General features: G+C 43.6%; 3 protein-coding genes across 4 annotated transcripts; 1 reads left to right on the forward strand and 2 right to left on the reverse strand.

Moving 5' to 3' along the window:
• Positions 1–9,057: 9,057 nt before the first annotated feature.
• On the reverse strand, positions 9,058–43,771 carry NET1 (neuroepithelial cell transforming 1). 2 transcript variants are annotated; one of them, XM_068986712.1, is made up of 12 exons: positions 43,644–43,771; positions 32,655–32,721; positions 30,047–30,106; positions 15,613–15,720; positions 15,038–15,205; positions 14,600–14,662; positions 14,184–14,280; positions 13,765–13,841; positions 13,014–13,271; positions 12,423–12,593; positions 11,234–11,420; positions 9,058–10,890 (listed from the first exon to the last, which is right to left on the reverse strand). In XM_068986712.1, the coding sequence occupies exons 1-12, from the start codon at positions 43,769–43,771 to the stop codon at positions 10,502–10,504; spliced, it is 1,773 nt and encodes a 590-aa protein (XP_068842813.1). In that variant the 3' UTR covers positions 9,058–10,501. The 2 variants fall into 2 exon arrangements, with proteins under 2 accessions (XP_068842813.1, XP_068842814.1); XM_068986713.1 differs by lacking the exons at positions 30,047–30,106; positions 32,655–32,721; positions 43,644–43,771 and adding an exon at positions 20,575–20,667.
• A 7,112-nt stretch (positions 43,772–50,883) lies between these two features.
• Positions 50,884–54,326, forward strand: TUBAL3 (tubulin alpha like 3). The gene is made up of 3 exons (XM_068986765.1): positions 50,884–50,921; positions 51,616–51,764; positions 53,382–54,326. Exons 1-3 carry the CDS (start codon positions 50,897–50,899, stop codon positions 54,324–54,326), a joined length of 1,119 nt encoding a protein of 372 aa, XP_068842866.1. The 5' UTR covers positions 50,884–50,896.
• Positions 54,327–61,495: 7,169 nt separating this feature from the next.
• UCN3 (urocortin 3) lies at positions 61,496–61,996 on the reverse strand. Its single transcript, XM_068986652.1, has one exon. The coding sequence runs from the start codon at positions 61,994–61,996 to the stop codon at positions 61,496–61,498; it is 501 nt and encodes a 166-aa protein (XP_068842753.1).
• Positions 61,997–119,802: the final 57,806 nt, after the last annotated feature.

Raw genomic sequence — 119,802 nt, forward strand, 5'->3', positions numbered from 1 at the left:
ACATACTTTTAGACCAGAGGATTGTACTTACATGTTTGTTATGAGTTTTATGCGGGAAAGAGAGGGGAGAAAGAAACAGAAAAATAATTAAACCAGTAAATCTGTTTTTGTTTTTTAATTTTTTGGCTGCTCCACGTTCAGGATCTTAGTTCCCCAACCAGGGGTTGAACCGGTGCCCCCTGCAGTAGAAGCAAGGAGTCTTAACCCCTGAACCTCCGGGGGAGTCCTAAGCCGGTAGCTCTGAAAGGGAGTCCATTGCTGACCAAAGTTTGGGCCTGATGGTGCCCGAGGTGGTGTGAGGACTTAACCTGACAGAGATAGCCGAGGAGAGAGCCGGCCTCCCCCTCCGAGGGGGAGTGTCCTGGGCAGGACTTAACTCCTGGTGGTTTGTTTTCAGGACGCTGATTGTTACTGTTTCCTTCTATTTATAGTGAGGAAAGCTGGTTTTCCACTTAGAGTCATGGCCTTTAAAATACATTTACTGAGTGCAGAATGTGTGGAGTAAAGAACAGCAGGTAGTGAATGGTACAAAAAACAAAAACAAAACAGAGAATTGTGACGGTGGTTCTAAATGACCCGGCCTCTGGAGATATCCATGTGCCCAAGCCTTTCATTGTACTGAAGACTGCCGGAGGCCACAGGAGAGGTGGGCTTGACCAGAGTCCCAGGAGGGAAAGATGGGGCATTAGTGCCCTGGAGAATGAGAGAGACCGGGGATAGAAACAGTGATGAAGTAGGAGGAAAGGTCAAAAACTCCCCCAGCGGGACGGCTGAGGCGAGGCTGGGAACGGCTGTGGGCAGAGGACCCTGGACCTCGCCCCTCCGCAGGGGCAGGCTCTCTCGCCCTGGGGAGGGCCCCAGCATGGTCACGGCCTGCCCCGGGGGAGCTCGGGACTCAAGCCAGAGGCCAATATCTGGCCACGGCCACAGGGACACCCTTTAAAAACACAGCTTCCAAAACTTCTGATTCTTTTCAAAGTTTTTCAGAAACTTGTGGAGGTCTCAAAACTTCTGTTTTGGCTCATCTGCACTAGCACCATGAACCACTTTCTGCCTTGTGACATGTAGGTTTCCACCCAACTCCAAGGACAAGTCTATCCTCCGCTGTAAAGTCAAGAGATTGAGTAAGAGTGGGCTGTTCAAGGTCAGCTTGTGGGCCTGGGCCAGTGGGACGCAGGATTCAGGGGCAGAGGGCGGTAGGCCTCAGGCCACAGTCCATGTTTGTGACCTACTCCCCTGTTTGCTGCCCTGGGAGAGTGGCCTTGGTTTCTCTCCCTGAGGTTTACTTTTTGCTCCCTTTGCTTTGGTCCAAGCCCCAGGACATGAAAAGGGAGAACCCTGCCTGAACTCTACCTCCCCAAACGTGAAGGGCTGGGGTATTCACAGGGTAAGGACGCAGCGTGGTCTGAGGCATGGGGAGAAGGGAAAGGTGATGGGAAATAAAAGGTGAGTTTCACTGTTGTTCTGAGCAGGCCTTGACTAAGCTGTGGGTTTTCCATAGGACGCTTGTTCAGTAGATGGAGCAGTTAGCAGGTTCTGAAGGTGGCCTTTTGGGCCCCCGATGTCTCAAAGGTCACCAGGTGGACACTCGTGCATGCTCAGTGGGAGGCTTGATGGTCCCAACCAGCCTTAACTGGCTGGAGCCTGAACCAGACACAACTGACTCCAAATTCTTAGAAAACAACTTGGGCAAACATCTTATTGTTTGTGCTCGGTGACGTGTGGAGGACACACAAGCCTTTTGTGACGGCAGTGAAAGCAAGCTTGCTAAATGAGGACAGGCATAGGTGTAATGGATTTAACAATTTCCTTTGGTTTCAAAACCTTAGTAAACATGAGCGCATGCATGCTAATTCTCTTCAGTTGTGTCTGCCTGCGACTCCATGGACTGTAGCCCACCAGGCTCCACTGTCCATGGGATTCTGCAGGCAAGAATACTGGAGTGGGTTGCCATGCCCTCTCCCAGGGGATCTTCCCAACTCAGGGAGTGAACCCGCACCTCTTACATCTCCAGCACTGGCAGGCAGGTTCTTTACCACCAGCGCCACCTGTGAAGCCCTAATTTCAGTTTCTCCAGGAGCAAAGCAGCTAGTAGCTAGTTCTGGCCCAGTGTCTTTGATGAGGTTGCCAGTGGCTGAGACGTCCCTGGTGGTCCAGTGGCTAAGACTCCACGCTCCCAATGCAAGAGGGCCTGGGTTCAATCAATCCCCAGTCAGGGAACTAGATCCCACACGCTGAAACTAAGACCCAGTGCAGCAAAATAAATAACAATTTAAAAAGAAGGTGGTGGCTGAGGTTACAGCATCTGAAGGCTTGGCGTGGGACTCAAGGTTTCCTCCCCTGCTCAGTGGCCCCCTCACGCTCTGGGCAAGCTGGTGTTCGTTGTGGGCACGAGGACGCAGTTCCTCTGCCTGGGGGCCTGTCCACACACCAGCGTGAGTGCCCTTACAGCCTGGTGTCTGGCTCCCTCCAGGACCGAGCAAGGCAGAAGCGGCTTCAGAGTCACGAGCTGTCAGCTCCTTCTTATTCTGTTGGTCATGCAGGCCAGCGCTGAGGCACTCCAGGAGGGGGTGGGGGAAGGTCTGAACTCCAGGACGGCGGCTCATGGCAGGCCTGGCTACTGTAGGGCCCTCATAGCACTGAGGGTCTGCATGGACCAGCTTCTGTCTGGTACCTTGACTCTTGCTAAGGCTGGGCTGAGCTATCGTGGCCTTTCTGGTTGATTCAGCAGATATGTCTGAACACTTTTTCTGTGTCAGGAGAACTGGTGGTTAGGACACAAAGGACAGTAACCTTACAGACCAGTAGAGAAGGTGATGCTGACGGTGGGAAGTGCTCAGTGTTGCAGGGGCAGCAATAGATCCCTGGGGGGACTAGCGGGGGGATGGGTCAATGGGGCCTCAGAGGCGCAGCCTGGAACAGGTGAGGCCTGGCTGGGTCTGAGGCATTGAAACCAAGGATTAGTTAAACCCATCACACCTGCCTTTACTCATCAAGGTGCTTTTAATTGTTGCTGCAGATGTTTGGCTCGTCCTCCAGGCTGCAAGGCGCCTAAGCAATAAGACGCTTGCTCTGGTTGTTTTCCAGAAAGCTGGAGTCAGCTGTGTCTAGTTCAGCTGAGCAAGAGTCAGCGGTGTCCAGTTTGAGCTGAGCTGGTTGAGACTGGCTGGGACCACTGACCTTTCAACTGAGTGTGTGAACGTGCATAGGCCTGTTGCTGAGCTATGCCTGCACAAAGCGACGACAGGGACACCCTTTTCCATCACCTTTCCCCATTGTCCCTGTGTCTAAGATGACCTGCTTCTTCAGTCTTCATCCCATAAACACACAAGCCCCTTGCCTGAGGGGAACCGGATTTGGGGTTTGTTTTCCCATCTCCTTGCTTGGCGGCCCTGCTGATGGACCCTCTCTTTGCTGCAGACCTTGGTGTCTCAGTGTTTTGGGTTGCTGTGCACCCAGGTAAAGAGGAGCCTGGTTGAGGACGGGTAGGAGGGAGAGGGAGGGGGAAAGAGGGGGAGGGGGAATGTGTGGAAGTGGAGGGAGAAGGAAGGACGAGGGGGAATGGAGAGGGAGGGGGAGGAAGGGGGAGGGGAGGGGGGAGGGGAGGGGGAGGCAGGAGCAGGAGGGGAGGGGGGAGGGGGAAGTGTGGAAGTAGAGGGAGGACAAAGAGGGAAGAGGGAGATGGAGGGGAGGAGGGGGAGGGGGAAAGAGGGAGGGAGGGAGGAGCACTCTCCCAGGTTGGGGAGCCTGCCTGGCTGCTCAGGGTGAGGGGCATTGCACGCCAGGGTGTCACTTTCCATGGCTCTGACTGAAGAACCTCATTCCGCACCCTTTGGACCCGTGCTGATCAGCAGGCAGATGCCAACAGCTGCCCTTGCTAGTCTGTTCCTACAACAAAGAAAGTGACTGAAGTTCTCGGGAGCTCCCGCCCTGGAGGACCTGGCTGTGTTAGCGCTGGAGCACGGCTGCTGAAATAGTTTCCACTTGTGGAAAAGATCGCCTCACGTCCCTGCCCTGCAGGCACGCAGCACCTCACGTTTCAGGGACTCTGCCCAGTCGCTTAGACGCGGTCCCGGAGTGTGTACTGACACGCCTGTGGGTCTCTTTCCCTTGTTTTGGAAAAGCACGCTGCCTGGTGGGATGAGCCACACGGTCTGAGAGGACTTGCCTGACCCAGGCCTGCTGTGCCCCCAAAGCTGTGCTACTCCCCGTGAGATGCGGGCACCTCTGATGCTATGAAAAAGTCACCGCTGGCTATTCATTGACCCCTGTGGTTTTTAAGGTTTGTCCCATGTGGGCTTCATGCCCTCTTGTCTTAGGCCACATGTTCCTCTGGGCAGAGATTCTGGGCAGCCCCCTCCTGTCCTGAGGCTCAGCAGGGCCCTGAAAACACGGTGGTGGAGTGGGAAGAAAGTGGGGGTGAGGGTGCCCCCAAATCTGCAGAGTCGACCTTGGGGTGCCTCTTGCCCATCTGCTCCCTGACTCTCCCCGTCATCACAACTTCCACGTCTTTCTCTGGCAGGTGGGTGAGAAGCTGAGGGCTGAGCATCACACCTAGATGGAGCCTGGCAGGGAGAAGACGAGCTCATGTTGGCAAAGCCCCATGCTGGCAGATAACAGCCTCTTTTCCAGCCCTGGGGCAGCTTCCAGCTTCTCCAGTCACGTTCAACCAACAGCTGTAGCCTGAGAAAGCCAGAGGGGAGAGAGCTACTCCAACCAGGGGGGGAGGCCTGCTGTTTCCTGATCCCATCACAGAGCCCCGCTGGGGAGGGGCCAGAGTGGGAGTCCCCCATGGTCCTTCATCCTCGAGTGCAGAGAAGATGGGAAAGAGGCAGGGGTCTCTGCCCAGGGCTAGTCCACCCCAGCTCAGCTGAAACACAGGCGTTTCCAGCTGACTCCACGAGGGTGGAAAGAAGGCAGTTCGGGGTCCCTCCCACCCAGACTGTGGGGCAGGCCCAGGACGCATGCCTGTCTTAGATGCTGACTCTTCAGGAGTGGCTGCCCTGGGTGGGTTGGGGCTGGGATGAAAGCCTGAGGCCTGGTGTCTGGGTCACTGTGTTGGGCACCTGCTGGCCATGTTTGTAGAGCATGCACACTGTTACTCGTGTTCTGATCTCTGCAGACCGTCCTTGAAAGATGTGTGCTTCTAACAGCACACTGGGTCTGGGTAATTTTTTTTTCTTTCTCTTAAAAGATAGACTTCTAAGAGCAGCTTTAGGTTGACAGCTAAACTAGGTGGAAAGTGTGACGTTTCAATATTCCTCCTCCCTCACACCCATGGCCTCCCTGTCAGCATCTCCACTGGTTGGCACTTGTGTTACAACTGATGACCCCACATGGACATGTCATTATCACTCAGAGTCCACAGTTGACATCAGGGGTTACTGTAGGTGTTGTATGTACTGTGGGTTTGGCCAAACATATAATGACATGTATATTATACATCAATACAGTATCATACAGAGAAGTTTCACTGCCCTAAAAACCCTCTGTTCTCCACCTGTTCATCCCTCCCTCTCCACAGTCCCTCAAAATCAGACCTTACCATCGTTGGCATAGTCTTGCCTTTTCCGTGACATCAAACTAGTTGCTATCATATAGCATGTAGCCTTTGTTTCCTCCATGTCTTCATGACTTGACAGCTCGCTTATTTTAGCATGTAATAATATTCCCATCTGGATGCCCTGTAGTTCATTTATCCATCACCTACTGAAGGACACCTTGGTTGTTTTCAAGTTTTGGCAATTATGAATAAAGTCACTGTGAAAAAGCACCCATGTGCAAGTTTTTGTATGGACATGAGCCTCTTAAGAGGCACGGAGGTGGTTTACTGCCTGGTCCTTGCTGGAGGCTTCTCCTGTAGCTCAGTTGGTAAAGAATCTGCCTGCCAGTGCAGGAGACCAATGTTTGATCCCTGGGTTGGGAAGATTCCCTGGAGAAGGAAATGGCAGCCTACTCCAGTATTCTTGCCTGGATAATCTCATGGACAGAGAAGCCTGGCAGGCTACATCCCATGGGGTCACAACAGTCAGACACAGCTTAGTGACTAAACCGCCTTGCTGGAAGGTCTCGGGGTTGGGCTACATGGAGAAGCTTCCCTGGGGGACCTGGAAACACCTGGTTTCTCACTGGCTTAGCTCCAGGGGGAACCCATGTCCGTGTGTCTGGGAAAGAGGGCAGGCGAAGGAAGCCACTGATGAAGAGGGAAAGGAAAAACAAACAGGGGAAGAGAGAGAAAGAGAGGAAAAGGCTGTGTGGATTAAAGCAGAATCCAGATTTTTCTGATCCCGTTGTCAAACTGTAACAGAGGACATGGATGTCGAGGTGTTGAGGCAGGTTTGTGTGTCTGTGAGAAGGCAGAGAGTAGATCATCTGTATTTGATGAACATTCTGCCTTTATTATGAAAAGTGAAGCCTGGGGATTCAGAGGGGGTTAAGAGATTAAGGACTTGGACACAATCCTGGAATTTCATTCTTTTTAACTTTTGCATTTTTAATGAAAAATTTCAAACATCTCTTCAAAGAGATATGCAGAGTATAAATTCTCATGATGCCTCATCTTACTTCAGCAATTCTCAACTTACGTGGTTTCCTTTTTATCCCTAGCTATGCTCTTGCCCTATAATTTTGAAGGAAATCTCAGACCTCATGTGATTTTTATCCATAAAGATTTCAGTGTGTCTCCCTAGGGAGACTGCAATCATAGTACTTCTGTTAAACATAAAAATATAACCATATCTTGTGCACTTTACCCAGTCAATTCTGGATATTTTGGATTGTTTTATTTAAAAAATGATTTGTTCGATTTAGGATCCAAATAAGTCCATACATACACTGCAATGGTTTGATATATCTTTTAAGTGTAGGATTCCTCCATCTTTCTCTTTGAATTTTTACTTTGCTGAAGAAACTCATTTGTCTTAACTTCTTGCAGACTGAACTCAGGCTGACTTTCTTGGCAAGGTTACTTAGGTGGTGGGTGGGCGCCCTGTCAGGAAGTATGGTGGTCTTTATTAATCGTTGACATCTAGATCCATCAGGTCATGAGGGCTTACAAAATGGTGATATTCTATCATGTCTTCTTCACTGATTAGCTGGGCCACTGCTCTAAAGAAAATATTCCCTTCCTCAGCTATTTATTTACCCTGAGATATGGTTTGTGGAGGAAAGGGCAGAAGAAATGATTATCAGTTTTCAAAGGAGTTGGGTTTCCTGAGATACTCCAAAGGGCGTTTAAAAAGTGGTGTTTTCTTACGGAATCACTTGGCAGCTCTGGGTTTAAACACTCATTATCTTAGTGAATGTGTCCATTGTCTCAAAGCCTCATGATAAATAGGACTATGGACACTGGATCTGAGGAAACAACTGTACCTGGTAAGTCAGAAGACTTGCAGTTTGTTCTGGAATTCCTCACTTAGGCAGGCAAAACCCCAAGTCCCTCTGATCTGGGAAGGTCTCTGATCTAGGACTGAGGGAGATTTTCTTTGCTAGGATACTCCTCTCACGGGAACTGGCTTCACTGGACAAAGGGATGCAATTCTCTCTAGAGTGTTCTTTAACGCTGATTAAGAAAAGCCCAAGTCTGCAGGATGTTATCAGCTACTTTCACCTCCAGGACGTGTAACCCTAACAGACAATACCACTCATCCACCAGTGAGCGTCTCCACGAGGGACTGGCAGTTCTGATGAGGAAGAGAACCAGAGAGGTGCCCACGCGGGTCTGCATCTCAGTCACCAAGACTGAATAACGGTGGCCCAGGCCAGGCGTCTGTTGATGGTTGTAAAATGAACTCAGTCACATTAGCGTTAGGCATATGTACAGAAAACCAAGCACTGTGCCAGGTATGCACGTTCGCTCAAGCACTAAATGTACAGGAGAGCTAAGTCAGCACAAGAGTGACCTGGATCAGCCAAGGAGACGCCAGTCTTAATTGATTCCAAGGCGACTTGGTTGACACTGGTGCCCTACTGGCTGACGGTTCATCCAGGCGCCCGTGCCTCTCCTCCCACCTGTGTGCACACAACCAGACTGAGCCCTGGGTTCAGAAAGACCACTCTTTGCTCAAAACAGACAAACACAGTGTTTTGAGTATTCTGCTTGTATATATTCAACTCAGACTCTGTGAAGAGTTTAAAGGCAAACTGAGAAGCAGGTAGATATACGTCAGTACTTCCTACGTATCATTTGCATAATGGCTACCTGCTGGATCAGTGATGACTAAGAGCTGACTCCTAGGATTCTCTGTATCAGAATTACCGGGGGGAGTGTTGACAAATATAAATTATGACCCCTGTACCCCACCCCCTCCCACTGATTCAGTGAAGCAGGTGTGGAAACTGGGGGAGGGGAGCTGGGGGTGAGGCTCGGTTATTTTTTTTTTCAAAGTACCCCTCATGACTCATGCCCAAACAGGCTCGAGAACTAGTGGAATAATCAGAGATTTTCAAATACAGATGCAATTTCTGAAGGGTGTTCATTCTACACAATTACTCAGTTTCTGGATCTTATTTCTTCCCTAGAGTGATCCCAGGAAAGCTATATAGTTTCCAATAAAACATCTTTTGATTAAGAACATCTGAACTATCACTGTTTCTACAACTTAGGAAGCTTATCAAGGTAACTCTGGAAGAAACTGTATCTTACAACATCTCTAGGAATGATTAGAAATCTTGCGGATTTCCGATCATAACCACTGGTGTAATCTACACTATTGGGTTTGAATTTGCAGAGGTAGAAACCTGAGTTACCTAAATTAAAATCTGAAATTAGATTAATGAAGGTCCTTTGTTAATAGCTTGACTACTGTATCCAGAAAGTGGCCAGGTGTTCAGCTGTCTTCAATTCAACTGCTGTTTCTGATTAGAGTGTCTTCTAATTGGTTTAATAAGATTCAAAAAACTTGACCTAATCTCTTTTTGATGCATTTCGAAGGCATATTTGTGACCTTTTAAAACCTCTGTGAGGCTTGTCATCACTTCCTTGGCTGTAGCAGCATGTTCTGGCAGAGGTCCAGCAAACATCCACCAGTCAGGAAACCTTTAGGGTGATTATGGGTGTGACTTTTTTTTTTAATTGTATAATTCATTTATACAGAGAAATCATTTGGAATTAATTATTTACAGTCTTTTTCAGTTTTCATTTCCACTGGCCGGATACAGTTCACATAACAGTCCACGTTTACTGGAACAGTCACCATGACAAATCTTCCACGACATGGGTTTTCAGTCCTCTCCCGTCCAAGACAATGATTGCATTTGAACAGAAACATTTCAGAGTAAAACACCAGTCTCCTTTCCCCTCTTACGAATAAATCTGCCAGAATGGATCTAAAATGGTCAAATTTTCAACACATTTCCTTTTCTTTTCAACCCCTTATTTGCAAGTACTGTAAATCAAGGCAAACACTGTTCACATCCCCCAAGCCTTCTACGACTTACTACATACTCTCAACTTCAGCTTTTACTATCTCTTCTCAGAAATGTCTGACACAATCAGACATTTTTACTTTAAGACAAAACTACACTCTTTTTCCCTCTGTTTTAAAAAAATACTTATTACCAGTCAATTGCCTTCTCTCTTGCTTTTCAGAGAATATTAACTTTCCATGAAATCCTTAAGATGGTTTTCTTTCAGTAGTTCAGAACACACTGAGTCATTTCATGTGTGTCCACCACCCTGAAACACTACACTTTAAAAAATCACAATTTTCTTAATTGGCTCAAAAACAGTATGGCTTGATTTCACTTGGTAAAGTTAATATGATTTAAAAACATACACACACACACACACACACATTTTTAATCAAGGGAGAAAAATACTTTAAAGACGTGCCAATTTGAAAAGGGATCAAAGTAAAAAAATAAAAGGAAATACTAAAAACTACTTTACAATAAAAAAAAAATTAAATAATCGGCAGGTTAAATCAATGAAAAATGAGGAATGTAGAATGAAAAACAAACTAATAAAAAGCATTCCAGTTGGCAGAATGGAAAACCTATTAAGTTTTGTTTTCCAAGGAAGTTATGTTTCAATGTAAATTTTGAAATATTGTAAGTATTCCAAGTAGATCTTAGATGCCAATGTTACAATTTCAAATTTTGCATGCAAAGTTCATCAAAGAAACACTGGTAAAATCCTGGCATTTGTAAAATTTTAGGTTTTGGAAAATACTGTAAATATCACAATTGGTATTAAAAAGTCATGATGAATGCAGAATGAGAATATCTGTTAAGTATTTCATTTGATTAAAAATACCAGGTTTGCATGTTCTAAATGATCTGAGAAGAAGAAGAAAAAAAAAACACCTGTAGTTTAACAGTAATCTGTATAATGTATCTTTAGCTGCCATTAAAAAAAATAAAAGAACCACCACCAAGACCAACCAAACACACAGAAGACATGAGACGGGTACTGAGCAATGCTGCCGTGCTCACAGGACAGAAAGAAAAACTGTACAAGGTCATAAATAAAGTCTCTCCCAGCTGCTGCTCAGAGCTTCCTTTATACTAGGGTCTCCTTCCGCTTGCCACCAACCTGGGCTCTGTCCCTGGCTTTGCGGAGGCTGGTCTGGGCTCGGGGTGCTTTCACGCCCATCGTGTGGTCTGCTGTGTGCACCGGGGCCCAACACTCGGCAGTGTCTCCATCAGCTTCGCCCTGAGTCATGCTAGAAGCCGTGGATGCCCGTCTCTGGGCCCTGGCGTTGCTGGTGGTGGTGGGGTTCTCCCTGCACTCCTCGTGGAGCTCAGAGGGGCTGGTGGCCTGGCGGAAAGGGGCGATGGCGGTGCGGATGCAGCTGAACCACTGCTGCTTGTGGAACACGTCGTTGGCTTGGAGAGTGTGGGACTGGCCCGGAGAGGGGTCTTGGAAGCGAACTCGGAAAATGTTTTTAGCTAGAAAAATAAACATTGATAAAAGGAATAGACTTAGAAAGCTTATCCTACATGTGGTCAGACTACATGAGTCTGGGTGCTGGTCTCCCCACAGCAGGCACACCGAGGAGGCAGTGCCCTATGCATTAAGCATGTATGAGGCAGTGCCCATGTATATCAGGTACACATGCTGGAGTCAGAGCACCACAGCACTTGACAACTCAGCGAGTGGACCAGGTAGGGATGACAGGACCCATTTCATGTTTAGTGTGTTGTCTGGGGACAGATTCTTAATTATTAAAGCTGAGATCATTTAGGTTCTGAGTTTATGATCATTGAAACCGTTTTAAAGTGTGACTGGTACCTTTATCTGAGTTGCCAAAAGCCCCTCGGAAGGACCCTCCCATCCTCACGTCTCCATCCTGCAGGTCTTCCAAGACCAGCTCCTGGACAGGGATGGGCTGCCGGTAAACCTGGTAGGAGTGACGCTCGTTTCGAGTAACAGGCCGAGTCAACACCAAGATGTCTTGAAACAGGAAAATGTACAGTTTCTGGAGAAGTGAGAAACAAATACTTCTTAAATGGAGAACTTTGTGATTTTAAGTGAGAGAAATCCATTGTTTAAAAAATGTGACTGGATCTTAATTTTATCAAATTGATTTACTAAGATCTCTTCACAAATGACTTCATAAAGATGGTGCTTTAAAAGCGATGCACATTCTCCTTGGAGAGCTTTTCTCACTGTAGACTATATACAACTTTTCTGTCCATGTGTAACATTAGATCAGCAGCAGCTGAGCAAACGCCACGCACCTCAAAGACCTGTCGGTGGCGACGTGACTGGAAATGCCAGGACTGTACACTACAGTCTTCTAACAGAGCAAGAACTTAAAAATGTAAGCTGGTAAAAATGTTAATGGTTCTGTTTTGCCTAAACAAAGACAAACCTAAGCTTTTATAGAACAATGAAGCCTTATAAGAGAAATCAGAGATGGAAGACTAACTCTTTCCAAACAGAACCTCAACTTATGAATTGGGCTTCTGAAAAGCACATGATGAAATAAAAAAACCATTCCACTTGTATACTTAGTTCGAGGAGATACCTTTGTAACCAAGATTGAAAAAAGAAGTCTGCTCTCATTCTATCTGCTGTAAAAGTTTGTTTCATAGTGCTAAAAACTTCTACTACTATAAACTCTTCAAAAATTATTCTGAAGGATATGCTTTTTTATTAAACACCATAAAACTTATTTTTACATAATTACTTATTATTATATAATTTATTTAGAATGGAACCTCTGGCCAAACAAGTTGACTTATGCTTCAAAACTAAAAAATAAATTATTACTGATTCTCCACCAAGACATTTAAGTCACTCTGTAATGACAGAAACCAACTGTTTGCTTTATCAAAGCTGATAACATAAAATCCAGTTACTTTCAGTATGTGATGAGTTTATTTTATAAACCTGCTTCATAATTCATATGGAAAAAACTAAATAATGGGAAGAGGGCAGGAAGTGCTCACTTCACATTAGTGTTAAATGTACTTACATGTCCATTTTTATTTTTCAGTTCCCCATGGCAGAGCAACATTTTGCTTGCCTCAATTCTAGGGTCCTTCTGCTTTTCATCCAGATACTCCAGCTTGTCAATGTAATACTGGCATTCTGATTCACCTTTCTTCACGTTGATATCAGAGAGAACTCCTTGTATTATTAGTATCTAAAAAATTATATACAAAAAATCCATGGTGCATTTTCAGCATATTAATGTATCCCCATTTTCCTACAGGACTAAAATGTTGCATTAAAATGATAAGATTTTACAACTTGAAGGGACCCCAGGAATCAGATAATTCAGTCAGTCCCTTCATTTTACAGTGTCAGCCACACTGGTGATCTGCCTTAAGTTACACAGCTAGCTAATGAAAGAAGTCAGATTAGAACCCAGTCTTCTGACTAAAACATAAATAAAACATCTGTTACACCTCTTTACTGGTGCATAGCGTGCTAACACACGAGAACTGAAAGTTCATGTACTCATTCAGTATGCAGAAGCTGTGAGGGGATCACTGTATATCTTTCTCAGGCAAGCTAACATGCAAACTGGCAAAGCACAGGAACCACTTCTTGGGCTACTTACAGCCTCCTCCAGCAGCTGAACATCCGGGTGGTCTTTGGGAGTATGTCTAAGAATCTCTTTCAACAGTAAAGGGTATTTGACAAGGCGGCTTCGAGGAATATCGAGGAAGCTCCAGAGATCCAGTTTTCGGCTGAAAGGAGACTCCAGACAACGCTGGAGGAAGTCCTGGACTCTTGGGTCCTGTTTCTTCTGATCCAGAAGAGCCTTGGCTGCCAGCTGGTTACTGCAGTAGCCTTTGTAGGCATTCAAGCCTGGCAACTAAAGAGCAGTAAAAGAAATCAAAGAACAGTCCATTAGTGAGACTGCAACATGTCTAAGTTTCTAAGACGTGAAACAGAGCTATTCGTGAAAGTTTTTAACAAGCTGTGAAGATTCTCCTGCAGGTGATAATGGGTGACTGTTCTCTCACTTGACTGTACATGCAAAGGCTGTCTTTCATCACCAAACCCCAGCCATCCCTCCTAGAACAGGGCTTGGCATCGGCAGGCACTCAGATGTTAACTGAGAGAGTAAGACAGGTAATTAACAGATGTAATGTGGAAATTCTATCTAAGGAGGAACATATTCTTAAAACAAACAAAAGTGTCATTCATGATATGTGTTTCTTAAACAGTGACAATAACTTCTATGTACATTTGTTCAGTTTTAGTGCCCCATTTATCTGATTTTAGAATCCACTAACTGGATCAAATCAGTGTGATCCTGATCACAAGTGACAAGCCTGCCCTGTCTGCATAAACCTGCTACATACCCAGTTCACGAGAATGTGGCCAATGTGCTCCACTGTCCCGCCAGGCTTGGTGGCTTTTCCTATTCTCTTCAACAAATCTGAAATGTAAGAAAGCAGCAATTCCAAGAACAAGTTTATTTAAAAATAATTAAGGGAGGAGCAAGACAGTGGTAGGGGGTTAAGAGGTGCAAACTACTATGTATGATATAAATAAGCTACAAAGACACACCACACAGCACAGGAAATGTAGCCATAACTTTAAATGGAGTATAATATTTAAAAATATTAATCACTATGTTGTACACCTGAAACTAATTTTGTAAATCAAATCTATGTCAATAAAAATTACGAAAATATCCTGAACTAAATTAGAAGTTTAGATTTAAAATTACTTGTTGTTGCTGTTCAGAATCTTATGAAAATTAGGGAGCACATCTTACCTTCATGCAGAGGTATGTAAGCATCCAAATCACCAAATATATGTGTGAGCTCCTCTTCTGACATAATAGACAGCTTTAACATGGGGTCGTGGTAGGCCTGTTGGAGGGGAGAAGTACGTCACACACAGATCAAGCAAATAAAACACGAAGAGAGGTCAGCATGTGAATCAAGCCTGACTATGTAAAAACCAGCATGGATATTATTTTATACATAACAGAAATTAAAGTACATGTTAGTCTTGAAAAACTCTTCCTCATATTCATATTTGAAGAAATGCCTCTAATAAACCTCATCTAAAATTAGTATACACCAGTAGATATTCTCTACTTTTCAACTTCTAAAGGTAACACCCTTTAGAATTTGTGGAATATAATTCTTAAAACCTATGGCACAGGAAAGAAAGTTCTTTACTGACCTTTCTTGCAAGTTTGAGGTCCTCAATTAAGTCCTGTTCCCCTCGGGACATTTCATAGATTGCCTAAAAAAATCCAGCAAACATCACAGGTCACTCCTTCCTTTCAAAAAGGAAAATTACATACAATGGATAGCTACCATTATTTAACTGATGTTTGAACAGCGCTTTTCGAAGTGATTCAGTCTGAACACTATAATTCAGAATGGAAACTCTAATAAGAGGATGCCTTATGTTTCATATTCTACCCCATCAGGGTGTTAAACCAAATGACCACCACCCTCTGCAAGCACTGAAAACGGCGACTCAAATGTAAAAATGCAAGTCTATCTTGCCGGAGGTGTTAGTTTGCTATTCTTCCGACTAAACACATGTTTAACAATCAGAGTCTACGTTTCATTTTATGCTAGTGCACACAAAGTCTTGCTGTGGGGCACACACCTCTTGACGTCTGATCTCCCTGGAGGTCAGAGACTGCCTCATGCTGCCGTCTAACGTCTCCGACCACAGGGTGCTGCTTCTCCTCTTGGCAGGCACTGGGACTGTCGACCTGCTGGAAAACTTTTGGGCTGAAGCTGGGGATCTGCTGTCACCACGAAGGGTAAATGACTTAAAAGAAAAGAAAGAAAAGTGAATAAGAAAAAGCTTTGGAGGATACAGAAACTATTTTTTCCTCGAAAAAAAAAAAAAAAAAGGACAAATTAAAAGGTTCTGGCAGTTTCTTTATGCATAAAAGTCATTTATGCCAGCTTCAATCTGACTGTATTATAAAATATTTGTCAGTCAAAATTACTTTCTGGGAATAAAAACTATCCAAGTCCTTGCTTTGCTCTAAGATGTAAACTAATATAATGAGGTTATGTAAATACTGTTTTGATAACAATATTCCTTAACAGCATATTCCAAAAGAGGAAAATTATATTTAAGTATAACAGTATAAACCTGTCTGTACAGCTCACAGAAAATGCAAATTTTAGGCTCCTATAAACGTTGCCTCACCGCATACATGCTCCTACCTGTATTGTTTGACCAAAGCGCCTGACGGCTCCATTTCTTACAGGAGAGATTAGATTTGCCAAGGATGTGACCCGAGCTAGAGATCGCACTCTTTTATTGCTTGGCTCCTGTGAAAACAAGAACAAGTTATACTAAACATGTGTTTAGATATAACTATTTCAAGCAAGTTTGTACAAAACGTTAACATCTCTCAAAAGTCAGATATTTGTACAGTAAGTATATACAAGAAACATAGAACTCTGAAAGTGAATGTTGTTTCTCATTGTTAAAATAAGAACACTAATGAGTAATGGAAAATTAAAAAATAAATGGTACAAGAAAGGTCAAATATCTGAACATCACTGAGAACATAACATACTATCATTAAACAAAAAAAAAAAATCCAAAATTAAAACAAAAGAATTAGATTCTAAAGTCCTACAGAAACTTGAGTAACTTAAAAAAAACACCTTATTATGATGAAAAATCAAGCATACACAAAAGGGGAGAATTGCATAATGGATCTTGGTCTAACAACAGGTTTCATCTGTGCCCATACTGAAATATTTTACAGCAAATGCCAAACCTTCTATCATTTCACTCTTAAATACTTCACTTAAAAAAACAGCCTTTAAATGAAGGCATCTGACATTGGGATGAGTCAGCTCCAAGGTAGCCAGGTCCTTGCGGTGGGAGGTGTTCAAGCACAGGTAGAACAGTGGTTAAGAGGCTGAGTCTCTGGACTCAGACCGACTGGCCCAAATCCTGGTTCGGACACTTGACAGGAAACATCCTGGGTCCCAATGTTCTCATCTGTAACATGGGGTTAACACAAGAACTTCTCTTATAAAGGTGATATGAAGATTAAATAAGATGTTTAAAGGGTTTAGAATAGTTCTCGGAACATACTGAGTTTTAGCTATTACTGACATCCTTTCCCAGGAATATTTCCACTTTATAAATATTGGTATTTATAAAAAATTAGATCCTCTCATACATTTAATTATCAAGGAAAAATATATACAGATTGGGAAGATTTAATTATTTTACATATATTGTTTTTAAAACAATAATAGTATAGCAAACACATCATTTCCCAAAGATTCCAAAACCTTACAAACTGCATTTCTTTAACTTTACAGCTAGGAGAGTGGAGGCACTCCACCAGGTGACTCACACAGCTGCGTAGGTAATGAAGGTTAGATCATAAAACAGTCCTACCCTTTATAATGTCTACGGCACATAATTATTTGTTTGTAATTTTTGGTGCCTTTGGCAATTTGTGGCATATTTGACAAAATTTTAATGAGGCTACAGAAGGGTACATGATGAAAAATTATACAAAACTCACTACTTAAAAATGACAGATGAAATTTTTTTTCTAAAAAATCTTTGATATGACCCAAGTCATGAAAAAGAGGAAAGTGAGTAAAAATAATCCCAAGAATAATTTGAGAGTAAAGTGGCAGAAAGGGTTAAAATCCTCCAGAAAGAACTTAAATGATGGAATATCCAAACAAGCAATGAGACTTATCTAGGCTCCGAAGGTGTGGACACAGCCGACCGTGGCCAGGAAGCTCTGCAGACACAGCACACAGTCCAGGCCCCTGGGTCAGTCCTGCAGAGGCAGCGTGGCAGGCCAGCCCCACCCCCACCCCAAATAACTGACTCCGAAGTGAAACTGCAACTATAAAGCCACAAGTGTGTGAATGCTAAATGAACTGAAAAAGAAACCTCCCGAGATATCTACTAAAATGATGCACTGTGTGGCTGAGGACATGTGTGAATGCCTTTACCAGACCCATCTGTGCAAGACTGAAGGGACACATGCGCGGGCAGAAGGCATTCCTTTCTATTTAGTAAAGGCAGGACAAAGACGCTTCTGTGTGAACGGAGATAGAATTACCTCACAAAGTAAGATATGCCAGTGCCAAGGAGAAACAGAGCAGTTGTCAGAAAGATCTGCCCACCGATTGGAAGGAGAGGTTAATTCCTCATCCTTGTTTACAGCATAACCAATTTGACTTCCTGGTAAATCATAAAATATTTAATTTCAATTGAAAAATCTTTGGAAAGGTGCTCTTCCCAGTGAATTTGAAAGGAAAAGTTAAGTTTAGCTGGAAGGAAAGGAATTTCTGCTATCTATTTTAATACATAAAATAAAAAATTCTTATCTTTGGATCAGTCAGTACAACTACTAATTTCCTGGTAATGTAAAACTGTGATATTTAAAATGAAAACTACTGAATTTAATTTAGATAATTAAATGTAAAGATATCTAAAGCATCTTTCTGAAACTAAAACTGAAATGTGGATACTCTCTCTGAGGGTGATGGGGTATTATGCCAGGCAGTATATGAATGGTATTAAATATGTTCCCAGCCCTTGAGAAGCCCACTCATAATCTCACTGCTTCACAAAGGAGATGCTAGTCTCAGGAGTGTATCTAATCTAAACCGTCTGGGAGGAGTGTCTGGCTAGCTCTGTCACAGAGCAAGAGACTCTTAAGTCTGTACCATAGTAGTGCTGAATCAGGAGTACACGGAGGAGGGCCTGAAGTGAGAGGACATCTTCGTACTTTCCGCACTGGCTTTTGGGATTTGAAAGTAATTTTCATGCCTTACTAAATGTTCACATGTGAAGAATGCTTGTAAGATGCAACACAAAATTTTAGCATATATATTTATTATAAAACTACAGAGAATTTTAATGAATAACTAATTCAAAAAGTGTGATTGAAAGGCAAAGATATAATACTGAATATGGCTCACTAATCTCAGGATAAATATATTTGAAAAAAATCAGAGACAACTGTTGTGGAAAAGTGTTATAGACCAGGTCACCTATAAGGTAGGGACAACAGATTGTCTGTTATGGGTTAGAATTTGGTCTGTGTGAACTACAACCAAGAGCAGTGTTTCTTTAGAGGTTGAGATGCGCCATCTAACCTACTTTGGTTTTTTGTGGGGAGTGCTGTGGAATCCACCCATGTCTGTCCCTCTGCAGGTGAAGGAACAGAGGGTAGGAGTTTACCTGTCTTACCAGTCCCAAAATAAGGCTTTCTTCCTGGTTTTATTGTCGTGTTATTTTTGAAGTGTTGTTAGCAACATTATGGTAAATATAAGAAGCTTAAAGAATGCATACAGATAGTGAGACTGTACACCCTCCTTCAAAGATGATCTGAAACTCCAGGGGAACAATAAAGAACACGAACAAGTTTCACATGTTCAAGGAACTTTCTACTGTCGGCAACCTTTCACTAGGGCTAAAGTTCACTTAGAGGGAAAAAACCCAACACCCTCTAATATAAATTTATGTTGTTTATTTAGGTTAGCTTTTAACCAGACTATCTAGGTTCGCCAGGCAATCAACATGTATTGTTATAGGGAATCTGACTTGAGACCTAGTATTTAATCAACCTATTTATTTCACTAACCCAGTTGTACTGAGATTTTATGCCTTAAAATATTTTCTGGATAGCTACAAACAGAAAATTCTTAAAAACAATTTAAAGTCTTTTACTGGGATGTACCTCGCGCATAAAAGCAACAACATGGAAAAGTTCTAAGGTGAACCCTGCTTTTCGTAAAAAGTTTTTTTTTCTTCTCAGGATGTCACATAGAGGATATATTTTTTTTTGGGGGGGTCGTCTTTTCTAGAGTCAACCAAATCAAGACACAAAAAACCAAGTATGTGTCTGGGTTTACTCATTTGAGTTACTGGATAAATAATTTTCTCTTCTATCTGGCAAAAGCTTTAACAAGAATGAAAAGAAAAAGTTATTTATAAAAAGATAAAAATGAGTTATGATCACATAGGATTTCCTCCCTTTTCTCTTAGTACTAAATAGTCAAATACAGTTATTTATTTAAGGCTATGCTGTTAAAAGCCTGATGACAGTCTTGGTGTTTTTAATCTTTGGAATAAAGGTATGCTGTAAACAGGGTCAGTGTCTGATACCAAACAAGACTAGTTCCACTTTAGTATTTACATGATGACCACTTTTGCGAAAACTGAAACACAAAAGCCAAAACCAAACAGAAAAATGAAAACCAAAGCCAAATCATGTCTTTTGAAGATGGCAGCTATTTTAACCACCGAAGGTGTGTGTGTAAGACAAACAGCTTTGCTGAGACATACAATACACTGCGTATCCTTAAAATGTATAATTACATAAGTTTTGATATACGTACATGGCCACAAAACCATCACCTCAAAGCAGCGGCATATAGTTAACTGAATACAGGAATGATATTTCTATCCCATCAGCAATGATAAAGTACATACCATAGAGTGTATCTATTGCCGTGTGCTATATATATATAGAATGAGCACATAGCATTAACTATTAAAATTAAATAAGCGGCATAAAAGTCACTTATTTTGATAAATGTTCACAAAGACCTTAAAAATGTACAATAACTTTAGGTAATTAAAGCAAGGACGGCACAAGTACCTAAATAATGGTTCACTGGCTTAAATAACATATTTTTCTTTCTGAAGGACAAAGCCACACACAAGGAACTTATTAGATGTGGAAAGAAAATTAAAAATGAACGCTGGCATTTTGTTCATTAGCATTAACTTCTAAGTAAGGTATTCCTACTTTCTGCTTACTCCACAACCCAATTCCTAAGACTGACAAGGTAACAGAAATAAATGCAAGACAAAAAACCCCCAAAAAACAAAACCTAACCAAACAAAAAACTGTATTAAACATCAGAAATGTGACCGATTCAACCAAACCAATTCAACATTTAAAATCTTTTTCTTTTGTATAAAAGTTTGTGTACACTTAAGTAACGCTACACATAAACACATTTCAAACCTGCATGTGAATCAAGGCCACTTTAATGCTCAGTAAGAGCAAACGTTCAGTTTAACGTCATACTGTTAATACGCTGTTCAAGAGGGTAAGTGCTGTTCAAGAGGGTAAGTTTCGTGGCGTTAACCTTCTCTGGGCTGTTCTCCTCCAGTCTTACCTCTTGTTCTCGGAAGGACTGGTTGTTCACGTCGAGGACTCGTATGGTCCTTTTAATGGGCAGGAGACCTCCGACCTCATCGTGCGCCACCATGCTTCCCAAGTGCCCCCACGTCCCCAGCCCGAATTCCCCGGCTCCTCCCGGCGGGGTGCTCAACCGGCCCGCGCAGCCATCAGCCAGTCTCGGCGCGGCCGCAGCTTCTGCGGGCGCCCGCCTGGCTCGCAGCCTCCAGGCTCTGGGGGCGGGGCCCCGGGGACACGTGACCGCCTTAACTGACAGCCGGGCGCACCTAGGCCTCTTCGCTTTCCCTGCCAGAGAAAGCTATCAGGGGTTTTGGAATTTCTACAGTGAGGCCAGAGGGGAAAAGGAAACTGGGTTAATGTAAGGCTCTTCCTCATTTAAAAAGCATTCCCAGAGACCAGCGAACTGCTTATCCAGGTTACCTTTTTAGTACTTAGCTGCAGACATGGATACTTTTTCTATAAAACCCTGTTACCTAAAAAATAAATTATGGACTATTTGACAATGTTCAGTTCAGTCCCTCAGTCGTGTCCGACTCTTTGCGACCCCATGAACTGCAACATGCCTGGTCTCCCTGTCCGTCACCAACTCCCAGACAACTTTAAGAAAATCGTAATTCAGAGTTAAATAATGTAGATACTGAAAGTGAAGTGAAAGTGAAGTCGCTCAGTCGAGTCCGACTCTTTGTGACCCCATGGACTGTAGCCCACCAGGCTCCTCAGTCCATGAAATTTTCCAGGCAAGAGTACTGGAGTGGGTTGCCATTTCCTTCTCCAGGGGATCTTCCCAACCCAGGGACAGAACCCAGATCTCCCGCACTGCAGGCAGACACTTTACTGTCTGAGGCACCAGGGAAGCCTGGTGGATACTGAAGACAACTGTCATTGTCCAGGGGCCTTGCTTTTATTTTACATAAGTGCAATTTCTAGTTCAAAACCTTACCTCTATGAAGCAACACTACTTCTGTTGGTTTGGCAGGCCTATAACCGAGTAGGTTTTCTTCTTAGACAGTAAGTACTGTATTCCATTTTGAAAAGTAGAATTTTCTCTTAATTATATGGTACTATGAGCCTGCCAGGAGAAGGCAATGGCACCCCACTCCAGTACTCTTGCCTGGAAAATCCCATGGATGGAGGAGCCTGGTGGGCTGCAGTCCATGGGGTCACTAAGAGTCGGACATGACTGAGTGACTTCACTTTTACTTTCACTTTCATGCATTGGAGAAGGAAATGGCAACCTACTCGTGTTTTTGCCTGGAGAATCCCAGGGACATGGGAGCCTGGTGGGCTGCTGTCTGTGGGGTTGCAGAGTCAAACACGACTGAAGCAACTTAGCAGCAGCAGCAGCAGGAGCCTGCCAATGCAGGAGACTCAAAAGATAGGGGTTTGATCCCTGGGTTGGGAAGATCCCCTGAAGAAGGGCATGGCAACCCATCCCAGTATTCTTGCCTGGAGAATCCCATGGACCGAAGAGCCTAGAGCACTATGGTCCATGGGGTCGCAAGAGTTGGACATGACTGAGTGACTAAGCACATATGAGCTATGAATGACAGGATGCTGGTAATTTATGAAAACAATTCTTAGGATTTATTCAGTTCAGTTCAGTTGCTCAGTAGTGTCCAACTCTTTGTGACGCCAGGGACTATAGCACACCAGGCTTCCCTGTCCATCACCAACTCCTCCTGGAGCTTGCTCAAACTCATGTCCATTGAGTCGGCAATGCCATCCAACCATCTCATCCTCTGTCATCCCCTGCTCCTCCTGCCTTCAGTTTATTAGGATCAGAGAAATCTGAGGCATCTCTGTAAAGGCACTATTCTAGATGATGCAGGTGATAGAAAACAATAGGTTCCACATCCACTCCTGAAGTGCTACCAGATCATTGTGTAAAGCAAGGCCACACAAAGAGGTAAGTGATGCAAGACAGCTTCTTACAAGTCCCAGATAAGCTGTAGGGCTAATGAGGCGTTCAGGAAAAGAGACCACTTCCAGAGTCTTCCCAGCTGAGAGGAAGGTGGGAAAGACATTGGGGGCAGGGCTGTAAGACATTGTTTCAGGGCCTGGAAGGTCATGTTGTGTAGGTCTGAGCAAGGGAAAAGTGCAAGGCCTTCCCAAAGGATCACAGGGAACAAACTCACAGCACGAGGTCACAGGCACAGATGAGCACAGGATTTTACTGAGCAGGTGACAGAGATAATAAGAGGTGTGTTGTAAGGTGGGGTTTATGATGGTTTAAAAGATGGCAAAAATCATAGCCAGGTATCAAGAACTTTGCCTAAAGTAGGCCAGTGGGAAAAGCAAAGGACAGATGTGAGACAACATGTGCAAGAAGTTAGAGATTCCAACGACTGTTAAGTTAGGAGGTAACTGTTAATGCAAATAAAGAAGAATGAGCTTTGAAAGGACATTCTGAGTTTCAATTTAGATATACTGAGTCTGAGGTGGTGGAGAAACATGCAAATAAAACTACTGAGTTAGTAGCTGGAAATGTTGGACAAAGACTCATGAAGAGGTCAAAGAGTGGATTTAGACTGGGCAGTCAGAGACACAGGGATCAGAGTTGAAGCTCCGGGAGCGAATGAGACGCCTGGGGGAGAAAAGCTGGACAAAAAGAAAAGAGGCCCAAGGATCTAACTTTGGAGAAATGCCAAGGGAAAAAGAATTTTGCAAAAGGAACAGTCAAAAGGAAGGAAACAAAACAGGATGCCAAAGGAAAAAAGGTGTTAACTATGGCAAAAAAGTTACGAAGGAAGAAAAGATTCATGGATTTACTGATTATAGGTATAATGAAGACCTCAAGTGTGCTAGTTCAGCAGAATAAAGACAGAAGAGAACCACAAAAGTTGAAGAGTGAATCAAGCAGAACAGTGGGCAAAGACTAATGACAAATAACCTATAAAAAAACAATTTACTAAGATTTGCAGCACAGTGTTCCTTCTTGCAGGGAGGAAGAATGCTGTTCTTCCATAAACACCAATGTGTTTTGCATTTAGGATGGTGTTAATAATCTGTCTGCTTTGAGACCTGGAAAGAGTAATGGCACCTGGCTATACTTCATCAACTAATCTTTATTACCAAGTCACACCTGGGCAACATATGTGATGCACGGGGCCTTAAGAGAGGCTGCTTGTAGTAGACAGTTCTCTGCTACACAGCATTAAAGTGGAAGCACCTTAGAGATCCTGGAATCTTGTCCCCTTATTTTACAGGTGAGAACACTGATCTGCTTAAGCCCTCGGAACTCACAGGGTCCAGTAATCTGGTTCAATTAGTTTCATCCGTTAAAAAATAGTTGCAAGGAAGGCCAATACCTTGTGGCTACTTAGTTTCATAGGGAATAAAGGACTTATGCAGAGAGGGAGTGAGGAAAAAAGCTGCTAGGGTGTTTTCATGGTCTCTTACTTGACGTCTTTCTCAAGGCTCTGTTTTTCTATTTAGTTCTGATAGAGGTAAGGCCAAGGTAATTGGGGGGAAACGATTCTCTCTCACTTCTCTCCTTCAGTAAGGATGTAAGGGATAAAGGTAGAAACAGCCATGAAAGCCAAGGAGGTATAGTGATAGTCCCAGTGGAAAAAAATCTCAGCTCATCAAACCTAAAATCTAGCTTCACTTGGGATGTCCAGGTTTGTGGTCTAAATCTAATTTAGACAACTGTAGAGAGCATCTACAAAAGCAACACTGACCCTGGGATTCAGTTCAGTGAGCACTCTGAGTGATGAGTCTGAGGGACTCTTGACTCTAACAATGCTCTATTAAAATCCAATGGCTGAAAACGGTCCCTTGTGACTGCTAACTCATCCTCCTAAGAAAACTTAAGAGGAAAATGGACAATGGGGAAAAGAAAAGGGAAATGAGAGTCCTTATTCTGTGCTGGGAGCTTTATCATATTATCTTATTCACCCGATTTTATGAAGTATGTATTACCTTCATCTTACAGATGAAGGAAATCAGGCCTCAGAAGGTTTGAGAAACCTGTCCCGAGTTTCAGGGGTCATCAGTGGCTAGACAGGTTCGAATCTGGTCTGCTCAACTTCTGCTGCAGTGTCCCTTCCCCACGAGACAGTCTGTGTAGCACCTTCAGCTCAGTGCTCAGGCATGGCTAGTTGTCATTCTGTGAGTTAGGAGCAGAGCTGAAGTTTAAAACCCAATCTCTTAGTCCCAGGCTAGTTTTGCTAAATAACTACCAACAGTTTACAGGAAAGCAAACCATATAAACCATAGTAGAAAGATTATTTGTATTATAGGCAGGTAAATAAGATAATAATGAAATTATTATTAAGCAGTTGTTATTATTAAGCAGTTCCAGCTGCTTAAGTTTTAGAAAAAAAATCCTATTTTAATCAAGTTTAGTTTAATGATGTTATTAACAGCAATCTGACTTTCAACAACTGGCATAACTGGAACACAAATTGGTTAAGTGTCTTGTCTGTGTATAAAATCTAGAATTTATAAACACAAAAACAAAACTGCATTATCTAAAAATAGTAATGCAGCTTCGTTTAAAAAAAAAAATCAAGTTTTTGGTAAAATTACTGTTTTCCAAACACCAAGTGTATGACAGCCTATGTTCATCTGTTTGCATGGTGCCTTCAATGCTTACTTTCCTAAAATTTGAATACTGTGAAGAGAAAGATGTTTTCCTTCTCTATAGAAAAGGACTATTAGCCAATTTACCTTTTTTCTCCTTTTAATGTGAAATAAGAATTCTGGAATTTAGAAATAAATTAGAGTTGAAGATAATCATTACTTTTTTTGGGTCTAGATACTATTTGTTCTTATTTACTTTTGTCTGGAACAGTAACAAGCAATTGGAAATTAGACTAGGAAACCCTTCTTAAAGGTGAAGAAAACAAAATCTAAGCTCTCTGCTGCCCTCTACAAGGGATAGTGTGAAATGCAACTGCCAACCTGCTTTTCTTCAACTTTTAAGGATCTTATATTGAGGACAGTAAAATTTTTATCTTTAGCCCTTGTATAGCGCTCATGTTTTATATTGCTAAACATATTTTAAAACTGTACAAGTATATAAAGAGATTGCAAAGTTTACAAAATATATTTTAAGAACTTTTTATAAATATAAAAATGTATGTTCAACTTTAAAGAGTTCAAGATTACAAAAACTACTGTACTTCACCAAAAAAACTTGAGTTAAAAATAGAATTTCAAATCTTACTAAAAAAGGAAATGCTGATTGAAATATTAACAAAGTGGTACTTCTGAGGAATGAGTGTTCCACAATATCTAGTAATGAGTTAAAAACACCACCAAAAAAGGCATTCACATTTGGGCAAGATGCGTATGAAAGAAGTCAGCAATGAAACTATATGTTGATCTGAAATTGTAAAACATTTGGATTAAAATTTGAGTAGTATGTCCAAGCTTTACTAAGAATTTATTTTGGGAAAAGATCAACTCAGATCAGTTAATACTATGAGAAAGACTATAACCAGAATAGCTGACAGGCTAAGAAACTTGGTATTATCAAAAACACAGTTCTCTTTGCAATGATAACCCAAGCATCAAACAGAATCAGATACTGCTGCTGTTAGTGATGACTTTTTATCTCAAGTGTACAGGATAACATTTCTTGCATCATGTAAGATGGCCTGTGCTTATGTATTAATATCATAATGTTGAGTGGGATTTCCCAAATTTTTCCTCTGAAAATCAGCTAAGGCCCAAACCCAAAGACCAACTGCACTGTTCTGAGCCAGTCCTGTGTTCTCAGCCCACATCTCACTCCAGGTGCTGCTGCAGCAATGGCTCAGCCTCAGACAGCCCCTGTCCCCAGCTGGGTCTCGTTCTCACCCTGGGCTTCTCAGAGGCGGAGAGAGGCATTTACATGTGGTTGCCTGGAAGTGTGAGGGATTAACATCCCTTAGAACACCCACTGACTAATGGAGCACAGAAGCTGGTGGGTAAAAGCTCCCCCATGAGTCCCCTGAGAAGACAACTGTGTGGTGTATTTTATGTGGCTCTTTAGAAGGTCCCATAATTAGACACTTGCAGTAGCCACCTCCGTGTTCCTTGGCGCCACACCTGGAACCCGACTACCTGTCCACTACCTCATGCCTCAGGCTTGGATTCCTGGAGGGACCAAGGGCTGAGACACCAACACGGAGACTGGCCCTAGAGACCAGACACTTGGGACGGGAGTCTGAAACTGGTCACTCATGGATGAAGTGGTGACAAGGACCACAGGTATGGACTGGTACAGATGGAGCGGTGAAGCACTAGTGTATGTAGCAGGGGTGACATGGGGGCAACAAACTGTAAGGACTACAGAGTTGCCTGGCTTCTGTTAATTACTTTAAGAGACTGAAAAAGATGATGATAACCTTCATGTTCTCAGTCATTACAGAGGGAAGGGTAAAGTGGGAGCCCCTGAAATTTAACCCCCTTCCCCTGAGCCAAGGTAAGAGACTGAAGCAATACTGCACACCGAGAGAAAATGCAGAGACAGCCATCAAATTTGGAGCAAGCAAGAGCGGTGATCTCTACTGTTCCTCTGTTAAGCCTCCTGCAAGAAGGTGGTGGTTCTTTCTCTGAAGGTTCAGATTTGGGGATCTCATTTTTTTAAAAGTTAATAGTGCCTTGAAGGTTACATTTTGAGTACTGGTATACTCAAACTGTATACCAATTTGTAGAGTATAATGATATACTCTACAATTTTAGATTACACCTAATACTAAATTATGTATTTTATTCTTTAATGACTATGACAGGCAATTGGTACTTTAATACTACGAAATACTATAAAAAAGCATGAGGTAGCCCTATTTATATTGGTAACATATACATTTATAAAAAAGCAAGCTATAGCATATGTACAGTATACTCATATATGTCACCATTATATACACTGTGTGAAAGTAGGTAAATAAAAAGGGCCTAGAACACATAAAATAATAACAAATTACTGCAGAGGATGGAGGTGAAAACTGGAGACTTGCGAAAGTTTTAATTTTATACAAGCACAATACATTTGTGTGTTACTTTCACAATGAAAAAACAGACAAAAGTATTTTAGATCACACGGCAGTTTAGACTAGACTGTCCCAGACCACTACTAATCTAGACTTGCTACATAAACAGAAGGGTTATATTTCAGAAAATCATTTCAAGAATCCAGAATGTTGCTTCTGTTGTTTTTCATGGGAGATCAATAAATTCTTCAGCCTATCATTTATAGCCTTCAACTAAGTGGTCAATTAGCCCTCTGTGCTTCATCTCTTAGCTCTTCTTCATATATTATTGGACTCTTTTCAAATCATTTGTTCATCATTATGTTAACATAACTGATCTTAACTATTGGTACTTGCAGATGCCCCTTCTCTATCTGGGCTGGTTTTCCCAAGTTCACGTTTGCTTTCCCAAACACCCAACTCCAAATCAAGACCTCCACAGTATCTTCTGTTACTGCCATAACTCCTCTTAATACCAATTGGTACTTCTACAGTCTCCTGTAATCCATGCAGGTATGATGCTGTCAGAGGTTCTTGTTTCCTGTTTGTATACAGTCTTTTCTCTAAAGTCCAGTGTAGTATTTGAAGTATTGCGGGTACTCTAAATGTCTGTGGCTTTTTTTTTTTTTTAAGAAAAGAATAAAAGAAAGAATTTAGATCAGACCTCAGTGAAGTCTGGGTATACAAAGATGTGTTCAATAAATAATTATTTCAAATTCATTCTTTCGTTACTATAGCTGTACATGAATCCTTGGCTTTGGAACAAATGGAGTCTGCATATCACTGCATTATTCTCTTTGCAGCTGGGCATGTATTTAATGCAACCAAAATTTTATAAGGATTTCCTTCTTGAATACAATTCCTCAGTTTAAAGGAAGTTAACAACATTATGTACAAATATACAACTCCTGCCCTAAAATGTACTATTAATAAATTCTGAAGGGCAACAGAAGCCTGTCTTTGGCTAGTTGGTGAATATTAGTTCATAATATGATATCTACCCTCAAAATTATAGTAATTCAAATAATTCCCATAAATTCAATGTCAATAAAAACTGCTAAAATGACATCCGGTTTAGAAGAAAGCTGAATTTCCCTTTCACCAGACTGGGGACAAAGTAACATGAGGCAAAGACCATATGACCGGCAAAGGCTTGGAATACCTTGTCGTCCAGGAAGAAAAGGAGGCCATTTAGCTTCTGGCTGTGAGGTGAGGGTTATCAAAAGGACATGGGGAATCAACCTGCTGTACACATTAAATTTACACAATGTTGTACGTCAATTATATCTTACTAGAACTGGGGGAAAAGGACATAGGAGCCATCCTGAGGCAGCATCCGGAAGCCAAAGATGGGACAATGTGAGCCCAGTAAGAGTAACAGCTAAAATGGATCAAAACACAACAAACGTGTTCACATCCATGAGTTCATAGTACTACTAAAAATAAAAAATCACTAGTTACTTTTAGAGGATTTTAATGACTAAAACTCATTATTTTTGAAAACTGATACAGGAAAGGAATTAAGCACTTGTCCAGCCTTTATTATAAAACAGTACTCTGAGTAACCAAGGTTGATGAGAGGAATTTTCTCTTTACAGAAGTGTTCCAGTTAATAAAGAGCTGATAAAGGCACAACAGAACTATTCTGCAACATCAATGAATAAATGAATCTAGGCAATGACAATTTATCTTTGATAATCAAGCAAATTAACCAGATTTGCTAGAATGTTGAGGGGCAGACCTGTAAAAATCTAATTTTTAGAAAATACCTGTCTTAAAAAAGTAGCAGCTCCCATCATTAAACATGATGGCAAACATATTTTAAAAAACCTCACTTAAAAAATGTATAATTTTTTCATAACAATCTTTTAAAACAAGGTTCCTTAAAACCAAGGTGGTTCTGTAAAACTACCAAGTGACAAGAGAGAAATAAGTAATTCCAAAACAGTAGTTTTGGACTTCTAAGTACAATTTTACAGAATAGGAGACATAATTGTTTCTAAGTGTGCACTGAGCTCTGGTTGATCATACATCACACACTGGAAACCCCTGGGCCACATCTGGCTTGCAGATAAGTTATTTGGCTTACACAGTGGTTAGAAAAAATCTGATCCAGCATTTAAAATTTAGGATTTCATACAAAACCCCAGATTTGGGACTAGGGCACAGGAGAAGCTGCCTCTCAGAGGAGGGACACGTGCTCTCCCATCCATCAGCTACCCCCATTCCTCTGCACAGACGACAGCCCTGGTCTCCTCAGGTACAGGAGCTTGCGGTCACTACTGTTTTGAGTGACATTTTCTGCTCATTCTTCACAGAGAAGTAGAACAGAAAAAGGAGGATACCTGTAAGAGCCAATGCTACTCAGTTCTGCACTTAGAAAATGCAAAATGCAAAAAACTCAGCATTCGCTATTTTTATAGCACAGAAATAAAGTGCTATCTGCATATGCTTAAAAGCTTTTCTTTGCCAGAGCATAAGGCTTACCTTCAGATCAAGGCTGCTAAGGCTTACGACATCATCATCTTTCTCTCTTCGTTTTCTTTTCTATAAAAAAAGGCAAAGATTTCATTCTTATATAGAAGGAAAATCACTTTTAAAAAGTGAAGCCTTAGGTTGTATTCATAAGAAAGTTATTTTTATGAGGGATACTCATAATTTATCACTGCTGCTAAGTCGCTTCAGTTGTGTCTGACTCTGTGCAACCCTATAGACGGCAGCCCACCAGGCTGCCCCATCCCTGGGATTCTCCAGGCAAGCACACTGGAGCGGGCTGCCATTTCCTTCTCCAACGCATGAAAGTGAAAAGTGAAAGTGAAGTCGCTCAGTCGTGTCCGACTCCTAGCGACCCCATGGACTGCAGCCTACCAGGCTCCTCCATCCATGGGGTGCCATTGCCTTCTCCGATAATTATCACTAGCACGTACTATATGCTTTCTAAAAAGTTCCCTCAGATTGAATTATCTAGTGTGAAGTGATTCCACTCTACGAAAAAACTTATCTTATGCAAGTCAAGCCTATACTTGTTACAGAAAAAGTAAAATATATTTTATATATACAGGCACAAGTATTTTTTAAAAAGGAACACATTTTACTCATTCTATGAGGGGGTGATTTCACTAGGAAAGAAATACCCTTTTCTCCTGGTCCAAGTAATTAAGGTTTGTTGCCCGAAGCAGGACTTTTCAGTTGGAAGAATATGCATGTACCTAGAGAACCTTCCAGTAATCATTACCACCTTCCTTCAGCCCTGCAAGTGCCAGCAGTGACCAAACTGTGCATATAGCTTTAACTTCTAGTCCTTAGTCAATATTGCTGGGAAAGACTGAAAGCAAAAGAAGAGGGAGGCAGAGGATGAGATGGTTGGATGGTATCACCGACTCAATGGACATGAACTTGGGCTAACTCTGGGAGATGAGGAGGAATAGGGAGTCCATGCGGAGAAGGCAATGGCACCTTACTCCAGTACACTTGCCTGGAAAATCCCATGGACTGAAAGTCAATACTGAAAAAGAATCCTTAAGTAACATTTCTTCTGTATCTCAAAATAATTTTCTGATTAAATAAGACACAGCCCAGCTCCTGTGAACTCTCAATATTGAGCAGCCAGGACCTGGCCCCCCCACAGAAGAGGAACTGGGAGAATAGAATCTACACCGTGCAGGATGGGGACAACTGAGAAAAGGAAAGATATAGTCCAGGTAGAAGTGGGGGAAATACATGGAAGGGAACGTGGCTAGCACTTTTATCATCATGTACGTTGCTTGTGGTAGGTCTCAGGCTAAGTACGATGTTCTAGTCTCTATTCTAACCTTGGTTTGCCAAGACTTTTACCATGATTAGGTGCTGACTTTACTTTTCCACTCTTACTTCTCCTCCTCTTTTCTTCAGTTCACGATATTGTTCTTTTCCTCACCCCTTGAGTTAGATGCTTAAGTTTTGTTCTTTTCCTTTCTTCAACTATGTATTTAAAAAGTAATCAATCTCCCTCTTAAGTTTCCTTAATCATATTCCAACAGTGTTACTACATGAACCATGAGATACTTCTTTTGCCATGGAGACCTCTACAGAAGTGTTTTCACAAGTGAGATGCATCTATCTCAGGAAATATGCAAGGTATCTTTCCTGGAGTACAGGAGTAAAATATTAGAACTTCATTTCTATGTATTTCTTACTCCTTCAAGTGAGCTACTAAAATTTAATATACAGATGACAAGATCATCATCACCCACATTTTCCAACGTGAGTTAGACAATGATAACCTAATCAGATCCAATTTAGAAGTCAGTCCCCAACTGTGAAATTATTCTGGCTATCTGAAATATACATTTATGCCCACTCTCATTAACCTCACCCTGAGTATTGTGTTTTGATACACGAAAGTATTAAATTAAATACAAGAGAATAGAATACAAATGAAGCATGTATTGTTGGACCATCAGCACATCATAATACATGCACACAGGTAAAGTTTGGCGTACTAGAAGCAGAATCATTTTTGCTATTTCCCCCAAATAAGAAAAGCATAAGAATCACGCTCTCTTTGTACATATTTTATTTATATGAGTATTATGAAGCAATGAGGTTTTAATTATTTAAATTAGTTTTTAATTATTAAAAATCTCCAATTTTCTGGTGTTAGTTTCCATAAGGTTGGATGCCTCTGGAAGTCTCCTAAAAATAATGAAGCAGTCCCTCTATACTAAGATTATTAATAACAGAAATAATTCATTCATTATATGTACTACCTACAATCATTTTTATATTTTTCAACAAAGGAGAAACCTGTCAGAGTATGTACATAAAAATATTAATATATTCATGTTTCATAATATATTAATTTTAACACTGGTAGAAATAAGAGAAAGAATTGAATAAAGATGAATAGATCCAATACTTTTCAAACATATTTTACATTTAACTGAAATAAAGATTTCAGTCTGTTAGCAGAGAAGAGTTAAATTAGGCTGCCAAAGACAATGATAGAAACTCTGTACCTTAAGATTTTCAGAGATGCACAGACAACTAGACTGAAGAACAGCCAGGAATTATTTCTATCTAATGTTATGAAATAAAAACCCAGGTGTCTACTCACCAAAGTGAAATCCCAATGAGGGCCAGGTGTTAAAAATGTGAAGGAGCTACCCCTCCGAAGGGAGTATCTGTTAACAGAAAATTCAAACAAATACATTGAGAGTAACTTCAGTAAAATTAAGCACTAACAGGTAAAAAGCTATCTTTTTCATAGTTTCAAAACTCTTCAAAATAGCCTAATGAATCATTCAATTGTAGAAATAAGAGGGAGAGTATTTAAAAACAAAACAAAACAACCCACAAAAACTGAAATCCAAAAAATCAGGGTATAGGTTCCAGTCACTTTTGGAAATTTTCAGAAACATTACAAAAGTGAAAAAGCCTTTATAAAACTAGTACATTAAACTAATTCACCAAAACAAGCAGAGTTTATTTTAGAAACATATACATGGCTCAATGATATGAAATATATTTTATATATTTCACTAATAGGTTAAGTAAGAAAACAGTAAATGATGCAACAAATTACTTAATAAAATTCAGCATTCATGTTTAATATTTTAAAAATAATAGTAAAAAAACTCAACATAATAAACAAAAGTTAAATGAATTTATTTTGTATTTTATGTATAAATCTCTTCCATGTACTGATTTTTTTTTTTAGTGTTATGACTTAATAAACCAAATAAAAAGCTTTGAATAACTATATCTGAGACAAAGGTCTCAAGTAAGGTTAAAATTTGGCTAGGATTTTGTTCTTTATTACTAAGTGACACAGGCTTCCCTGGACAGAGGAGCCTGGTAGGTTCAGTCCATGAGTTGGACACAACTTAGCAACTGACCCATCCTGCCTTCAATCTTTCCCAGCATCAGGGTCTTTTCTTATGAGTCACCTCTTCACATCAGGTGGCCAAAGTATTGGAGCTTCAGCTTCAGTGCTTCCAATCAATGAATATTCAGGATTGATTTCCTTTAGGATTACTGGTTTGTTCTCCTTGCAGTTCAAGGGACTCTCAAGAGTCTTCTCCAACACCACAGTTTTAAAGCATCAATTCTTCGGCATTCAGCCTTCTTTATGGTCCAACTCTCACATCTTTACATGACTATAGGAAAAACCATAGCTTTGACTAGACGGACCTTTGTCGGCAAAGTAACGTCTCTGCTCTTTAATGTGCTGTCTAGGTTTGTCAATGGAGAAGGCAATGGTACCCCACTCCAGTACTCTCGCCTGGAAAATCCCATGGATGGAGGAGCCTGGTAGGCTGAGGTCCATGGGGTCGCTAGGAGTCGGACATAACTGAGCAACTTTACTTTCACGCATTGGAGAAGGAAATGGCAACCCACTCCAGTGTTCTTGCCTGGAGAATCCCAGGAATGGGGGAGCCTGGTGGGCTGCCGTCTGTGGGGTCGCACAGAGTTGGACACGACTGAAGCGACTTAGCAGCAGCAGCAGGTTTGTCAAAAGTAGAAAATCACAAAGCATAGGTAGTGCAGAAATGTTTATAAACTATGTACATGTGTTCAGTCACCCAAGTTGTGTCTGACTGACTCTTTATGACCCTGTGGACTGTAGCCTGCCAGGCTCCTCTATCCATGGGCTTTTTCAGGCAAGAATACTGGAGTGGGTTGCTATACCCTCCTCCAGGGGATCTTCCCGACACAGGGATTGAACCCGAATCTCCTGCTCTTTACCAATGCACCACCTGGGAAGCCCTTATAAACTATACTTATGAGAAAAGCAAAGGTTGTTAATTCAGAGCTTGCTACAGCAAGGGAAAATGGCTACAAGGAGAAAGAGGACAGCAAATGGCTAGTGAAAATGGCTACAAGGAGAAAGAGGACAGCAAAATGGCTTCACAGAAGAATTAATACCGCTGCTACTGCTGCTAAGTCGCTTCAGTCGTGTCAGACTCTGTGCGACCCCACAGTCAGCCCACCAGGCCCCCCTGTCCCTGGGATTCTCCAGGCAAGAGTACTGGAGTGGGTTGCCATTGCCTTCTCTGAACCGTGAAACTGAAGCAATCGCAAGAGAAATCGCAATCAGCAAAGCATATAAGAGCCAGGCAGGCTCTGTGGGGAAAGGGAAAGGCACATGTGAAGGGGGGGTGAAATGAATTATATACAGGAAACTGCAAGTAGCTCTTTATGTTTGAGCATCAAAAGAAATAAAACAGGGCTCGATCATGATAAAAAGCCTCATGTGCAGCCCTTAAAAATATGAACTTGATCTTGAATACGTATGGCAGCTGTCAGCAATTGAGTTCTAAGGAACAAGAAGGCTGAGTTGGAAGAAGGCAGCACTGGTCAGGAGGCCGGTTAAGAGGCAGTTCTGATACTGCTGACAACAGATGGCGAGGGGCAGAGGGACAGCAGCAATGGCAGAGTGGGGAGGTGACTAGAGAGGGCTCAAGGTCCGGTTGGAGAACTCTCCCTTCCTCCCAAGGCCTGTTCAGTTCCTGGGAAGGGTCCTGACACAGTGAAATAGGATACCACTAATAGTAATTAGAAACAGATACAAAAGATCTGAAGATATTTAAAGCAAATGCTCCCTAAATAACTATTTGTAGCTCAAAAATTGTTTTGAGGGCCTCTCTACTGGAGCAAAATAAACTAAGAAACTGGTGATTTCTTACCACTATAGAAAAGTCAAGTAACAATGAAGATTGCACAATTTCTGATAAAACAGTAAGATATCAGCAATAAATTATAATTCATATGACTAAAGAATACATAGATAAGAGTATACAGAGATATAGTACTATAGTCAAATGCCAAAGGATTACAGGGCAAATAGAACCTTCAAGTTATGATCACTTTTTAAAAACACTGTTCTAGGTATCATGTACTACACAAAGAGCCACCAGTGGAGACTGGGTTGAGAAGCAAAAATTATGACTTCTCGGAAGATTATTTTAAAAGTAATACAAATATTCATTACAAAGTAGTAATCATCGTGGCACTTAAAATAGTCACTGAGCACTTCCTTTCAGATATAAGACAAGGAGAACATAAAACCAAAGATATTCATTTCTTTATTCCCTAGAATTGTTCATTCTGACCTCAGAATGAATTTGATGTTTAAAAGCTGGAAAGAATTAGCTGTTAGGAATTTTAAACACACTGCAAACTGGAAAAATATTTCCAACTGGATGGCAAGATTGTTTCCAGCACCAGCTGTAATCAGCTTTATAGTAATGCTATTTTTTTCCTATTTCAAAAGCAAGTACCTATTTATTTTGAGAACTCATGGAAAATAAGAACCCAAAAAACAAACTGTGCCCTGAAAGTATGTGAGTCAGTGCCAGCTTTCAAAAAACTTGGAAAGATATATAGTCATTTTTTCATAGGGGTCACACTCAAAATGTAGCAGCTATTTTAAATCCTTGTGGGAAAATGTTTTATTTCATAAAACATTAAAAGTGACCTTTAAAAGATATGCAGTACAGTCCATTTAAAAAGAGCTCAAAGGCCGAAATAAGAAGTGACAGTTCATCTTTTGAAGAATTTTTGTCCAATCTTTTTTCATATATCCAATTAATTACTAACATTTAAGGCATAAAATAAATGAATACCCAAAGGAACTAGCTTGATATATTAAACTGTGTTTCCTATTAGCCCCACTGATTACTCCTTGATCTTTATATACTTCTTTTTGTGTCATTTGATGTATTTTCAAACTATGTAAATTATTTTTACACTCAACTAGATTTAGTCTAAACAAAACATAAATAAAATGGTACAGTTGATGTTCCACAAAAAATCACCTGTTATTTCATTCTCAAGCCATATTATGTTTTCAGAGATTATGACTTATGTCATTCCCCTCCTCTATCATGGCACATAATTAATACAGACGAACTACAAAACATGCAAACGTGAAAGATTATATTGTGTGGTTCTATTTATATGGATATCCAGAAATAGAAATTTACAGACATGGAAAGCAGACTGGTGGCTGCCTAGGCCTGGGGGTAGGAGAAGGACTGACTGCAAACAAACTTGAGGGAGTATTTGGGATGATGAATGTTCTAATGGTGACTGTGTCTATACACTTACTAATAATTACTGAATTGCACACTTACAACGGGTGAATGTTATGATATACAAATTATGTATCAATAAAACTGTTAAACAGTACAGTCATTTCGATGTGGGAGGAAACAGCCTTAGGAGCTAGTGCGGGCATCCTTTTATTTTCAGCAACTATTAATATAAATAGTAATAATGATGACAATCCTGGGTTATCAAGGACTGGCTCAATTTCTGTTTAATTTGGTTTTTAAAATGTTTTGAAAAAACAGTCCATCCAGGAAGTTAAATTCCCTGAAAGGGAACAGAAACCCTTAGCTCAAAATTAACAGAACTTGGTTTAAGAATATACATTTAACTCTGGATGTCCACTCTACAAATCCATCAGTTTCACTAGAAAAACAAAAGTCAAAGATTTACCATCTAGTCAGAGATCCACCTCTACAAAACTGGTAACAGAGATAATTGCTAAATACTCCTTGATAGAGGGTAAGTTATAGCTTTTAGTGTTTCCTGCAGAAAATGAAAACAATGATACCTAAGATATATGGAGCATTTGATATATCTAGGTACTGTTCTCATGTTTTACATGAATTACCTCTTATAATTTCCACAGCCTTATGAGACAGATACTATAAAGTGAGATTTAAGAGATTAATCACAGCCTGATGAGACAGATACTACTAATGAGCTAGAAAGTATGAAATGAGGTTTAAAGAGATTAAATCCTCAAGAGCCAGAATTTAAACCCAAGGAGTCTGACTGTAAAGCCTAAACTCTTTAAACACTAATGTTTTATTCAGCTTTGGATCTCAGTCTAAAAGAATGTCCATTCCCAGAGAGAGTAATTAACTGAATCAAAGGCAGGGCTAGAGGAGACTCAGTGTCAGGAAAACTAGGCCAGAGAAGCACGCTGCTTTCTGAGTTCTGAGCCGTGTAGGGGGCCCAGGGCCGCCTGTGGACAAGAAACTGGCCTATTACTAACCAGAACAGAGAGGGACGAGAAGGAGGAGAAAGCAGCTGAGAGCCACTGCCCCAGAGCAAGCTTAGACCCCCAATGGATTCCAGCTGTCTCTTCTCGCTTTTTCTCCCTAATTATCTTGCCCCAGCCATGTCCTGTGGTAGTCAGCATTCACATTATGTTCAAAAATTTTTTTTACCTCTGTGTGAAGCAATGCCCAGGATCAGTCTTTAGCAGAAGCAGATCAGCGTCATGATTTAACTTGGTACAGTAGGACCTCTCTCTCAGGTTCTGCATGTATTAGCCATTCCAACTCCTGAGCTCATTCTCAAGTCTACTCGTTTCTCATCTGGATGGCTAGGATTAACAATTAGCAAAGAAGTGGCTGAAAATGAGCTCCAACCACGTGGACAGGCTGCTTAAATGGCAGGTCTGTAAACAGCAGTCTGCATGCAAATATGTGTACAAACACACACGTGCTGGATCACTTTGCTGTACACCAGAAACTAACACAATCTGTAAATCAACTAGACTTCAGTTAAAAAAAAAAAAGACAGCCCACAGAATAGGGGAACGTATCTGCAGACCATGCAGGGGCTTGTTATCAAGAGTAGAGTTCTTATATCTTAGTAATAAAAAATATAAATAACCCAATTTTTAAAATGGGCAAAGGATGCCTCTCTGAAAAATGGCCACATATGATTTCATTCATGTGAAATGTCCGGAACAGGGAAATTCATAAACACAGGAAGCAGGTTAGAGTTTGGGGTAAAAGAAGAGAGAGGCAATAGGGAGAGAGGTATGGGCTTTCATTTTGAGGTGAAGAAAATGTTCAAAAATTGCCTGGTGGTGGTTGCACATGTCTAGAGGACATTCACATGTCCTGAATCTAAAGGAAAACAGTGAATTGTACACTTCAAGTGGGTAACACTGTATAGTATGTGAACACTGTTTTATGAAAAGGTGATACTTTCATTTTCTTTTTTTTGTCCTTCAAAAAAAGAAGAGTAATGAAGTAGGACAACTTCATTACTCTCCTAATGCTGCCTATGGTGGTGGTTTAGTCGTGCTGGAATCTTGTGACCCCAGGGACTGCAGCCTGCCAGGCTCCTCTGTCCATGGGATTTCCCAGGCAAGAATACTGGAGTGGGTTGCCATTTCCTTCTCCAGGGGATCTTGCTGACCCAGGGATCAAACCCATGTCTCCTGTGTCTCCTGAATTATAGACAGATTCTTTACCACAGAGCCACCAGGGAAGCCTTTGTCACCACCCTTTTCTCAGCTGACATAATTTACAACCTCACCTAAAAAACAGAACCCTGGTGGGAAAGCCCCCAAATTCCCGCTCATAACATCCCACATTCCCCAAACTTACCCCAAAGGCTACTGTCCACAGCTCTCAGACAGGCTGGACGCTCTACCTTTACACTTAGGAGTCCATCCTTCTCTTTCTGGTTGCTTATCACCTTTCTTCTTTCCTGTCTCTTCAACCTCTCTCTGTACTTGTTTATTCCCTCATCCGTCCCATATCAAGTTTACCCCTTCTTCAGAATCCACCTCACAAGCTAGTGTTGCCTCCATTATTCTTTCTTGCCCTCGGGTTGCAGTGAGACTCCCTGAAAGTGTAACCCAGTGTTTCAAGTTCTCCAACCTCACTGCCAGCCACTAGATTCAAACACTCATCCCGGCAACTGCAAAATGACTTCCCGCCAATGATGAATTCACATGCGACTTTTAATTTGGTTCCCTAGTTGGGCTGCAAGGGTCCACAAATTTGGAATTGTGTGTATATGAGCACTTGTTTGCGGGCTAGTTTTCATCAGATTTACTATCATGGCATAAGAAGCTCCCTTCAGTGATGTGGCTCTTACTTCTTCACTATCATCTCTAATCACTACCTCCTCTCTATCCCTCAGTCTTCTCCCTATAGAGTCATTGTCATACCTAAAACTCATCACGCTCATTTGTGTAAAGGGCCTTTTAACATTTAAATGCTTCCCCCTACATGATATCACCCATGCACATCCATTCTCTAAACTGGCCCTCTGAGACTCAAGGGTTACAACAGGGAATCATTTCCTGTCCTTTTCAACTAGAATTTCTTTTATTTGCATCTATGGCATCACATGCCTAACGCAATAGTAATTGTCATCATACACGATTATGATTATTCCTCCCTATACCATTGTAAGTTCTTCTGTAAGAGCAGAATTTGGTTAAGGCTGCTTCCAACATGCTAGGCCTTATTCTTTTAAGTCCACTAAGCCATTTTCTAAGAAAAGCTTCTCTTGCTTACTTACATTTTGAAAACAATTACTTTCTAATCAGAGCTGGGTACAATACATATGGTGTTTGCTTCTCTGAGGAAGCACTTCCTAACACTCCCTTCTTTTGTTAGCATTCTTTATTCTACAAAATCACAGTGCGATAGCCTCAAGGACTTCTGTATTCTTCCCAAGAGAGCCTGACACTGACTTAGACCATGTAGATTTTCCAAAAGGAAAGAATGCAAGCTTGCTTCTGCCCTACTCCTTATCTACAGCACTCCCTTCCTGTCCTGAACTTTAAGATCTCTTCCTATTTTTCCTAAAGGAGGGCAGTCTTGAGGGCGCTAGCCTACTATGGCTTCCTATGCCTGGCAAAACAATAAAAGCTACCCTTTTCAACTTCACCCAAAACTCTTGTCTGTGTTTCTATCCGGCACCAGAGAAGAGAGGCTGGGATCTCGGCAACACTCCCAGAGTAAGGACAGTATTTTGCATCTCCATATTTATAGTGTCTGACACTCACACATTTCTGGAATAAACCACACCTCATTCTCTTCTCAACCCACTACAAACATTCTTAATAGTTTAACTATTTTACGGAAACTACTGGAGGTCAATATGCTCTTCTCATGACCAGATTCAATGATCACTCATTCCTCATCTCATTAAACTGTCATTCCTTCCTTATGAGTAACACTTGACATACTTTCCCATGTCCTTTCTCAAAACCCTTTTGCCACTCGGCCTCCTGGACACTGATCTCACCTGGTTCCTCACAGCTGTGGCTCCTCCGAGCTTATTCATCTCCCGGACCTTTACATGTGGAGAGTGTCTCAGGGTCTGGGCCCCAAACTCTCCTCTATTCAGACTATCAGGATGACTGCCCAGTGCTGTGATTTCAAGTCTATTTGCTGATAAGCCCTCAATTTGTATTTGGTTACACAGATGTGTTTGTGACATTTCACTGGGCAAAACACTTATGATTCATGCACTCTTTCATTTGACTGTTAAACTTCAATGAAAGTTTTTTTTTAAGAGAAAAAAGCCAAAAAAGAGAAAAGGGGGAAAAAATTGTTGTGACGCATTCCTTAATAGGAGCCTTTTAACGCATCCCAAAGCAAACTTCTCTCCAGGAACACGGAAACCTGGTCTTCTGGTGCTCAGATTAGAAACCTCGGAATCATTCTCCATTCCTCTGTCTCTCTTAACTCCACACTGAATCCATGTGCAAATCCTGTCAGTGCTACTTTAAAAATACATCCCAAATAGGAGTACTTTCCACCATGTTTACCACTCAGATGTCTCAAACTGCAGTAACCTCTTCATCAGTCTCCCTGATTTTCTCCCTGCCTCATAACAGACCAATCCTTTTAAACTACACATCACAGAATTTTCTATTGTCTCCCAACCATAGATTCAAATTTGAAATCTTTCTGGTGGTTGGCCATGTATTACCCGATCTGACCCAGGAATCTCTGTGACCTCGCTGTCCACCTTTCTCACTTTAATTTGCTCCACGCCAGTTACCGTGGCTTCTCTACAGTCCTTGAACACACCAAACAGGATTCTACTTTGAAGCCCTGTACTTACTGCCTTTCTCTCCACATCTTCACACGGTGGAGTTCCTTAATTCCTTCACATCTCTGCTTAAATGGCATCATTACCATGGAGGAGAACTGTTTGATCTTTTAAAAATAGCAAAACTGGACCAATACAGTATTGTAAAGTAAAATAAAGTGGGGGAAAAAAAAAAAAAGCAAAACTGCCCCTCTCCTTATCTCTGCCTGTCCTGCTGCTGTTGCTGCTGCTAAGTCGCTTCAGTCATGTCTGACTCTGTGTGACCCCAGATGGCAGCCCAACAGGCTCTCCCGTCCCTGGGATTCTCCAGGCAAGAACACTGGAGTGGGTTGCCATTTCCTTCTCCAATGCATGAAAGTGAAAAGTGAAAATGAAGTCGCTCAGTCGTGTCTAACTCCCAGCGACCCCATGGGCTGCAGCCCACCAGGCTCCTCCGTCCATGGGATTTTCCAGGCAAGAGTACTGGAGTGGGGTGCCATTGCCTTCTCCACTGCCTGCCCTTACCATGCCTTAATTCTCCTCACAAGATGACCACCTGGTATTTCATTATCGTCTTTCATTCCTAACCAGAATGTAAGCTTTATGAGAGCAGAGACTTCATCTGTTCACCAAAATCTCCAATATCTACAACACTGTGAAGATCTAGGAAAGTGAAAGTGTTAGTTGCTCAGTCGTGTCCGACTCTGTGACCCCCACAGACTGTAGCCCTCCAGGCTCCTCTGTCCATGTGATTCTCCAGGCAGGAGTGGGTTGCCATGCCCTCCTCTGGGGATCTTTCCAGGCAAATGCTCAAAAGCTTTATTGAATGAACGCAGAATGAATTTATCACTGTTCTTCTTCCCTTCACTACATGGTCCTGATTCTATTTCTCAGTCTCTGGGATGATGACGTCTGCTTTTTCACTACCTCTTAAATATAAGTTGTAGTCAGTATAAAGATTTCAGGCAATCAATATCTAATGAAAAAGTCTAGTTCTCTGCACGATGACTTATTAACAGTGAGTTTACAAATGCTCTGTCCATGAAAGTAAGGTGTTTTCCTTTCTCTAAAAAATGACTGGCACATCCAAGCATGACTGGAATGTAACTTCAGTAAGGAACTGTAGTTTAAGAATAAGTAGTGGACCACAGGGACTTCTGAAAAGAGAAGCAGATGTGGAATTACTGATAAAAATCAGCAAATAAGTTTGTTTCTAACTCCTTTCATACAGGCTCACACAATGACCTCACTGAATTGCACAACTTGGAGGAAGTGGATACTATTTCAACCCCATGTGACAGATGAGGACCCAACCTTAGAGATGAAAGGTCCAACGGCTGGTCACAGGAACCCAGGGCCTGCAGCATCCTGACGGGAAAGCAATGCCCCCAGCCCTCATTCACCGCTGGCCTCGCGGACACCCCCTCTGACACCCTCGGCCGGTGTCCTCCCTTCGCAGACGCACAGGACAGAATGAAATGTGTCAACAGCTAAAAAGTCCAAGGTGGGCCTCTGCGTCCTCTTTACCCGGGAGGCTGGGGCCCTGAGCTGCGCCCTGATCACCGACTTGGTCAGAGGCTCGAAAGGAGGGACTGTGACCTCGGCGAAACTTTTCATTTTAATGCTTGCTGTTAGGCTAAAAGTTTGGTGTCTGGTAGAAGTCCTCGGGGGCTTCCCTGGTGGCACAATGGTAAAGAATCCGCCTGTCAATGCAGGAGATGCTGGCTTGATGCCTGGGCTGGGACGATCCCCCGGAGAAGGGAATGGATCACAAGAATCCCAGCATTCTTGTCTGGGGAATCCTTGGACAAGAGGAGCCTGGCGGGCTGCGGTCCATGGGGTCGTAAGGAGTCGGACACGACCGAGCGACTGAACAAAAGAAACTCTCCGGCTCCAAGAACGATTCCAGTCCTCTTAGCCAGCAGCTCTCTGTGGGCATTTAGGAACCGCCCCCGCCACCCCCAAACCCAGCCCGAAACCTGCTGGGTGTGCAGAGAGGACCTCCACCCCCTGAGCGGGGAGGGGAGGAGACGAGAGGGAGGAAGGAGGGGAACCGGAGGTAAAAATAAAGGAGGGTCAGGCGATGGGAAGAGGGGGACGAGGGGAGAGAAGAGGAAGAAGAGGAGAGCAGGCAGCCCGGCTCTCCCCTACCCCCGGCTCCTTCCCTGCCCGCCACCCCCTCCCCAGCCTCGGGCCGACACCCCGAGTCCCCAGGCGCCGTTCACCCCGCGCTCACCTGCCGTCCGGGCCGGGCCCGGGGGTGTCGGCCGCTGGCTCCGCGGCGCCGCCGGCGTTGAGCCCCGAGGCCCGGCGGCTTCGCCTCCGCGGCCGGCTCTGCTCCTGGGCCTCCAGCTCGGGCTCCATGGCGCGGAGGGGGCGGCGCGGTGGCTGGGTGCCCGGGAGGCCCGCTGAGGGCGGCACGGCGCCGGGCCTCTGCGGCCCGAAGACGGGTTCCTGTCAGGACAGCGCCGAAACCTCCGCCGCCGCCATCTTCCGGGGTTTGAAAATGGCGGCCGTGCAGCCACCAGCCAATCAGGGGACGCGGCGCGGTTGCTAGGATCGTGGAGTCCCGCCCCTCTCCTTCCGTCAGGCGCTAAACTGTGCGGAAGCTGTGAGGGGGAGCGTGGTCCACAGGGTCTCCCGGCTGATGAGCCGGTGGCCTGGGGTCTAGTTCCTAAATCGCCAAGGCCCGATTACTAATGTACAGTTCATTAGGACTTTCACCACAAGTCAAGGGAAACTGGGAAGCATTTTCAGCTCAGTTCAGTCGCTCAGACCTGTCCTACTCTTCGCGACCCCATGGACTACAGCACGCCAGGCTACCCTGTCCTTCACTATCTCCCAGAGTTTACTCAAACTCATGTCCATTGAGTTGGTGATGCCATCCAACTATCTCATCCTCTGTCGTCCGCTTCTCCTCCTGCCTTCAATCTTTCCCAGCATCAAGGTCTTTTCCAATGAGTCAGTTCTTTGCATCGAGTGGCCAAAGCATTGGAATTTCAGCTTCAGCATCAGCCCTTCCAATGAATATTCAGGACCTATTTTCTTTAGGATGGAATGGTTGGATCTCCTTACAGTCCGAAGGACTCTCAAGAGTCTTCTCTGAAATCTAAGTTTAGAAGCACAATTCTTCAGTGCTTAGCTTTCTTTACAGTCCAGCTGTCACATCCATACATGACTACTGGAAAAACCATAGCCTTGACAAGACGGACCTTAGTTGGCAAAGTAATGTCTCTGCTTTTTAACATGCTGTCTAGTTTGGTCATAGCTTTTCTTTCATGGAGCAAGCGTCTTTTAATTTCATGGCTGCAGTCACCATCTGCTATGATTTTGGAGCCCAGGAAAATAAAGTCTCTCACTGTTTCCACTGTTTCCCCATCTATTTGCCATGAAGTGATGAAAGTGGATGCCATGATCTTATTTTCTGAATGTTGAGCTTTAAGCCAACTTTTTCACTCTCCTCTTTCACTTTCATCAAGAGGCTCTTTAGTTCTTCTTCGCTTTCTGCCATAAGGGTGGTGTCATCTGCATATCTGAGGTTATTGATATTTCTCCCAGCAATCTTGATTCCAGCTTGTGATTCATATAGCCTGGCATTTCACATGATTTATGCTGCATATAAGTTAAATAAGCAGGGTGACAGTATGCAGACTTGACGTACTCCTTTCCCGATTTGGAACCAGTCTGTTGTTCCATGTCCATTTCTAACCATTGATTCTTGACCTGCATACAGATTTCTCAGGAGGCAGGTCAGGTGCTCTGGTATGCCCATCTCTTGAGGAATTTTCCACAGTTTCTTGTGATCCACACAGTTGAAGGCTTTGGTATAGTCAAAGCAGATTTGGATAAACTTAAGCAAATTCATCAGTGGTTGTGCACAGATTTTAGCTCAGGGGACTCAGGCAGGCCTGTCAACCTCCTTTGACACGAGAAAAGTGAAAAACTGAAAAGAGGCTGTGTGGCTTTAAGTGTATAACCCTCAGGTGGGGTCATTTCCTGCCCTGTGATAAAGCTTACCTGGGCTGGCGCCTCCTGTCATTACCACGGGCAGTGGGGCACCTTCAGATCAGCATGGTGAGTGCTGCTGTCAATAGTTATAGCAAATTTTACTCATCCTGTGTCTTTCTTTTCCCCACCAAACAATTCTTCATAGATTCTTCATACAAGAGACAAAATATTTAAAGAGACATTTGTTTCTTTCAATATCTGTGTTTGGATCTGATTTAAATCTACTCTGAATTTCACCTGTTCATCTATAATTCTGCTACTTTTGAGAAAAGCTTCATTGATTTGCCTTCAGTGGAAGCACTGAGCCAAGATCTTCTTTCTTTAGTTTTTACATTTGCTTTAGAGCGAGTGTGCTGATCTTTCTGTAGGAATCAGTAGCTTCGCTTTTAGTTACACTTTCAGAGTTTCTGGGGACTTCAGACCTAGGTTGCTCTTGCTAAGCTCACAAATGCGTGGCCGGGTGAAGTACAAGGACCTCTGTCTTATTCTCTCTTGAGTGTAGTTCTTTGTGGACAATAATTAATACACACTTACAATAATTCTGTTTGGAGACCACCTTTTAAGATTCACTTTTCTTTCATTCACTCTTTTTTTAGTTGACATATAGTTGCTTACAATATTATATGTTACAGGTATATAGTATAGTGATTCATAATTTTCAAAGGTCATACTCCATGTATAATTACTATGACGTATTGGCTATATTCCGTATTGTGTACTATATCCTTGCAGCTTATTCTTTGTACATAATAGTTTGTACTTCTTAATCTCCATCCCTGTCTTGAACCTCCCTCCATCCCTTTTCCCACTAGTAATCAGCAGTTTGTTCTCTTTGTGAGTCTGTTTCTGTTATTATATTCATTTGCTTGTTTTTTTTAGATTCCATACATAAGTGACAACATGCAATCTTTGTCTTTGACTTTATAATACACTTCAGGTCCATCCAGTTTACTGCAAATTGCAAAAATTTGTTCTTTTTAATAGCTGAGTAATATTCCACTGTACCATACTGCTTCTTCTTTGTCCAGTCATCTGTCAATGGATATTTAGTTTGCTTTCATTTTTTGGCTATTGTTAATAGTGGTGCTATGAACACTGAGGTGCGTGTGTCTTTTCAAATCAGTGTGTTTGTTTTTTTGGAACACAAGGAGTCAAATTGCGGGTTAAGTGGTAGTTCTATTTTTAGTTTTACACAGTGGCTGGGCCAATTTATGTTCCTACCAACAGTATAATCTCTTCTGTTCCAGTCACAGTAAATTTTAGTATCTTAGAATTTTTTAATTCTTCAATGGAAGCAAGCATTCAAACTGCTTTTTTTTTTTCATCTTTTATCGTCTCTTCCTGTTGGATACTCTCTCCAAATTTAAGGATGTTTGTTTTATATTGTTTTGATCTGAAAAATTATGCCTTTCTACATGAGGAGTGCTTGCAGCATTGGAAACCCACTGTGTTTTTACTGTATCAATTTTGATATTCTGGGTGTGACCCTGCAAAATATTTCCATTGTAGAAAAATGGATGAGTGATCCATGAATCTACAATTCATATTTATCTCAAAATAAAAAGTAATTAGAAAATTGTGCTGTCCTAATAATTCCAGTAAGCTTTAAAGCCGCATTTATTAGTGCTGGGACATCACTACTGATATTGTGTGGGCATCTTTTTTTTGTTGTTGTTGTTTAAATAGTGTGATTATTTTAACAGATAGTTTGGAAAGGAGGAAGAGGCTAAGAGAAGAATATGGTGGAGACAGCCTTCTGTCCCTAGGGACATAGTTATGAGATAAACTCGGCTGCTTCTGCAACCAGTATGGGCAAGATTTGTCCTTCCTGGGCCAAGTATTCTTGCTAAGATCAAAAGGCTCAGTTTCACTCCAATGTCTGCATCACACAGGGGAATAGTCCCCATGAAGAGCAGCAATTTTTTTCCATGTTGGTGTTTATTTTTACTGTGAATAATTAAGAGCAAGTGCCCTGTGGACTGGTGGACTGGGTAGAAAACAGCCAGGGGAGGATGTTGTGAAAAAAGTCCACATGTAAATGATTTTAATGATGTAGAAACAACAAACCTCCACCCCACCCCCACCACTTTCAAGTTTGTACCTGAATCTCGAGATGTAGTTTAGTTTTGTTCTGATTACAGTAGCTGACGTACTGAGATCATCTTGAGTCCTTCCTGAGGGGAGAGGAGAAAGCTGTGCTTTGCAGATGGGGTGTGAGAAGGCTGTTGATGGAATGTGCTGTTTAGGCTTTCCTGTGCCAGAAAGAGATTGGAAAAATTGGTTGATACTAAGTGAAGTTCACTGTTTTTGTCGTGAGAGACATGGTGGCACAGAAAAACAATAAGAGGGAAGTTCTACTCGATTTGTGCACTTGAATTCCTGATAAAGCACTGTTAGGCCACATGACTCAGAGAGGCAAAGTACAGGGTTTGTGCAGCTAAGCAGGAACAGAGTTCAGGTCAGATGATGGGGGTGTGACCAGCCAGAGGAACTACCCCCAACCTCCAGCTGGTGTCTTTCTGTGGTCCAGTCTCAGTCACTTTGGATAGTGGCAGCAGCCATGAAATTAAAAGATTCTTGCTCCTTGGAAGGAGAGCTATGACAAACCCAGACAGTGTATTAAAAAGCAAAGACATCACTTCGCTGGCAAAAGTTTGTAGAGTCAAAACTATGGTTGTTTCAGTCATCCTGTACAGATGTGAGAGTTGGACCGTAAAGAAGGCTGAGCACCAAAGAACTGATGCTTTTGAACTGTGGTGCTGGAGAAGACTCTTGAGAGTCCCCTGAACTGCAAAGAGATCAAACCAGTCAATCATAAAGGAAATCAGTCCTGAATATTCATTGATGGACTGATGCTGATGCTCCAGTACTTTGGCCACCTGATGCGATGAGTTGACTCATTAGAAAAGACCCCCATGCTGGCAAAAATTGAAGGCAGGAGGAGAAGGGGATGGCAGAGGATGAAATGGTTGGATAGCATCACTGACTCAACGGACATGAATCTGAGCAAATTCTGGGAGATAGTGAAGGACAGGGAAGCCTGGCGTGCTGCAGCCGATGGAGTCACAGAGAGTTGGACTGAACCATAACTCAGACCTTGGGAAAGTGCAGCCATGGACGGACAGACGAGGGCAGAGTTGCCTATTAGTGGATCAGACAGACAGCCTGAGGGTCCTGATATTGCAGCAAATAGACCTCTTACCCTTCCGCACAGACTTGTTTCATGACAATTGGCAATCAGAACACAAGGATGCTAAAGCCAGCAATTGCTGTTCTTTTAGATTTTTAGGATTTAACTTTTTCTCCTGGCTCTTAGATGAGTAGATACTTAAATTACAAAATAAGAGAAGTGAGTGGTGATTTAAAAGTGGGAGAGGAGGGGGAGGCCAGTGGGAATGAAGGAAATAGGTAAGTTTAAAGAGGAAAAAAAAATTCACCCCAGATATAACTAGAGTTAATGTTTTGATGCATTTTAAGACTTTTTTCTATGCTTATTTTTATTTTACTTCACTTATTTATTTTTATTGAAGTATATATATATATGTATATACTCTTTCATATTCTTTTCTATTATGGTTTATTACAGGCTCAGATGGTAAAGAATCTGTCTGCAGTGCAGGAAACCTGGGTTCAATCGCTGGGTTGGGAAGATCCCCTGGAGGAGGGCATGGCAACCCATTCTAGTGTTCTTGCCAGGAGAATCCTCATGGATGGAGGAGCCTGGTTGGCTATAGTCCATGGGGTTGCAAAGAGCTGGACATGACTGAGTGACTAAGCACAGCACATTGAATATAGTTCCTTGTGCCACACAATAGGACCTTGTTGTTTATCTGTTTTATATATAGTAGTGTGTGTATTTTCATCCCAAAGTGCTAATTTATCCCTCCCCACTTTCTCTTTGGTAACCGTAGGTTTGTTTTATGTGTCTGTGATCTGTTTCCATTTTGTAAATAAGTTCATTTTTATCACATTTTAGATTCACATATAAGTGACATCATATGATATTTGTCTTTCTCTGTCTGACTTACCTCACTTCATATGATCATCTCCAGGTCCATCCATGTTGTTGCACATGGCATAATTTCATTCATTTTTTACATCTGAGTAAGCTCATTTTTAAATGTATCTGACATCATACTTTATATAAATTATATGACATATGCTTTCATTCAATATTTTAACATAAGCATGTCCTATGTCATATAGGTTTTTTTGGATGGGGGGTAAATATAAAAGTTTGCGTAACATGCCATTGTATTATTTTCCTTTAAATGCCACCAAAAGGTGAACGGTTAACTATGTTGGTTCTTGGTTTTTACCCTTGTAAATAATGATGCTGTGAATGCCACTCTGCCTAAATCTTTCCCTTTTTGGCTTCTTTCTTTTGTAATTCATTCGCTTATGTCATTTGCTCATTTTTCTAATAGTTATCCCAAGTATTTTAAAAATGATGTATATAAAATTGCCTTATACATAGCTCTTATATATAAAGGGTTATACATAAATCCTTTTTGCCTTATACATAGCTCTTATATATAAAGGGTTATACATAAATCCTTTTTATATACATCAACATTTTAGCCTATTATGATATGAAGTTTTTGTATTTTGGGGTTGTTAAATCTCTAGCCTGTTTCCTTGGTGAAATTTGCTCTACTTTTAAGCTTAGAACATCTTTTCTTATTTAGAGCACATAAGAAAAGTGAAATCTCAAGATATGAAATGATAACATCTTTAATTTACTGCAGTGGGTTTTAATATGTATCAGGCTGTACATCAATTAGGTTTTATTCCTTTCTAATAACAAATTTTTTTCTGGGTGAGTAAGCTTGATTTTATTCATATATAGTATGTCTTAACTCATTCTTAGTTCATCACACAATAGGTGCTTAATTTATGTTCCTTGAACCAGAGTCCTTGATTCACTTGTTCCTTTTCTTTTTTTTTTTGGCTGCAGCACACAGCATGCAGGATCTTAGTTCCCTAACCAGGGATAGAACCCACACCCCCTGCAAGGGCAGTGTGGAGTCTTAACCTCTGGACTGCCAGGGAAGTCCAGTTCAATCATTCCTGAAGCTTACCTGTACCCTGGTTTTTGGTTTCCATGACACAGCTTTCATTAGCCTTATCATCAAGTTCTCTTGTTGGCATAGGCTAGCCTGGTTTCTGTCAGTTGGGAGCAGACCTGCTGAGTGATGTAGTTCATGTTGTCACGTTAGGAAGACGCACACAGTTGTAACTTCTTACTATGGCTCATTTCAGAGGGAGTGCCTGTCTATCCACATTGGCCAAGCTGGTGTCCAGATTGGGGGTGCTTGCTGGGAGCTCTATTGCCTGGAACATGGAATCCAGCCAGATGGTGTTGTTCTCGATGGTGGTCAGGATCCGCTGGCACCTGCTAAAACAGAGCCCATGGGTGCATCTTTCGATTCCTTCTTTTGTGAGACCAGAGCTGGGAAGTATGTGCCCAGAGCACTCTTCATGGACCTGGAGCCTACTGTCATAGGTAATGTACATTCCAGTGTGCTTAACTGGGTCCACAACCCAAATAAACAAGTCCGGAGACTGGCATGACTAGCTGCGGGCCTGGGAACTCCAAGAACTGTCCACTGTCACCAGGAGCTGAGAGAGAGGCAGGGGGCAGTTTCTCCATCAGAACCTCCAGAAGGAGCCAACCCCGCCAATGCCTGGACGTTGAACTTCTGGCCTCCTGAGCTATGAGACCATAAGCCTCCCTTGGTTTTGTTTGTAAATTAATGTATTTTATTTTTGGCTGTGCTGGGTCTTTGTTGCTGTGCTCAGGCTTTCTCTCGTTGTGGTGAGCGGGGGCTACTCTCTAGCTGTGGTGCGGGCTCAGTCGCTCTGGGACACGTGGAGTCCTCCTGGACCAGGGATCGAACCTGTGTCTCCTGCATTGGCAGGAGGATTCTTATCCATTGCACCACCAGAGAAGCCCAACTTCCCCTGTTCTAAGCCACCAAGTTTGTTGTAATTTGTTAGGGCAGCCCCAATGAACTAATAAAGGGTGGGATGATGGAAAAATGTGCACGTGGGAATAATTACACCTTTCCCTAGACCAAAAAAGCCAATTGGGCATTTTAAATTCATTTCTTTCTATGATATTGGTGGAGAGAAAGGGGGCTGGGCAAGAGTTAAGGGTGGGATGGTGTGGGTTGCACTGACCTCCTTCCCCTCCGCAGACGGGATGCGTGCAGGCAGCTACCGCTCACTCTTCCACTCTGAGCAGCTCGTGAGTGGAAAAGAAGATGCTGCAAACAACTATGCCCGAGGTCGCTACTCTGTGGGGCCAGAGGTCCTCGACTTGGTGCTGGAGAGGATCCGCAAGCTGGCAAGTGGCTCCCTTCTCCTTCCAGGGCCATTCAGAGTGCCCGGGGTCCCTGGGGACCCACCTAGCCAGCACCAGCACTTTCTCTCTCCTCTCCATCACCCTGAAGCCTCCCGCACATGCGCATGCTCAGAGCTGGGCTGGTCCTGATACCTGTACTGCCAACCTTCCTTACTAGGGAGGGGAGAAGCCTCACACTTACCCTACGGGCCCGGTCAACTCCTTTGTTTCTTTTTCTTTTTCCTTTTCCCACGCATGAAGAAATGTTATATTTCATTCCCCCCCCCCGTCCCCGTTTTATTGAGATGTAATTGACATATGGAGTAGAGTGTGTTAGCTGCTCAGTCGTGTCTGACTCTTTGCAACCCCATGGACTGTAGCCCACCAGGCTCTTCTGTCCATGGAATTCTCCAGGCAAGAACACTGGAGTTAGTTGCCATTCCCTTCTCCGGGGGATCTTCCCAACCAAGGGATTGAACCCAGGTCTCCCACATTGCAGGCAGATTCTTTACCATCTGAGCCACCAGGGAAACACTGTAAATTTAAGGTGTACAACAAGATGATCTAATTCATATTATTGAATATACATATATATTATCAAATGATCACCACCATCAGGATAGTTAAGACATTCATCCCTGACATAATTACCTTTTTTTGTGTGTGGTGACAGCATTTAAGATCTATTCTCGCTTCCCTTGCAGTTCAGTGTAACCACTGGACTTTGCCTTCCAATGCAGGGGATGGGGTTTGATCCCTCCTCAGGGAGCTAAGATCTCACATGCCTCTCAGCCAGAAAAACCCAAAGCATAAAATGGAAGTAATATTGTAACAAATTCAATAAAGACTTTAAAATGGTTCACATTAAATAAAAACCTTTAAAAGAAAAGACCTATTCTCTTAGTAGCTTTCAAGTATACTATACAGTGCTGTTAACTACAGTCACTATGCTGTACATTAAACCCCCAGAACTTATTAATCTTATAAGTGGAAGTTTATACCCTCTGACCACCAGCATCTCTCATTTCTCCTCCACGCACCCGCCCCCCTACCCTCCCCCCATGCCCCCCACCCCTGCCCCCCTCCCCAGCAACTACTATTCTACTCTCTGTTTCTATGAGTTTTGCCTTTTTTGATTCCACATGTCAGTGAGATGATTCAACATTTGTCTTTTTCTGTCTGACTTATTTCACTTTGCTTAATTGCCCCTGAGGTCCATCCACGTTGTTGCAAACGGCAGGATTTCCCTCTTTTAAATGACTGCTGCTGCTGCTGCTAGCCACCGTCTACTCTTGCTTTTGCTGACTCATGACTTGTCTGGTTATCAGAGACTTCCCTCTAAAACTTGTCATTTTCCAATAGTGACCAAGAGTTGTAAAGTTAACAGGAGGCACATCCTCCCTGGAGATCAGTTCCTCTATTTACTGACAGTGAATTCTTCTTTAAAATCCTGTCTGGAGAATCCTCTGTCTAGTAAATATTTTGGTGTTTGGCATCATCATTAGGGAATATGGTGCTTTCTTTACACCAGCACAGTAGATTGGGTACAAAAGTGATAGATATTTCATCTGGGTTTATTTGGCTGAATTCTCATTTCTCATTTATGAATACTTTCCCCAGGCGGAACACTGCAGTGGGCTTCAGGGGTTTCTGATCTTTCGAAGCTTTGGAGGAGGCACTGGATCAGGATTTACGTCTCTCTTGTTGGAGCAGCTCTCTGCAGAATACAGTGGGAAGACTAAATTGGAGTTCTCCATCTACCCAGCCCCTAGGATCTCAACCGCTGTAGTGGAGCCTTACAACTCCATCCTCACCACCCACCCCACCATAGAGCACGTGGACTGTACCTTCCTGGTGGACAACGAGGCCATCTACAACATCTGTCATGGCAAACTTGACCTTGAACGCCCCTCTTATGCCAGCATCAACAGGCTGATCAGCCAGGCAGCATCTTCCATCACTGCCTCCCTCCGGTTTGAAGGCATCCTGAATGTGGACCTGATCGAATTCCAGACCAACCTGGTGCCTTACCCGCGGATACACTTCCCAGTGACCAGCTTCGCCCCCATCCTGTCTGCCGACAGCACCCACCACAAGGAGCCCTCTGTGTCGGACATCACAGCTGCATGTTTTGAGCCCTCCCACCAGCTAGTCAGGTGTGACCCTCGCCTGGGGAAGTACGTGGCCTGCTGCCTGCTCTACAGAGGGGATGTGGTCCCCAAGGAGGTGAATGCGGCGATTGCGGCCACAAAGTCGAGGAACTCTATTCAGTTTGTAGACTGGTGTCCGACTGGATTCAAGGTGGGCATCACTGATCGACCCCCCCGGGAGGTGCCAGGAGGGGACCTGGCCGAGGTCCGGCGGGCAGTCTGTATGCTGAGCAACAGCACGGCGGTCTCAGAGGCCTGGGCCCGTCTGGGCCACAAATTTGATCTCATGTTTGCTAAGAGGGCGTTTCTCCACTGGTACATCAGGGAGGGCATGGAGGAAGGTGAGTTCGCAGAGGCCAGGGAGGACTTGGCAGTCCTGGAGAAGGATTATGAGGAAATGGGGAGAAGTCTCTGATGCAGATCTGACTGGTGACAATAAACACCGAGTTGAAGAGTCACGCTTTATGTTTCAAGGCTAGAGTTTCATCGATGAGAAGAAAAAGGAAATTAAGTCAAGCAAGACCCCAAGTTCCATGCTCAGTCAAATGGGGGTCAACATTAACAGTAAGCCTGGACTTCCCTGGTGGCCCAGTGGTTAAGAATCTGCCAGCCAATGCAGGGGCATGGGTCTGATCCCTGATCTGGGAAGATCCCACATGTCGTGGAAAATAAATAATTAAACAAATAAAATACCAACAATGTACCATTTTGCCTGTTTTCAGCTCACACTGTTGTTGCCACAGAGGACAGTGACTGCAGTTTGATAGAAATGATGTGTATAAACACATACTTTTCACCATGTTCTCACGCACTGCAATCAAGCTAGACAGCTTGCCCCTGCCCATGTTTTTCTCTCTCTTGACTGCTTCTCTCTCTCGGTTTCTCTCTCTCCTCTCTCATTCTTTCTTCTCACTGCTTTCTATTTTCTTTCCTTCTATGACTGTGGGGTATAATTCCAACTTCGGACCCAGTTCAGGTGTCACCTATTGCGTGTAGCCTCTTTGGAATTCATTTACTTTCACCCAGAATACAGGGAGAGTGAAGGTACACTGTGAAGTTTCTCACTGTATTGAAAATACTCACTGATAAAATATGTTTTTTCATGTAAATATCTTATATAGTAATTTGAATTTTTATTAGGCTGGTTCCAATTTGGGAAAGGAGTACGTCAAGGCTGTGTACTGTCACCCTGCTTATTTAACTTATATGCAGAGTACATCATGTGAAATCCTGGCCTGCATGAAGCACAAGCTGGAATCAAGATTGCTGGGAGAAATATCAATATCCTCAGATATGCAGATGACACCACCCTTATGGAAGAAAGTGAAGAAAAACTAAAGAGCCTCTTGATGAAAGTGAAAGAGGAGAGTGAAAAAGTTGGCTTAAAACTCAACATTCAGAAAACTAAGATCATGGCATCCAGTCCCATCACCTCATGGCAAATATATGGGGAAACAGCAGAAACAGTGAGAGACTTTATTTTCTTGGGCTCCAAAATCACTGCAGATGGTGACTGCAGACATGAAATTTAAAGATGCTTGCTCCTTGGAAGAAAAGCTATGACCAACCTAGACAGCATGTTAAAAAGCAGAGACATTACTTTGCCAACAAAGGCCCATCTAGTCAAGGCTATGGTTTTTCCAGTGGTCATGTATAAATGTGAGAGTTGGACTATAAAGAAAGCTGAGCACTGATGAATTGATGCTTTTGAACTGTGGTGTTGGAGAAGACTCTTGAGAGTCCCTTGGACTGCCAGGAGATCAAACCAGTCAATTGTAAAAGAAATCAGTCCTAAATATTCATTGGAAAAACTGATGCTGAAGCTGAAGCTCCAGTACTTTGGCTACCTGATGTGAAGAACTAACTCATTTGAAAAGAACCTGATGCTGGGAAAGATTGAAGGCAGGACAAGAAGGGGATGACAGAGGATGAGATGGTTGGATGGCATCACCGACTCAATGGATGTGAGTTTGAGCAAGCTCCGGGAGTTGGTGATGGACAGGGAGGCCTGGTGTGCTGTAGTCCATGGCGTTGCAAAGAGTCAGACAGGACAGAGCGACTGAACTGAACTGGAGGCTTTTACCACGTGAAAATATTTTGTTTACCTGTGCTATTTCTCTCTTTAGACACTAGACGGCGCTAGGGAAATGCTTAAATAATTGCTCGATTTATAGGGAATATTCAGGACTGATTTCCTTTATGACTGCAGGACGGCATACTGCAGTCCACGGGGTCGCAAAGAGTCCGACACCACTGAGTGACTGAACTGAACTGAAGGGCATTTGTATCTCTGTATGTATGTATATACATGTGTGAAAAGACATTTAGAAAACTCAGAAAAGACCTTTTAGAAGTTTCCTTTTATTTTTTTCAAATTAGTAATCTACTAAAATTAAGATTAAAATCCTAATTTCTTAAATTTTTAAGTTCAGTGTTAGGTAGGTAGAACAGGGAAAAGGAGTCCCAGATGGCGGTGGCTACAAGACAAGGAAGGGAAAAGCCCGCGAAAATAGAACAAAAGAAGGTCCGAGGACTGGAGTGAGGACCTCAGGTAAAACACACAACACTCCTGGCTGGTCCAATTTACATAGGACAGGCCCAGGGAGAGATAAACGTATAAATAGAGGAGCCAAAGCTAGCTCGCTCGCTCTTTCTCCCGCGCTGGGGCGCTCTTCTCCTTGGGTCTTTGGATCGACGTGCCCTAATGCCTCGAAGATGGATTTTCCTGCTATCTTCTAAATAAAATAGAGCTGTAACACTGATTTGTCTAAGAGCTATAACATGGTCCATTCAAGACCTGAGAGCTATAACACGGTCTATCCAAGACCTGAGAGCTGTGACATGCCGAGGGGGCTTTAACGTCCGTCAGCCCAAATCTTTGTTGTGACGAGACAAAGAATCGAGGAACATACACTCGCGTGATATTCAGCTTGTAAATCTTGTTTCTAAGTTTAGCAAAATTTAAATAATCATTTTAAATATGTATGAATTTTGGTCCCCTTTGCAATCTTAGATAAATGCTTAAATACTGTACCTTGTATTCATTTTAATTTATTTTAAGAATTTTAATTATGTGACAAACCTTCCCAAGAGCTCTAGTTCTTTTAAAATCAAATAAACTAAACTATAAATGTGGTGATTGGTATTCTTATGTTCTCCAAACTATTAATTAATAAGATTTTTATTTAAGATCACATGTGTAAATCCTTTACTCAAAATATGTATTTAAAATTGGAATTATATGGCTGACTATAATTTTATTAGGCCAAATACTCTCAAATATTATACACATTGCACTTTAAATGCTAAATATGCATAGATTCCTATGTCATAAGAACTTTAATGATCCGTAGTCAATTCACTCATTCACCAGTTATTTTCTGAACACCTGTCATGTGTTCCTAATTATTCTGACCACTGAGGATAAACAGTGAACCAAAAAAAAAAAAAAAAAAAAAATTCCTGCCCTTATGGTTTATATGATAGTGAAGTTGGGGGTCTATTTCCTGAGTATGTAAAGATGCTCACTCCTTAAGAAAACACTGAGTCTGGGACTTCCATGGCCGTCCAGTTAAGACTCTATGCTTCCACTGCAGGGGGTGCCGTTTCAGTCCCTGGTCAGGGAACTAAGATCCCACGTGCCTCGAGGCATGGCCAAGAAAACAAAAGAGAAACGCACTGTGTCATCCCATAGACTTGGGTTATCTTCCCAAGATAACCTTCTCAGCTTGCTGCAGCTCCTAAGTGATGATGGCCAGGCTGTGACAGGATCTTTGTGGCTCTAATGGATGTGCTGAACCCTAGCAACTGTCTGTAACAGGGACTTCATTAATTAAAGGATGATGTGGGATCTTTGTGTTGTATACCTGGGACTAGCGCAATGGTGTATGTCGATTATACCTCAATAAAAATAAATTTTAAAAAGAATGAAGTGTCCCATAGCTCACTTAGATTTGAGTCACATGTTTAGTTTTTCAAGTCTGATTCCATCTGTAATTCTTACAGAAGTAGCTAGCTACACCATTTGATGATTTTGTTTTTCTTCAGCTCTATCTATCAATGTCTTTTAGTTTAATACTACATACCTTGAAGCACATGTACCTCCCATTTCTTGGAATTATATAAAGTAGCTGATTGAATTCTGGGTATCACTTGGCTTTTGCTGATTATTTTGTTACAGCTTCCAAAATTATTCTGCTATCAGGAAACAGGAACCATTTTTGGTTTTTAGTATTTGTTTTCAGGGTTTCTTGTTGGGTAGAACATTTAGAGATCCTGTCTTCTAGGCCCTGGTCTCTTTGGAGAAGGTTCACTTGGCATTTGAGCCTTGTTTTAAGTAAAAGTTGCTCAGTCATGTCTGACTCTTTGCGACCCCATGAACTGTAGCCCCCCAGGCTCCTCTGTTCATGGGATTCTCCAAGCAAGAATGGAATTCCAATACTGGAATGGGTTGCCATGCCCTTCTCCAGGGGATCTTCCCGACCCAGGGATCAAACTTGAGTGTCCTGTATTGTAGGGAGACTCTTTTACTGTCTGAGCCACCAGGGAAGCCCCCTGAACACTTTTTTATTTTAAAAAGAGAGCTTAAAACAGTTTTTTCAAGGGAACTCAAACCAGCACAGTTCTCCCCTACTCCCCTGCCCCATCAATGATTTTACAAAGTGAAATCAAGAGAATCTTAGTTTTACGAGGTGAACTCAAGGGAGAAGGCAGTGGTAGTGGTCTCTGGATGTGGCAGTCTCCTCCATGTGTTTTTTTTTTTTTTAAGATTTTTTTTTTTTTTTTTTGGTGTGAACCATCTTTGAAGTCTTTATTGGATCTGTTACAATATTGCTTCTGTTTTATGTTTCAGGGTTTTTTTGGCTGCAAGGCGTGTGATTCCGGCATTTGCAATGATCTGTATCTTCTTTTTTATTTTTAATCACCCTCTTGATTGGAGCTTTTGTGATGCAGGAACCATGATTTAAAATAAAGCAAAATATGAGAACCGATGTTATAGTACAGAGAACTCTACTCAGTGGACTGTGATGACTGTCCATGATGATAAAAGGGAAGGAAATCCAAGGAAGGGGGGATATATGTACACATATAGCTGATTCACTTTGCTGTGCAGCAGAAAATGATACAACATTGTAAAGCAACTATACTCCAACACACAAAAAAAGCGAAACAAAACTTTTTAAAGCCACTTATCTAAGTCCACTAGAGGCTGCTGTCTTCAAGGCTTTGTTCACCTAGCGAAAGGCCCTAAGAGGAGATAGCTGTGAACTTGGGTGTGCTGGCAGGTACCAGCCCCAACTTGGAAGTTCTCCTAGTGTTTCTGGTTGTTCTGGGAAATGTCATACCTGCTTGAGTTTTCTTTAACCAAGCTAATCCGCCCCCCCGCCCCCATTTCCTGTCCTTTGCACCTTTGGTGTGAGCAGAATGTCGCATGCACTGTTAGAACAAAAATAAATGTTAAATATACTTGTGAGAACTCCGTGAGGTCTCGTTCCTAAAGAGGGTTCCTGGCACACCAGTGCTGAGGGAAGTTAAAGGATTTGCTCAGAGACACAGAAGAGGAGGAACTCAGACTCACGCAGGTATTCTGAGTCTCAGCAGGATTCTTTCTGCTGTGTCACGAGGGTTTTTTCCCCCCACCCAGGATGGAAAAAACAGTTGCATTTCAGCTTTTTGAGCATTGGTTCTGTTTAGAGATGGGGTATTTTTCATTTCCAAGTTAGCTTAACATTTTAAAAACTGCACAGTTTTGCTTTTTCCAATAATGTCCACCAGAATCAGGGTTGTTGAGTTAAAGGTAAAGTGAATTTGTGATTTTGATATGGATTTTCCAGATTGCCTCTCAGAATTCACATTCCCACCAACCATCAGTGCAAGAAGGAGGCTTTGCACCTGTCAGTCACAGTGTGAGCCTATTGTCAAACAGATTTTGCCAGTCTGATGTGTGACAAATTCTGTAAGAGTTCAGTTTTGCTTTTTTAGCAGTGAAGTTTAGTATCTGTTTGTACATTTAAGGATCACTTGTATTTGTGTGTGTGTGATATATGTGTTCTTGCTTATTTTTTTGAGGGAGTTTTTTTTTTTTCAGTTATTTTGTGTGCGTGTTTGTGTGTGTTAAGTCATTACAGTCATGTCCGACTCTTTGCAACCCTATGGACTGTAGCCCGCCAGGCTCCTCTCTCCATGGGATTCTCCAGGCAAGAACACTGCAGTGGATTGCTGTGACGTCTCCAGGGGATCTTCCCAAACCAGGGATCGAATGTTTCCTGCAATGGCAGGCAGGTTCTTTACCAGTAGTGCCACCTGGGAAGTTATTAGCTCTTTATATATTTGATCAGTAAGATACTTGTCTTTTGCCTGTGTGGCAAACAATTTTTCCAAATTTGTTGTCTGTTTGTCTCTTGACTTTGTGTCTGATGGTGGTGGTGTGTGCATATGAGGTTTATTTCACATGAAGACGTTCTTTGTATGTATTCATGACTTGTCACCATGCAGAAAGCTCTGCTGCCAGAGGCCATCAGGGTGCTTGCTGATGTCCATTTTTAGTGAACTGCTTCTCATATTAAGCCTTCTCATCTTGCTCTGATTTTCTCATATTTTTTACACTAATTGCTATCACCTTGCAGTTCATCACTTATATACTCCCTAGTGAAATTGCTTCTTTTCACATTTTGTTTTTGTCTGTTCACTTACGACTGTTGACTCATGGACAGCAAGGGCCTTGGTGTCTCCCACGTCAGTATCCCTAACCAGGCCCAGCATTGGGCTGGACAGTGACTGTCGATTCAAGAAGCACCTATGTCAGACTTAGTGGCCCAGGCCCTAGCAAGCCAGGGAGGAGCTGGGGGTGTCTCTCGTTCTACCCAGGGGCCCACTCTGTAGCAGACCCCAGGCTGTGCCTCTGGTGGGACCTGGCCACATAGCCAGCTTCAGATCCAGTGATGGCCAACAGGGTCCTGCCAACTTGGCCTTTGCCAAGCTCTTGATGCCTCCCAAGACCTCCAGGAACTGTCCTGGGAGGGTCAGGAATGGACTCACCTGTACCCTGTCTTACTAGCTGCCCCTTCCAAGCTCGGAGGCCTGAAGGCAGCCGACTGAAGGAAGAGGAATTGAAACCAGTCAGGGGTTCAAGAAGCCATGGGTTTTAATGTGGGTGAGAGGGGTTTTAATGTGGGTCTGGGAGTGGGGTGCTCAGCGCCTTCGCTCTCCTACCGGGGCTGGTGTTGGTGTGGGGAGGGGAGGGCCTCCCTGTACCCCTCTTCTTGGGGTCAGAGAGCGGAGTGGAGGGCAGGAGGACATGACCTTTGCCTCTCCTTGTGGGGAGGGAGAGAGGAGACGTGTAGGGTAGACCTCAGTGTCTCATATCAGTACCGTGGCCTTCTTCTGTGGATCTGGGACAACAGGGCACTGGTGTGTGTAGGTATAGAGGGCGGGGGCACCCGGCCAGAGGTGGGAAGGCGCAGAGGGGTGGACAGCCTGGAAACCAGGGCCGATCCCTCCGATACAAACCAGCAGGACGGGCCAACCCTCCCTGTCCAGCCTCCAACCTCCGTCCTTGTCCCAGGGGGTCCCCAGCCTCCTCCTCTACTTCTTCCGACCAATCTGGGCCATGAGGTGGGCGTTGGCGGCAGCCTTGGCTCGCAGGTTCTTGGCCTTGGCGATATTGAAGAGGATGTTCATAATGTTAGTGGGGACGTCCAGGGACAGAGTGACCTTGGTGCGCCGGTCACTCTTGGCCTTTTCCTGGGATGGCCACCCCTGGAACTGTGCCTGGGACGGGTACTTGTACCGGGTGCTGCCGGCCCCACTGCCACCGCCGCCGCCCACGGAGCCAGGGAAGGTCCTTTTCTTTGTGTCCTTCTCCTCCTGCCCCTCTTGGTCCTCTGGGTCTCTGCGGGGCAGGGCTGGGAAGGTCCGCTTGATCAGCCCCGACGTGTCCTTTCTCTGGCTCTTCTCGGCCTCACGCAGGGCTGTGTGGAGGCAGCTGAGGCTGGAACCGGCTATGGGGGACCTCTGGGAGAGGCCCGCCTGGGGGGCCCTGAGGAGCAGTAGCAAGACCACCAGGAAGGGGGCCGGCACGAGCATCTCTCCCTGCAGTGGAAAAGAGCGATAGGTGTGAGAGGGTCTTAGGGCTCGGGGGAGACGGGGCAGATCTACCAGGCTTTGTGCACGTTCTGCTTTGCCGGGTTTTGAAAGCGTGTTCTCTGGACCTGCAGGCCGTGTCTCATGGAAATTTGTTAGCAATGCAGAGAATTCTTGCGTCTTTCTCCAGAGCTGGTCAATCAAAAACTCTGGGGCCAGCAATCTGCATGTTAACAAGCCTGATGATGATGGATCGTTGCCAGATGTAGGAATGGTCCAGATGTAGGAACTAGCTACCTAGCACGTGGAAAGCAACAGAGGCTCTGGAGTTAGACAGAGGTAGGTTCAAATTCCAACTGGGTCCTTGTTTGCTTGAGGGTGGAGGGCAGATTACTTAACCTCTGAGAACATCAATTTCCTCATCTGATAATAATAATGATAATAATAATAATGGGGGATAATAGGTACTACCTCATAAAGGTTAAATTAAAATGGAAAAGCTCCCTGTCTAACCAAATACTTAACGAAGCATGTTGGTTCATGACTGTTTACATGTAATAATCCCCAGGGGCTATTAGGATAAGATTCAGTACACAGGCAGCCATCTCAGAAGTGATCTGTCTGTATCTGTGTATTTGTAAATGTACTGTACGTTATATAACTAATGAATATAAATCATATGAATATAAATATAGATGTATAGTATGCCAGGTAACTTCATCCTGCAGACCATTATCTTTGTTGTGTTGTGTTTCTGGCTTTTCTTTTTTGTCTGTTTGCTCCACTCTTACCCAGGTAGGCTCATCGTGCCTTGAGCTCTAAGTCAGCGATTCTCATGCTTCAGAGTGTTCAGAATCACGTGAATGGACTGTTCAAACACCAGCTGCTGGGCCCCATCCGCAGCATTTCTGAATCAGTACATTTGGGGCAAGGCCTGATAATCTGCATCCCTAACACATCCCTAGAGGATGCTGATGCTGTGGGTTCAGGGACCACGCTTTGCGAACCACTTTCTCAGTGTTCCCATCCATCTCCGAGGTCCTTAGAACTCTGTGCCCTGTTCCCGGAGAACATTTTACAGGGCTCTGTTGACTGTGGAAGAATGGGCTTATCTTTCTCTTGATATTGTGCTCAATACCCAGACTTCCGGTTTCCTCATTCATTGAGGCTGTCCTTAGTTGTTTTGCATAAACATCCATGAATTGTGGCTTTAGCTGCCTTATGCCTTGAAGGCATCTTAAAACTTGGGAGCACTCTCAAAGGGCTTGTTAAGCCTGAAAAGATTAAAAAAACCAAAAACCAATGCACAGAGAAAGGGTTAATAACGGGGTGGGGGGGGGTCTGTCTCTCTCTGTCACTGTCACTCTCTCCCTTGGTCCCCTGCTCTTTTCATGGGTCAGGCTCGGCCCTACCCCCCACTAACTGGCTCAGTGACTAAATGCCCCGGTCCCTGTGTTCCCATGTGTGATATTAGGGGATTGAGCTCCAGGCTTTCCTCTCTCTCTCCTTTTGCTACTCTCTCTCCAGTTTAGCTTTGTTTAGCATTTGTGCAAAACCATGGGAGATTGTGGGGCTTTCCAGGTGGCACTAGTGGTAAAGAATCTGCCTGCCAATACAGGAGAGACAGGTTAAATCCCAAGGAGGGAAGATCTCCTGGAGAAGGACATGGCAACCCACTCCAGTATTCATGCCTGGAGAATCCCATGGACAGAGGAGCCTGGCGGGCTATAGTCCACAGGGTCGCAAAGGATTGGACACGACTGAAGCGACTTAGCACTCACCCCTGCATGGGAGGATGTTTGTAGGTTATGTGCAAACAATACATTATTTTATATAAGGGACTTGAGCCTCTGTGGATCTGTGACGGTCCTGGAGCCAATCCCAGGAACAGAGAGGACTGTCAAAGAAAAGAAACGTCCTTTCCTCCTTCCTCAGGTCTGATTCCTAAGCAAGTTTCTCCTCTTACAGTCTTTGGATTCCTTTGCCTTTACCATAGTGCAAGAGTACAAAGGTTTTAAGACTTCCCTGCTACCTGCTCTGAAAACACGTGGTCCCATCTAGTTAGATTTACAGGGAAAAGTTCTTCATCTTCATTTTCTCACTTGGGTACCTGACACTCAGCCATTCTTTGGGGGTTATTAGGGCAGTGCTTCTCTGGAGACAGACACTTGCTTTTAAGAGCTGTGACAGTCACATCACGCCCAGAATGACAGGCAGCGAGGGACTCAGCTGGTCTGAAATTCAGAGCACCTGTGAGAGAGAGTGTCCCTGAAGGAAAAAAGTGATGCTGGAGGCAAATGCAGGACACCACGGGCTTTGCCCAGAGGCAGCCCCATTTTCCAGCATCGGGGAAGGCAGAGATAGTTCGCAGTCTGCAAACACCGGTAAGAAGTTGAATTAAAAAAACACTTTATAAAACAGTCACTGCTGAACCCAGGGACCCTTTAAGCATTTTGAAAGGTATTATAGTAATGAGCTGCAGACTCATGGAAGCATTTATATGTCACACACACACTTCTTAGCAATTCACACTTGAGCGAGCAGAGGGGGTTCATTCATGAAAGGCCTTTCCCCCCAAGAGGGAGAAAAGCCAGGAGAAAGTTGACAAGATCTAGAGAACACTTGTTACTGGCAGCTTTTGTATTGCTTTTCTGACTCCATTCATCCTCAGAAGTGGGAATGCTGGCTAGATTGCTGTGTTACAGGAGAACCCTGCAGACAGGATTTCTCGGAACACTTGGACATCAAATGGAGACATCAAACATCCATCTTTATGGCCTCTCCCCTTCAAGGGGGGCACCTAATTGTTACAGACATCTGTTCCCTTCCTCCAGTGTCCCCAGTGGCCAGGGGGAAAGGACTCCAGGCTGTGAGGGCAGAGAACCCGGGTTGCGAACCTCCCTCACCCTCAAATGCCTTCCATCAGTCACTTAACCTCTCAGTCACCACATCTTAAAAAGTAGACGTTACTTGCCTCACAGGTGTATGGAGAGAACGAAAGGAGATGCCTTAGCAACCAGGAAATGCAAGCATCTTCCTGATCGGTCCAGGCAGTGGGGAATGGTACCCCGGTTTCCACCCCCATCTTCCCCATCTACCCCATCTGGAAACATGATTTTCATGTTCACAGCTGGACTCTGTTCAGAAAAACACATTTGTGAGAACCCATCCTGCTTCTGGACTATTACATTTTGCAAAGCGGGCCTCTCTACTAATGGGGGGAGGATGCTTTTGCCCCCCTGAGAAACTTTCCCCTAATCCCTTTGGGGCTGCCTTCTCCCCATTTAAAACACAGACCTTGACGATTCAGCATAGTGCCCCCAGGGGTGCTTGCAACTCTTATAGCTCACCCCATCCAGTCCACAGCACCTCCTGCATAATTAAGGGCAAATCAAGTTATCCTTCATAGGGAAGTCCCCGACCAGAGCCTTACCTGTGAGCAGACTTCCCTCTGGAGTGCAAATGCTCAGTGAGGCGGGCAGGCAGCTTCAGAACCGAGAGGTCTGCCCCGGGAACATCCCCCCGAACTTCTGTCTTCTCTGGGGTCGCCGGCTCCTTTTCTTGAATTATTGGTAAGTGGGCCGTGATCTTTCCTCTCTATGGAAACCACTCCTCTCCCTCGTGTGTGTGTATATACATAAAAGTGACAGATCACGGGGTGGATCATAAATCCAGACGCGGTGTCTACCCTGGGATGTGATCCCGTTTAAAATACAACCCATGCAGCTGTGCACGTCACGGAGACGACAAGCTGTCAGCATCTCTGACCGCTCCTACCCACCTTCTCTCCCAGACCTCCCATCACCGCCCCCACCCCCCACTGCCCTTCCTGCCCTAGCAACTGGCTTCATTGATAAAAAGAAAAAAACACACTCTGTTGAACTGAGAAGCAGCTTCTTTGAAGAGTTTTATTACTCATCTTTGTTCTTACTAACTTCAGTCTCTCTACCCTTCTTCCTGGAGCCAACACCTGCTTGAAAGTAGAGAAGAAAATTTGTCTGCTGTCCTGTGATTCATTTTTTTCTTTTAAATTTTTTTGGCATCACTGACTCAATGGACAAGTGTTTGAGCAAACTCCTGGAGGTTATGAAGGACAGGGAAGCCTGGCGTTCTGTAGTCCATGGGGTCAAAAAAGAGTCAGACATGACTTAGCTACTGAGCAATGGCAACATTTAGTTATTATTATTTCGGCTGTTCTGGGTCTTCACTGCAGCGTGCAGGTTTCTCCATTTGTGGCACATGGGCTCAGTAGCTGCAGTGTGTGGGCTTAGGCACAGTTTTCAATTTCACCACGACCTTTATTGAACAGCCTAGCTACATTCCAAATGAACTTTTTGGCCAGCTCAATGCAAATAACCCCTTTAATAATTTGACTATAAACCCTTTCAAGTCAAATAACACCTTTTGTCTTATAGTCTGCTTTGTCTGATATTGAAACAGCTATTCCAGTTTTCCTTTGGTTGACATTTGCTTGGTGCATTTTTTCCAGTTTTTTTGTGTCAACGTTCTTTTGTAAAGGGTATATACCGAAATTAAAAAAATTGAATCAACCATCTCTGTATTAACAAGGCCTTGATACAGGCCTCTGTCTTAGTTTGTACTAATAGTGATCACTGACATGACACATTTGTATGAATAATGATTACTGATGTTTTTGGATTATTTTCTGCTGTTTCACGTTGTAAAACACTTCCTGTTTGGTCTGCTTTTCCCCTCTGTTTCTGTTTATTTCTGTTTTTCCTTGTCTGTGTCCTTCTACATTGATTAATTTTTCATTTCATTTTCCCTGCTATTAGTTTGTATATAAGCATTTAAAGCTACAGTTGGGGCTTCCCTGGTGGCTCAGTGGTAAAGAACCATCTTGCCAATGCAGGAGCTGCATGAGACTCTGGTTTGATCCCTGGGTTGGGAAGATCCCCTGGAGGAGGAAATGAAAGCCTTCTCCAGTATTCTTGCCTGGAGAATCCCAAGGACAGAGGAGTCTAGTGGGCTACAGTCCATGGGGTCGCACAGTGTCGGACACCACTGAGCAAGTGAGCATGCAAATACTACAGTTCTTGCTCTGGGCACTGATTCACTACACTTCACGGATGAACAGAGCCCCCTGTAACCTGGTGAAATTTCTCTGGTCTGTGAGGTAAGGGGAGACCCTTGCCTTGACTCTTGTTTCTCCCAACAGGCAGGACTGATTTAGTTATTAGTAACTGTACTTCTATAATAACATCACATCCATGATCCTGCATCAACGTCCAGTCCTTTCTGATATGGGTTCTCTAGCGCTGTCTCCTATCCATCTATCAGGAATCAAGCTCATTGAACTTTGCATCCCCCTCAAAACCAGCAGCGGTGGGAACAGATGGGGACATTTCCAGCCTGTCTCTGTGTCCAGGTGCCGTGGTGAATTACAGACGTTTTATGATCCTCTCTGATGGATTTTTAGTGGCTGATTGATTCCTGGAGCAAAGCTCCTAGGAGCCACAGGCTAGAGGCAGCTGCCTCCCTTGGGGCCTAGCAAAACAGCATCAGAGCTTTCTGTCTGGGACTTACTTCCCTGATGGTCTAGCGGTTAAGATTCCATGCTGGCCTTGCAGGGGGTGTGGGTTTGATCCCTGGTCAGTGAACTAAGATCCCTCATGTTGCATGGCCAAATAAATAAATAGTAAAGTAATAACCTTAAAAATAAAAAGCTTTCTGTCTCCCTCCAGGGGAAGGGGAGAATGTTGGCTTCTTGAGCAAACTTGCACACTGCCCCATAGCCACTTTTCCACACGTGGGCACAATCACAGTGCCCTGTTTACATGACCTGTAGACAAGGGGATCAACACCAACAGATACACTTAGGGGACATATTTTCTCTAGTGACAAGGGAATTGGAAACTCTTCTGAACATCTTACAAAGCAGTGGACTGGGCAGCGTGCTCCCAGATGGGGCCAGGATGGCGAATTCACCTGTGGTTCTGCTTATGGGCAAAGTCAGTAGTAATGGTAACCAAGCAGCCCACGATCTTCCAAGGGTAATACACTCACTCTGCCACCCCCACCCCGAACATGTTTCAGAATCTCTTATCTACATGTTGTTTAGTTGCTCAGTCATGTCCCACTCTTTGCAGCCCTGTGGACTGTAGCCTACCAGGCTTCTCTGTCCATGGAATTTTCCAGGCAGGACTACTGGAGTGAGTTGCCATGGCCTCCTCCAGGAGCTTTTCCTGACCCAGGGATTGAGCCCACATCTCTTACGTCTCCTGCGTTGCTGGCAGGTACTTTACCACTGAGCTATTGAGGGGAAGCCTGATACATAGCACACTATGTTATTATTCAGTTCAGTTCAGTCGTTCAGTCGTGTCTGACTTTTTGCGACCCCATGGACTGCAGCACACCAGGCTTCCCTGTCCATCACCAGCTCCTGGAGCTTGCTCAACCTCATGTCCATCAAGTTGGTGATGCTCTATTATCCCCTTCTCCTCCTGCCTTCAATCTTTCCCGCATCGGGGTCTTTTCTAATGAGTCAACTCTTCGCATCAGGTGGCCAAAGTATGCCTGCCAGCTAATCAGGGACTATGCTTAATCAGTTCACCAATCAATCAATCAGAAATAAACCAGCATGTTCCTATCTACTGTGAATTTTAATCTGTTTCCCTTGGCAAGTCTAGGCTTTAAAACTGGCTGTGATCCACTCCTGACTGTGTCCGTTTGTCTATAAGCAGCTTGAGACTGAAGTCTATGCCAGGAAAAGCACCATGAACACACTTGCTGTTTAGTAGAGACTCAACAAGTGAGGTTGACTCTCCTTATTCAGTAGCTCTGAGTATATGCATATACAATTGTAACCCATCACATATACCCAAACAGATAATATATATTTAAAAAAATGTATTTGGCTGCATTGAGCCTTAGCTGTGGCATGTGGGATCTAGTTCCCTGACTAGGGGTAGAACCTGGGCCCCCTGCATTGGGAGCATGGAGTCTTAGCCACTGGACCACCAGGGAAGTCCCAACAGACATTCTTTAGTATTTTAAATGCTTTTATTTGCATGAACTCTTCCAGAATCACAGAATGCTTGGCCTAAAAGAGAGTTCATGCTCTAGTTCAGTCACTTAGCTGGGGTCACACACAGGTGAACCTCAGAACTCAGGCCCCCGACATGAACATCCTCAAGGATGATCTCTTTTGCAAAGCTGGATATGTCTGCATCTCCAACCACAAGGAGAGAACAGAACTTGGCCTTGAGAGTGAGGGATTGTTGCAGACACGGAGCCCATAATTGAAGATAATAGTATTGAAATGAAATTAAAAAGAGATTATTAGAGACTTATTCAAAAAGACAAGTTACGGGGACTCAAATTGCATTGAGATTCCATTTCATCTCTAATAATCAAGGGAGGGTGAAGTATGTGTGTGCAGGTCTCCACAGATTGAGGCTGGGTTAGAAGACGGTGATGTCATCACTATAGCTGGCTTTCAAGAGTATAAAATCCTACAGTTTCCATTATAGAGGCAGAAGGAGCAATTCACTTTCAGGGAGTACACTCGTGTGTATACAGGTGTACAAGACAGAGACAGTAAGGGGAGAGTAAAAAACAGACAATTCTGCAATTTTGGCCAATAATTGTCATGAAGTTAGGGAGGAGAGCTGCTACAAACAGGAAAAGCAGGTTCATCCCATGATGCTGGATCACTGGGCACATGGGCAGAGACCTCCACCACTGACTCCACCTCCAACCTTTCTTGTTTTGCTCCATAAGCCAGAAAAGAAACACCACTTTGCCAAGTCTGCCTCCACCCAATTATGCCCTGGCTTCCTTAACTCCAAGAAAAGAGAGGGAATGTGAGTTGGATGAAAGACTGATGTCTTGGTAAAGCTTTCCCTCTTTATTCTACTATTGTAGAAACGTTTAATAATTCAATCATAGCTCCATGGGATGAATTAGGGGTTTGGATTGATATATATACACTATTGATACTGTGTATAAAACAGATAACCAATGAGAACCTGCTGTATAGCACAGGGAACTTTCCTCAATGCCCTGTGGTGACCTAAATGGGAAGGAAATCCAAAATAGAGGGGTATATGTATACATATAGCTGATTCACATTGCTGTGCAGCAGAAACTAAAAGCTCCAATACTTTGGCCCCCTGGTGTGAAGAGTTGACTCTTTGGAAAAGATCCTGACTGTGGGAAAGATTGAAGGCAAAAGGAGTAAGGGGTGGCAGAGGATGAGATGGTTGGATAGCATCATTGACTCAATGGACATGAATTTGAGCAAACTCCGGGAGATAGTGGAGGACAGAGGAGCCTGGTGAGCTGCAGTCCATAGGGTCACAAAGAGTTGAACTTAGTGACTGAACAACAACAGCAGCAGCATCAGAATCTAGCACAGCATTGTAAATCAACTATACTTCAATGAAAAAGCCACCCCTCCAAGTCAGGTTTATTGTAGACCTACTAAGGACAAGAAACACAGGTGCTAAATATTTAATACTAAGGACTATAGTAAGTACTAAACAAGACCAGGAGTTGACTGTGGCTCAGATCATGAACTCCTTATTACCAAAATCAGACTGAAATTGAAGAAAACAGGGAAAACCTCTAGACCATTCAGGTATGACCTCAATCAAATCCCTTATGATTATAAAGTGGAAGTGAGAAATAGATTTAAGGGCCTAGATCTGATAGATAGAGTGCCTGATGAACTATGGACAGAGGTTTGTGACATTGTACAGGAGACAGGGATCAAGACCATCCCCATGGAAAAGAAATGCAAAAAAGAAAAATGGCTGTCTGGGGAGGCCTTACAAAGAGCTATGAAAAGAAGAGAAGTGAAAAGCCAAGGAGAAAAGGAAAGATATAAGCATCTGAATGCAGAGTTTCAAAGAATAGCAAGGAGAGATAAGAAAGCCTTCTTCAGCGATCAATGCAAAGAAATAGAGGAAAACAACAGAATGGGAAAGACTAGAGATCTCTTCAAGAAAATTAGAGCTACCAAGGGAACATTTCATGCAAAGATGGGCTCAATAAAGGACAGAAATTGTATGGACCTAACAGAAGCAGAAGATATTAAGAAGAGATGGGAAGAATACACAGAAGAACTGTACAAAAAGGATCTTCACGACCCAGATAATCACGATGGTGTGATCACTCATCTAAAGCCAGACATCCTGGAATGTGAAGACAAGTGGGCCTTAGAACGCATCACTATGAACAAAGCTAGTGGAGGTGATGGAATTCCAGTAGAGCTATTTCAAATCCTGAAAGAGGATGCTGTGAAAGTGCTGCACTCAATATGCCAGCAAATTTGGAAAACTCAGCAGTGGCCACAGGACTGGAAAAGGTCAGTTTTCATTCCAATCCCAAAGAAAGGCAATGCCAAGAATGCTCCAACTACCACACAATTGTACTCATCTCACATGCTAGTAAAGTAATGCTCAAAATTCTCCAAGCCAGGCTTCAGCAATACATGAACTGTGAACTTCCTGATGTTCAAGCTGGTTTTAGAAAAGGCAGAGGAACCAGAGGTCAAATTGCCAACATCCTCTGGATCATGGAAAAAGCAAGAGAGTTCCAGAAAAACATCTATTTCTGCTTTATTGACTATCCCAAAGCCTTTGACTGTGTGGATCACAATAAACTGTGAAAAATACTGAAAGAGATGGGAATACCAGACCACCTAACCTGCCTCTTGAGAAATCTGTATGCAGGCCAAGAAGCAACAGTTAGAACTGGACATGGAACAGCAGACTGGTTCCAAATAGGAAAAGGAGTACGTCAAGGCTGTATATTGTCACCCTGCTTATTTAACTTATATACAGAGTACATCATGAGAAACGCTGGACTGGAAGAAACACAAGCTAGAATCAAGATTGCTGGGAGAAATAACAATAACCTCAGATATGCAGATGACACCACCCTTATGGCAGAAAGTGAAGAGGAACTAAAAAGCCTCTTGATGAAAGTAAAAGAGGAGAGTAAAAAAGTTGGCTTAAAGCTCAACATTCAGAAAATGAAGATCATGGCATCTGGTCCCATCACTCCATGGGAAATAGATGGAGAAACAGTGTCAGACTTTATTTTTTTGGGCTCCAAAATCACTGCAGATGGTGATTGCAGCCATGAAATTAAAAGACGCTTACTCCTTGGAAGAAAAGTTATGAGCAACCTAGATAGCATATTCAAAAGCAGAGACATTACTTTGCCGACTAAAGTCCGTCTAGTCAAGGCTATGGTTTTTCTAGTGGTCATGTATGGATGTGAGAGTTGGACTGTGAAGAAGGCTGAGCGCCGAAGAATTGATGCTTTTGAACTGTGGTGTTGGAGAAGACTCTTGAGACTCCCTTGGACTGCAAGAAGATCCAACCAGTCGATTCTAAAGAAGATCAGCCCTGGGATTTCTTTGGAAGGAATGATGCTGATGCTGAAACAACTTTGGCCACCTCATGCGAAGAGTTGACTCATTGGAGAAGACTCTGATGCTGGGAGGGATTGAGGGCAAGAGGAGAAGGGGACGACCGAGGATGAGATGGCTGGATGGCATCAATGACTCAATGGACATGACTCTGAACGAACTCCGGGAGTTGGTGATGGACAGGGAGGCCTGGCGTGCTGCGATTCATGGTGTTGCAAAGAGTCGGACACGACTGAGTGACTGAACTGAACTGAAGAACTATAGAAGCCAGCTGCTCAAAGTGTGGTCCATGGACCTTCAACCTCAGCATCCCTGGGAGCTTTTAGAGATGCAGAATCTCAACTCTCACCTCAGACCTAATGAATCAAACTCTTCCTTTTAATAAGAGCCTCAGGTGAGAAGAACAGCCTTTGGAAGCGCTAAGCAAAGGCTGTATCATAGGAGTATTTTTGTAGACAAGTTTGAGGAATCAGGTAGTTAAATGGGAAGAGAGCCTCACAAGAAGATTAGAAATGATAAGCTTTTAATTTGTTTTTAAAATAATTCTATTTATTTTTGGCTGTGCTGGGACTTTGTTGCCACTTAGGCTTTTCCTCTAGCTGCGGCAAGAGGGGGCTCCTCTGTAGTTGTGGGGTGTGGGCTTCGCATTGCGGTGCATCTCAGAGCATGAGCTCTAGGTGCAGGAGCTCAGTCGTGTGGTTGTGGGCTCAGTAGTTGCAGCTCTAGGGTGCAGACTCAGTAGTTGTGGCTCATGGGCTTAGCTGCTCTTGGGCGGCTATGTGGGATCATCCTGGACCAGAAATCAAACCTGGGTTTCCTGCACTGGCAGGCAGATTGTTTACCACTGAACCACTGGGGAAGCCTAGACATGATCAGCTTTTTAATCCTTTGTGGAACATTGCTTGACTTTACTTCCTGGTGAAATCCCAGTATCACTTTGGTCCCATTAGAGCCTGTAACTTTGGGAAGGACACCTTTTTACCATGGTGAGGGGCCAAAAGTGGATGAAATTAAAAGTAGTGTTCAGTAAGACACTCCCAGAAATAGTTTGTTGGGCCTTGGAGGCGGTGTGGACTGCAGGTCCCACGTCATCAGACCAAGGCATGAGAAACTGAACTGGTAACCTGAGAAAATATGGGTGCATGAATTTGTAGCCATAGCGTGGGTGTTATTTTATATTCTACCCTTTCTCCCTCTCTCCCTGCATTTGTGAACATTTAAAAATCTGCATTTCTCTCTGTTCATCCCAGACTTGCTTTTCACCCACTCTCTGTCCCAGGGTTGATGACATCTGTTCCTTCATGTCACACTCTGGATGGTGGACAGCTCTCAGGATTGCTAATGTTCCCATGTGGGAAGGGATGTCTCCACAGTCATCTTGGTGAGCAGCGGGTGCCTGCTGAGGTCCTGGGGTCTGCAGGAAATAGCACTGATGTTACGTGATGTAGATGGTAGAGAAGCCTGGGCTGAACCTGAGCTGCTAACGAGAACATCACCACGCCCTGGAGTCTCCCTGCAGCAGCTCAGAGGTGAAAATGAGATCCTCCCTCAAGACAGTCCGTTGTTCATTCCCACCAGCTGATCCTTCTCTCCTAGGCTTGTTTTCGACCATCCAAACCTTGTTATTGAAGATGGTGGCTTCTTAGTGCCTTACCATGACTGCAAACCCACTGTCCCCCTTGTAAAACAAGCATTTGTGCTCAGTTGTATCTGACTTTTTGTGATCCCATGGACTGTAGCCTGCCAGTCTCTGTTCTTGAAATTTTGTAGGCAAGAATACTGGAGTGGCTTGCCATTTCCTCCTCCATAGGATCTTCTAGACCCAGGGATGAACCTATGTCTCCTGCATTAGCAGGTGGGTTCTTTATCACTGCACTACCTGGGAAGCCCTGTAAAACAAGGCAGTTGCCCCAATAACTTTCTGTGCACTCTTTTAAAACCCCAATCGTTTTTCAAAAAGTTTCCAGGAAAGTAGAAATGAGTGTGATGAACAAAGGTATACTCCTTATCTAAATTAACCAAATATCAACATTGTGATTGTGTATGTGTGTGTGGGGGTGTTGTATGAGGAAATGATCAGCCTTTAAAATCTTTGAGGAACACAGCTTGACTTGCATACCCCTTGAAATTTGAATTGCTCATTCAATATATTAAGAATTGTGGCATGTATTCAAAGCAGCATACAGAGGAAATTTATAGCTTTATATGCTTATATGGGAAGAGAAGAAAGGTCTGAAACCAGTTATCTAAGCTTTCACCTAGAAAAATAAAAATAAATTAAGTCCAAAGCAAGGAATTTAAGTAGTAAAGATATGAGTCAGTTCTGTTCAGTCACTCAGTCGTGTCCAGCTCTTTGTGACCCCATGGACTGCAGCATGCCAGGCTTCCCTGTCCATCACCAACTCCTGGAGCTTGCTCAAACTCATGTCCATTAAGTTGGTGATGCCATCCAACCCTCTCATTCTCTGTCACCCCCTTCTCCTGCCTTCAATCTATTCCAGCATCAGGGTCTTTTCCAGTGAGTCAGTTCTTCGTATCAGGTGGCCAAAGTATTGGAGTTTCAGCTTCAGAGTATATATATATCTTAGAATATATATATATATATATATATACACACACACAGTGTGATATATATCATTGTGTATTTATACATATATATATATATGAAATAGAGACTAGAAAATGAGAGGAACAATGAAAACAAAAGCTGGTATTTTTCAAAGAGCAACAGAATTGATAAACCTCTAGCTAGACCATGAATAAAAGAGAGAAGACCCAAATTACTGATATCAGGAATCCAAGAGGGACTTCATTACTGACCCTTCGGGACAGTAATGACTGTGACAAACACCTCTCTGCCCTTAAGTACATTGACTTAGATAAAACAGAAAGATATCTTCTGTGTCCTTTGTAATGAGGTCACAATGCAGAGTTCTGCTGCGTACTAGAACAGGCACCCAGTTCCACGATCTCTTACTTCATTCTGACTAATTGCCAATTAGAGCTCTGCATTCACTCGAGTCTCTGGTTGTCACCTTTCTCTGATGCCCTAACCTTTGCTGGCCCTCCTCCACTGAGTGTAATATGCAGAGAATTAGATGTAAATGAGGATATATCCATCCGGAAATGAATTTTCTTCAGAAATATTTGCAAAGGGGGAGTAGGTGGGAGCAACACTTAAATGTCAGTAATAAGTGTTTCAGTTTTTAACTCAGGAAGAGCTTCAGAGACGCCCTGTTTTGCCCTTTCCAAACAATAGGACTAGTTAACTGTCCCGTGTGGAAGAGGAGCCCCCTGAGTTTATAAAAATAGGTTTTACACAATGAAGGAAATTTGAATGTTTGGCAAGGTCATTTGTTCACTTAAATATTTATTGAATGCCTATGGGTGTTAGGGACAGTCTTGACTTCTGAAGATGGAAGAGGGAGCAGGACAGTCATGATTCTTGCCTTCAAAGCAGCATCTTTCAGAACAAATGATGAACTCATTTCCTGTTGAGAGAGTATCATTCCTGTTCATCCTTCACTTGGAAGATTAAGTGTTTGGTTAGATGTGTAAGAACTGGCAGATCAAAGACTGTTCTCTTATAATTTTTAAAGCCACCAGGGAAGCCCAAAAGATATGATAAGATTAGATAAATAATGCCAATTGTCCTCTATAGCGATAAGTAGCAATTTTCAGTCTTAATAGCAATATATCAGAACGCAACTTAAGGTCTCTTACCTGCCAGGTGGGCTGGAGTAAGCTGAAGATGGATAAAGAGGAAGTGGCTGGACCAGTGGAATGATCCATTGCTATAAGAGGGAAAGATCAGGGTACATTAAGGACATCCAAGTCCAATCTTGGGGGCCACCAAAAGACTCAGACATCAAAATTCACACTTAGTATAAGAGGTGAGGATGAACAGGACTCATCTATTTCCAGTAGGAAATAAGCTCACCATTTCTCTGGGGGATGTTGCTGTCTTGTTCAGTCTCTAACGTTTCTCTCTCTAAATCTCAGATGAAGATAAGATTTCCTGTCTCTCTGCATACATGAAGGGATGGTTGTTTTTCTTCCTTTTTCTTGATCATGCACTTAAAAAGAAAGTAAGTTTATTAAAACTTTTCATTTCATACTGGAGTATAATTGATTAACCATGTTGTGATAGTTTCAGGTGTACAGCAAAGTGATTCATTTATGTATTTATACATTCGTTTATTCATTATACATACACATGTGCCTCTGTGTGCTCTGTGCTCAGATGCTGAATTGTGTCTGATTCTGCAACCCCATGGACTGTAGCCTGCCAGGCTCCTCTGTCCATGGGATTCTCCAGGCAAGAATATTGGGGTGGGTTGCCATGCCCTCCTCCGGTGGGTCTTCCAGGGGATCCCGACCCAGGGATAGAACCTGCATCTCTTGTGTCTCCTACATTGGCAGCCAGATACTTTATCACCTGGGAAGCCCCAAACACAAGTACCTATTCTTCTTCCAATTAAACAACAAAACACTTTAAACAAATACGTTCTTTATGATTGTTTCCCTCAAGCAAAGACCTTTGATGGATGGTTTAATATCCTCCCCTCAGATCAGCTTCTGATAGAATGAACAGGAGGGCAGAAAAGCTTTGAGAACACCAACATAACAAGACAGTTTCTTAGTACACTCCATCAAGACTTAACTCCAAATGGTATCACAGCCCTGATAGCCTTAGCACATCTGAGAACCTTTGCCCCAGTCTGGCCTGTGCAGGAGGAAATATGAGCAAGCTGTCCCGAGGACAATGAAGTAAGGACAAGGCTGAGGGGAGAGAGACCTGGCAGGCTCGGCTGGGTCCCCGCTGCCCCAGACTGATCTATGTCTTCCTTAGCAGCTTCACTAAGAAATGCGCATGAATCCATCAGCTTGTGCAACTTGAAAAGAAGAAATATGAGTGAGAGTCTGGCTCAACAATATCTAGGGAGTATATTCTGGAACACGGTTCTGTACTGAGGTCTGTTCTTGGGTCCTCACTACTAAAACAGAGGAGAGTCACTCCACCCTCCTCTGTGACCCCTACACAAATCGAGGAAATAGAAATCACACAATTCAGTCTGGGAGACAAACCTTTACATTTTTGAGATGCTATAGAAATCAAGTAGTTATGATATGAGTTGGATATATGTCAGTGTCCTTATTAGGTAAGATAATACCTAGTCTGTCGACAACAAATGACTCAAGGAGGTAAAAGAGATATATTGATGAAGCCTGCATGTAGTGACAAAGGGTGTGAGTTATTCCTCTTCTTAGAGCTTTTTCTCTGGATGTTAAGAATTACTGTTTTAGTTGGGAGGCTGGCATTTCCAATTTGATCAAAGCTTTTTGAGGACAAACCACATGAGAGATCCTGTAAGGGACATAAAGATGAACAGCACTGGGACTTGTCCTCAGGGCTCACAGTGTATGTGTGTGTGTGTGTGTGTGTGTGTGTGTGTGTGTGTGATTAGAAGCAAACAAACAAAAATAACTACCAGAAAAGCTACCATAGATTGAGTACTTCATATGCCCAGCACTACTCACAGTTATTTCCATTTATTTATTTATATTTTCTATTTATTTTATTTTTTAGACTGGTTGCATGGCATATGGAATCATAGTTCCCAGACCAGACACTGAATCCATGCCCTCTGCATTGGGAGCTCAGAGTCTTAACTACTGAATCACCAGGTAAGTCCCTCCAAGTTATTTTTAATCTCATTTAATCCTTTCAACAACCATGTAAAGTAGGTATGATTCTCTATTTATGGTTAAGTGATTTTTCCCAGTTCAGTTCAGTTGCTCAGTTGTGTCCAACTCTTTGCGACCCCATGGACTGCAGCATACTAGGCCTCCCGGTCCATCATCAACTCCCAGAGTTTACTCAAACATATATGTCCTTTGAGTTGGTGATGCCATCCAACCATCTCATCCTCTGTTGTCCCCTTCTCCTCCCACCTTTAATCTTCCCCAGCATCAGGGTTTTTTCCAGTGAGTCAGTTCTTCATGTCAGGTGGCCAAAGTATTGGAGTTTCAGCTTCAGCATCAGTCCTTCTAATGAATATTCAGGACTGATTTCCTTTAGGATGGACTGGTTGGGTCTCCTTGCTGTCCAAGGGACTGTCAAGAGTCTTCTTCAATACCACAGTTAAAAAGCATCAATTCTTCAGTGCTCAGCTTTCTTTATAGTCCAACTCTCACAACTGTACATGACTACTGGAAAAACCATAGCTTTGACTAGACTTTGTTGGCAAAGTAATGTCTCTGCATTTTAATATGCTGTCTAGGTTGGTCATAACTTTCCTTCCAAAGAGCATATGTCTTTTAATTGCATGACTGCAGTCACCATCTGCAGTGATTTTGGAGCCCCCCAAAATAAGGTCTGTCACAGTTTCCATGGTTTCCCCATCTATTTGCCATGAAGTGATGGGACCAGATGCCATGATCTTAGTTTTCTGAATGTTGAGTTTTAAGCCAATTTTTTCCACTTTCCTCTTTCACTTTCAAGAGCCTCTTTAGTTCTTACATTCTGCCATAAGAGTGGTGTCATCTGCATATCTGAGGTTATTGATATTTCTCCTGGCAATCTTGATTCCAGCTTGTGCTTCATCCTGTCCAGAATTTATCACAGTATACTCTGCATATAAGTTAAATAAGCAGGGTGACAATATACAGCCTTGATGTACTCCTTTTCCTGTTTGGAACCAGTCTGTTGTTCCATGACCAGTTCTAACTGTTGCTTCTTGACCTGCATACAAGTTTCTCAGGAGATAGGTCAGGTGGTCTGGCATTCCCATCTTTTTAAGAATTTTCCACAGTATCTGGTATAGTCAATAAAGCAGAATTAGATGTTTTTCTGGAACTCTCTTGCTTTTTTGATGATCCAATCACATTGGCAACTTGATCTCTGGTTCCTCTGCCTTATCTAAATCCAGGTTGAACATCTGGAAGTTCACAGTTCATGTACTGTTGAAACCTGGCTTGGAGAATTTTGAATATTACTTTGCTAGCTTGTGAGATGAGTGCGATTGTGCAGTAGTTTGAGCATTATTTGGCGTTGCCTTTCTTTGGGATTGGAACGAAAACTGACATTTTCCAGTCCCGTGGACACTTCTGAGTTTTCCAAATTTGCTGGCATATTGAGTGCAGCACTTTCACAGCATCATCTTTTAGTATTTGAAATAGCTCAACTGGAATTTCATCACCTCCACTAGCTTTAAGACCCACTTGACTTCACATTCTAGGATGTCTGGCTCTAGGTGAGTGATCACACCATTGTGGTTATCTGGGTCATGAAGATCTTTCTTGTAAAGTTCTTCTATGTATTCTTGACACCTCTTTTTAATATATTCTGCTTTTGTTAGGTCCATACCATTTCTGTCCTTTTTGTGCCCATCTTTGCATGTTAATGTTCCCTTGGTATCTCCAATTTTCTTGAAGAGATCTCTAGTCTTTCTCATTCTATTGTTTTCCTCTATTTCTTTACACTGATCACTGAGGAAGGCTTTCTTATCTCTCCTTGCTATTCTTTGGAGCTCTGAATTCGAATGGGTATGTCTTTCCTTTTCTCCTTTGCCTTTCACTTCTTTTCTCAGCTATTTGTAAGACCTCGTCAGACAATTATTTTGCCTTTTTGCATTTCTTTTTCTTGGGGATGGTCTTGATCAATGCCCCCTGTTCAGTGTCATGAACCTCCATCTATAGTTCTTCAGGCACTCTGTCTATCAGATCTAATATGACAAAACATGGTCCACTGGGGAACAGAATGGCAAACCACTTCAGTATTCTTGCCTTGAGAACCCCATGAACAGTATGAAAAGGCAAAAAGATAGGACAGTGTAAGATGAACTCCCCAGGTCGGTAGGTATCCAATATGCTACTGGAGATCAGTGGAAAATTACTCCAGAAAGAATGAAGAGATGGAGCCAAAGCAAAAACAACACCCAGGTGTGGATGTGACTGCTGATGGAAATAAAGTCTGATGCTATAAAGAGCAATATTACATATGAACCTGGAATGTTAGGTCCATGAATCAAGGCAAATTGGAAGTGGTCGAAGAGGAGATGGCAAGAGTGAACGTCGACATTTTAGGAATCAATGAACTAAAATGAACAGGAATGGTTGAATTTAACTTAGATAACCATTATATCTACTACTGTGGCCAAGAATCGCTTAGAAGAAATGGAGTAGCCATCACAGTCAACAAAAGAGTCTGAAATGCAGTACTTGGATGCAGTCTCAAAAATAACTGAATGATCTCTGTTTATTTCCAAGGCAAACCATTCATTATGACAGTAATCCAAGTCTATGCCCCAATCAGTAATGCTGAAGAAGCTGAAATTGAATGGTTCCATGAAGACCTACAAGATCTTCTAGAACTAACACCCCCAAAAGATGTCCTTTTCATTATAGGGGACTGGAATGCAAAAGTATGAAGTCAAGAAATATCTTGAGTAACAGATAAATTTGGCCTTGGAGTACAGAATGAAGCAAGGCAAAGGCTAATAGAGTTTTGCGAAGAGAATGCACCAGTCATAGCAAACGCCCTTTTCCAGCAACGCAAGAGAACACTCTGTACATGAACATCATCAGATGGTCAATACCGAAATCAGATTGATTATATTCTTTGCAGCCAAAGATGGAAAAGCTCTATACCATCAGCAAAAACAAGACCAAGAGACGACTGTGGCTCAGATCATGAACTCCTTATTGCCAAATTCAGACTTAAATTGAAGAAAGTAGGGAAAACCACTAGAGCATCCAGGTATGACATAAATCAAATCCCTTATGATTTTCCCAGGGTCACGTGCTAATAAGTGACGGGTCACAGGAGAATTCCTAGCTAAGTGAGAGGGGGGCTCAGAGGAGGAAATAATCACATCTGAATAAGAAAATGTCAAGAGCTTCATCAGGGAGGATGTCTTTGCAAGGCTTAGACATCAGGGAAAAACTTTGAAAGGCAAAGACTGTGGTTGATGGGGGGGAGGGGATGGATTCTTGGTGGAGGCAATATTTGAGCAAAAGCCGAGGGTGTTCATGGAACAGCGAGACTGATGGACTGTGCTGTGGTGGGGTGCGGTGAGAGATAAGCCTGGATAGAACATTTTGGGGATGACAGCTGCAATGTAGGGGACATTAACAACTATGGTCTTAGCTGTACTCTGAGGAGGACTGTCAGGATTAATATTGGAATCCAGGAGTGCAGGAAGCAGTTAGGAATGTGCCCTAAGAATTTCATTAAAGGTAATGAGAGTCTTAACTAGGGCAGCGGCTTTGGGAGTGGATGGCATTATGATTTTTAAGATGAGCATCCTGTGGGTTATTTGGTTTTAGGATTCCCAAGGAAGAAATTGTGCCTATTTCCACCGAGTGAACCCTGACTATAAATACTCTGATGTATAATATGGTTCTACTAATTCTTCTAGAAATTATACTAATATATGTCAATACTTTCCAAGCAATGTTGTTTCCAACTAGCTTCAGGAGCTATCTGCTGATGCTAAAGGCAAGCACAGGTGGTAGCATCAGCTCCCAGCCAGCAGTCACCTGGGCAAGGCCAGCAGCTCAACCCCTCACGCACAGGCTGCAGTGGGCAGACAGGTGGATGCTGTACTAAGGGATTAATCTCAGGAGGCTGAGCCAGGTCATACAGGGGTCCTTCTTCTCAGGTGTCAACTTATTTAGTTCAGTTCAGTCACTCAGTCATGTCTGACTCTTTGCGATGTCAACTGTATGTGGTGGAAAACTAACTTCCTCTATGAAAGTTTTCTGCAGGCTGGTCTTTTCCTTCTTGATGCTGCTGTATCACCTCGTATGTCCTCTCATGAGACCACTTATCTCACGTCACCATTACTGTCTCTTTCCCCAGCTTCTGCCTCTATTATCTTGTGAGTTTCCCAAGGTCAAGGACTGTGCCCTGTTTAATGAAGGACTTTTATCCCAAAGCCGAGAACTAAGGAGTTGAAGCTGACTGAAGGAGGATGAGTTGTTGGAAGGAGCACACCATTTTGGGGAACCAACTTTGACCAACAGGGACCAGGATCAGAGTGACAGAAGCCTTGTGGAGGAGGGCAGACCGTGGTGGGAAATGTCAAGATTCCCTGCTTGTTGAGTGCACCTTCTCCTTCCCATCCTAGAGCTTCTCCTATCCACCACTTTTTTTGTTCAAACCTTGGAGGGTTTTTTTTTTCTTTTAAATTTTAATTAATTTGTTTTTTAATTGAAGGATAATTGCTTTTCAGAATTTTATTGTTTTCTGTCAAACCTCAACATGAATCAGCCATAGATGTACATATGTCCCCTCCCTTTTGAAACTCTTTCCCATCTCCCTCCCCATCCCACTCCTCTAGGTTGATACAGAGTCCCTGCTTGAGTTCCCTGAGACATACAACAAGTAAACCTTGGAGGGTTTTCAGCTTGGTATTTACCACAGAGTTCATTATCTTTCAAAACTAGAGGAGCTTGGCAGATTGTCCATGAAAACTATGCTTTTTGCCACAATGCAGCCAAATTCCTCCAGCCATAGTGGAAGGAAACTTTTGACCTTCTTGGTGTGAAAATGAGGAAGGAGGTGAGTGTTGGAGTGAGGACAGCAACAAACAAAATCTGTGGGGTACCCACCGTTCCATCTTTGAGGGGACATTGGGCAGAATTCATCTGACCAAATTTTGTTCTTGGGAACAGATGAGGTTTTGTTATCCTTATTTTACTGAAGATGTACCTGGGCCCAAGGTTAAGAGGCTAAATCATTTGCCCAATGGCTAGTAAGAACCCAAACCTTATGACTTTGAAGGCAAGATTCGTTTTATCAAACTCTCAGAAGCTACTTGAGCAATAAAGAGATCACTTGAGGTTCCTTCAAGGAGTGAGTCAGCATCCCCACTGTTTCACATTGACGTAAATGCCTTTCTTTTCTGGGCTCTGGGATGATCAGAAGTCATCTTAGATGTAGACACATCACATTGTTAGGGCCAAAGGAAGGGGGATATGGACTGTCACCCCCCCTCCCCCCCCCCCACACTGCCCTGCCAGGGGTAAAGCCATTTCCTGCCGTCCCAATACCCTTCCATAGGAAGGCATTCTATAGAACAGTGCTCTAGACAAATGGCATCCTTTTCTGAAAGTTCAGTATCTTTTAACTTTGCTGAATACTCACTAATTCTATTTCTTTTTGTTACAAACTCAACAGCAAACTCATTAGTAGCTTATTAGCCAGGGCTGTTGAAGCTGAGCTGATGCGGTTAAGGAAAATTAGTTTCTGAAGTTCGGTCAGTGCTGGAAGTGATCCTTGTTGGGGCTAATGAGAGCTTGATGAATGCCACGGCACAGTTGACAAATGCTGCCAATCAGAGACAATAAGACCGTTAATGAATTTCAATAATTCCAACAAAAAGGTCACACATTAGTCAGGGATAGGATGAGCAGAAGGAGGATGTGGGAGTCAGAGAGTAATCTCAACAGGAGTTCAATAAATTTGCCAAGTTTTGGAAAGGAAACAAAGTGATGCTGAAGCCAACATTTCTGGGCGATGGTAAATACAGTAAAGAAATCCTAATGCTAAATGTTAAAGAGGTACGTTAATTCTTGATAACTTTATGATTTTGATAGAAATGATTGGTAAGCTTGGATTCACATGGAAAGGGAAGAAAGGGGAAAATTTCCACTTGTAAATCTCTTAACTCTATCCTTAGCCATTGACTCTCTCATGCAATTCTTGTTATAATTCTATGAGACAATTAAGGCCTTTCAGTCTAGGGTGGCTTTATGTGTTATGTAGTTCAGTTCAGTCGCTCAGTCGTGTCTGACTCTTTGCAGCCTCATGAACTGCAGCACGCCAGGCCTCCCTGTCCATCACCAACTCTCCCGGAGCTCACCCAAACCCATGTCCATTGAGTTGGTGCTGCCATCCAACCATCTCATCCTCTGTCGTCCCCTTCTCCTCCTGCCCTCAATCTTTCCTAGCATCAGGGTCTTTTCCAATGAGTCAGCTCTTTGCATCAGGTGGCCAAAGTATTGCAGTTTCAGCTTCAACATCAGTCCTACCAATGAACACCCAAGACTGATCTCCTTTAGGATGGACTGGTTGGATCTTCTTGTAGTCCAAGGGACTCTCAAGAGTCTTCTCCAACACCACAGTTCAAAAGCATCAATTCATCAGCACTCAGCTTTCTTTATAGTCCAACTCTCACATCCATACATGACCACTGGAAAAACCATAGCCTTAATGAAACGGACCTTTGTTGACAAAGTAATGTCTCTGCTTTTTAATATGCTATCTAGGTTGGTCATAACTCCTTTTAAGGAGTAAGTGTCTTTTAATTTCATGGCTGCAATCACCATCTGCAGTGATTTTGGAGCCCAAAAAAATAGTCAGCCACTGTTTCCCCATCTATTTGCCATGAAGTGATGGGACTGGATGCCATGATCTTAGTGTTACTTAGAGGCAGCACAATGATGGATGACTAGGTGACTGTACCATCTCCGAAGGCTGCCTTTAGCCTCCAGTTTGAATGCTGTAAAATTAGATCCATGAACCTATACAACAAGGGACTTTGGTTCAGTTAGACCCCAAATAATAAGAAGACCCCTGTCACAGGCACCCCACTTTATAAATACCTGCACTTCCATCTTACTTGAGTACTTTGGACTGAAAGGAAATCAAACCAGTCAGTCCTAAAGGAAGTCAACCCTGAATTTCATTGGAAGGACTCATGCTGAAGCTGAAGCTCCGATATTTTGACCACCTGACATGAAGTTCCAACTCACTGGAAAAGACCCTGATGCTGGGAAAGATTGAGGGCAGGGGGAGAAGGGGATGACTGAGGATGAGGTGGGGTTGAATGGCATCTTTAACTCAATGGACATGAGTTTGAACAAGCTCCAGGAGATAGTGAAGGACAGAGGACCCTGGTGTGCTGCAGTCCATGGGGTTGCAAAGAGACGGACATGACACAACTTAGCGACTAAACAACAACCACCATCTTGCCTGAAGAGGTCATTTCTTCTCTTCAGCTGATGAATTCCTTTGGAAAACTTCAAAGGCAGAATCTGTGAGGCTGAAGCATTAAAAATATATATTTCTGTTTAAATTTATGTAGTGTAGAATTGACACATTTGTGTGGGTGTGATGTTTCAGCTTTGCTTGCCAAGTAGCAAAATTTCCACTGTATTTCACAAAACAAAAGACCCTTGCAGGCAACCTATCAGACAAAATAACTACTACCAGAAAAAACTTACATGCCTGGTGAGGAGTATCACTCAAGTCCAGAGCAAAAGCCTCTGCTGGAGAGCAGACATGATAGACAATCTGTCTGTACATGCACTTTGTCCTAAATGAGAGACAGAACAAGCATTCTGCGTGTAACGTTGAGATCTATTTACTCTTGTAGATGTGTGCTCTTAAGCATGTTTTATTTGGCTGTTTCCCACAATGCTTATGATTCCCACATTTATATAGTCATATCTTTGGCAGTACCTGTCTTCTAATTCAATTGTCCACAGTCCTTTTCAGTGTCTTTTCGGCAACTCACGCTTCACTTGTACAGAACTGAGCTCTGATTTGGGCTGAAAGTTTCAACCCTCTAATCAGTGACTGGTTCCCCTGGCAACCAGCCCACCTGAGGGCTTTTTCCAAAAGTCACCTTATTAGCATAAACTGAGGTATGGTTGCAAGGAGTAGGGGCCCTGGTTCGAGCCCTGGTCGGGGAACTAGGTCCCAACAGGTGGCTCAGTGGGTGAAGAATCTGACTGTCAATTCAGGAAACGCAAGAAAAATGGGTTTGATCCCTGGGTGGGGAAGATCCCCTGGAGTAGGGAAGATCCCCTGGAACACTCCTGTGTTCTTGTCTGGAAAATTCTATGGACAGTGGTGCCTGGAGGGCTACAGCCGATGAGGTTGCAGGGTCAGACAGGACTGAAGAGAACGAGCACTCCTGGAGTCCTGGGGCTATGTGCTTATGGTCCTCTAGTAGTTAATATCTTCCATTGTTGGAGATGGGGAGGTTTTTAAATCTGCAAAACAACTCAGGAAATGTGCATTAAATACTATTATCTAGGTATTTTGTAGAAGAGCTAAAGCAAAGGATGGAGGTGGGGGGAGTCCTGTTGTGGGGAGGCCTGTCCTGGGAAGGCCATATGAAGTCCTGCTTGGCTACACCTGGGCTTTAAGGTACAGGAGTCCTAGCCTTGTTGAGAGAAAAATAAAATGTTAGGATCTAGCTCATGGTGCCTGCTATTTAATACATATTTGTTGAGTGAATTTGTTATTGTTAACCATTTCATGTATAGGTTTATATTGTGGGCACAAAATTGTAGACTTATACAAGTGCATTTAATGGCAAGGAGGATCCTAAAGGTCTAAATTGTAAAGCTCTAAATCAAATCCTATAAATTCACAGGAAGATAAAAAGAAGCAGTAGAATGTTGGGACCAGGGCCTCTGAACTCATCAGTAGGAATTGAGCTCAGGGGTATGGTTCTGGGGTGCTCTTTGTGCTCAGCATATTTTAGGGATGTGTAAGATAGCATATTCAGAAGCAGAGACATTACTTTGCCAACAAAGGTCCATCTAGTCAAGGCTATGGTTTTTCCAGTAGTCATGTATGGATGTGAGAGTTGGACTGTGAAGAAAGCTGAGCACTGAAGAATTGATGCTTTTGAACTGTGGTGTTGGAGAAGACTCTTGAGAGTCCCCTGGACTGCAAGGATATCCAACCAGTCTATTCTAAAGGAGATCAGCCCTGGGTGTTCTTTGGAAGGAATGATGCTAAAGCTGAAACTCTAGCACTTTGGCCACCTCATGCGAAGAACTGACTCATTGGAAAAGACTCTGATGCTGGGAGGGATTAGGGGCAGGAGGAGAAGGGGATGACAGAGTATGAGATGGCTGGATGGGATCACCGACTCAATGGACATGAGTTTGGGTGAACTCCGGGAGTTGGTGATGGACAGGGATGCCTGACATGCTGTGGTTCATGGGGTCGCAAAGAATTAGACATGACTGAGTGACTGAACTGAACTGAACTGAAGGGAGCAATTGTAGGTGACAGAAGTAATTAAAAGGAAAGGCACAGAGGTGGGAAGTGTGAAGCACAATCCAATATGGTTATGGAGCACTCAAAAATATGAACATGGAACTGTCCAGATCAATTTCACTAAAAATTTCCACCTTCATTATCTCAACTCTTCTGCATAACTCATTATTTTAAATTCAAAAAATGGCTATTATTACATCACCTTTAAACCATGATGACATTTTAGAAGATTAAATATTTGTCTCAAACTCATGTAGAGCTACTTTCAATTAGGTATCCTCATAATATCTTCTGATATAAATGAATACTTTTGCTATAGTTTTAGGGCACATTTCACTTTGTTTAATACTGTATGATAGGACTTCCCAGGTGGCACTAATGGTAAAGAACCTACCTGCCAAAGCAGGAGATGCAAGACACACAGGTTTGATCCCTGGGTCGAGAAGATCCCCTGGAGGAGGAAATGGCACCCCACTCCAGTATTCATGCCTGGAGAATCCCATAGACAAAGGAGCCTGGCAGGCTACAGTCCATGGGGTTGTGAAGAGTTGGACATGATTGAGTGACTGAGCACATATCCAATATTACATGATAAACATCTTGCTCTGTATTTGTCTTCATGTATCTTAAAAAAATGGCTGCAGAATATTTCCTGAAGTTGCTATATTTTGTCTCTCCTCAGTTTGTAGCTATTTTGTATTTAAAGATTTTTTTCTCTCTCTTGTGACTGCCTTGGTACACAATACCTTTAGTTAGATAGCTTCCCCCCACTCTTATTTCTGAAGTATTGGCTTGGGAATAAAGCCCCAAGATTCAGTTCAGTGGCTCAAAGCATAACATTAAAAATTCTTATTGAAGTATAGAGTTCATTTGCAATGCTGTGTTAATTTCTTCTGTACAGCAGAGTGACTCAGTTATATATATGGTAGGAGGCTGAAACCTCAGCCAGAGGGGTCAGGAGATGTGCTAGAGCTGAGAGGGGTTGGGAGCAGGGGGCCCTGCCCGCAGGAAACTTTGAGAAGCTCTGCCAACCAAAAATCCATCCATCTCAGCGTCATTATCTGTGGAAGGCAGGCACCATCCCCAGGTGGGGCTGTGATGTCTAATGAAGGCAGGAATAAGGCAGGTCCTGATAGGTCTCTGAACTCATCAGCAGGAATTGAGCTCACGGGTATGATTCTGGGGTGCTCTTTGTGCTCAGCATATTTTAGGGATGTGTAAGGGAGTAATTGGAAGAAGCACAAGCTGGAATCAAGATTGCCGGGAGAAATATCAATAACCTCAGATATGCAGATGACACTACCCTTATAGCAGAAAGCAAAGAGGAACTAAAGAGCCTCTTGATGAAAGTGAAAGAGGAGAGTGTAGGCCTGGCGTGCTGCAATTCATGGGGTTGCGGGGAGTCGGACACGACTGAGCCACTGAACTGAACTGAACTGATAGGTCTCATTTTCCAACTGGGGTGACTGGACAGACTTATACTTCAAATTTTCTCTGCTCCCTCCCTTCTCTCCTGTCAGGATGTGGAGAGGAGAGTGGGGTTTCAATTGTATTAAGCCCAGCATTGTGACTGATCTGTGTTCTCTGCATCTGGAAATACAATCAGGATCAAATCTGATCACTGAGGAACAGAGAAACTCATTTAAGTCATGGGCTGTGCTGGGCAGTTCCATCACTTTCCTTGGGGAAAGGAGGTGGTACTGGTCCTACACACCCAGAGAAGGGACAGAGCTTCTGTCGGGAGGATGGATAAGAGAGGTTAAAACAGAGCAGGGATGCTGCCTGGGGTAGCATCTCTCCACACATCTCTCCACCCATGCGAGGTTCATGAGCAGTGCTGCGCTCCCTCCTGGCGAGGACCTGTGTGTCTGTTCTCTGTCCTCACCCTTGGAGCCCTGAGAGCAGGCAGGGTGTCACTTTAGGAGCTGAGCTCAGAATTATTTCCCCACTGTCTGATCGTTGTGTCCATAATCAAGCCTTTAGATATCTCCTGCCCTAAGACTCGGAGAAGGCGATGGCACCCCACTCCAGTACTCTTGCCCGGAAAATCCCATGGACGGAGGAGCCTGGTGGTCTGCAGTCCACGGGGTCGTGAAGAGTCGGACACGACTGAGCGACTTCACTTTCACTTTTCACTTTCATGCATCGAAGAAGGAAATGGCAACCCACTCCAGTGTTCTTGCCTGGAGAATCCCAGGGACAGGGGAGCCTGGTGGGCTGCCGTCTATGGGGTCACACAGAGTCGGACATGACTGAAGCGACTTAGCAGCAGCAGCAGCAGCCCTAAGACTTGTCAGTCTTAGATGCAAATGCCATGGAATGAGTAATTCCTCCAACCATCACTGGAAGGGGGAGTCTTGAAAAGCTAAACAAGGAGGTGATGGGAAAAAGCCATTTAGGGGAGAAAGAAGAGGAGCTAAGAGTGAACTCAAGACAAACCAGACCAGCTTCACAACCTCGTCCTGTGGTGGCTCTAATTCCAAACACTGCTGGGGTAATTTCCTTCTGAAGTTGGTGTTTTAGGGAAGTGAGAAGAATAAGCTGGGCTGTTGGAGCCTCTGGTCTATGGAAGCTCACATTCTCAGACTTCGAAGAAATCCCCTTCTTTTCTTTGCTAATGTTGAGACTTACTTCATGATTTTCTTTTAATGCTATTAAAATAATATAAACTTGAGACTTCCCTGGCAGTCCAGTGGTTAAGACTTCATCTTCCAATGCAGGGGATGTGAGTTCAATTCCTATTCAGGCAGCTAAGGTCCCACATGACTTGTGGCCAAAAAACCAAGGCATGAAATAGAAGTGATATTGTAACAAATTCAATAAAGGAGTTTAAAAGTGGTCCACATCAAAAATTCTTAAAATACACACACATGTAAAGTCCATGCAGGAGAAATCACACCTATCTTGTTGGCACTGTAGCCCTGGCACAGACAATAAATTGGTGAGCAAGATGTGTGAACTGCCCTGTTTTTCAACCTGTAACACCTCCAAGGGAAGCAATTTCCAAAGATTGGCTGCCCACCGTGTAAAGCAATGCTTCTTTTGCTTTGTTCTTAAAAAAGAAATCAACATTTCAGGTTCAGAAGAAAAGGTGGTTCCTTTGTAAGTGATTTTCAATTTCTCTCTTTCCTTTTTTAAAAAATTGTTTTTGTTTAAAGCAGTACAGTGATTTGAACAAGTACAAATTTACTTAGAAGTTTAATACAGAAAACATATATGAAACAGGCTGCTTCATTCACAGTGGGGCAAACTTCCCCTTCATTAACTCCACAAGGCAGCTCAGATGGTAGCAGAACCCTGGCCCCCCTGGGAATTCAAACAACCCCTGGACCTTCCAACTCCATCACCTTCTCCATGAGTGTCTCTTTCACAAACACCCCATAAATGTTTAAAGAAGCAGAGTTCACATTCTCCTTTCATCCATTTTAGATGGATTTTATACTCACCAATGTTAGGAAATGATATTTTTAAAAAATCTAAGCTTATTTTTTTTTTAAATGCTCCATCTCTGTTTAGGAGAGCCTTCAGTTCAGTTCAGTTTGGTCACTCAGTTGTGTCCGACTCTTTGCGACCCCATGAATCGCAGCACGCCAGGCCTCCCTGTCCATCACCAACTCCCGGAGTTCACTCAGACTCACATCCATCGAGTCAGTGATGCCATCCAGCCATTAGACGACTCTAAAGTGACTTGAAATTCAGTCACCTCTTTTCAAAAACCAGTCATAGTCTTTGCTTGTTTGTTTGTCTGTTTAGAGTCAAGCTCCAAATGAAAAAGTGAAGAAATATAAAATTCTTGGTTGTTTTATCTGATCATTTATCTAACTTTATATGACTAGGTCTTTGGAATGAGTAGAGTTTAAAAAAAAATTCATTATTTTCCTTCTGAAAACACACTTTTAAGGAGCAGCTTTAGGTTCACAACAAAACTGAGGGGAAGGTACAGAGATTTTCCACTCCCCCTCTACCCCTCAGTGTGCACAGCCTCCCCCACCATCAATATCCCCCACCAGACAGTACATTGTTGCAATCAATGAACCTAGGTTGACACATTACCACCTAAAATCCAGAGTTTACATTAGGCCTTGCTCTTATCCTGTGAGCAGTATTCTGTGGGTTTGGACAAATGTATACTGACATCTATCCATCATTACAATAGCAAATGTAACTAGATCGCTGCTCTAATAATCTTCTCTTTCACCTGTTCATCCCTCCCTTTCTCAAACCTCCCCCCCGCCCCTGGCGTCGACTGATCATTTTACAGTCTCTGTAGTTTTACCTTTTCTAGGATGTTATGTAATTGGAATCACAGGCTGTAGCTTTCTCAGATTGACCTTTCACTTAGGAGTGCACATTTAAGCTTCCTCAATGTCTTTCACGGCTTGATAGCTAATTTATTTTTAGTTGTGAATCATATTTCTTTTGTCTGGATGGACCACGGTCTATTTGTCCATTCACCCTCTGAAGGACATCACGGTTGCTTCTGGTTCTGGCATTTGCAAATAGAGCCACTGTACGTATTGGTGTAGGTTTTTGCATGGACAAACATTTTCAGTTCATATTAGCCAATGCCTAGGAGTGTGATTGCATCAGGATATGTTTAGTTTGGTGAGAAACTGCCAGTCTTCCAAAGTGAAGCTATTGGCCGCTTACTGTCTGTTGTTGCCTCTGAGTCTCATTTCCTTACCCTATAAGCAAAGATTTTGAAAGTAAACAGACCTGAGCTCTGTCAACTACAAACTAGCACTTGCCTTGTGCTTCTGCAAGGATTATATAATGTGCTGCTCCAGCAGCTGACTTCCAACACCCCCTGAAAGGCGCTCAGGGGGAAGAGCAGAAATGAGGTGCTCTGTGCTTGGGGAAAACTGGCAGGACGGGTCTTCAGATAGATATTTTCAGGAGCCAGTTTTATGAACCTAGCTTGTATCTCCTCATATCTAGAAAAGCACTAAAATCCTTCCTGGTGACGACTGCTCCTCGTGACTAGCAACACTTAATAAAACCAGTAGAAATCATCTGAAAAAACGTGCTTGATTGTACTCCCCCTTCACCAAAACCACATATATACTGACCTTCCCCTCTGCCTCTTTCGAGCAGTTTCTCAGAGCTGCAGTCCTCATTTTGCCCCCAGTAGAACTTAACTACCAACTCTCACGTTGTGCATCTTTTTCAGTTGACAGTTCAAATCCTAGTTCTCTCATTTACCAGCTTGCCTTTAGTGAGTTACCTTCTCAAAGCTTTTGTTTCTTCATGTGTATAATGGAGAACACTGTATTTATTTGGCAAGATTTTGGTGAGGATTTAATGAGGTTGTGTATATGCAAGTGACTTCTGCCTGGTAGGAACCCAGTAACCAGGAGCCATCCTTCCCTCCTCTGCTTTGAATAGCCAAGAGGTATGGCACCGCCTCCAGTATTTCCTCTAAGCTTACTGGGGAAGAGGGGCTTGTTAACCACTCCAGAGAAGATGGCTGTGATTCACTGATTCAGTGTTCACAGCAACTCTTTCAAATATCATTGCTATAAATAGTGAGAATCAACGGTATCCAAAAATTTCTTTTTCTCTATCCATTTCTGGGACCTAATACCATTTGATTGTACTGTGTTATCCTCCTTACCTATTGTTGGGTTTGCTTATTTTGTTGAGGATTTTTATACGTATGTTCACGAGGGATATAACCCTGCACTTTCATTTTTTGGTGATATCTTTGTGTGGTTTGGTGTCAGGGTAATAAGATTTTAAATTATGAATTAAATTTCACTTATAAATATATGGCTAGGATATATAGGGGGGCTTCCCTGGTGACTCAGATGGTAAAGAATCTGCCTGCAATGCAGGAAACCTGGGTTTGATCCCTAGGTTGGGAAGATCCCCTGGAGAAGGGAATGGCTACCCACTCCAGTATTCTTGCCTGAAGAATCCCATGGACAGAGGAGACTGGTGGGCTACAGTCCAAGGGGTCACAAAGAGTGTATAGAGGACACGAGCTCTACCCTCTTGGTAAAATTTAAGTACACAATACAGTTTTTACTTTGTCACTATGCCTTACATCAGGTCTCCAGAACATACCCATCTTGTACCCTGAGCTTTGTACTCCTTGACCACCCCTAGGCACCCACCCTTCTGCTCTTTGCTTCTACAAGTTCACCTATTCTAGATTCCACAAACACCCGAGATCATGCAGTATTCGTCTTTGTCTTATCTCACTTAGCACAATGTTCTCCAGGTTCACCCGTGTTGTCTCAAGTGGCAAGAGCTCCCTCTTTTTACGACCAAAGATCAATAATGTCATTTCCCTGGATCCTGCCCTTTGGGAAACTAAAGATTTAAGGAGGACTGGGGTCAGAGGTTATTTACATCCTGTGTGTGTGTGTGTGTGTGTGTGTGTGTGTGTGTGCGTGTGTGTGTGTATAGAGAATGAAGCTCTGAGTCATGAAGTCCCTGCCGAGCTTGCATCGGGGATCAGATGCGGAAGTCCAGGGGGGACATCTATGCTATCACAGCAATTGTCAACCATCTGTTGAACTCTCACTCAGCGCTGGGCACTGAGATAAACATTTCCTACATATTTATTCATTTATTTTTATTGAAGCATAACTGATTTACAGTACTGTGTTAGTTTCAGGAGTACAGCAAAGTGATTCAGTTACATATATATTTATATATGTAAATATATGTATTCAGATTCTTTTCCATTATAGGTTATTACAAGATACTGACTATAGGTCTATGTTTTTTCATTAAAGTTCTTCCAAAGCCATGTTGTGTGGTTATTAACATACAGCACCTGCCCTGTGACGAAGGTATAGGAACTCTTCCCACCTAGGGATGAAGGAGCCGTATCTTCCCCGTCATCACACAGGTTGGAAGTGGAGACACAGGATCTGAGTTCAGGTCTGTCTGCCTCTGAAGCTTTGACTCGCTTTGTTCTCCATCCACTTTGGATAAGACAGGACTTACTTCCCTCCTCCGCTCCCCCTTCATAGTTTGCTGGGGGGCAGCTTCCCCATTTAGAAACATCCTTTATATTCTCCTAGTGCTCAGGGTCAAGGGCACGCCTCCTCATCTCTCCTCCATTCTTCCCAGCACAATAGCCCAGCTATTATTATCATCAGTATTAATTAGTTTCCTATTTAATGCGGGAACAGACTGGCAGTTGGGAGATGTCCTCAGGTGATGGATCCCTGCCGGGGCTCCCTGCCCTTTAGAGAAGCTGATTCACAGACTGTCTCCTTATTACCAGGAGGGCTGGGGGTGGAACTATCCTATTTTTGGTTGCCACCAGTGTTTTTTATTTTGAAGACTTTTTGAGTAATGGGTTTACTCAAACTCTCATTCCCAAGAGTTCTCTTCGGAATTTGTTGGTACCTGCGGAAGGAGTTTCTGAGCACTGTCTAAAAGAGAGAGAAGAGACGTAGATTATCTGAACCAACACTTAACCCCCAAGGATGTTTAAAAAACTTCGGAATGCTGCCTTTGGGAGAAGATCTGAGGAGGAAGCCAGATAGGCCAGGTACCCTGATGGAGGCTCCAGCGGGGATCTAATAGTAGGACAAGGAGTTCAGTTTCTTTCTGGTGTGGTGTGTGCCAGCATGCGGAGTCGCTTCAGTCATGTCTGACTCTTTGTGATGCTATGGACTGTAGCCCACCAGGCTCCTCTGTCCATGGGATTTTCCAGGCAAGAATACTGGAGTGGGTTGCCGTGCCCTTCTCCAGGCATTCTTCCCGACCCAGAAATCAAAGCCTCATCTCCTGCATTGGCAGGCAGGGTCTTTACCACTAGTGCCACCTGGGAAGCCATGGTGTGGTGGGATCAGTCAAATCAAGGTGTGCCCAGAGCCCAGACGGTAGCTCTGAAATAGGAGTCATCCTTACGACCATCTGGAGAACTTCTAGGTTTCACCCACTACAGACTCTTATTTCAGAAGCTCTTGTGGGGTCCTGGCAGGTTTGTTTTGACAAAGGTCCTTGGGAAGATGGTACACCAGCCACCACTGCCCAGAGGAGGCAGGTCCTGGGGTCTGTGGTCATTCACTAGCATCGTGAGAGAGCCTGAGCTGATTAAGTAGCTCTTGTAAAGAGCTTGCACTGATCGTCTGGACTGAACAATTGTTATTACTCTCTCTGGACCAGAAGCAGGGTGGGTACTCCTGGGACGCAGAGGGAAAGTAGAGTCAGGGATGCCGAGGGGCATTGAGCCAACGACAGTGAGAGGCAGTCGGGCATGAATGGGGAGACCCAGGATTCGGGTGCTAAGGTTGGAACAATCTAGAAAGGAGACAGGTTCCTGAGGGGTGCAGGTGATCCAGGGCCTTGAACACTTGACTCTATGGGATGCCCCACCCGCCTCCCACTGCTCCCGACTTTGCTCTCAACTCCTGCCTGTTCAGCTGTGCTGGTTCCCTGCCCTGGTTCTGACGTGATCCCCCAGACATGTCAGGGTCCAGACGCTGAAGGGAATCAATTCACTCTCTGTGCCCTAGTATTGTTGTGGTAGATTGTCAATTTCCTGGGTGAGTGGTACTTAAATGACTTACCTTCCCTGTGGCGCCAGGCACCATCTCTGGCCACAAAGAAAGAAGATGGAGAAGGAGTCAGCCCAAGGGAGGGAGGTGGACCCAGAACTCTGCCGTGGATGTGATGAATGACGTGAGTCTCTCTTGCTGGCAGAGTCGAGTTTTCCATTTAGCCCCAAGTGACCCGCCCCTCTCAGAAATGTAATTGTAAATAGATTCACTGCTGAATTTGGAAAATGAGATAACCTGATGGCAAAGCTGTCTCCTTTGTTTGGGACAGCCAGGGATCCAGGGTGTTGAAGGTTGTGGAGTGATGAAGTGCTGATCCCCAGGTTGGGCCCCTGCCCTTCCTGCTCAGGTACTGGCTCTGCCAGCTCCAACCTGGCCCCTCCTGGGGGCTGAAATGCCAAGGTTTGCAGACATCCTCCCCTATCCAGGCTCCCAGCCTGATGACATTTGGTCTCTAATTTATGGTCCGAGTGACTCTCTTTACTCCAAGAATGGCAAGTAATGTGTTCATTTGCTTAAACATAGAAGAAAAAACCAGGGGATTTAGTGTGAAGCTTGTTGTTCAGTCGCTCAGTAGCGTCCAACTCTTTGCGACCCCATGGACTGTAGCACACCAGGCTTCCCTGTCCTTCACTGTCTCCTCGAGCTTGCTCAAACTCATGTCCATCAAACTGGTGATGCCATCCAACCATCTTGTCCTCTGTCATCCCCTTCTGTTCCTGCCTTCAATCTTTCCCAGCATCAGGGTCTTTTCTAATGAGTGGGCTCTTCGCAGCAGGGGGCCAAAGTGTTGGCGCTTCAGCTTCAGCATCAATCCTTCCAAGGAATATGCAAGATTGATTTCCTTTAGGGTTGACTTGTTTGATCTCTTCACAGTCCAAGGACCTCTCAAGAGTCTTCTCACAGCACCCACAGTTCAGCCTTCTTTAGCGTCAATAGATTTAACTAATTTGCCCTTCAATGTAGTTACACTCAGTGTCCTTTCATCAGCTGGGTGTGAATGTACAAGTTCCACATGCTCCTCCATGTCATCAAGCAAGCACATGTTCCCCAGGCTGATGAAGAAATAGCTCACTTTGCTTTCATCTGCATTTCCCTAGTTATGAGTTGACCACCTTCTTGTACGCTGATTGGACAATTTTGCTGCTGCTTCTTTGAATCATTTGCTTATGTTCTCCGCCCAAGTTTTCTATTTCTATTATCCTTTTGTCTTGATTTTAGGAATGCTTTCCCTTTTATGGCTTTAAGTCCTTTGCTAGATATCTGATATTTCTCTGGGTCTGTCCCTTGATTTTAATTTTCCATGTGGTCTCTTATTAGAAAGCAAGGGTTTTAAATTCTGATGTCAAATTGATTAGTCTTTTCCCTTTTGGCTTTTGCTTTCTTGTGCCTTATTTATGAAGGTTTCTCATCCTCCTGGAGAGAGTCTCCCATATTTTTCTTGTAGTATTTTTAAGATGCTGCTTAATTATCATTTTAACTGAGGTTATCCATCTTTCTCTTTTTGGGGGAAATATTGTGAAATGGCAATTTAACTTAATTCCCTCTGAAACAAACAGCATATGGTGCTATTGCCCATCAGGACTGCTTCTTCATCCTCCCCCATCCCGTGACCCTCCTGTGAAATGGTGTGTTCAGCGTGTTACTAAATTCCATGTCTACTTTGCTTGGTGTCTGGGCTGCATATTCTGTTCCTTTGATGTATTTGTTGACTCCTGTCTGGTAACGCTGAATCACAGTAAGTCCAGGATATTTGCAATCTTAGGACTGGCTGCATATCCTGCTCTTTACCAACACTTCCTTGGCTCTTTCTGTGCATAGCAATTTTAGCATCAACATTGATTTTGATTTTCTTTGCTTGTTTCCATTCCCTTCCCAGCTGGATTTTTCACCCTTTTCTATTTTTACCCCTCTCTTTATCACTTTGTTTCCTTTGTCACCCACATATCTCATTTGCCTCCGTTTTCTTTGAGGAGGTGAACAGAAGCCTGCAGGGGAAGTCAAGGAATCTGAGTTTTAACATGAGTTCTGTCTCTAGTGAGGTGTGTGGCTTCAGGCAAGTGATGCCTCCTCTCTGGGTTTTAGTGTCCTTTTCTATAAAATGAGGGAGTGGATGAGACTAGTTCTGGTCTTCTTTTTCCATAGAACAGCTCATTTCTTCCATGCGACTCAGCTCTGCTCACCAACATAGGACATAGCAAAGCCCCCATTTCTCTCTCTGCAGCCTCCCATCCCCACCTCTGTCCCCTGCCTGCAGTTGCCTTCCCTCCAGGGATGGGAAGGTGTGTGATGACAAGGTGCTTGGACTCCATATTTCCAGGCTGCTTCTCAGTAGAACAAAGAAAGGGGGCTTCTAGGGGTTACCGTGCGGAGGCTGAACTCTCCCAATGGGCTGCTCCAGCTCCCTTTCTCTGAGTTCTGCTTGAAGACACAGAGGGCCTCCCTGCCCAGCTCACCCGGGGAGGATTAGCTGACAGCTCGCTGCCCACGTGATCACCGCCTGTTGGCAGCAAGGTTTCCATCCTCAACCTTGCAAACTGGCAGGGCTGTGTTTGCCTTGGCCGGCTGCTGTGTTTGCATCTCTAAATGCAGTGGTCACAGTTAGAGAGTTAATGAGGCAATAGATGCTCTTCTGGGTAATTCAACTCTCAGTGAAGATGAAGCATCAGCTCAGGCTGTCTACAACCTCGTTTGTCTGGAGGGAATGCTAGTGGGCCCCCTGCTCCTGTGAGTGTTCTACGATCGTGGGGGAATTTGTGGTCCCTTCACCTGGGCGGCGATGTAAGCTCTCCAGACATTTGAGGAGGGGTGTGTGTGGCCGCTGTGGTGTTATAATTTCACCTCTGGAAATTTAAAAAAGTTTAACATATCATATACAGTTTTAAAAGATTATATTCCACATTCAGTTACTACAAAATGCTGGCTACGCTCGGTGTGCTGTGTGACACATCCCTGTAGCCCATCTTACGTGCCTAGCGTGTGTCTTCCATTCTCCACCCCTCTGTTGCCTCTCCCTCACTCTCCCCACTGGTAGCCACTAGTTTGTTCTCTATATCTGTGAATCTTCTTTTTTATTACGTTCACTGGTTTGTTGTATTTTTTTTTTAAGATTCCACATATAAGGGATAGCATGCGGTGTCTGTCTTTGTCTCTCTTATTTCGCTGAGCACAATGCCCTCCAAGTCCATCCATGTTGCTACCTGCTCCATCGCTCAGCCATGTCTGAGTCTTTGCGACTCCATGGACTGTAGCCTGCCAGGCTCCTCTGTCCATGGAATTTTCTAGGCAAGCACAGTGGAGTGGGTTGCCATTTCCTACCCCATCATGTTGCTACAAATGGCATTGTTTCATTCTTTTTATGCTGAACAATATTCCGTTGTATATACATACATAGTAGTAGTAGTAGTTTAGTCACTAAGTCATGTCCGGCTCTTGCAACCCCATGGACAGTAGCCCATGTCCAGGCTCCTCTGTCCATGGGATTCTCCAGGGCAAGAATACTGGAGTGGGTTGCCATTTCCTTATATATACACACACACCACATCTTCTTCATCTACTGTGTTGGTGGACTTGGAGATTGACCCCAGAAGCAAGAAACAATTTCAATCAAAGGTTGGATGTCCTATTGGGATAATTCCCTGCCACTGATCACTAGTGCCCATATGTACACAAGGGCATGGCCACTGCCAAAATTCAACAACTTGCCAAGAGCATCCCCAGCCTGGTGGAGCCTCAGCTGCCACTGCTTGCAGGTAAGCTTCTCCCTTGGCAGTCTCACCATCCTTATCTCCTCACAGGTGTGTCTCCAACAGCATTTGCCCAAACCTTCTGCATGCAGCTCTCTGTCTCAGGGTCTGTCTGGGGACCCTAACTTCAGACACGCCGAGGAAACACATGCTGCATCATCAGCCTGGGTACCAGCACCCTCCGTGGGGTTAGTTGCTCCCATGTCTCTGCTTCCTTCACGTGGTGTCTGACTGAGAGCGCTCGTGCAGGGCTCATGGAATGAGTGATTGAAAACAAAGCATGGTGGATGGAGATGTTTGGAATTATGTTTGGGCACATGAAAAAAAACACAAGAAAAATGGATAAAAAAAATCCCTTTAAAGGCAATTCCTGAGAAAGCATGGCAAAGAACTCTGGGGGAGGGAGTGTGTCAAGAGAGTACAATTTTTACTATATTGCCTGTTGGGCATGGTTATTATCTTTTCAGCAAAATGACTTCAGATTTGGCAGGTGGGCAGTGGGGACCCAGTGCTGTGAGCCTGTGACCTGAAGTGGGCTGTTGTTCCCAGCTCGTTGCTGACTCTCCCTGGGACCCACAGCCAGGTCAGGGCTGTTCTTGATTGAGTTGTGTCTTCATGCCATCCCCCCGCACCCTCCTCAGCCCTGTGCTCTGCTGACACTGGCCTTGAGCTTCTGGCTCAGGTCTGATCATTCCCTGGCATCCCTCCCGCTGGCTGGGTCTGCTGGCTGCGGGACATCATCCAGGGACTTTGCACTCAGCTTTTCTCCTCTTAAGAAATCTGTATGCAGGTCAGGAAGGAATAGTTAGAACTGGACATGAAACAACAGACTGGTTCCAAACAGGAAAAGGAGTACGTCAAGGCTGTATATTGTCACCTTGCTTATTTCAGAGTACATCATGAGAAACGCTGGGCTGGATGAAGTACAAGCTGGAATCCAGATTGCTGGGAGAAATATCAATATCCTCAGATATGCGGTTGACACCACCCTTATGGCAGAAAGTGAAGAACTAAAGAGCCTCTTGATGAAAGTGAAAGAGGAGAGTGAAAAAGTTGTCTTAAAACTCAACATTCAGAAAACTAAGATCATGGCATCTGGTCCCATCACTTCATGGCAAATAGATGGGGAACAGTGGAAACAGTGGCTGACTTTATTTTTTGGGGCTCCAAAATCACTGCAGATGGTGATTGCAGCCAGGAAATTAAAAGATGCTTACTTCTTGGAAGAAAGCACTCCTTGGAGAATGCTTACTCCTTGGACCAACCTAGACAGCATATTAAAAATCTGAGACATTACTTTGCCAGCAAAGGTCTGTCTCATCAAGGCTATGGTTTTTCTAATAGTCATATATGGATGTGAGAGTTGGACTATAAAGAAGGCTTTGTGCTGAAGAACTGATGCCTTTGAACTGTGATGTTGAAGAAGACTCTTGAAAGTCCCTTGGACTGCAAGGAGATCCAACCAGTCCATCCTAAAGGAGATCAGTCCTGAGTGTTCATTGGAAGGATTAATGCTGAAGCTGAAACTCCAATCCTTTGGCCACCTGATGCGAAGAGCTGACTCATTTGAAAAGACCCTGATGATGGGAAAGATTGAAGGCAGGAGGAGAAGGGGATGGCATAGATGAGATGGATGGATGGCATCACTGACTCAATGGAGATGAGTTTGAGTAAACTCTGGAAGTTGGTGATGGACAGGGAGGCCTGGCATGCTGCAGTCCATGGGGTTACAAAGAGTCAGACACGACGGAGTGACTAAACTGAACTGAACTTTCTTATCTCAACCTTGAGGCCACCCTCAGGGGCTGCTTGAAGAACCAGTTTGTGGTGAGCTCATGACACCTCCAAGGCCAGGAAGCTGGCCTAGAAGCGAAGAGTAATCATTCCTGGGATTTTGCAACTTCTGATGACCTTCTCCACGGTCACAAGGCATTCCACTTTTTGCTAGACTTTTTGTTCCTTCCCTCACTCAGGCTCTTTTCTGGTACAATTGTTGTCCAGTGCTTGGATTGGAATGTCCCAGGGAGACGATAAGTAATAAATTAACATATTCTGAGTGCTGTTGGTGTGATAAGCTAAGATTTAGGTTATATACATCCCAACACCTCTAGGGTGTGCTGCCCAGGGAGGATACCTAACTTGTCCCGTTTACCGCAGGTGGAGGAAAGTTTCAGGAGGTTGCCCGAGGTGACCGTGAGTCAGGGCTGGGCATTGAGCCCAGCAGCCGGGCTCCGCAGTCCACTTTCTGGGGGACCCTTGATGGCTCCATCATTCTGGGTGTGCCAAGTCACCTTAGTCGTGTCCAACTCTCTGGGGCCCCACGGACTGTAGACCGCCAGGCTCCTCTGTCTATGGGATTCTCCAGGTGAGAATACTGGAGTGGGTTGCCATGCCCTCCTGCAGGGGATCTCCCTGACCTAGGGATCGAACCTGCATTTCTTATGTCTCCTGCATTGCCAGGCGGGTTCTTACCGCTAGCCTGGCCTTCTGGATAGTGTAATATTTTTCAAAGCACACCAGGTCACCTGGGTTATAATCTCAGTTCTGCTCTGTACTTTCTGGGTGAGCTCCAGAGAATCAACCAGCTCCCCTGGGCCTTAGTGAAACAAGGGAGCTTGTCTTGGAGATTCCCGCTGGCTGGGGGATTCTAAAATCCCTTTTCTTCCCTCCACCAGTTCAGTTGTCTTCTCCCATCCCATCTTCTCATTCTTGACATAGAAAAGTGAAAATGAAAGTGTTAGTTGCTCAGTCATGTCCAGCTCTTTGAGACCCCTGTAGCCTGCCAGACTCTTATGTCCATGGAATTCTCCAGGCAAGAATACTAGAGTGGATAAACATTCCCTTCTCCAGGGAATCTTCCTGACCCAGGGATTGAACCCTGGTCTCCTGCATTGTAGGCAGATTTACCATCTGAGACACTTGGAAAGCCTATAGAACACTGGTGGTATTTGGGGAGAAAGGATAGTTTCCTGGTGCAAAGAAAACTTCAATGTCTACTTCCTTTCAGGATGAGGTGATCAGTTGGTTTGCCACCGGTGCCGACTCTTTAAATACGCTTATTACTGGTATGAGCACCTTGATCAGCAAAGAAACCCTGTGGGTCCAGCAAGCATAAGAAGGCAGGTTGGTAAGTGTTATTCTCTCATGAGCTGTGGGAACTAATAGGGAACTTGATACCATTTAACGGCCTCTCCAAGGTCAAGACAGTTAATTGCTGCTGTTTTGATTTCTTCCTGGTGTTGGGGAATGTTAACTGATTAGCATCTGCTACTCTAAGTCTTTGTACCACGCTTAGAATTTCCTTTAAGGGGCAATCAAACAAAGATCTCCACGTGCTGGCCGTGGAATGCAGTTTAGCCACCAGCTTGGCCAGTGATGGCAGTCTGGCATCATTCTCAGGGGCCTGTGGCCTAGCTTTGGCCTGAGACCTTGTTTTCCCTCAAGAGGTACATATCTTACGGGTAACATTCCAAGGTGGTATGCATGAGTTTTCCCCACAGGTGTGGGGTTATACAACTCTTAATAGAGAAACTTTTATTAAGAGCAGGTTTGCTTAGAGCAAGCAAGAGAGTTTCTCATTTTCTCATTTCTCTTTTTGGCAAAAGTGCTAAAAAATATCCAATATTGGGACTACTCTAGTGGTCCAGCAGGTAAGACTTTGCACTCCCTCTGCATGGGGCATGAGTCCAATCCCTGGTTGGGGAACTAAGATCCCGCGTGTTGAGTGGTGTGGCCAGAAACAACAACAGGAAATATCCAATATCCAATATCTTTACTCCCTTTCCATTTTCTTTTAAATCCACTCCCATGGAGCTTTCTCCTCCTTGACCCCATGAAATCCTTCTTCTCAAGGGACCTCCATGCTGTCAGATCATGTGGTCTGTTCTCTCTCCTGTTTGGCCTGTCAGCTCCTTTTACCTTCTGGGGGCCTGGAGGGATTCCCCACACACAGGGGTTGTGCACTGAGCTTGGAGGATTCACCACCTTGGCAGCAAGAGGAATCAGCCTGCTGTTTGTGGAGAGATGTTAATCCACCCTGAAGATGGCTTGCTGTGATTACAGCCAGAGAAACAGCCTTGGGAAAGAGTGGTGAGACCACCAGTACATCTGGCGAGAGTGTGCAGGGCAGCCTGGCCAGGGCCTACTGCCTCTCCCAACAGTGTTTTCCAAAGGCGAGCCTTTTCCAGTTCTCGAGTCTGAGTCTCCAGTCTGGCCCTAACCACTGATCCCTGGCAGGTATACCAACATTAATACACAGCTCAGGATATATGGCAAGTTGAGTGAGGCCCATGGGCCCTCATTATGTGCGTACTTAGTTGCTCAGTCATGTGTGACTCTTCCCGACCCCATGGACTGTAGCCCACAAGGCTCTTCTGTCCATGGAATTCTTCAGGCAAGAATACTGGAGTGGGTAGCCATGCCCTCCTTCAGGGCATCTCCCCAACCCAGGGATTGAACACTTGCATCTTCTGCATGGGGAGGTGGGTTCTTTATCACTGTGCCACCTGGGGGAGTCCCCTTATCTTGGTAATGTTTTTAAATCCAGAAAATAAAGTAAAAAGACACAGGACTGCAGAAGACAAACACTATTGAAACTCAGTTCTATTGGTTTCTTGTTGCTGCTGTAACCAATTAACATGAACTCGACGGCTTAGAACAACACAGATTTATCTCACCGTTGGGGAGGACAGACACCCAGAATGGGTCAGCAGGGCTGCAATTTTTCTGGAGCTCCTAGGGTAGAACGTTCCCTAGATGTTTCTAGTTGTTGGAAGTCGCCTGCCCTCCAGGTCTCCTGGCTCCTTCCTCTGTCTTGAAAGCTGGCAGTTCCCCTGCTTCCATCTTTGTTTCCGTCTTTGTCGTCACATGGCCCCTCTGGTTCTGCTCTCTGTCGTCCTCTGATGAGGAGGCTCGTGATTATATGGGGACCACCTGAATAATCCAGGACAATCTTCCCATCGCAAGATCCTTAGCTTACACCTCCAAAGTCTTTTGTTAAAAATTTTATTTAATTTATTTATTTGGCTGCACCAGGTCTTAGTTGTGGCATGCAGAATCTAGTTCTCTGATCAGGGATTGAACCCAGATTGCCTGCACTGAGAGCATGGAGTCTTAACCACTGGACCATCAGGGAATCCCCCTCTCTCGTTCCCTTTAAAAAATTATTTAACTCTGGGCCATATTTAAAGTCTTTATTGAATTTGTTACAATACTGCTTCTGTTGTACATTTTGGTTTTTTGGTCCTGAGGCATGTGGGATCTTTGCTCCCTGACCAGGAATCAAACCTGCACCCCCTGCATTGAAAGGTGAAGTCTTAACCACTGGACCCCCCAGGGAAGTCCCTTCCAAGTCCTTTTTTTTAAAAAACTATATAAGGAAACATCTTGTAGGTGTTGAGGGATGAGGAAGTGGATTTTGGAGAGGCCATTTTCTTATCGCAGGTGGATTCTTTACCAACTGAGCTATCATGGAAGCCCTGTGTCTCCTTAGTAGTTAACAAAGCATCTTTATTATCTCATAATCCACAGGCGTCTTTGTTGTAAGACATGTCTGACTCTTTGCAACCCCATGGAGTGTAGTCCATCAGTCTCCTCTGTCCAAGGCAAGAGTAGTGGAGTGGGTTGCCATTTCCTTCTCCAGGGAGAAGGAATTTCCAATCCAAGGATTGAATCTGTGTCTCCTGCATTGGCAGGCAGGTTCTTTATGGACTGAGCCACCCTGAGATTTGTCATCATATTCTCTGTTTTCAGTGACAAATTCCTGGGGGGCGGAGAAGAATACTGTGCTTGATGGTTTGTGGAATTCCCCAAAGCCTAATGGGGAGCCGGGCGGTCTGAGCGGATCACCATTAACCGGCCAGCCCTCCCCGGCTATTATCTGACCAGGAAGCAAAGATGGGACGGACGGGCATCCTGAAGTCCCATCACCTCTGCCAGCCTTGCCTGTGGGGCCCACGGGGAAACCCAGGTCTTGAGTTTCCTTGTCTGTGGAATAAACTGGTTGACAGGAGTTTGAAAGTGTCTCTGTTTTCCTCAAACGCTTGTCTGCTATTTATGGTCACAATCCTGGGCTCATGCAATATCTCAACCACACACCAGGGGGAAGCATTGGCTAAAGTGTTGAGAAGTCCACGTTGGCTAGACTCTAGTTGCAAGTTTATTTTGGTTTGTTTGAGCAAATATTGGTGATGAGGATTGCAGCAGAGTGAAGGCTGTTCATCTCTTTAGAGTACGAGAGTTGCTTAATGTCATAGTTTGTTTGGACTGGAGGCTCCCTTAACCTTCCCAGAGGGGCACGTGAGTTGGAGGACGGGCGGAGGTGGGGGTGAGGCAGAGAGGGGGCTTCCACCAACCTTTTAACCCTAGAAGGGACGATGCAGAACTTTTCTTTGCGAAGTGGGGCAGGATCACTTTCCTTGTGTCTGATTGAACTCCTTCTGCCTGAAATAAGCTCTTCTGATCTTGTCTCAAGTGGGAATGAGTAACAGGAGACCGTGTAAGAAAACCTCCAACATTTAAAGTGATCTGCTGTCAATGCATCATCTTTGTTTATTACAGGATGAGCATCTTCAGTTTACTCAAACTCTTCTTTCCTCCCAGGATGCTCTGAGTTCTGCCTGTGACTATGGAGCGACAGTTTGCGAATAGGGATTCTGACCATGAATCTAAGGTAGTGCACAATAGACGAGGGGGTCTCATTAAGGAATACTTAGAATCATGCAGATCCACTGGAAGAGCTCAAAGGTTTGGAAATGTCTGTTGTCTTCACTTGTAGGGCACGAAGGGCACGCTCATTCTCCAGGCTCCGGGGGGAGAATCCCTCCTGCCTCTTGCAGCTTCTGCTGGGTCCAGGGGTTCTTGGGCCTGGACCCCTGATCCCCAGGGACTGCCTCTTGCTGCGTCACTCTGGCCTCTGCCCACATCTTCTTGCAGCCTCCTCTTCTCTCTGTCTTCTTTTCTGTCCCTTATAAGGACACCTAGGGCTTCCCTGGTGGCTCAGACGGTAAGGAATCTGCCTGCAACACAGGAGACCTGGGTTCGATCCCTGGGTTGAGAAGAGCCCCTGGAGAAAGAAATGGCTGCCCACTCCAGTATTCTTGCCTGGGAAATCCAAGGACAGGGAAGCCTGGTGGGCTACCTTCCATGGAGATTGAAAAAAAGTTGGACAGGATTGAGTGATTAAAACATATCCTTGGATCTGTGGATCACCTGGATAATGAAGGACGATCTCATCTCAAGATCCTGAACTTAATTACACCTGCAGAGACCTTTTCCCGAAAGAAAATTTGTAGGGTGGGCGTATCTCTTGGGGGCCACCCATTCAATCCACTCTAAGACCTCTTCATTTTTCAGCATGGAGCTCTGTGTTATGTCCTCTCTGAAGACTTTTTTTCCCAAGTTTTTTTTTTTTTTTAATTTCATCCAGTTTTTAAACTTTTCATTGAATTTGTTACAGTGATCAAACCCACATCCCCTGCACTGGAAGGTGAAGTCTTAGTCTTCACCTTCTTCACAAACCTCACGGACTGTAGCCCACCAGGCTTCCCTGTCCATGGATTTCCCAGGCAAGAACACTGGAGTGGGTTGCCATTTCCTTCTCCAGAGGATCTTCCTGACCCAGGACACCAGGGAAGTCCTCTCTGAAGAATTCATATGCATTTTTGTGTAAGAAGACAGAGTTATAGTCATGACTGATGATATTAAATAGCTCCACGATGAATGCCCTGCAAAGCTGGATGTTGCAGAGGTTACTGATGCTCTGCCTTGTGTACTGTCATTCCTCAAATCTAAGATATAGACAGTTGTATGATGCACTAAGACATTCTACCTAAGAAAGAAAAAAACTCTGTTCATTAGACAATGGCATACTATCAATTTAAGATACACTTTGGTTTTATTTTATGTGAAGGAATGTGCAGCTAATGAAATGCAGCATAGCCTAGAAAAAGTCAATGTGAATCATGAAAGTATTAAAAGTTTAGTATGAAGAATTTCTAAAGTAACAAAGAACCCACGTGCCAGTGCAGGAGATGGAAGAGACAAAGGTTGTTGGGTCTCTGGATTGGGAAGATCCCCTGGAGGGAGGGCATGGCAACGCACTCCAGTATTCTTGCCTGGAGAATCCCGTGGACAGAGGAGCCTGGTGGGCTACAGTCCATGGGGTCGCAAATAGTCGCACATCACTAGGCGACTAAGGACAGCACACAACACAGGGGCTTCAAGATCCAGCAACAATTATTCCTATGTTTTTTTTGCAAAGAAAGTTTTTAGATCCAGGGCAAGATTCAAGGGTATAATCCTATAAATTGCAAAACTCTTAGGCTTGTTTATATGCATGACCAAAAAAAATTATGAACAGTGTTTTGGACTCAGTAAATATTTGCCTAACTCAATTACAGTTTCAACATCTTCTGCAGCCCCATCTGTGCTGATGTCAAGGTTCAGTGCTAAAAGCATTTTTGCATTTTCTCAGGAGCAAGCTTTTACTACCTAGTGATGCGTTTAGTTCACCTTCTTACATAATCCAGTGTTCTGTTCTATTTGCATGGAATACAAAAGAAGACCAACAGGTAATGTTTACATAAAACATTAAAGTTGCTTAAAGAGGCTCCCATGAAAACACATCCTGCAGAGGTTTCTCCACACCAGTCCTCATTAAAGTGTTCATGGTTACCAAGCGTGATCATTCAAAAGTGTTTCTGTACCTAATTTAGCTTTCTAATCTCCCTCTTTTAAAAATATTGCTGACTCACAGTGAACAAAGCTCTTGGACAGCACAATAGGACTGTTGAGGGCACTATCTTGGCCCCCAGAACCTCTGAGCAGTTGAGGAACCCCACCTTCTTATTGAAAGCCAGAGTCCATGGATGGTTTTGATTAGAACCTGGCATTGCTTTCTGAGAAAACAGAAGAGTGAAACTTGGATCTGCTTACATTTTTTAGTGTCTTGAGATTTCTGCCTCCTTGCTATCAATTATAGCACCCCACCCTCTTTCAAAAGTACTGCTGACTCACGGTGAACAAAGATTTTTAGAGCAGTATAGAGGGATGGAAGCACAGCCCTGGATGGCTGCACAGACTCTGAGCCAATAGGCTCCCTCTTTTGGTCCCACTGGATGGAAAGGAGGTCCCAAAATTAGGGCTGTTACTTAAAAAATTATTCTATTTCTTGCATCTCTCTTCCACTGTTTCCATGACCAGTGTGTGTTTTCCTAGGAGGGAGGGGTGGGGCCACTGACCAAGGGTCTCTTGGTGCACTTAGGTTTTTAAGATTTATCATAAGGTGTGTCTGTACTTGGTGTAGAAACCAGATGAGATAAAGGCAATTAACAAATTGCAGTCCTAGAAGTAGCAAATATTACCCCGAAAATGGCAGGAGGGAGGGGTGCACTGCCTGTAAATAATGTATTTAGATAATCGAGGGTCAGAAAGCATAGATCTTTCATCTTCCTTCCCTCCCTGAGCTGCCCACAGAGGCAGAGACCTATGGCCATAGTAAGGGTTGGTTAGGGAGAGCAGATTAGAAATTGTGTATGCCTCTGTGTATTTGTGTGTGTGTGTGTTTGTGAGTGAGTTAAGAGTTGTGTTCAGCAGAATCTTTCCTTGTGCAAATATATTTCTGTGTATAAACTTTTTTTCTTTTTTTTCAAATAAATATAAGGCCTCTGAGAGCCTACAGCTGGAAGTGCATGGTGGTCCCCTATAGGAATGTTCCGTCAGGGTCCACCTTGTTGTCCTCCTGAGGGCTGAGCTCACTGTCCCACTGATGCCAGTGGTGAGGCCTCCTGCAGGAAAGAGCCCAGCTCCTGTGCTCCGGGGCCGTTGGTCTACCTGGCTCAAATGCTTGCACTGAACTGAAACTTTTCACCATAACAAGCACCAGGTTATGAGAGACTCTGAGAAACACTCAGAGTAAAGAAGAAACAGATTTTGTGGTAAAACAAAGCTTTGGTTCACTCAGGTAAAGGCTGGTTCTTTCAACCTTGTCACTACCCAGCCCCTTCCATGACATTCGCCAGGCCATCCACCCACCTAGAATTCCTCATGTTGTGGGGGAGAACCTGCTCGGCCTGTTTTCCAGGTTCTGATTCATGCGCATGCCCTTCTCCCCTGTCTCCTTACTTATGCGTCTCCCCCAAGGCTGTTCCCCAGGCTGGCCTCTGGCATGGAGGTTTTTCTCCTGGATTTGGCAGCAAGTCTGTGGAGGTCACTCTGTACCATTTAATCCTGCATCGTGGGTTCCTGCCAATGGAGAGGACAAGCTTGTGCTCCCAGTCTCTTCTTCCTGTAGGTTTTTCCTTCCAACGTTCCCAAGGTGCAAGAGAGTGGGGGTTACAGAGTTGCCCTCCCACAGCACTTCAAAATCTAGGTCCTGGATGGTGGGGCGGGGGAGTGGGGAGGCTGAAGAGGGAGGGGACATATGTATACACATCCCGATTCATGGTATAGTAGAAACCAACACAACATTGTAAAGAAATTATCCTCCAGTTAAAACAAACAGGGGCATCACCATTGTTTGGCACCAATGGATGATATCACTGACTCAATGGACATGAGTTTGAGGAAACTCCAGGAGATAGTGAAGGAGAGGGAAGCCTGGTGTGCTGCCGTCCATGGGGTCTCAAAGAGTTGGACACGACTTAGTGACTGAACAAAAACAAAAAACCAAACAAAATCTATGTCCTTCTTTCAGAGAAGATGGTTGTCAAGTGCCAGGGCAAGATCTGAGAATATAGCCCTGCAAAAGCAAATTTCAAAACTATTAGGCTTGTTCTTGTGTGCACAACCTGGGAAAAAAAATAGCAAGGGTGTTTGCTGTTAAGACAGTTTCATTGTTTACCTAACTGAATTCTAGTGAGGATACTTAAGCCACAGAAATGTTGCTACTCCCAACATTTGGCAAAGGTGACCTGAATACTGTGAATGCTGAAGAAGTCTTGCATTTCCCCAGGAGCAACTTTTACCACAGCCTAGTTCTCCTACTCTGGTCACTGTCTACAGTTCAGTCACTCAGTTGTGTCCGACTCTTTGTGACCCCATGGACTGCCACATGCCAGGCCTCCCTGTCCATCACCAACTCCTGGAACTTGCTCAAACTCATGTCCATCGAGATGGTGATGCTATCCAACCATCTCATTCTCTGTCGTCCCCTGTTCCTCTCGCCTTTAATCTTCCCCAGCATCAGGGTCTTTTCCGGTGAGTCAGTTCTTTGCATCAGATGGCCAAAGTATTGGTCACTGTCAAGTTCACATAACCCTGTGTCCTGGCTTTACTGAGTGGAGCACAGAGGAGGGCTATATTTCATCAATACCAAATTTTGAGCCCTGAAGCAGGACCAGCTCAGCTGATCGATGTTACCCTGCTGGCCCTCTTTTTATTGGTTAGTCAAGATAAAGTTTTGTCAGTTTTGCAAATTTTTCTTAAAGTACTCGAGCCTTATCTTTGAAATATAAACATCAGAGAAAAGAAGTTCCTATTTCTCTGGGTACCTTGATCCAAACAATAATTGCCTGTTGCCACAGAGGCTTCATTTTTCCTCGGGATAAAGGCAATTAACTAGCACAGATGGCTGCCCCAATGACCAGTCAGTTTAGGATTAAACTATGAAATAAGGCATCCCAAATGTTGCATTATCTCATCTGAGGATAAAGTTATCATGTATCTTGAGACCGTATCTGCTGAATATATAAAATATATATCAGAATATTTCAGAATATATGTCTGAATATATAAAAGGAAGAGATTCCATCCTGTCTTTATAATCTCATTAGCAAATTATTTTAGTGGTCACTGCAGCTTGGTTTAATGCATACTCAATAACAAAACCATTTTTTTTCTACATATGTGGAGAGGAATTTCCTGGGTTAGTCTGAGATTTTCTTTATAACTTTCCCTCAAACATGACTGTGGAGAAGTTTGACTATCAGTGTTCCATGAGAGGTAAGAGAAGATTGCCATTGGATATCACTATGGGCTCAGAATTTCCACCTTTGGTGAAATAATAAAGGACACAGAACCATCTCCTTCCTGAGTCCTCCCTAGGGTGGGTGCTGTCCAGTTATGCCTGCTGACATGGGCATGGGAACTCTTCTCTCCTTCCTGTGTTCATCTCACTAAGGGAGTAATGCCAGCCTTGGACCCCAGAAGCACTGGGCAGTTGAGGAACCCCACCTTCCTATCAAGAGGCAATGTTCATGGACATTTTCAGTTAATACCTGGCATTGCATTCTGAGAAAACAGAAGAGTGGAACTTGGACTTGCCTGTGTTTTTTAGTACTTTGAAATTTCTGCCTCCTTGCTGCCAAAAATATCACCCCACCTTCTTTCAAAAATATTGCTGACTCACAGTGAACAAAGATTTTTAGAGCTCAGTAGAAGTGATGGAAGCACAGCTCTGGGATGTCTGTACAGGCTCTGAGCCAACAGTTTCTCATCTGGTCCCACTAGATGGAAACAAGCTCACAAAATGAGGACTATTATTTTAAAAATCATTCTATTTCTTGGATCTTTCTTGCAGTGTTTTCACAACCAGTGTCCAGCTTCCCAGAAGGCAGGGGTGGGGCCACTGACCAAGGGTCTCTCTTGCACTTAGGTATTTAAGGTTTATCATAAAGTGTGTCTGCATTTAGCATGAAAACCAGATGAAATAAAGGCAGTTAACAAATTTCAGTCCTTGAAGTAGCACATATTACCCCAAAAATGACACAAAGGAGGGGTGCACTACCTGTATATATGTATTTAGATAGTTGAGGGTCAGAAAGGGTAGATCCTTCATCATCTTTCCCTCCCCCAGCTGTGCACAGAGGCAAAGACCTATGGCCATAGTAAGGGCTGGTTAGGGAGCACAGATTGGAAATTGTGTGTGTGTGTGTGTGTGTGTGTGTGTGTGAGAGAGAGAGAGAGAGAGAAAGAGTTAAGAATCGTCCTTGTGCAAATATATTTCTGTGTATAAGCATTGCTTTTTTTTTTTTTTTTAATAGATAAGTGTAACACTTCTGAGACCCTGCAGTTGGAAATGTGTGATGGTCCCTTAAAAGGACATTCAGTCAGGGTCCACATTGTCCTCCTGAGGGCTGGGTTCACTGTCCCACAGATGTCAACATTGAGACCTCCTGCAGGAAAGCGACTGGTTGCTGTGCTCAGGGGCCATCGGTCCACCCAGCTGAAACTCCTGCACTGAACTGAGACTTTCCACCTTGAAAAATGAAAGTGTTGGTTGCTCAGTCATGTCTCTTTGCAACCCCATGGAATGTAACCTGCCAGGCTCTCCTGTCCATGGGATTCTCCAGGGAAGAATACTGGAGTGGGTAGCCATTCCCTTCTCCAGGGGATCTTCCTGACCCAGGGATCAAACCTGCATCTCCTGCATTGGCAGGTGGGTTCTTTACCATCTGAACCACTGGGGAAGCCCCTTTCCACCATAACAAGCACCAGAATATGAGAGTCTTTGAGAAACACTCAGAGTGAAGATGAGATAAAGAAGACTTTCCTTTAAAGAAAGTTTTATTTGTGGTAAAATAAAACTTTTGTTCATTCAGGTAGAGTTTGATTCTTTCAAACTTTTCACCACCCAGCGCCTTCCTGTGACTTCCACAAGGCCGTCCACCCACCCAGAATTCCCTGTGTTGTTGAGGAAAACCAGCTCTGCGTCTTTTGCAAGTTCTTCAACTTGGCCACTTATTTTATTGAAGTTTGCAAACTGGGAGGACACTAGAGTTTGCTGTTGAGGTGGAGGACACAGTCTTGTAAAACCTGATAATGGTAATCATATTCCTTTTCCTTATAACATTCTATTGGTTAGAAGCAAGTCATAAGTACTACCCATCCTCAAGGAGAGGGTATTTCACAACGTCATGACTATCAGTCAATGAAATTGGGTATCATAGTGGGTGTCTCCCTGTGTGCCCAGTACCCCTCTTGTGGACCAGGAGTTGCTTGAGAGCATCCGTCTCAGTGGCGGCCTTTGAGAAACCTTAGAGGAGAGATATGTATGAAGAAAAGATACATTTCTTCTCAATTACAAAGGGAAGCTGGCTGCTGAAAACTATTAGCCATAGGTGTGATAGTAATCTCCATACGTATTTCAGGATAGTGTTTAAATGCAAGTTTTGTGAGACCTTTTAAAAGAAGCAGGGAACATGAGAGCCTGATGTGACTTTACCAGGCAAGAGGCTAATTTATTCTCTTATACTGACAATGTCCCTCAGCTAGTGAATCAGGAAGGCAGGAAGAAACTGTACCTCTGCTTTCAACAAAGAATTTAGGTCAAAATTCAGATAAACTTTGCAAGGGGTCCTAAACAAATGTGATGTACTCAAGGCTATCAACACTGATGGAGAGAATTTTCTCATGACCTGACACAGAACTTACTCCTAATTTTTAACAGTGGAAATGTAAAGGGCATACTCATAAATTTAGAGCTGATAGAGGGTTGGACAGAGAAGGCAATGGCACCCCACTCCAGTACTCTTGCCTGGAAAATCCCATGGGCTGAGGAGCCTGGTGGGCTGCAGTCCATGGGGTCACGAAGAGTCAGACACGAATGAGCTACCTGACTTCGACTTTTCACTTTCATGCACTGGAGAAGGAAATGGCAACCCACTCCAGTGTTCTTGCCTGGAGAATCCCAGGGACTGGGGAGCCTGGTGGGCTGCTGTCTATGGGGTTGCAGAGAGTCAAACACGGCTGAAGTGACTTAGCAGCAGCAGCAGCAGCAGCGACAGCAGAGGGTTGGAATAAATACTAACTATATGGGATAACAGAATCAAGGCAGAATTCTGACCTTAACCACCTAGAGGGATGGGTTGATAATAATAAGATAAATGCAGTGTTATGTTCTGTGGTTTGCTCTAAGATGTCAAACTGTACAAATACTGGGTCGGGAAGCATGATATGATTGTAACATGAAGTAACAGTCCTTAGCGGTTTTATCTAGCACAAGCTCCTTATAAGTATATTTTCACTTACGGGGATTTTTGACCTGCATTAATAGGGGCTATATTAATATGAGGGCCCACAAGAGAAAGTGATTAACCTCACCTGGCAAGGTTATAGGCATTGTAAAGAATATGGGCTGGAGCTCATGCTTTTAGGATAAGTATTCACAGTGCTGATGGAAACCAGGTGGGAATAGAGCAGGTTCTTCTAGGAGGAGGTGATAGCTGAGACAGAGGCATCTCAGAGATCAATGGAAAGACTTTTCTAGGGAAGGGTGAACACAACCAGGAGGGGAAGGGTGTGAGGGTGGGAGAAGCAAGGGCTGTGACTGATCAGGGAGAGCTCTTTCCTGAGGTCAGCAGAGCATTGGAGGGGCCTGACAGGGAGGCTGCTCTCCCCACCAACTTGCTTAAGTTCAAGGCTGTGCCAAATTCTAGAGGGACGTGTGGAAGGAAAAACCTGTGTAAAGTTTGATCAAGTGCAGGTAGACTGTCCAGATGGTCCAACTATCTCTTTATCTGGAAAAAAAGAATTTTTCTGTCTAAAGCAATTCCCTTAGAAATGTTTGGGATTGACGCATGGCAAGCCTTTCTTTGCTTATGTGGACAGAGAAGGAGAAGGTGTGGGAAGGAGAGGTGAGAACTCAGCAGAGGGTTCCAGGCTGGTTCAGCTGGAACCTGAGGACAGACACAGCTTCCCTGTCCTCTCCTCTTGTCCCCATCCAGCTGGAAAGTCCTTCAGTCCCCAGGGGGAGGCCAGCTCCTTGGGGGAGAGGTTAATATGATTCTTTCTTCCTTTCAGGTGTTTGACTTTAAACTGCCTGCAGAAAACATATTCAGAGAAGAGGGAACAAGAATTAGTAATAAAATGATTTAGTTTGCAATCTAAATCTTCATTTTAGTAATGCAGATTACTGAATACCAGTGTTTTACTAAACTATAAATTAAGAAAATAATAATCCCATTTATGTTGTATGATAATTCAAGTGTATGTGGTATCTCTTCAATAGATTAGAAGTTCCTTACTGGAGACACCCTGTATTTTAGGGCTGCTGAATATTTTTCTTTTTTTTTGAATGGATGCATGAAAAAGAGCAGCAAATTCCGTAACTGTGATCCCTCTCATCATCTAGGGTCAAAACTTCTACTTGGGGCTGAAACGATCTCCACTGTTAGCCCTAGGTCTTGCACCTTCTTATCTATTGTAACCTGAGTTAAACTACCTGTCACTGTGGAGTGAATATTACGTAGAATGTGGGGACTGGACCTGTAGGTGCCGTGTGCACATGGAGCAGATACCTGCATGTGTGCTTGTCAGGGGAGATGGCAGGACATGGTTGTAAATTTAGAGTTTTTAGCCCGTTCATACTGCATCCAGATAAAGCCTCTCTTCGACAACATAACAGAGTTAATAAATGAATCCACCTCTTTCTCTTCCAGTGGCGTCGGTCACCCTGAGTACTGATTCTCTGAAGAATATTGACTCAGCTCTCACTGTGGTTCTTCAAAAATTTCTGGTTTCTAGGGCTGTGAAGAGGGTTTTTGTATATAGAGGAAGTGCTTAAATGAAGTGTCTGAACTTCTGGAAGCTTGCCTTTCTTATAAAAAAAAACATTTTATGAAATAAAAGACTTCAAAGTAAAAATATTCATTTTTTTCTGATGATTAAAATAATACAGGTAAATTATGAAAATTTGGAAAGTAGAAGGGAAAGGATAGAAAATGAAGATAAGCTGTGATTAATCCATGTAATAATACTTAACTTTAGTGCAAACTACGGGAGATGGTGAAGGACAGGGAAGCCTGGCATGCTGCAGTCCATGGGGTTGCAAAGAGTCGGACACAACTTAGTGACTGAACAACAACAAAACTTTGGTGCAGTTTCCTTATGCTATTCTTAGATAAATGTGTATGTGTGTGTGTTTATTTACAAATAGAGATAATCTTCAATTCACGGGTTGTATACATATTCTTTTACTTAGCATAAGTATCTTGTTAAGCTAAAAATAGGATTTTAAAAATGCAGTGTTGTATTTTGCTTCCTGTAAAGCAGCACATCTTACTCATTTATGTAATTTCTTATTTGTCTGCCCATGTTCAGCATTTTGATGAGTCCTTACGTATTTCGCTGTTCATTCATCAACACTTGATTGAACATTCTTTAGTAAGACATTGTTTTATCAATAAATATCAATAAGTAAAATGAGAAATGTCTTGAATCATTAGTCTAGTGGAGAATGAAACTGAATGACATCAGGAAAATTTAGCTGTTAGAAATGGGTAAGGGCCTGTTGAGATAATTGTGCACAGTCTCTCCCGTTTCTGTACATTTGTCAGGCAGAGCCATCAGTTACTCTTCATCCCACAGTTTTCATCTGTATTAGAAACAGCCTTGAAACATAGAGACAGTGGCTCCCTGCATTCTCTGGAATAGAAAATGCTAAGTCCAGGAAGAAAGAGTATTCATGTAACATGGAAGTAACAGCAAGTTGGCTGATGAGGGTGGAGTTTAGTGAGGTGGGGAGACAGGAGTTGAAGATAAGGCCAGATAACCAGTGGGTCTAAGAGGTCTGTATCATGTAGGCTTTTCAAAGGACTCTACTGTGAGAGAAATGGAGAACGATATTTTGGGTTTTGAGCATAAGTTGCATGAGCTGACTGACATGCTTTTGAAAGGATGACTCTGGTTGTTGAGAAGCAAAAGAGGAAAAAGAGCCCTCTTTTATGACTACAGGAATCTAGGTGAGAGATGACGTTGGCTTGGACCATAGAAGGAGCAGTGAATGGGTCAGAGGTATTAGAACAGGGATATATTTTAGGGGCAGCATTAACTAGACTGTTGAACATGTTAGACATACAGTGAGAGGTAAAGGGGAATCAAAGTTGACTCCAGGTGTCTGTGGCTAAGGGACAGGAGATGGAGATGCCATTTTCTCAGATGGAGACCGTGTGGGGGAGCACACTTTGGTGGGAAGATTAGGAGTTCAATTACAAACATGTATCTTTGAGATGCCTTTAGGTACCCAAGTGAAGATGCATGCATACAGTTGGAAATAGAAATCTATTAGAGGAAAATTTTAGACAATATTTATTTGTGACTTATCAAATTTAGTTGCCGCCTAATGTCCTGAACCCACTCCAGTACTCTTGCCTGGAAAATCCCATGGACTGAGGAGCCTGGTAGGCTGCAGTCCATGAGGTCTCCAAGAGTTGGACACGACTGAGCAATTTCACTTTCATTTTTCACTTTCATGCATTGGAGAAGGAAATGGCAACCCACTCCAGTGTTCTTGCCTGGAGAATCCCAGGGATGGAGGAGTCTGGCAGGCAGCCATCTATGGGGTCGCACAAAATCGGACACGACTGATGTGACTTAACAGCAGCAGTAGCAATGTCATGAAAGTAGACAATCAGAGATATATTAAACAGTGAGTGGTGTAGACAGGGAAGTCAAGCTTTGTGAAGACCCAGCATTAAGAAGGCATTTTTTATTTTAAGTGGAGGAATCAGCAGATGAGGCAGAGAAGAAGAGGTGAACGAGGTAGGAGGGGTTGTTCTAAGAAGGCACGTGAAGTAGAAGTTTGAAGGAAAAAAGAGTTCAATGCTTCCAAGGGGACAGGTAAGAGAAGACTGAAACTGACCACTGGATTGGTCAGTTAACCTTGGCAAGGTCAAGTGCAGCTTTGATAGAGTGGTGAAGGCAAACCCTGAGTGGAGTGGTTTCAAGAAATGGTGCCAAGTTTTCAAAGGCTTTTCTGTAATGAGGAAAAGGAATTTGGCAGTCGCTGAAGATGAAAATGGAATCAAGAGATGAGGTTCCCTATTGGGGGAGTTGACCACCTGTCTCTGAGATCAGAGGAATAGTCCCCAGAGAGAGGAAAACCTATGATGAAGCAGATGGAGGTGGGATGACTTGAACCACATCTGTGTTAGTTACTGTTGCTGCTCCAGCAAATGACCAAAACCTTTGTAACCTGAAACAACACCAATGTATTAGTTTACATTTATGGAGGTCAGAAATGCAAAAGCTGGTTCAATGGGCTAAAATCAAAGTGCCAGCAGGCCTGCATTCTTTTCTGGAGGTTTCAGGGGAAAATCCATTTTGTTGCCTCTTCCAGCTCCTAGAGAACACTTCATTCTCCATCTTGGAGACACTCCCGCCATCTCAGAGATAGCGCATCAAATCTTTGATTCTCCTATCTACTCCTCCTATATTCCACCTCCTCTTCAACTACAACCCTCCCAGGTCCGATGTATAAGGACTTTGTGATTACACCAGAGTGATCCAGGTACTCCAGGAACATCTGCCATCTCATGATTTTAATCACTTTTGTTAAGTAGTTCCTGACCAGATTCAGAACCACTTCCCATGCAGTGGAAGCACAGAGTCCTCATTACTGGACCAACAGGATAGTTCCAGGTTCAGAAAGTTTTTAGCCATAATTTCATCACATCCATTTCTGTCCCTTTTCCTCTCTCTCTCCTCCTGAAACCCTTATCCTGTGATTGTTACTGTGTTCTATTTGCTAGTTAGGGAAGCATTCTTATTACTGTTCTGAATTCTGATAAATGATTTTTTTGGTAAAGTATTAATCTCTGTATCATTAGCAGATTTTTTCACGTGTTTTTCTTACTGTTTCACTTGAAACAAATTCCTCTGTTTTCTCATTTTGCTTAATTTCCCCTGTCTCTATGAAATTAGTTGAAAAAGTTTCCTGTTCTAGTCTTGTAGGGGTGTCCTTGTGCAGATGTGTCTCTATGCAGTCTGTGTGCCCACAGGCTTTGCGGCAGAGCTGGAGCTGAGCTGGTCAGAGGTCACCCCTTCCCAGGGCCTGCTGGCAACTTTTAAGTTGGTAGGAGGGGGAAGTGGAGGCTAGGGCCAGAGCCCAGTGTGAGCGCTGGAGAAACCAGTGCTGTCCCCACCCTACTGGGCTGGGCAGGTCCCAAGGTGCTGGAACAGAAGCCCTGACCGTTGGCCTTAACTTGGTTCCACCCCTTGTAAGTATGCACCCCTCTCCTCCCCCACTCCCAGCACTGGCTCCTTTGCCCCAGAGGGTGGCAGAGCTGGAGGAAGGTGTGCTGGAGCAGCCCCTGGTCCGGGTGGCTGTGCATGTGGTGAAACCCTGGCACACAATCAGAGCCCCAGACCTGCTCCTTGGGCCCCTCTGTGATGGC

Source organism: Capricornis sumatraensis, chromosome 15, assembly GCF_032405125.1.
Source record: "Capricornis sumatraensis isolate serow.1 chromosome 15, serow.2, whole genome shotgun sequence".
NCBI classification, from domain to species: Eukaryota; Metazoa; Chordata; class Mammalia; order Artiodactyla; family Bovidae; genus Capricornis; species Capricornis sumatraensis.

Coding starts and splice junctions, on each gene's coding strand:
- NET1 (XM_068986712.1), bottom strand. CDS start 43,771: ATGGAGCCCGAGCTGGAGGCCCAGGAGCAGAGCCGGCCGCGGAGGCGA. Junction 13,272..13,764: donor GCCACATTCTCGTGAACTGG/GTATGTAGCAGG, acceptor ACTGCTCTTTAG/TTGCCAGGCTTGAATGCCTA. Junction 10,891..11,233: donor TTTTGGCAACTCAGATAAAG/GTACCAGTCACA, acceptor TTATTTTTCTAG/CTAAAAACATTTTCCGAGTT.
- UCN3 (XM_068986652.1), bottom strand. CDS start 61,996: ATGCTCGTGCCGGCCCCCTTCCTGGTGGTCTTGCTACTGCTCCTCAGG.
- TUBAL3 (XM_068986765.1), top strand. CDS start 50,897: ATGGACCTGGAGCCTACTGTCATAG. Junction 50,922..51,615: donor CCTGGAGCCTACTGTCATAG/GTAATGTACATT, acceptor TCCCCTCCGCAG/ACGGGATGCGTGCAGGCAGC. Junction 51,765..53,381: donor TGGAGAGGATCCGCAAGCTG/GCAAGTGGCTCC, acceptor TACTTTCCCCAG/GCGGAACACTGCAGTGGGCT.